We start from the raw sequence: 144,179 nt of genomic DNA, 5'->3' as shown, positions 1-144,179 counted from the left end.
ATAAATCCGGTTTGGAAGAGATCTCTCTGAGAATTTGCGCTTGTCGGCTGGACAGGACCGATCATCCTTCTTGAAAATAGGAACCACCACTGACTTTTTCCAGGACTCTGGAAGGATACCCCCACTCAATGCTCTTTGATAGAGCTTTAGCAAAACTTTCGCCCACAAAAGTGGATGCTGTTTAAACATATAATTAGTCAGGCCATCGGGGCCAGAGGCCCTCGAATTACTGGATTTCATAATGTAATAATGCATTTCTTCTTCTGATATTTGAAGGCCTCTAAATTTACGTGGATCTATCTCTACATTGCTATTGAGGGGAGAGTCGCTCTGAGTCTCTGGACCTGCGTACGTTTTAGCGAAATACGAGATCCACTCATGTTGACGCACTCCATTTATCTGTGCTGGTAACTGTCTGGCATGAACAACCACATTCAGCAGGGCCCAAATTTCAGCTGTGTTTTTTGTATAGTTGGCCTTTAATCTGGACTCACCATCATTTTGATACATTTGTGGTTTCTGTGGAGTGGGCTGAATATATGATACAGATAGACCTGTTATAGTATGAATAGAATGATCAAACATACTATGTGACAGGTTGGCGGAATCGCAATGACTCAGAGGTTCTTTTCCTATTGGGGAGAAACACGCCGGAACTCCAACCGATTAATTGAGTTGATCACTCTCGCCTTGGCCACTCACAACATCGTCAACAACAACAGAGTCCAGCTTATGATTTTTTTGTGGGCTCTTCTTTGCCATTATGGGAAATTTCAATAATTATGTCTTCAATGGGCGGTAACACAGAGGGGGGACACGCTGGCTTCTCAGCCAACTTCAAGGCTCCCGCCAGCGAATCATGTACCTCTACAACCTCTACAATTGGTATTGCACAAGAAACCAGTTGTGTGCCAGTGAGTGACATATTCATAAAGTTTGTGGATTTACAACTCTATCAGGTACGGAAATGGGTGACCGATTACTCTCGGGAGGGGGCAGACAGTCACCATTAATTTCTTTCACTACAAGCTCACGAGGGGAACAGAAATCTCGTATATCTCCTGTGTTGAGTCTTTTTTCTATAACAAAAGGCGAAACAGACACCTGTTAATTTTTTCCTGCTAGCTATAGTTGGAGAGGCTTTGGCAGGTGTTGATTTCAACATCATTGAGTCACGGGACACCATAATGTTAGCAGGCATATCAGTTGTGAGTGTATGCAAACCGCGAACCATAATAAATAGACCTGCTAACTATTTACAACACAAGAGGGAGGTAAAACTCTTACAGCTTTTAAGACTCGTCTACACACACCTAAACACCCTAATACGCCCTAACAGCCACAAAAGCTCTTGTCGGACAGCTGTTATCCGGAATGCACGTGTGCGGATGCACGTGCCCGCTGTTGTTATAGGGATTGTGGGTAGTGGGAGTGTCTTTCAGAGTTTTTTTCCTCAGTAAGTTCGTGCAAGCTGTTCTCTCAATGCAGGTCACGGCAAATCTCAGCAGAATAACAGCACAAACACGGGAAAGTCCAAGAGCACTCCAGCCACAACAGCTCTTGTCGGACAGCTCTTTTCCCGGAAAACTGCACCTATCCCTTTTAATAGCCCCACATCATATGGGCTCTTAGTCCATAACATCTCTGGCACTTTCTCTTAGTCTTTCTGAAACAATGGTGGCTTTCTGTTTACCAGTGCCATTCTCTGTGGTATTTTTATATTTTTCACTTTAACCCAATAAGAGATACTTATAAAAAACACCAGTTCATCATCAGAGTAGTCATTTCTAATCAGTTCTTCGTCTGTCAAATTTGTCAACCTGTATCCTTCAACGAGGGCTATCACTGTCCTCCTTTCCCATCCCTCATCGTATGTCCCATACAGCATCACCCTTTCTTCTCTGACCACTGCTGATTCTAGTTCTAAGGGAATGATCTGCCCTTCCTCATCGTCCATGGAGATTCCTGATCTGAACAAAAATTCATCAGGTATTCTCAATATTTTACCTTCCAACCTTGGTAACCAAGATAATAAAATAGTCACTCCATACAAAAATACATCTATATCTAAAGGTATACCTCGTAATGCCTTCTGGTTTGTAAAGGCTATTATAAACTCTCCCACATTAATATATTGTATCCCTGGAGCACACTATTCCTTCATCAGTAAAAGATATTGGGCCTCATTACACCCTGGTGGTAGAGTGAAAATGGCGCCGGTAGTGCTGCCGGCGACGTTATCACTCTACCGCCACATTACGAGTTCTGCTCGCGGGGCCGCTCTTCACGCCTCATCAGACCAGACGTGCAGAGTGTGACACACTAGCAGAACAGGATGGTAGCAACGTTCCCGTTATGAACGGGTCCGTTGTTACCATCCTCCCCATTCCCATTGAGCCCTATGGGGGCTCAAATGGGAATGGGGACGTACCGGGTCATGCAAATGGGAATTACCGGGCCCGCAAGGGTCGGATATGCCCGGTTAGTCCCATTTTGCGGGACCCGGGCCTGAGTTTGGGGGTAACCATGCCGGTAAAAATGGCATGGCTACCTCCAAACTCGTAATGAGGTCCATTGTCATGTTAAGGTTCATCATTAAGTCACATGCCAATATGTTGACTCTCTAATAGTACTGAACACATCAAGTCACTCTGTGCGCTGTCCTATTGTGGATATAAATTCATCCCGTACCTGTAAAAGGATTTCCTCCTATCACAGTCACGCTCCCCATTTTGGGTGCGGGTTCCTGTTGTGTTCTCGGGGTCATGTTCCATTGTGGTATCATAGATTGTTGTGTCTGTGCTTGCTGCAGTTGTACTTGTTGTGTTTGCATAGGTGCCTGCTGTGGTTGCCCTTGTGGTGATTGCACTTGCAATGATGCTAGCTGCAGTGCATATGCTAGGTTGCCGCGCATGTGTCATGCATGTGATCTTGGCCATGATATTCCTGTGGTTCTGCATTATATTGTGGAGCATAACCCATCCCCACTCTTGGAGCTTGCCAATTCTGTTGCATGCCTCATCTTCTTCTGCATGTCCTACCTATATGTCCCATTCTCCCACAATTCCAACATTGTTGTGACTGTCCACCATTAAATCCTCCTCTTCCTTAAGTGTTTTGAAATCCACCTTGTCCCTCTCATCTAAGCCCATTCCCTCTTCCTCTCTGCCAAAATTATACTCAGTCTGATTTGCGGAATACCCTGCATTATTCTGCTGCCCTGTGCCACAGTTTATTGGATGGTCACTCTCAACTCGGAGGTCCATTCCCCCCAATCAAGGTGTCACACAACAAACCACTTAGCAGATTCAAATTTGGTTAGGCCTCCAACCTGTATAACACCAACCAACAGATACTGTCTGTATCACCAACAAGCTAGGAACCAGGGTGATGTATAGAAATAATAGTGTATATTTATTTAAATTTCTATAATGAATAATACAAAATCACAATAACATCAGCCACCAATTCCGTGGCACAACACAATAATTACAAATGCAAATTACTTGCACCAATTGACTGACATGTATTTCTTGATAGACGTTCAGTTACCACAACAAATACAGGTTGGAATCTAAGTCAAAAAACACATAGGATTTCTTTGCACATCAACAGATAGGAAATTTCAAAATGCAGGGTGATTGTTGGATTCATGACAATGCTCTCTTCTCCCAGCAGCCACCCACCCCAGGCATCAGTTATATATGACTCATTTGGTTTGAAGACCAGGTGCAGGGAGTGGGAATATAATGGGAATTTCATTTGGGTTTTTTATTTGAAAAGCAAGGTTTGGAAAATCGTTTGGGGAACACAAATTCAAATGAAATGCAGGGCTTTGGGATTCTTGTTTGGAATGAAAGGGAACATTTGTTTTTCACACACTACATTCATTTGAAAGGTGGAGTTTTAGGGATTCTTATTTTGGAATTAAGGACACCCATCTTCTTTAAGAAAGTCATGGGTTACAGTAAAATAAGGTCACCCAATTACTTTATATACTATAATGGCTGTAATGCACTGGGCATGACATTTGTTCATTTCAAATTTTACCAAAAATCACTCTGATCTTTTCTATATGGGAATTACTTTAATGAAATTTAATTAAATGTGCTAGGGGTCTACACAGTTTCACCCCCTCACCCACAATTAAATGGAAAGGATAAAGACAGGTAGTTCCCAACACCATGGATAGCTTTGGGGATATATCTACTTACATAGGAAGTCTCAGCTCAGGAGTTCAGCCAGAGTTCTTACCCTCTTTTAGGTCTAGGTAGGTAGTTCACACCTCTGGTCTCTATTCATAGCAAGGTCCCTCCTGCCCCAGGCCTCTCTCTCAGATAGGGCTCCAAGTTTCCAGGCAGAAGTCCCCAGCAAGTATCCCAGTATCTCCTGTCTATCTGTTCTCCAGGGTGTTAGCCTTCCTTTTTTGTCAGCTCTCTTCTGTTGTCAGTCTTAGCCTGTCTGTCTGCTCCTTTTCTTTTTGTCCTTCGGTTCCTCTTTAGATTGAGAACTGATATTATGGAGTGCGGATGACACTTGCATATTATGAATATTCCCACACTACAGATTGGACACCTCTCTTCCTCCCCCTCCCACCAATCCCACTGCCAGCTGATAAAGACAAGGAGTTTTCGGAAGCCTGGATTATGGATAATGGGAGGAGAGAACTGCAACATTTAAAATGATTTTTTTTACCTTATTTGGTTTTCTTAGAATCTCACTACATGGCAACTATATTCTCCTTTCAGATAACTGCGTAAACATATATATTTTTGAATTCTGTAATTTATTGCAAAACGGGGAACACTAATTTAATTGCGGCAGGAGGAGCTATCATTTTTCATGGTTTACTCATGAGTTGAACATTTTTTAACATCAAACTTCATAAAACACACATTAATTTTACTTTCTATCAGCTCACCAAGTTTGGGATTTTTTTCTGATTATTAGGAGTATCACAAACCATTTTTATCTCTAAATTAAATTACACACATGGCATATGGGTAATATTTACATAGACTGACCGGTTTTGTGATCTTTAATATGAGTCCTGTATGAGCTCATTGCAATGCTTGGTTCTCCTGTTATTAAGGAAATAGGAGTCCATTGTTAATCAAAGGGCAATGGATAATATGGGCCATCCTTGAATTTCCATTTCTCAAAACCCACACAGTTTCCTTGTATCCAAAGTCACATGATTGGACATATGCTTGACTCCTTGTTGCCTGTTTGTGTAACAGTCTTTGAAGTTCCATTAGAATTATCTGAGAGGCATTCTGTTGGGCCATGACAGTCTAAGAGGTCAGTTCTGTTGGCTGGCTTATCTGACTCTTCCACACTTTTGATCTAAAACTGTTGTATTTCTTTGGATTTAACTGAAACAGACCTGCTTTTCCTGGTGGGCCCCAGCCAAAGGTCTTTGAGGTCAGAGCTCCAGGGACACAGGCTTTAGATCATTGGGAAATAACAAGCTACATACATAATTCTAAAAGAATGGCACTTTAAATTGAAAAGATGTGTTTTACACATGATGTTTTGTTTGGTTTCTGGGCCGGCTGTACATGATTAAAGTCTTTCTTTAGTATACTAGTTGAAAAGGCATGAGTGTCTCTTTCTGCATTGTTCACATATAGGCCAAAGGTTACCATGGGACACCAGTGTTCACATTTAAACATGCAGGCCTCTCCTTTTAAATTATGTCATTTTGAATGTTGAAAAGTAAGTGTTTTTATTTGTGACAAATGCAAAGTGCTTGGCATCACTTTAGATTTCTGGATCTCAATCGTTTGCTGCATTGAAGTCAATGAAACATGGTGTTAACTGACTCTTTAAGTGAAATTGTGGCTTTTCATATTTTATGAAAACAGCATTTTCAGCCACACATGTCTTTTGCCATGTATTGGGCACATCCAGAAGTTTTACGTTCTCAAGCACATTTCCCTTCACTTGAGCGCCTGTCCATTTTGGTAAAGTCGAAAGAGGCCCATTGTTGTTCATTCACTAGGCCTTATGTTGGAAAACAATGGGCCTCATTACAAGTTTTTCCGAACTGGAAACAACAGTGCCGGTAAGCTTACCAGCACCGTTGTTCATGGACCGTCAAACTACGAGTCTGCCTGCCAGAGCCACTGGCCCCGACAGGTCTGACCCTGCCGGACACAGCAGCCATGGCAGCCAGACTGTCATGGGAGCACCGGCACCATTAAGCGCCGGTGGCGGTGCTTCCGTGTTCCCCATTCTCGTAGATTCCTATGGGACTATATGGGAATGGGGAATTACAATTTACTGGTGCCTGACTTTCCGGACTGATGGGGTTGTAATCCCCTTGTGTTACTGGCAAGTCAGGCACTGGTAGATCATTCCGAGTCTTGCGGCAACCTGCCGGTAACACTGAACGGTTACCACCGGACTCGGAATCAGCCCCATTTTGAACTGGCCCACATATTGTCACAACTACTAGGCCAGCCTCACCATTGGCAGAGCATTCACTGGCCTGCTGTTCTTATCCTACTAAAGGGTCATCACTCAGAAAGACTGTTTGCTGTGCAGTCCCAAAGAAAACTTGTGGGAAACCAGGGAAGGGCGCGTGGACATTGTCCTGGCACCTTTGGCACAAGGCTCATGATGGGACTGGAGGTTGACACATTTCCCATTCCCCAACATGGCTGGCTAGGGAACCACAGACTTCCTCAACACACGCTCCAGTGTTTTGAGGTGTTTGGGTGTGGCTGCCTATATAAGCCACACCCTACACCCTGCGCCTCGTTTCGCATCACTCTGCGGTTGCAGTGTGACGCTCATCGTGACCTGGGGAACCTGAAAGAAGAAGGAAACACCATTAGACCGGAAATCTTCAGTATTCAGACTTACCTGTAGCTCTGCTATCCCGGAATCGAATCCTCAGCGTTCCTCAAGCAGCCACAGCAGTCATTCAGTGCATTTTCACGCGGCACCCACCATCACACCAACACATTTCTCAACCTGCAAAAGAGAAAGCAAACCACTGTGAGTAATTTGAACTATACACCTATACCACGCATCAAAAGCATCGCAAGTGTAGATACCTTAACAGCCGTATCACTGCAGTTACGCGACCGGAAGCCTGCAGAAGGAAAAAGAGGCACAGTGAGCAAAAAGAACTCTAAGGCATGAAGACAGCACAAATACCACAAAAAACAGTGAGTCGGAACCTCCAAAGACAAAAAACAAGACACCGAAGGTGAACTAGATAATAAAGAATACCGCACATCCAAGGCAGTGCGATAGTCGTGATACCTAACCACGACAAGAACTGCAACCTAAACACCACCACCAATAATATATCGCCAACACTGTAGCGGGACTGGGATTGGCCTTCATCATAGAACCAGTGAAGTAATTTGGTTTGAATAAAGGAGGACGCACAGACATTGCGCCCCTGCCAAGGAGAAGGACGAGTGCTCACCCACTAATATCACCAGTTGAGCGGTATTCAGAGGGAAGGAAAGAGCAAGAAGCAATTGGGGAGAGGGGACTGGAGGAACCTGCTAAGCCCTAATTCCTGTATCCCTTGTTATAGGACTCGACCCATGGGAATGTTGGTCTGGCGGGAAGAGAAGCAGGTAGCAACGCCCACCCAAGCACACCTGTATCAAGGCTCCGGACATCCCTGCAGAGATAAGGTGAGCGTAACAATATTCCAGTGGATCTCAACATTAGCCAGCTTCATTCTCACAATACGGCCTTGCATGGCCTCTCAGTTTCTGTTGCTCTGGGGCTGTATTTGCACCCCAGAAGTCCTCCATTAGCTCTTTGACTCAGGTAACTCGTAGAAAAGATCAAGGGATAGTGGGGTTTTTCTTTTCTTTCTTTTTACTTATTGTTGTTGCCATTGGAACACATCTGCTCCTTTTCCCATGCAGAGGAAGTGGGTGCTTTGGCCTGCAACCCTCTATTTGGATTTTGGGGTTTGGTCCTGGAACCCTTCTCTTTTTGGAATCTCCTATCTCCAGATTGTGAGGCGATTTATTGCATCTGCAGAGTTAAGTAAAAGAGAGGTGAAGTATGTACAGTACTTCTTTCCACGGTCAATAGTCATACAATGTGTAAACAAAACCACATCACACAGACACATTGATTTTCAGTCCCATGAACATTTCTACAAACATTATATTCCTCTAATTTTTATACATTCTTCCTAAGTATGAATTTGGTTTGCGTAATTTGGTATGTATGTAATATTTTCCATCCGGGATTCCATTCTTTCCATTCATTCTTTTGTTGATTCCTGGGCTCTACCCTCAATGGGTTTCTCAATTATTTGCAGAGCCTGTCTAGGATGACAATGCTTCAACTGATTTATATGGACCCATTTCTCTTCTGTATTTTCTCCTTTAGGGATGCAGATCTTATAAGCAACCAGGGAAATGTTATTGATGATTTAAAAGGCACTGTGCCAAGAGGGAAGGAAACCTCCGCTCCTTGCTCTGGTTCCTTTGAAAAATTGTACATGTAGGCCCTGTCACCTACTTCGTACTCCTTCTTGGTAGTCTTTAAGTCGCAGTATGTTTTCATTCCTTCCGCCGACTTTTCTAAATTCCGCTGAGCATATGCAAAAGCGTGCTGAAGGTGTTTCCTTACATTTTCAATGTACCCATGGTTAGTGGTTTATCAATGCCTGCTCTTGAGCTCTGTAGAGTAGATGTTGAGGTAGCACCATCTTTCATCCCTTCATGAGCTGAAATTAGACATCTTTGTTGCAGACGATGGTGTGGACCTAGTAGCCATCAGGACAAGCGGTAATCGGATGTCCCAACTAGGTCCAGAGTCCGCCACAAACTTCTTCAAGATGCTCACAATTGTCTTGTACCTCTCAGCTCCCCCACGTGAGGCTTGATAGTAGGCAATGTGGAGTTTTATTTTACTCCTAGATTCTCCCACATCTTGGTCATCACCTCACTGGTAAAATGACTTCCTCTGTCCGACTCAATCCTTTGTGGGAGGTTGAAACAAGAGAAGCTTTGGTTTATCATTAGTGCGGCACCTGTCTCTGCCTTACAATTCGGGGCCGGAAGGCATTCTACCCACTTGGTAAACAAACATGTTACCATCAACATGTGTTTGTTTCCTCTTGAGGAGCGAATCACTGGCACGATGAAATTGACTTGCAAATCCTATCTAGTCAGTGACATTCCCCTTTGTTGTAGGGAAGCTCTGTGTGTGAGAGAACTTGGCTGATCAATTAGTACACACAAGACACCCCCTTAAGTAGAGTTCGAGGTTCTAACCCATGTGTAGCCAGTATGCGACCTCACGCAAGATGCCGTTTGAAACCAACTAGGACTGGCAGTGGCCACGTCATGGACGTGATTCAACATCAGGCTTCGGAATGAGGTAGGTATCACCCACGGTCACATCCAGATAGTGATCTCTGTACCAAAAAACTGCCTTGAATTCAGAACATTTTGGAAAACTTCATCACCCGGAGATCCTCTTTCCCGATATAATCATATTCTGTCAGAGGAATATACACAGGGTCTTCAATATGTTGATAACATTTCCCAATAATTGGGGTCCTCTCTTTGTGCAGTAATCAAACCTGCATCTGGGGTTTCTTTACTCCTCTGGGAAGTTGAGAGTTCATTGTTGGCATGGGCTTGGGACCTGGTGACAGCAGTGACTTGGATTTCCCCCAACAGGGATTTGGTTTCTATGAAATCTCTGTAAATGGCTCTGGTTTTTGCCAACTGGTCATCCAAGTCATTTCCAGTCTTGTCTGCTACTTCTATTTTGGAGTGACCTCTGATCCTTTTCCAATAGATGGTCATCTCATTAGGGGTTACCAGATTATCGATTGATTGGATTCATTTCCCATGCTTTAGCGGTTTATTGTTTGCACACAGCATGCCTCAATTTTTCCAGTTAATCAGGTGTTCCACGAACCCATAACAACACTAAAGAATGACTCAGGAAATGTAACGCCTGTAGGGTACACCCTTGAAAAATATTTAAGCGTGAGCTGCAAAACTAAAGAACCCAACAGCCTTTGTGCTGTCTCTTCTGGACTAAACCAATTAACACTATTCAGTCAACAAATATTGAATGTGCTAACTGCAACATTGACAACAATACAGTTAAACAATTATTACATTTTATTCTTAAGCTTTCATGAGACAATAAAAACAGTATAAAAAACATATAAATATTATCCATAATACATTCATCTTAAAAAAGAGTAGCAAGTGCAATATCATACAAAAAGGTGCAATTTTCATTAAGACATGATGCAGAAAAAATTTGAATCCGGCTAGCTACCTAGAACTAGTCTGTTGTGATTCGCTAGAACATTGTTGGACAACAGTAGAAAGCCTATACAAATAGAGGCTGTTCTAACCTATTAAATGAATATAGTTGTTGGTGGATACTTTTCACCGAAGGTCCTAAACCACATTAATAAGTTGATGTAACAGACTGTTGAATTTTAGTGTCCTTAAATACCAACATGTTTCATTCTAATACCCTTGGTGCAGTGTTCTTAAATCTGCACAATCTTCTAATACCATGGACTGTTTCAACAAGCAGACTTGTGGAACAGATTCACAAGTGTTTGTTTCAGTACTAGAAGAGACAATACAAAGAAACAGCTATCATTAATGCTGTTCATACTCAAATAACAACCTCCATGGGAAACCCCATATGGGGCTCACCGTTACTGTAATCCATTGGTGTAATGGTACGGTTTGGTTAGAGCATCTCATTAATAGACAGCAATCTGTAAGAGTAAAACAAAAAGGAAGGGGTTTAAACTCAGAGACGACCATTCAGCCCAACTCATATAGTCGTTTAAGCATAAATAACTATACAAACATTCATGTCTAAATGTATCATACTAGATAGCAATCTGCAAAGGTAACTGTTTACTTCATCTTTAAGCAAAACTTTGTGCTCGGCCCATGACAACCAATTGTAAGGATGATTTAAATACTTGTCCAGTCAAAGTGACAGATACTAGTATAATAGAGCATGAAACAAAATAAACGGTCTCTAGCGACTAGCCAAAATCCATAATACTCATATCTCATCATTGTAAGAACGGATCTGGTACCTGGTCACTTAATCACTGATCTCTTAAGACAGAAATTCAATTAATGTGCATAGCAAACCTCAGTTCTAGTACCTAATCGCTCAGTCGTTGCCCTCCTACTACAACAACTCAATTTAAGCGCACAACAACACGTAGATTAAAAGCTCACTCAACACAGCCGCTCACCTGCTAGTATTTGTAATGCTGCTGCATGTGTTAATATCACAGGCTGTGTTCTCCATGCGCATAAAGTTATATCCCATTGCAATACACGGTATGCTCCCATATCAATACGGGACAAGACTGCCTGCAACAACAGACACAAACTATCAATGCACGACAGCTTTATATAATAATGTGATGTAACCTGCCAGAGACTCGAAATCAAATTACGAGTTCCACACATTATAGTTTAGTTTAGTTTAGTTTAGTTTATTATTTGTAAGGCGCGCCTAGCCCTGGAGCATCAGGGCGCACACAACAAGAATATTCTCAACTTCGTTACAGGTACATCTGCATGGTCATAGTACAGTATGCAATAGAAAAAAAAGAAAAGAATATGTACAAGTGCATGTGCGTGGTCATAATACAGTATATAATAAGCAAAATATGTACAAGGCAGGAACTAGGACCAGCAAGCAGATGATACAGGTGAGGGTATACTTAAAAATATAAAGGAAATATACAGTGGAATAAATACAGTAATATACATTGGTGTAAATGCCGACCGAGGTAAAGGTACTGGGGCATGAAGGTGGATCGCCAGTGGGGACAGTCGGGTCCAGTAGGTCAGAGTAATTAGTTTTCATTGGCTCTCAGCCACTTGGTCACATTCTGCCTGAATTTCCGGAAGGGCTGGGGTTCTCTTATGTCATGTGGTAATGAGTTCCATAGCTGAGCTGCTTTGACTGCGAAGCTATGACTTCCAATAGTGGTGCGTTTAAAGCGAGGGACATGAAGGCAGTTCGCATTGGCCATTCTTGTAGGTCTAGATGAAGTACTCAAGTGTAGCCTGTCCATGAGGTAGGGTGGTGCCATGTTATTAAGACACTTGTGAGTAAGGGAGGCAATTTTGAGTTGGATTTTGTCCTGAGTGGATAGCCATTTATGTTCTCTTCTTATAGATGAGATATGCTCTTTTCTGTTTACCTTGAGAGCAGCTCTCAGGGCATTATTCTGGAGGACCTGGATTTTGTGGATGGTCTGTTTGTTAGCCCCAATGTAGAGACCATTACAATAGTCCAGTTTGGACAGTATGAGCGCTCTGGCAAGTATGATGCAGCTGTCTGTGGAGAGGAATTGTTTGCTGGCTCTAATGAGTTTGCAAGGGTATGCCGTCGTTGAGGTTAGGGAATTAACTTGCTTGACAAAGTTTAAGGTGGCGTCAAGGTAGAAACCTAGGGTCTTGACTTCCTTTGCCACCTTGATATTATTGCCGTCTATGATGAAGCTTGCATAGTCGGGGTTGAGTTTAGTTATGTGTGTCGGGGTGCCTAGGAATATGAGCTCGGTTTTGTCGTCGTTCAGGCATAAGACATGAGTGGCCATCCATGCCTGAACGATGCTGTAGATTTTATTCACTAAGGCCAGGTCCACGACGTAATCGCCTGAGAGCGGGAGGAGGATCTGGGTATCGTCTGCGTAGTTGGTGTAGGCGATACCCAAATGATCCATTTCGTCGAAGAGTGGCTTTGTGAATATGTTATAGAGGGTTGGTGAAACACAGGATCCCTGGGGCACGCCGCACATTATGGGGATCGGGTCAGCTGAGGCTGATGGAGAGAAGACTCTCATGGTGCGGTTACTCAAGAAGGATTTGATCCATATTATGGCCTCTTTGGAGAAGTGAGCAGCCGAGTCTAGGTGGCTACATAAGACTATATGGTCGACTAAATCGAAAGCTGCTGAAAGGTCTAGCAGGAGGAGTAAGGCTGCTTGGCCATTGTCCCTACATTGATCTATTTGGGCCTTGAGGTCGATAAGGGCAGTCTCGGTACCATGCTGTGGGCGGAATCGAGATTGGCGGGTTCCGAGCAGGTGGTTGGATTCAAGAAAGTTTTGTATTTGCATGTATGCCACTTTGTCTAAGATTTTTAGGAGAAAGGGCACGGTCGTGATAGGCCTAAAATTGGTGGGAATGGCCGGGTCGAGGGTTTGCTTCTTTAGGAGTGGCAGGACCCACGACTCTTTCAGGTTATTCGGTACAATGCCGGTGGTGAAGGATGAGTTGAGGAGTTTGGTTATGAAAGGCGATAATTCTCTCGCAGCATCTTTAATTAGTTGGGCAGGGCATTGATCGCCTTTACAGTTGGACGGTTTGAGTCCCAGGATAACTTTTTCGACTTCAATGGTAGATACCTTGGAGAAGCGGAAGCGTGTTATTTGTTTAGGTTTAGGTAAAGGTGCTGAGGTGAGAGCGCCATGTGGTGTGAGAGATGCTTTTTTAAGGGCGATTTTAGTTTGAAGGTTGACTACTTTGTTGGTAAGGGCAAGCTGTATGTCTGAGCACCATTTTTTGTCCTTGGTGCAGTTTTCTTGGGGAATGATAGGGGTTTCCAGCTCTTTCAAGATACTGAATCTCTGACACTTGATTTGAATTGGGATATTCTGGTATTATATGTATCCTGTTTGGCTAGTAGGATATCTTTTTTGTATTGGGAGGATACCTTTGCAAGGTTCAGTTTGTTTTCTACTGTCGTAGTGAGTCTCCATATGGATTCTAGTTTTCTTTTCGTTAACCTGAGATTTTTTAGATGAGGGGTGAACCATGAGTTTAGATGTTTTTTTGGTTTGCTAGTGCGTAATTTGAGTGGTGCTGTGTGGTCAAGGGCTGTGTTCATAGTTTCATTGAAGTGATCAACTAGCACATTAGGATCAGTGTTGGCTGGTAGCGCGTTTAGATGTGGAAGTATGATGGGCAACAATTTTTCCGTGGTCATCAGCTTTTTGTTCCTCATGGGTATAGGGGGGGCAGGTGTGGACTTGGCTGTGACTGAGTTTGTAGCAACTGTAAATAGTAGTAGATAGTGGTCTGTCCAGATCTGGCGGATATAGCCTGTGATGGTTACTCCACAATTGTGTTCAGCTATCCAGTCAAGGATGCAACCTTTGTTACGAGTGGGAAGGTTCACTTTTTGGGCGAAACCCAGTTCTTTTAGGATCAGAGCAGTAGCTATAGACTGGGTGTCCTTAGTGTCATTGTAGCCTAGGTTAAAGTCACCTAGCACTATTGTTTGGGAGGTGCTTTTCAAATTGTTGGACAGGGTGGTGGAGAGGTCCTCAGCAAAGGTTCCAATAGGACCTGGAGGTCTGTAGACCAGGACGATGTTTAGTGTTTGGGAGCTAGTGGTGGCGAATTTGACCGAAAGGCATTCACAAGATTTCGTGATAGGGTGTGTAGAGATTCTCATGTCAAGACTGATCTTGGCTATAATGGCTAGACCTCCACCTCGGGAGGTGTGTCTATCTGCTCGTATGATGGTGTAATTGTCGGGAACTGCTAATGAGAGGGCAGGACCCGCTGCATCGTGCAGCCATGATTCTGATATGGCCAGGAAGTCTAGTTGGTCTGCAAGAATAATATCTGAAATTTCTGTAGCATCGGCGACTAGGGACCTAGCATTTATGAGCGCGCCTTTGAGATGATGATTGGTGAGCGTGGTACTTGCTATAATGGTAGGTTTGGAGCATTTGTGCGCAGGTCTTTTAGGGATATGGACTTTCCTAGGGTATTCTGCAGTTAATATCGGCTGCATGTTCTTTTTAAGGCGGTTTAGTTGTTCAATTTGCTTTGCTGGTAGTTCGTGCAATTTCGCTAGGCGTGCACAAAGTTTGAGGTTTCTGTCTGCGGTACTACAAGGCCTATATGTAGTAGTATCTTCTTGATACTGGTTTGCTATAGGTCCTATGGTTTGTTGAGAGATGGACATGATAAGGTAGGGGATTGATAGTGCCGCTATTATGATGAGGGAGGCGGCGTAGAGAGGTAGCTTAGCTGTCCTATCTAGTGCAGCGATATTTAGATTGTTTAGTTTTAGAGAGTACATGCTAGCGGACTTAGTCCAAGCAGGCTGGCTACGCCTAGCAGACCAGTTTAGATACAAGGTGCGCTAGTGGCTGGTGCGGCAGGCTAGGAGCGTCAGACGTGACTAGGTGTAATTTTATCTCATCTCAGTTCAAATATCAGCAGCTCTAAGCAGGTTCAAGTGTCAATAGTGCACTACAGTTAGGATATGGCAAAGGGCCTGTGTAACTAAGTTCCACTTTAACAGTTAATCTGAAGAGGCAGTTGCAAAATGTGAGTCAAAGCCCAACTAAATGCAGTTTTAAAAGTATGCAGTTGTAGAGTGCGACTAACAGAACATCTAAATTCCACTTTAACAGTCAATCTAAAGAGGCAGTTGCAAAATGTGAATCAAAGCCCAACTAAATGCAGTTTTAAAAGTATGCAGTTGCAGAGTGCGACTAAAAGAACATCTAAATTCCTCTTTAACAGTTAATCTGAAGAGGCAGTTGCAAAATGTGAATCAAAGCCCAACTAAATGCAGTTTTAAAAGTATGCAGTTGCAGAGTGCGACTAAAAGAACATCTAAATTCCACTTTAACAGTTAATCTGAAGAGCTGTTGAAAATGTGAATCAAAGCCCAACTAAATGCAGTTTTAAAAGTATGCAGTTGCACTCACCTCACTAAGTTCCACTCTTGTGCTCTTTGCTGGTGGCATCAATCTTTGTACAGAAGGAACATGACTAGCATGTTACCGGCCGTCTAAACAAACAACGTTTATATGCATGAGGCATCCTAGTAGCACAATAACACAGTCCTTTTACTATTTCACCACTCAAGCAAAGTTGTCATGTATATCGCAGCCATCTTTAAACTGGCTTGCCTAGATCTCTAACCATACCTACATGTCAAACCATTCGCTAGATAAGGGCTGTATACATTAAAACAGCAATCTTTTTTGAAAACATTTCAACTTTATTGAAAGAATATAGTGGGGAGAGCACTTGTTGATAGCATATATCTTGCCTCACCAACAACACTTTAACAGCGGGTACCATACTGCATGTAGTATTAGAGGTTATGCCAGTCTACCATTTCATTGAGACCTACTTCTGTGGAATTGCATAAAAAAATCAGCCACTGTTCTTTTACATATCATCTTTTGGTAGCCGATTCACCATTCTACAAGGTAGGAACTTGTAGTAACACAGTCCATTTTAGTGCATCACTCGCATGCCCCATTGAAATAAAATTATTTACAAGAGAGGCCGTAATGATCATATTCTTTATACAACTCCTGTGCTCAGATATTCTAGTCTTAATTTTCCTTTCGGTCATCACAATGTACAATTTAGCACGCAGGCACCGTATTGCTTATACAACCCTACTCGATTTTCAATTCGTGAATTGACGCTATGTCCAAGGTTTAGAAAGACCTTGTCTATCTCATTGGTTCTGCTGGTGTAAGCACAATTTATGCACATTCCGCATGGGGTATGCCCCGAAAGTTTTGATAGGCCCCACATTTCTGTGATCCTTTTTTGTGGACGGACTGTTCAAGAAACATTGTTCTTTGTCTACAGGTCCTTTAGATTGGCACCTCGTTTGAAGGCACATAAAGGAGGTTTCAGGGGGCACTCGCCACTCATCGAAATGTGCCAATTTCTTTTAATGATCTTAGTGATCTGATTAGAAAGGGGATAAACATACTCACAAATACAATCCCTGCACTCTCTGTAGGTTTCTCTTGGTATTCGAGGAGGGCTTCTTGATTATTATTCATAGACCTCTTGAGGGCCTTATTGACAATAGCTTTTGGATATTTCCTACTTATCAGTTTCTGACTCATGGTGTTAGAGTCTAACTTAAATGTCTCCTTCAGTGAGCTATTCCGCTTCATCCGAAAAAGTGCCCAAATGGAAGATTTTCCCTGGTATGGCGGGGGTGGCAACTGTCGAACAGTAGAAGTGATTTCCAGTCGTTGAGCTTATGGAATGGTTTGACCTGTAAAATGTTTTTAGTCATATCTACTCAAATTGTTACATCCAAAAAATTCACCTCAGATCTACTATGAACAGAGTTGAATTTCAAAAATTGGTTATGCTGATTTATCCAATCAATAAATTCCCAAATATTTTCATTGCTGTCCCAGATAATCAGTATGTCATCTATATAGCACCTCCACACCCCTATGTTCTCAATAAAGGGGTTGGAGGTGCTATATAATGTCTGCAGTTCAAACGCCTCCACATAGGAGTTAGCTGCCGATGGTGCCACTGATTACCCCATTGCAGTTCCGTGGGTTTGATGATAAAGTTTTCAATTAAAGCTGAAGTAGTTCTCTGTTAAAGAACAAAACTGTTTGGCGTGGTGCCTTCTGTTCTTTTGTATTTAAGCCCTTCCTCCAACACAGACTGAGAGGCGACCTGCGGTATACATGTATACAAGGACACGATATCCAGACTAATCAAGAGCTGTGTTGTGTCGTCAAAAGCTGCTTCCTCACTGATATTAATTACTTCTGTAGTATCTTGGACAAAGGAAAACATCCCAGTGACAAATGGTTTTCAGGTAACGGTCAGCAAATTTTGACAATGGTTCGAGTAAAGAGCTAGTCCCAGACACAATGGGGCGACCTGGGGATTACTCAAGGACTTATGGATTTTTGGAAGGATATAGAATGTAGGTACCATGGGGTTGGAAGCAATCAATCAAATAATCATGCTCTTGTTGGTAAATCCAACCGCTTGAGAGCGCTTTGTGGACCTTGTTCTGAATCAAGGTGGACATACAATCAATCGGGTCTACAAAAATTGCAGTATAGAATGTAGTGTCCTCCACCTGTCAATTGCATTTATTGATGTAAAATTGTCGATCCAATATAACTGTAGCAACCCCTTAATCAGCTTTACGTAATATCACATCTTGGTTGTTAGCCAGTTTTAACCGGGCACATGCTGAATTACTAAGATTTTGAAAGGGTCTTTTCGAATTCAGCTGTTCCAAGTGATGAACATCATGGCAGACCCTTTTAGCAAAGACTACGGCTTCCGCAGAGAGGCTCGTAGAAGGAGGACAAAATGAAGACTGATTACGTGAACAGCTGTCATTTTGTTGTTGATCATATTATTCTTTGTGATAAAAAAACTGTTGGAGGTGGATCTTACGTAATAATTGCTGGATCTCCACTCTTGTTTTAAATTCGTCATAATGCACAGTAGGAACAAAACCTAATCCTCTGTTCAACACAGCCACTTCCTCATTATTAGGCGTGTAAGAAGATAGATTAACTAATTGGTCTGGTGGCTGCGTGTCTGCCTCGGGGCGTAATCCCGATTGTCTGGTGGGGCTCGTTGTTCTAAAAAAGGCTGCTGTTGTTGGGGCAGCTGAGGGCCCAAACTGCAATGATTATTGGCAACCGTATTTCAGCAATTTCGTGAATTCCGACCATTACCTCTCTGATTACGTCCTCGGTTCCTAGATCCTCTGGATCTCTGTTGATATGGAAGACTTCCATCGCTAAAATGACCATGGAAGGCTAGATTGAAGATTGATGCAGATTTACAATCCCAGGCTGATCAGATCAGTGCAAGAGAAAACTCAACAGTGCAAGACTCCTGCTGTACACGTACTGAAACAAAGAAAAATAGGAATGAGGCCCCACAACGTCAGATGTCCTCTAATAAGCGATCAAGGCTCTCCTCTGGAAAGGGAAATAACCTTAGGCCTGTTGACCCACCGCTTACAGATGAATATTTGTTAAAGGACCTAGCTGCATCCCAGGTGGAAGATCTGAGGGAGGAAAAAAACACCACTATAGAAGCAGGGATGATGTCGGCATTTACCATAACTATGGCTCCATTCATGAAATTAATTGAGAATCAAAATGATCAATTAAAAGATCAGACTACAGTGATCGCCATGCTACATACAAAAGTGATATATAGAGGGATTTATTACTGCACTTCAAGGCAACCCAGATAAAAATTAGGAACAAATTACTAAAATTCTCAAAAGCATATTAGAGCCAATTATTCTGGAAAAGTAAAGAAGAAGATCGGAAAGTTTTACCATAAACACACAAACAAAAAAATGTGCCGCTGATGGGGGAGCACAGTAAAGACTGCACCAAAAACATATAAGGAGGCCCTGTTGCCAAAAATGACCTTATACTTCTACCAGGAATACCAGATCTAGGTATGACAAGTTACAAGAGTCTGGCCGAAACTATATGTGTAGCTATGGATCAAGACACAGAGATAACATCAAGAAATGTTGCCTTGAATTCACAAGTATCTCAAAATGGAGCCACTCAAACAGATATAGAGGCCGATTCATGGAATAATTAGCGCGGCGCAAGTGGGCAAAAACGTGCGAATCGCAGTGGAATAGCGAAAATCGCAGTGAACGTGCGAAAATCGCACGAAAAGCAGCGCACGTCGATTCATGGAAGGCCGTGCGCGAGAAAACCAGCGGATGTGCGAAAAAAAAGTGCGCGGCGCACGTTGGCGCACGTTGGCGCACAGGCCATCTAACAGCGTGCGCCAGGTCACAGCGAAAATCGCACAGGCCACAGCGAAATTCGCACATAGCGCGGCGCACGCAATAAAAGTAGGCGGAACACGGGCGTAACACTCGGAATGGGGAACAACTTGCCAAAACGTGGGCGTCACGGGGGAAGTACAGGGCACAAGTGCGCGGAACGCCCACACGCTCGCCTACAACACGTATTCATGGAATAGAATAGGGGAAAAAAGCGCACGCTCAAACCAGCGCACAGGCACAAACACGACCGCCACAAGAAAGGAGGCGGTAGCGTCTCTGCGGCTGTAAGAAATGTGCGCCAAAAGGTGCGCCAACAAATAGCACCTATATACTGCCATGATGAATGTCCCATACTGTGGCCCTCCAGGAAAAATGACGTGCAAAGGGGTACCCACAAACACGGACACCCGCTGACAAAAAATACGTGTGCATGTATACCGGGGTGCGCGGGAAGTGTCACACGCGATTTGCAGGGTACGTGCATCACAGGGGTTCGCGTGAAGTTATTCACACGATCGGGCCTGGGGGAGCGGGCTACGTGTATTACAGGGGTTCGCGTGAAGTTCCTCACGCGATCGGGCCTGGGGGAGCGGGCTACGTGTATTACAGGGGTTCGCGTGAAGTTCCTCACGCGATCGGGCCTGGGGGAGCGGGCTACGTGTATTTCAGGGGTTCGCGTGAAGTTCCACACGCGATCGGGCCTGGGGGAGCGGGCTACGTGTATTACAGGGGTTCGCGTGAAGTTCCACACGCGATCGGGCCTGGGGGAGTGGGCTACGTGTATTACAGGGGTTCGCGTGAAGTTCCTCACGCGATTGGGCCTGGGGGAGCGTGCTACGTGTATTTCAGGGGTTCGCGTGAAGTTTCACACGCGAATAGCCTGGGCGCGTGAATTTGAGGGGTGCGCGGGAAGTTCCACACGCGATCGGGCCTGGGGGAGCGGGCTACGTGTATTTCAGGGATTCGCGTGAAGTTCCACACGCGATCGGGCCTGGGGGAGCGGGCTACGTGTATTACAGGGGTTCGCGTGAAGTTCCACACGCGATCGGGCCTGGGGGAGTGGCCTACGTGTATTACAGGGGTTCGCGTGAAGTTCCTCACGCGATCGGGCCTGGGGGAGCGTGCTACGTGTATTTCAGGGGTTCGCGTGAAGTTTCACACGCGAATAGCCTGGGCGCGTGAATTTGAGGGGTGCGCGGGAAGTTCCACACGCGATCGGGCCTGGGGGAGCGGGCTACGTGTATTACAGGGGTTCGCGTGAAGTTCCTCACGCGATCGGGCCTGGGGGAGCGGGCTACGTGTATTTCAGGGGTTCGCGTGAAGTTCCACACGCGATCGGGCCTGGGGGAGCGGGCTACGTGTATTACAGGGGTTCGCGTGAAGTTCCACACGCGATCGGGCCTGGGGGAGTGGCCTACGTGTATTACAGGGGTTCGCGTGAAGTTCCTCACGCGATCGGGCCTGGGGGAGCGTGCTACGTGTATTTCAGGGGTTCGCGTGAAGTTTCACACGCGAATAGCCTGGGCGCGTGAATTTGAGGGGTGCGCGGGAAGTTCCACACGCGATCGGGCCTGGGGGAGCGGGCTACGTGTATTACAGGGGTTCGCGTGAAGTTCCTCACGCGATCGGGCCTGGGGGAGCGGGCTACGTGTATTTCAGGGGTTCGCGTGAAGTTTCACACGCGAATAGCCTGGGCGCGTGAATTTGAGGGGTGCGCGGGAAGTTCCTCACGCGATCGGGCCTGGGGGAGCGGGCTACGTGTATTACAGGGGTTCGCGGGAAGTTCCACACGCGAATAGCCTGGGCGCGTGTATTACAGGGGTTCGCGGGAAGTTCCACACGCGAATAGCCTGGGCGCGTGTATTTCAGGGGTTCGCGGGAAGTTCCACACGCGAATAGCCTGGGCGCGTGTATTTCAGGGGTGCGCGGGAAGTTCCACACGCGAATAGGCTGGGCGCGTGTATTTCAGGGGTGCGCGGGAAGTTCCACACGCGAATAGGCTGGGCGCGTGTATTTCAGGGGTTCGCGGGAAGTTCCACACGCGAATAGCCTGGGCGCGTGAATTTGAGGGGTGCGCGGGAAGTTCCACACGCGAATAGCCTGGGCGCGTGTATTTCAGGGGTGCGCGGGGAGTTCCACACGCGAATAGCCTGGGCCCGTGTATTTCAGGGGTGCGCGGGAAGTTCCACACGCGAATAGCCTGGGCGCGTGTATTTCAGGGGTGCGCGGGAAGTTTTACACGCGAATAGCCTGGGCGCGTGTATTTCAGGGGTGCGCGGGAAGTTTTACACGCGAATAGCCTGGGCGCGTGTATTTCAGGGGTGCGCGGGAAGTTTTACACGCGAATAGCCTGGGCGCGTGTATTTCAGGGGTGCGCGGGAAGTTTTACACGCGATTTCTGCATGGTACGTGTATTTCAGGGGTGCCGGGGAGTCCCACATGTGATTTGACAGTGTGGGTCCTCCCAGGTGTACCCTGTACACCCTCCACGGCCCCTGCAGGCAGCCCACACCACAGGGGACTACCCTGCATCCCTGGTCATGTCCCGCACGCAGCCCACCCAACATGGGCATGCCCCCCAGCAAAGGCACATGTCTCCTTGAACACCAACACATGTCCCCTTGCACCCCCACCCCCCAGCACTGTGGGGCACCTGCCAGTAGGCCCCCACCCATGTCCAACTCATGTCTCCCACCACCCCCACCCCCCAGCCACCAGGGTCACCCTCCACCAGGGCCCCACTCATGTCTCCCACCACCCCCACCCCCCAGCACTGTGGGGCACCTGCCAGCAGGCCCCCACCCATGTCCAACTCATGTCTCCCACCACCCCCACCCCCCAGCCACCAGGGTCACCCTCCACCAGGGCCCCACTCATGTCTCCCACCACCCCCACCCCCCAGCAGTGCAGGGTCACCCTCCACCAGGGCCCCACTCATGTCTCCCACCACCCCCACCCCCCAGCACTGTGGGGCACCTGCCAGCAGGCCCCCACCCATGTCCAACTCATGTCTCCCACCACCCCCACCCCCCAGCACTGTGGGGCACCTGCCAGCAGTCCCCCACCCATGTCCAACTCATGTCTCCCACCACCCCCACCCCCCAGCACTGTGGGGCACCTGCCAGCAGGCCCCCACCCATGTCCAACTCATGTCTCCCACCACCCCCACACCCCAGCAGTGCAGGGTCACCCTCCACCAGGCCCCCACTCATGTCTGTCACCACCCCCACCCCCCAGCCACCAGGGTCACCCTCCACCAGGCCCCCACTCATGTCCCCTATCACCCCCACCCCCCAGCCACCAGGGTCACCCTCCACCAGGCCCCCACTCATGTCTCCCATCACCCCCACACCCCAGCAGTGCAGGGTCACCCTCCACCAGGGCCCCACTCATGTCTCCCACCACCCCCACCCCGCAGCACTGTGGGGCACCTGCCAGCAGGCCCCCACCCATGTCCAACTCATGTCTCCCACCACCCCCACCCCCCAGCCACCAGGGTCACCCTCCACCAGGGCCCCACTCATGTCTCCCACCACCCCCACCCCCCAGCACTGTGGGGCACCTGCCAGCAGGCCCCCACCCATGTCCAACTCATGTCTCCCACCACCCCCACCCCCCAGCACTGTGGGGCACCTGCCAGCAGTCCCCCACCCATGTCCAACTCATGTCTCCCACCACCCCCACCCCCCAGCACTGTGGGGCACCTGCCAGCAGGCCCCCACCCATGTCCAACTCATGTCTCCCACCACCCCCACACCCCAGCAGTGCAGGGTCACCCTCCACCAGGCCCCCACTCATGTCTGTCACCACCCCCACCCCCCAGCCACCAGGGTCACCCTCCACCAGGCCCCCACTCATGTCCCCTATCACCCCCACCCCCCAGCCACCAGGGTCACCCTCCACCAGGCCCCCACTCATGTCTCCCATCACCCCCACACCCCAGCAGTGCAGGGTCACCCTCCACCAGGCCCCCACTCATGTCTCCCACCACCCCCACCCCCCAGCAGTGCAGGGTCACCCTCCACCAGGCCCCCACTCATGTCCCCCTGCACCCCCACCCCCCTGCCACCATGTGCAGCTCCCACCAGATCCTCACAATCCCCAATCATGTGCGTAATGGTCATCCTCCACAGCCAAAAAGACCTACCAAGTAACCCATTCACCCACATGGAAATGGAAATCACATGTTACACCCCCAATGTACATGAAGCAAATGAACCCATGTCCGTCACACACATATTTTCAAATTGAATGGGAAAACACACAACATGACATGCATGAAACCAATGAGATGAAACCACACAGTGAACAATGGAAAAAAAAATGTATTGAAAAAAATACAAATGCCAAAGAAAGAAAACTAACTGCAATGTAAATGTGAAAAAATAAGCTGCATGTCCGCATAAAAACACAAAACTAGAAAATCAAATCCAAAAAATTATGTCCAAAGTGAAATGTAAAAACTCTCCATGCAACAAAGAACTATGTACAAAAATAACAAGGGTCCATCATCACAACTGAACTAAGGAAACCTCCTAAAAAACCTACCTAAATATCAACTATATACAAAAAGTGGAGCAGTGTCCGTCGACTCCAAATAATAATAAGAACCAAAGGAAACCTAAAACTAAAGAACTATATACAAAGGCGGCGGGCAAGTCCAGCGGCTCACTCTGTGGTGTTCCGGGCCAGGGCATCATCGAACTCCTGTTCGATGTCCCGGAGGCGGTCCAGTTCCATGGCCCCGAGGGTCCGCAGGGACGACGCCGTGTCCTCCTCCAACCCCCTGCGGATTGCCTCGAGGCACTCGGCCCGCCTCAGGGCCCTCCGCATGGAGTTCTCCGCCCTGACCATTGTGAGCCGCGCCTCTTCCGCCCGCCGCCGCTCCGCACCTATGGCGTGGCCCAACCGCTGCCACACGGAAGACACTCTCTGTCCTGGGTCCTCCTGCCCTCCGGCCGATGCCTGCCCCTCCGATGTCGAAGGCCCCGAGCCTTCATGGCTCCCACCATCTTGCTGCTGCTGCTGCTCTGCCTCTGCCCGTGCACTGCCTCCTGCTGCCTGCACATCCTCCGCCGGCTGGGGTGCACCTGTTGATGTGGCCACCCCTGCTGGACGTCCGACTCCCGACTGTGGCAGGGATGCCTCCTCCACCAGCCTGGCCGCACTGTCAGAGGCAGCTCCACAGGGCACCCAGGTGACTGATGGGTGGGAAGATGGCACAGAGGACGACTGGCGCGTAGGGGGTCCAGTTGAGGAGGGGGTCGGAGCAAGCCCCATCAGACAGCGGAATCCGGCCTGGGTGACCTGTCCCAGCAGGCTGACGTGGTCAACGAGCCATTCGAGATGACGTGCAGTCTCTCCATGAAAAGACTGCAGGTCACCTCGCATGGCCCGTTGACGCAACGCCACGCCAGCCAGGACAGGCTCAACCCGGTCCTGGATGGCCACGTCCGCAGGCAGAGGAAGGCCAGTTGACGTCAGCTCATCCCCTGCCTGAAAACGGGTCTGGACGTAGGCATCCCTGCTGGTGCAAGATGATGCAGGGACAGGATCGGGGACAGGATTGCACACAGGCACCTCCGCGGCCGCCTGTGCTGCCTCCTGTCCCTGGTCCTGCACTGCACCACTAGCACCAGTGGGATCCCCACCTCCAGACCCTGTCTCTGGTGCTTGCGCGGCCCCCTCCTCCACCAAACCCCCCACCAACCTGGATGACTCTGTGCCATCTTCCCCTGTTGGGCCCTGTGGGGTCCCAGCTGCCCCTTCTGCTGCCGAGGAGTCCAACTGCAACCTCCGCCTCTTGGACCTCCCCCCGGCAGCTGCGGCCTGGGACGCGGCACCGGACTCCTCACTCCCCGACGAGATGACAACACGGGAGGGGAGCCGGGCCTTGCGTCTCCGGCTGGCGGTCGGATCCCCGCCGCTGTGCTCCACAGCACCTTCTCCGCCCTCTTCATCAGTTGACGCTGCAGACAGGGAGAAACAAAACACAGGCATCAGGGCACTGTACAATGGACACATACACGCATGACAGTTGCACATGAGTGGCATTGGCAAACCTCAGACATGTCATCACAATCCCCAACACACATGTCATTGCAACTGGCACACATGTAATTGGACAAAAGTGCGTGTACACGCGATTGGCCTATGTACGTGTATATGAGGTGTGCGCGGACACTTACACACGCAAGTACGTCAGCGCACCTGTATCCCGGTGTACGGCCATTTCCACCAATCACACGCAATGAGACTCTGACGTGCAGTCTTTCCACGTGTGCTCTGTCATCACGTGCTGTGTGGGAAACACCCGTGCGGGTCACGTCACAGACGCGCTTACGCGCTGAGGGCCTTTGGTCCAATGGAATCGCGTATGCGTGCTGACGCGCTTACGCGCTAAGGGCCTTTCCTCGGTTTTCACGCTGACGTGCAGGATTTTCACGTGCCAATTCACTCCGTACCAAGCTGGCCACGCGTGAGCACACGGGAGACCACGCTCCTGCCCAGAAGGCCGAATTACTGCCCCCCAGAGCCCCGAGCACGCTCCCACCTGCTATCTGCTGCTGCCTGACTGCCTGCTGCCCATGTGCACTGCCATTTGCTGCCTGCACATCAGCCAGGGGTGCTGTTGCTGTGACCACCCCTGCTGGAACAGAAGACTCCCGACTGGAATTCCATCGCTCCACAGCCCAGCCCCAGGACCCAGTTGCCCACCCACTCCTGCCTCTGGGGTTGTCATGTCGGGGCTAACACCATCTGTGACCACTGACAACCCCCGGCCAGAGAGGCAGAGGGGCACCAGCTTCAGTGCCACCGAAGTTGGTGTCCTGGTGGAGCAAGTCCTGGGGCAGTATGATGCCCTCTTTGGAAGTTCCCGCGCCGACAAGGAAGGACGGACTCGGATCTGGACAGACATCGTGACTGCCATCAACGCGGAGGGGGTGGCAGTCCGGGACTTACAACATGTCAGGAAGCGCTGGGAGGACTTCAGGTCCAGGACCCTGAACAAGGCCCGGCGCCTCTTGAAGGCAGCGGATGCCAAGGGGCGCCGGGGCCACTTGTCGGAAGAACAGATGGGGGTCCTGGAACGCATATCCCCAGCGCTCCACGTCCAGGTCCTAGAGAAGCAGAGCCGTCTGGAGTCGAGCGGTGAGTGTACATGCATCCTGGTTGTGAGCAGGGCGTGTGGTGATCATTCCCCATTGTGCCGGTTGCACATCTGTTTGTATGGGGTGGAGTATGGGTGGGGGTGTACAGGGCCGTGGGGCTGACGCATGCGAGGGCTGTAATGTGTGAGACATGGATGGTGCTTGTGTGTTTGGGCTTGCATGGCAAATGCAGTTGTGCGTGCACACATGTTTGGATGAATGTGTATGTAAGTAGACATGTCCGTGATGTCAGGCATGTATGTTGTTTTCGGCTGCATGTATGAGCACTGTGTACATGTGCATGTGTGTGTATTTGTCAAAGGTGCAACAGTGATGCTACATGGATGCATGTGACAGCGGTATGTGGAAGCCTGATTGGCAGATGTGACATGGATGCCCGTCTGAACAGTGCGACACTTGGCAGAGGTGTAGACATGCATGCAAGTGTGGTGGTGTGTGTACATGTGTGGTGCACTTCCTGTGTTGCATGTGATGTATGGCTCCCCTTTGGCTGCTGATGCTGTTGTATGTGTAGGGATGGTGGTGGCAGTTGCGATATGGCTGTGGTATGGCTCATGTGTGCCAGTTGCAATGACATGTGTGTTGGGGATTGTGATGACATGTCTGAGGTTTGCCAATGCCACTCATGTGCAACTGTCATGCGTGTATGTGTCCATTGTACAGTGCCCTGATGCCTGTGTTTTGTTTCTCCCTGTCTGCAGCGTCAACTGATGAAGAGGGCGGAGAAGGTGCTGTGGAGCACAGCGGCGGGGATCCGACCGCCAGCCGGAGACGCAAGGCCCGGCTCCCCTCCCGTGTTGTCATCTCGTCGGGGAGTGAGGAGTCCGGTGCCGCGTCCCAGGCCGCAGCTGCCGGGGGGAGGTCCAAGAGGCGGAGGTTGCAGTTGGACTCCTCGGCAGCAGAAGGGGCAGCTGGGACCCCACAGGGCCCAACAGGGGAAGATGGCACAGAGTCATCCAGGTTGGTGGGGGGTTTGGTGGAGGAGGGGGCCGCGCAAGCACCAGAGACGGGGTCTGGAGGTGGGGATCCCACTGGTGCTAGTGGTGCAGTCCAGGACCAGGGACAGGAGGCAGCACAGGCGGCCGCGGAGGTGCCTGTGTGCAATCCTGTCCCCGATCCTGTCCCTGCATCATCTTGCACCAGCAGGGATGCCTACGTCCAGACCCGTTTTCAGGCAGGGGATGAGCTGACGTCAACTGGCCTTCCTCTGCCTGCGGACGTGGCCATCCAGGTCCGGGTTGAGCCTGTCCTGGCTGGTGTGGCGTTGCGTCAACGGGCCATGCGAGGTGACCTGCAGTCTTTTCATGGAGAGACTGCACGTCATCTCGAATGGCTCGTTGACCACGTCAGCCTGCTGGGACAGGTCACCCAGACCGGATTCCTCCGTCTGATGGGGCTTGTTCCGACCCCCTCCTCAACTGGACCCCCTACGCGCCAGTCGTCCTCTGTGCCATCTTCCCACCCATCAGTCACCTGGGTGCCCTGTGGAGCTGCCTCTGACAGTGCGGCCAGGCTGGTGGAGGAGGCATCCCTGCCACAGTCGGGAGTCGGACGTCCAGCAGGGGTGGCCACATCAACAGGTGCACCCCAGCCGGCGGAGGATGTGCAGGCAGCAGGAGGCAGTGCACGGGCAGAGGCAGAGCAGCAGCAGCAGCAAGATGGTGGGAGCCATGAAGGCTCGGGGCCTTCGACATCGGAGGGGCAGGCATCGGCCGGAGGGCAGGAGGACCCAGGACAGAGAGTGTCTTCCGTGTGGCAGCGGTTGGGCCACGCCATAGGTGCGGAGCGGCGGCGGGCGGAAGAGGCGCGGCTCACAATGGTCAGGGCGGAGAACTCCATGCGGAGGGCCCTGAGGCGGGCCGAGTGCCTCGAGGCAATCCGCAGGGGGTTGGAGGAGGACACGGCGTCGTCCCTGCGGACCCTCGGGGCCATGGAACTGGACCGCCTCCGGGACATCGAACAGGAGTTCGATGATGCCCTGGCCCGGAACACCACAGAGTGAGCCGCTGGACTTGCCCGCCGCCTTTGTATATAGTTCTTTAGTTTTAGGTTTCCTTTCGTTCTTATTATTATTTGGAGTCGACGGACACTGCTCCACTTTTTGTATATAGTTGATATTTAGGTAGGTTTTTTAGGAGGTTTCCTTAGTTCAGTTGTGATGATGGACCCTTGTTATTTTTGTACATAGTTCTTTGTTGCATGGAGAGTTTTTACATTTCACTTTGGACATAATTTTTTGGATTTGATTTTCTAGTTTTGTGTTTTTATGCGGACATGCAGCTTATTTTTTCACATTTACATTGTAGTTAGTTTTCTTTCTTTGGCATTTGTATTTTTTTCAATACATTTTTTTTTCCATTGTTCACTGTGTGGTTTCATCTCATTGGTTTCATGCATGTCATGTTGTGTGTTTTCCCATTCAATTTGAAAATATGTGTGTGACGGACATGGGTTCATTTGCTTCATGTACATTGGGGGTGTAACATGTGATTTCCATTTCCATGTGGGTGAATGGGTTACTTGGTAGGTCTTTTTGGCTGTGGAGGATGACCATTACGCACATGATTGGGGATTGTGAGGACCTGGTGGGGGCTGCACATGGTGGCAGGGGGGTGGGGGTGCAGGGGGACATGAGTGGGGGCCTGGTGGAGGTTAAGCCTGCACTGCTGGGGGGTGGGGGTGGTGGGAGACATGAGTGGGGGCCTGGTGGAGGGTGACCCTGCACTGCTGGGGTGTGGGGGTGGTGGGAGACATGAGTGGGGGCCTGGTGGAGGCTGCCCCTGCACTGCTGGGGGGTGGGGGTGGTGGGAGACATGAGTGGGGGCCTGGTGGAGGCTGCCCCTGGTGGCTGGGGGGTGGGGGTGGTGGGAGACATGAGTGGGGCCCTGGTGGAGGGTGACCCTGGTGGCTGGGGGGGTGGGGGTGGTGGGAGACATGAGTTGGACATGGGTGGGGGCCTGCTGGCAGGTGCCCCACAGTGCTGCGGGGTGGGGGTGGTGGGAGACATGAGTGGGGCCCTGGTGGAGGGTGACCCTGCACTGCTGGGGGGTGGGGGTGGTGGGAGACATGAGTGGGGCCCTGGTGGAGGGTGACCCTGGTGGCTGGGGGGTGGGGGTGGTGGGAGACATGAGTTGGACATGGGTGGGGGCCTGCTGGCAGGTGCCCCACAGTGCTGCGGGGTGGGGGTGGTGGGAGACATGAGTGGGGCCCTGGTGGAGGGTGACCCTGCACTGCTGGGGGGTGGGGGTGGTGGGAGACATGAGTGGGGCCCTGGTGGAGGGTGACCCTGGTGGCTGGGGGGTGGGGGTGGTGGGAGACATGAGTGGGGGCCTGGTGGAGGCTGCCCCTGCACTGCTGGGGGGTGGGGGTGGTGGGAGACATGAGTGGGGGCCTGGTGGAGGCTGCCCCTGCACTGCTGGGGGGTGGGGGTGGTGGGAGACATGAGTGGGGGCCTGGTGGAGGGTGCCCCTGCACTGCTGGGGGGTGGGGGTGGTGGGAGACATGAGTGGGGGCCTGGTGGAGGGTGCCCCTGGTGGCGGGGGGTGGGGGTGATAGGGGACATGAGTGGGGGCCTGGTGGAGGCTGCCCCTGCACTGCTGGGGGGTGGGGGTGGTGGGAGACATGAGTGGGGGCCTGGTGGAGGCTGCCCCTGCACTGCTGGGGGGTGGGGGTGGTGGGAGACATGAGTGGGGGCCTGGTGGAGGGTGCCCCTGGTGGCGGGGGGGTGGGGGTGATAGGGGACATGAGTGGGGGCCTGGTGGAGGCTGCCCCTGCACTGCTGGGGGGTGGGGGTGGTGGGAGACATGAGTGGGGGCCTGGTGGAGGCTGCCCCTGCACTGCTGGGGGGTGGGGGTGGTGGGAGACATGAGTGGGGGCCTGGTGGAGGGTGCCCCTGGTGGCGGGGGGGTGGGGGTGATAGGGGACATGAGTGGGGGCCTGGTGGAGGCTGCCCTTGCACTGCTGGGGGGTGGGGGTGGTGGGAGACATGAGTGGGGGCCTGGTGGAGGCTGCCCCTGCACTGCTGGGGGGTGGGGGTGGTGGGAGACATGAGTGGGGGCCTGGTGGAGGCTGCCCCTGGTGGCTGGGGGGTGGGGGTGGTGGGAGACATGAGTGGGGGCCTGGTGGAGGGTGCCCCTGCACTGCTGGGGGGTGGGGGTGGTGGGAGACATGAGTAGGGGCCTGGTGGAGGCTGCCCCTGCACTGCTGGGGGGTGGGGGTGGTGGGAGACATGAGTGGGGGCCTGGTGGAGGCTGCCCCTGCACTGCTGGGGGGTGGGGGTGGTGGGAGACATGAGTGGGGGCCTGGTGGAGGGTGCCCCTGCACTGCTGGGGGGTGGGGGTGGTGGTAGACATGAGTGGGGGCCTGGTGGAGGCTGCCCCTGCACTGCTGGGGGGTGGGGGTGGTGGGAGACATGAGTGGGGGCCTGGTGGAGGGTGCCCCTGCACTGCTGGGGGGTGGGGGTGGTGGGAGACATGAGTGGGGGCCTGGTGGAGGGTGCCCCTGGTGGCGGGGGGTGGGGGTGATAGGGGACATGAGTGGGGGCCTGGTGGAGGGTGCCCCTGCACTGCTGGGGGGTGGGGGTCGTGGGAGACATGAGTGGGGGCCTGGTGGAGGCTGCCCCTGCACTGCTGGGGGGTGGGGGTGGTGGGAGACATGAGTGGGGGCCTGGTGGAGGGTGCCCCTGGTGGCTGGGGGGTGGGGGTGGTGGGAGACATGAGTGGGGGCCTGGTGGAGGGTGCCCCTGCACTGCTGGGGGGTGGGGGTGGTGGGAGACATGAGTGGGGGCCTGGTGGAGGCTGCCCCTGCACTGCTGGGGGGTGGGGGTGGTGGGAGACATGAGTGGGGGCCTGGTGGAGGCTGCCCCTGCACTGCTGGGGGGTGGGGGTGGTGGGAGACATGAGTGGGGGCCTGGTGGAGGGTGCCCCTGCACTGCTGGGGGGTGGGGGTGGTGGGAGACATGAGTGGGGGCCTGGTGGAGGCTGCCCCTGCACTGCTGGGGGGTGGGGGTGGTGGGAGACATGAGTGGGGGCCTGGTGGAGGCTGCCCCTGCACTGCTGGGGGGTGGGGGTGGTGGGAGACATGAGTGGGGGCCTGGTGGAGGGTGCCCCTGCACTGCTGGGGGGTGGGGGTGGTGGGAGACATGAGTGGGGGCCTGGTGGAGGGTGCCCCTGGTGGCGGGGGGTGGGGGTGATAGGGGACATGAGTGGGGGCCTGGTGGAGGCTGCCCCTGCACTGCTGGGGGGTGGGGGTGGTGGGAGACATGAGTGGGGGCCTGGTGGAGGCTGCCCCTGCACTGCTGGGGGGTGGGGGTGGTGGGAGACATGAGTGGGGGCCTGGTGGAGGGTGCCCCTGGTGGCGGGGGGGTGGGGGTGATAGGGGACATGAGTGGGGGCCTGGTGGAGGGTGCCCCTGCACTGCTGGGGGGTGGGGGTGGTGGGAGACATGAGTGGGGGCCTGGTGGAGGCTGCCCCTGCACTGCTGGGGGGTGGGGGTGGTGGGAGACATGAGTGGGGGCCTGGTGGAGGGTGCCCCTGGTGGCTGGGGGGTGGGGGTGGTGGGAGACATGAGTGGGGGCCTGGTGGAGGGTGCCCCTGGTGGCGGGGGGGTGGGGGTGATAGGGGACATGAGTGGGGGCCTGGTGGAGGGTGCCCCTGCACTGCTGGGGGGTGGGGGTGGTGGGAGACATGAGTGGGGGCCTGGTGGAGGCTGCCCCTGCACTGCTGGGGGGTGGGGGTGGTGGGAGACATGAGTGGGGGCCTGGTGGAGGCTGCCCCTGCACTGCTGGGGGGTGGGGGTGGTGGGAGACATGAGTGGGGGCCTGGTGGAGGCTGCCCCTGCACTGCTGGGGGGTGGGGGTGGTGGGAGACATGAGTGGGGGCCTGGTGGAGGGTGCCCCTGCACTGCTGGGGGGTGGGGGTGGTGGGAGACATGAGTGGGGGCCTGGTGGAGGGTGCCCCTGGTGGCGGGGGGTGGGGGTGATAGGGGACATGAGTGGGGGCCTGGTGGAGGCTGCCCCTGCACTGCTGGGGGGTGGGGGTGGTGGGAGACATGAGTGGGGGCCTGGTGGAGGCTGCCCCTGCACTGCTGGGGGATGGGGTGGTGGGAGACATGAGTGGGGGCCTGGTGGAGGGTGCCCCTGGTGGCGGGGGGGTGGGGGTGATAGGGGACATGAGTGGGGGCCTGGTGGAGGGTGCCCCTGCACTGCTGGGGGGTGTGGGTGGTGGGAGACATGAGTGGGGGCCTGGTGGAGGCTGCCCCTGCACTGCTGGGGGGTGGGGGTGGTGGGAGACATGAGTGGGGGCCTGGTGGAGGGTGCCCCTGGTGGCTGGGGGGTGGGGGTGGTGGGAGACATGAGTGGGGGCCTGGTGGAGGGTGCCCCTGGTGGCGGGGGGGTGGGGGTGATAGGGGACATGAGTGGGGGCCTGGTGGAGGGTGCCCCTGCACTGCTGGGGGGTGGGGGTGGTGGGAGACATGAGTGGGGGCCTGGTGGAGGCTGCCCCTGCACTGCTGGGGGGTGGGGGTGGTGGGAGACATGAGTGGGGGCCTGGTGGAGGGTGCCCCTGGTGGCTGGGGGGTGGGGGTGGTGGGAGACATGAGTGGGGGCCTGGTGGAGGGTGCCCCTGCACTGCTGGGGGGTGGGGGTGGTGGGAGACATGAGTGGGGGCCTGGTGGAGGCTGCCCCTGCACTGCTGGGGGGTGGGGGTGGTGGGAGACATGAGTGGGGGCCTGGTGGAGGCTGCCCCTGCACTGCTGGGGGGTGGGGGTGGTGGGAGACATGAGTGGGGGCCTGGTGGAGGGTGCCCCTGCACTGCTGGGGGGTGGGGGTGGTGGGAGACATGAGTGGGGGCCTGGTGGAGGCTGCCCCTGCACTGCTGGGGGGTGGGGGTGGTGGGAGACATGAGTGGGGGCCTGGTGGAGGCTGCCCCTGCACTGCTGGGGGGTGGGGGTGGTGGGAGACATGAGTGGGGGCCTGGTGGAGGGTGCCCCTGCACTGCTGGGGGGTGGGGGTGGTGGGAGACATGAGTGGGGGCCTGGTGGAGGGTGCCCCTGGTGGCGGGGGGTGGGGGTGATAGGGGACATGAGTGGGGGCCTGGTGGAGGCTGCCCCTGCACTGCTGGGGGGTGGGGGTGGTGGGAGACATGAGTGGGGGCCTGGTGGAGGCTGCCCCTGCACTGCTGGGGGGTGGGGGTGGTGGGAGACATGAGTGGGGGCCTGGTGGAGGGTGCCCCTGGTGGCGGGGGGGTGGGGGTGATAGGGGACATGAGTGGGGGCCTGGTGGAGGGTGCCCCTGCACTGCTGGGGGGTGGGGGTGGTGGGAGACATGAGTGGGGGCCTGGTGGAGGCTGCCCCTGCACTGCTGGGGGGTGGGGGTGGTGGGAGACATGAGTGGGGGCCTGGTGGAGGCTGCCCCTGCACTGCTGGGGGGTGGGGGTGGTGGGAGACATGAGTGGGGGCCTGGTGGAGGGTGACCCTGGTGGCTGGGGGGTGGGGGTGGTGGGAGACATGAGTGGGGGCCTGGTGGAGGGTGCCCCTGCACTGCTGGGGGGTGGGGGTGCAGGGGGACATGAGCAGGTGTGCAGGGTAGTCCCCTGTTTTGTGGGCTGCCTGCAGGGGCTGTGGAGGGTGTACAGGGAACACCTGTGAGGACCCACCCAGCCTAATTGCGTGTGATAATTCCCGCACACCCCTGTAATACACGTACCAAGCCAAATCGCGTGTGATAATTCCCACGCACCCCTGTAATACACGTACCTGGCCAAATCGCATGTGAAACTTCCCGCGTACCCCTGTAATACACGTACCCTGGCCAATCGCGTGTTAAACTTCCCGCGTACCCCTGTAATACACGTACCCTGGCTAATCGCGTGTATAACTTCACGCCTACCCCTGTAATACACGTACCCTGGCCAATCGCGTGTTAAACTTCCCGCGTACCCCTGTAATACATGTACCCTGGCCAATCGCGTGTTATACTTCCCGCGTACCGCTGTAATACACGTACCCTGGCTAATCGCGTGTTAAACTTCCCGCGTACCCCTGTAATACACTTACCCTGGCTAATCGCGTGTTAAACTTCCCGCGTACCCCTGTAATACACGTACCCTGGCCAATCGCGTGTTAAACTTCCCGCGTACCCCTGTAATACACGTACCCTGGCTAATCGCGTGTATGACTTCACGTGTACCCCTGTAATACACTTACACTGGCTAATCGCGTGTTAAACTTCCCGCGTACCCCTGTGATACACGTACCCTGGCCAATCGCGTGTTAAACTTCCCGCGTACCCCTGTAATACACGTACCCTGGCCAATCGCGTGTTAAACTTCCCGCGTACCCCTGTAATACACGTACCCTGGCTAATCGCGTGTATGACTTCACGTGTACCCCTGTAATACACTTACACTGGCTAATCGCGTGTTAAACTTCCCGCGTACCCCTGTGATACACGTACCCTGGCCAATCGCGTGTTAAACTTCCCGCGTACCCCTGTAATACACGTACCCTGGCCAATCGCGTGTTAAACTTCCCGCGTACCCCTGTAATACACGTACCCTGGCTAATCGCGTGTATGACTTCACGTGTACCCCTGTAATACACTTACCCTGGCTAATCGCGTGTTAAACTTCCCGCGTACCCCTGTAATACACGTACCCTGGCCAATCGCGTGTTAAACTTCCCGCGTACCCCTGTAATACACATACCCTGGCCAATCGCGTGTTAAACTTCCCGCGTACCCCTGTAATACACGTACCCTGGCTAATCGCGTGTATGACTTCACGTGTACCCCTGTAATACACTTACCCTGGCTAATCGCGTGTATGACTTCACGTGTACCCCTGATATGCACGTTACCCGCTTTGCGTTCCTTGTTTGGCTGCCCTGTAAACTGGTCCAGGGTTAGCGCAGCCCTTTGCGATGATTTAGCGATTTTGCTGGCTTTTCCTTGCGCGAGGGCGTTCTTGGGGGCGTTACTGGCGCTGCTGCAGGGTCGCTGCGATACTCTGCGCCACGGCTGGTTTGGGAGCATGAAATCCATGAATACGCTGTGCGCGGAAATCGGTTTTAGCGCACGTGCCTGGCGCAGTCAATCGCACGCGGACACTCTGCGCCAGCCGCTTGCGACACTTTTCTGCGAAATTCTATGAATTACCCTGATAATGCCTTCAGTCAAGGCACTACAATATGCGGGTCTGGAAAAAGAAATAAGAGATGAAAAATCTCCTCAGCTCCTCAGTCACCTACAAAGACCTTCCACATTTTTAGCAAACTAGGAGGGGGAGAAGTGGACAGTATGGGAGATACAGATTCCCTGCGTGGGAAAAGACTTGCATTAAGGAGGAAATTGAAGCTCCACCCTAAGGTTGCAGAGGAACAAATATTGAAAAAACTCAGCAGAAGAGGATAGGAGTCCAAACAAACATTTCTAAGACTCAACTAAAAAATAAAGATACCATCATAATTCGAAGCATACAGAAGCCAGTAAAAACATTGGTATTTGAAAGACCCCTGAAGAAACGACCTCTGAACCTCAATTCTGAAACAAATTCTAGTGTTAATTTGGATCAGGTAGAACCGGTACAGATGGAAGCCCTCAAGGAAACAGATTGGGATCATGAAGACCTTGATGAACTGTTAAACCTTTCGACTTATTCAGACGAGGTTGAGGTGGTAAGACCGGACCCGAGGGATAGGACCCATGAAGGGGACCAAGAGTGCGATGATCAGTACATTGACGAGGAACAAAACTCCTTAACAGAAAAGGAAGAAATTGAAATAAAAGACACACTGAAAGTCAAATGTATGGTCAAGGAGCGGGCAACTGAAAGAGGGCCTCCAACAAAAGGATAGAAAACCAGGGTACCTCAAACCAAGACAAGAGAGACTTAGCTCTTGTAAATAACCAGAAAGGCCTAGACCTACAAGCGAGAGATGAACATAGGACATTGGAACAAAAAAGGATGGGCCAAACTGGGCTGTAAAAGGGTTTAATGAAACCAGAAAAAATAACAGTAACCAAGGAGAACGAGAACTTGAAAATTACTTAGAGAGTGAACCAACAAGAAACCAGTAATACATACAGACTGTCTTTAGAGAGGGTGTTGAGAATGAATGATAAGCTGATTTTGAATAGAGCCAACGTCAGGCGGCTCATCCACAGCTTTCCAGAACTAAGCGCTATTCAGTCAAAGGACTTACACTTGATAGAGTTTCCCAATGAACATCGGCTTGACATGGTCGTGATCTACCTTTCAGCTCTCAAAGTAAAGGACCTCCTAGATAGAGAAAGTCAGCGATTACTCACAATGGGTTTCTGCCTGAAAGAGTTGGATGACGGAGACTCACCCTTGACAAACACACAAGAGGGTGATAACTCCTGGACGAAAAGACAAGAGGAAGAAAAATTATATTACTAATAAGACCAACAACAGTAAAAAGTACATTGATGAGGAAACAATTGGTGCGGATGAAGGGGGATGAGAAAATCAGCCCTCCCGTTGGGACAACCAGGAAAAGGTAGGGGGCAGCAGAGCCCAGTACAAACAAACTGGTCAAAAATGGAAAGATGATCACGAAGAAGACTGGAGCTGGCTTGCCGGAACGCTTGCCTTAAAATCATAATGCCCACAGAATTCACAGGCCACCTTACATGAAGAAATGGTATTTGGCTGTTGGAATCCCATGGGGTTCATACACTTCTTTTGGTGACCTGAGTTTTGAAGATTATGACGTCCTGTGTCTCCAGGAAAGCTGGTTGAGAGAGGCGCTGATTTTGGAAGGCTTAGAAATGTACATGAATCCAGCCGTGAAAGGGGTTGCTGGGTGGCCTTTGGCAGGGATGATCACTGCCATTAAGAGATCCTGTGGTTTGATTGTGTGTTCTATGACTAATTCAACTCCATTAGTAACATTTAAACTACCAAAGAATAAAGTACAAAATGACCGACAGCCTTGTGCCCTCCTGATCTTAAACCTCTATTAGAATTCGGTATCACTGATGGCTACAAACATTTCACAAATGGTCATGAACCATATAGACGAGGTAAGGATCGTCTATAGTAACTTAGATATCTTGGTATGCAGTGACTTGAATATCGAATATTTTAATAATGATCTGGAACTATTAAACAACCCACTGAAAAAATTCTACAGCTAAGGAACTAAGAGGGCTATATTGGAGGGAGGAATGAATAAAAAGAAATATTAACGTCATTATTGGTCATCTAAAAGGTGATATCCCACCAGCAACAACCTGAAGAGAGGAAATCTTGGACTATGTGTTTGGAACAGATAATCTACAGGGAAAGCTGGAACGTATGAAGGTTATAAACACAAAATATAGTGATCATAACCTTATACAATTAAAAGGACGGCCATGGACTGAAGGACAGATTACTCTACCACAGCTACAGACAGATTCTAACATGGAGATTATGCCAGGTCGAAATAAGAAAGCCCTGCTAGTCAACTCAGTATCATCAAAAGAATGGGAGAATTATTATTCCCAGCTTTTTCTGAGCAGCAATATCTCTGTACCAATGACCGTGAACTCGAATAACACTGCATGATCCTTTCAGTTCGACAAGGATGAAATTGTCAATTTGATTAAAAAATCCAGTAATTCAAGGGCTGCAGGGCAGGAAGGCCTGACAAATGCTATACTAAAAAAAGATCCAGAACAATGTGCCAAATCTCTGGTGATACTATTTGAGAAAATTAAGATCACAAAGTAGTTTCTACAGTTATGGGCAAAATCAATAGTAGTACCTATTTACAAGAAGGCAGATAGGTCGGACCCAACCAACTATAGGCCTATCGCCTTCTAGTTGTGGTGGGCAAGCTGTTCTCTGCAATCTTGTTGAAAGAATTAAATACCTGGAGTACAACTACGAAACACCAACATATTTGGCAGTCTGAATTTATAAATGGCACGGGTACTGCTTTGAACTTGTTTCTGATAAATCTCCTCAAATGCAGGGTGATAACAAGTAAGAACAAAAAAATCTATATTTTGCTTCAATATATTTGGCACATGCTTTCGACTCCATAGATAGAACGATACTGTGGTCAAAACTGTAATCTTGGGGATGCCCAACTGATCTAAGAGAAGCTCTAGAATTACTGCACACCTCGACTACATTCAGAGTAAGACTGGATAAGAAAGGTACCCTGTCTGACGAAATACATACTTCAAAAGGAATAAAACAAGGGTGTAGGCTGGCACCATCAATCTTTAATTTATATATCTCTGATATCGAAGAAGCATTTACCTGTGTGAGATGTTTCCCACCACGGATATCAGGAACAACTTCTTTATGCTGATGATCTTTTCTTACTGGACCAAACGGAAATAGGGCTGCAGCGACAACTACATGCCCTGGTGATTTACGTTGAATCAAATGCATTGAAGATCAATCCAAAAAAATCTAAGATCCTTTCACTAGGTGACGTCAGGGGGGCAAGGTGCAGTAAAAGAGCATAGTACCTGAAAGGGGGAAAAGTACCTTAAGTTGCATCTATGGTGTACCTTGACTCGACCCTCAATGACAGCATCAATGATTCCTTTGGCCTGATATCAGTGAAATCCAAAACTAAGAACCTGGCTGCACAAGCCAAAATTATCAAACAAAGGTACTGCAAGTTCTCACTAACTCCGCTAATTGAATTTTACAAACTTAAGGTTATGCCCATAATGGGGCTGAAACACAACTCTCGCTTGCAGGGGTGGTATGGCAACAAATTGAGGGCCTCTTCTGGTGGTGAGTTCTTAGTATGCCTAACTCACTTCCAGCAGACATAATACGAAAAGAGTTGGGCCTAACATCACTGTATGTAGTCATGGTGTGGAAAACATTATTTTTACACAAATGTCTAAGTCCTCCGGGGGAAGGCGGCTTTGAAGTACTTAAAATGACACTGAAGGAAAAACATGAAAGAAAAACATGAAAGAACTCTGATCGAGTGGAAAAGTATATGTAGTGACATTTTGCAAAGTTTGGAACTCTCTGAAGACACGTTACTGCAGAACCCAGGACACGTGAAAAATAAATTATTTGATCTAGATTGGATCACGATAGAAGAACAGATCCACAACTTAAAAATTGGAGGGATGAAAGGAAATGATTCTAGAAGAAGAGGTGTGGCTCTTAGCTACATAAATAAGTTTCTGTGGTACAACGTCCTTTCATCCCGGGTCATGTTATAGAGTATATCAGTTGTTTCATTAATGATTTTCTCCAATACCCTGGCCAATTTCCTAATAACCTGTGAGTTTATTACTTGTCCCCAAAAGGGAATCCTGGATTTTGCTACATCCCCCAATATATGTAGATGTGTGTCATCATCGAACCCCCTCCTAGGGCGATGTTTCACTATTTCTGTAGTTGATGTGACATAAACCCCCTCTAGCAGTATCCCCAAATGGCGAGTTCCCTTCCAATCCTTAGGTAATCATGGATATGCTTCCTTTCCACAGACAAAATAAATGGATCCCCCAATGTATAACGGCCTGTTCTCATTCACCAATACCGCAGTGTTCATACATTTCTCATACGTGCACATGTAACGGGACCTTTCTTTACGCAAACAGAATGTTACTGTATCATTGTTGATGGTGTATGATGGAGGAGTCGCTTCTCCATTTCCCACTGGTGACATTCGAAATTAAATCATCGATTGGTAGGGTCTACAATTTGTATCTACATATTTAGTAGAGGCAACCTTGGTAGTGCTCTTGTTCTCAAAAACAGAACACCCTAGAGGTAACAAAACTAGTTGGTCAAATTAATTCAGGTTCGTTCCATCAACGTTACCAGTGGCACTATCATTCCATTTTCCAAAGAACAGAGCCCTAAATGAGCATAGCAAGCAGTTGATAACAGGAGTGGATATATGTACCAACCTAAACCTTTCTCACTGTGTTGTGGGAGGTGAGAACATACCCAACAATTTGTTCTGTTTAGCAAAGCATGTGTATCATTCATCATACCTGAGATACCACTCCCTGGGCCTCATTACGACCCAGGCGTTAAGGGTTAACGCCGTCGTTAACCCTTAACGCCTGATTTCAATTTTAACGGCTGCTTTTAGCAGCCGTTAAAACCCATGGCGCTAACCCGCCTTGGTGCTAATTACGGCACCGTAATTTACGGTGCCGTAATTAGCGCCTTCCCCACTCCCATTATGCCCTATGGGGCAAAAATGGGAATGGGGAAGGGTAAATGGGAAATGGGGATTTACCGCCCCACTCACCTTGGAATGGGGCGGTAAATCCGCCATCCACCATGGTGTAAACGCAGTTTACACCATGGTGGTAAAGTTGGCGTACTTACCGCCTGGGTCGTAATGACCCCCCCTGTGTTCGGAGAATATGTGAGCGTATATAGAGAGGAGACAAGGCAGTGGTGCTGACCATAGGTAACAGTATGCTGAGATGATGTGAGCTTTCCAAAAACCATAACACAGGTATCAGCACAAGCATAATAGATGCTACAATAATTATGATTATGCATTTGTCCCTTGTGGACCATAGTCTTTTAGACTTGTATTTTCCAGTGGCAATACTTTCCATGTCCTCATTTATAAGTGCCCCAAATATAGGCATAGTCTTTCAGTGTCCGTTAAGAAGCCTCACTCAAACAGGCTCTATAAGTTAATTTGTGGGTGACACCTGACCACGTGGCCGATCTTGCTTGTAGTCTTCTCGTCCCACTTGCTCCAAAACAAGTGTTTATGCGTCTTTGGGGGGAATAGAGGGAACAATCATTTGTTGGTTTCTTGTGGGTTCAGTATTCATACCTCACTTTCCTAACTACAAAATGTCATCCTCTAGCTAATTCTACTTGGTTGTACTTGGTCACTCCAGGCACAGAGTGATCCCTGAACAAAGGATCAGTAGCTGAAGAAAGTGGTGAGTAATGAAGTTGCTTAGGCTCAGGATCAGAACGGGTGCCGTCACTGAAAGGCACACACTTGGTTTCAGGTTCATCAACCCCTCCTTTAACCACTTGTCATAGGGCAAAAAGAGCACTTGTTTCAGGTGTGCTGCATGAATCCAGCGCTTCTTCCCATCAACTCGAACAGCTGTCTGAGTAGCCAGTAGCACCAGATAGGGACCTTTCGAGCGAGCGGCAAGACTGGATTTCCACTCAAAGTCTTTCACAAGGATTTAATTTCCAGGTCGGATGCAGTGACCAAAACCCTCATATTTAACGGGCATTGCTGCATGAACCTATTGGTGAATCAAACACACATTTTTAGTCAACTGCTCACAGCAATCAGACAATAGTGGGTACTCGATATTGGACAGTTTCTTAGGTCTAGGTGCATTTCATACATTAGCAGGTCTCCCCATCACTATTTCATAGGGAGGGAGTTCTGTTTTTGCTTGGGTAGTGGTTCTCATAGATAAAAGAGCTAATGGTAGGGCATCGGGCCATTTCAATTTCCTGTGTGCACACACCTTCGCTAGCTTGTTCTTAAGGATGCAGTTATGGCATTCAATTAACCCGGCACTCTGTGTGTGCCTCGTGGAATGGAAACATTTATTGATCTGTAGCCCCTCACATATCTGTAGTATGATAGCTGCAATAAAATGAGGTCCAATGTCGGACCATATTACTCTGGGTAACCCAAATATAGGGAAGTATTCTTTTAGCATGACCTTTGCAGTATATATGGCAGTTTAATCCTTCAAAGGGAAAGCCTCAACCCATTTGCTGAATGCACATATTACTACTAAAACATACTTGTAATTCTGGCATCGCTCCATCTCAATGAAGTAAAAATTAATCACTTCAAATGGCAAGGAGGGAGGTCCAAAACTACCCTTAGCTGCTGGTGTCCCCTTACCAATGTTGTGTTGTAGACAAATAATACAGTTCTGAACTAGCCACTCTGAAATTTTGGGAATGTTGACATTTCTCCATACTGGGTCTAGATGTTTACAAATACCTTTCGCACTGATGTGAGCTGGCCCATGTGCAATAGTAACTACAGCTGTTAAATAAGTGTTGGGCAGCATCCATCTCTGCTTCTTGTGATCAGCCCAACAACCATCATTATCTAATCCTGCTGGGCCAGAACCCCATTGTTCAATTTCCTTGCTGTGGCTTCGGCCTGAATTTCTTTCATGCTACTAATGCCTTCTTCCATCATCCTAGTTTCCCACCTAGCAGAGTCTAATATATACATTTCTTGATTGTGAGTCTGTGGAAGTTTGGCTATCTTGGCTGTGAATGCGTTCCCTCTCGCAATGTTGTCAGTCACTCTCTGGTGTGCTGGGCATTTCATTAAAGCTAGCTCTTTGGGCAGAGCTAATGCCGATAATAGTTGCACTATCAAAGGACCATGTTGAATTTTAGTACCATGAGAAGTTAAAAATCCCTGCTCGGCCTATAGTCTCCCAAAGTTGTGAGCTAGTCCAAGGGCATACAGACTGTCAGTATAAATATTTACTCCAAGCCCCTGGGATATCTCAGACGCTCTAGTCAAAGCAATTATCTCTGCAGCCTGAGCAGAGTTGTGAGGAATTCTCCTGCTTTCGATAATTGTGTGTAACGTGGTGATTGCATGTGTAGCGGTAGAAGTTCCGCCTGGGAGTTTGAAACATGAACCATCACAAAATATTTCCCCATCCGGGGATGGCAAGGGTGTATCACTCAAATCTATCCGCCCTTTGGTGTCTTGTTCGGTGACAAAACGACAATCATTGTTGTGTCATTAGTACTGTCATCGTTTAGAGGAGGTAAAAGTTCGGCCAGATTCAAAGAACCACATTTCTCAATTTTGATATGTGGGGTGGAAATACTATAAGCTCGTATCTCATGAGCCGGGCAGATGTGAGATGCTGAGTTTGCGTTCTATTCAGTAGTACATCTACTGAGTGAGGGAACATCACGGTTAAGGAGTGACCAAAAACCATGCCTTCACTTTGTTTAAATGATGCAGCAGCAGCAACTGCAGCCTTGAGGCATTTCGGTGAAGTGCATGCAACAGTGTCTAACATGGAGGAAAAATAGCCGTATTGTCTGCTTCTTCCTACATGTTGCTGTGTCAAAATAGCCAGAGCACATCCATTTCCTCATGCACAAACAACACAAACTACTTACTATTATTTGGTGTGCCCAATACTGGTGCGAAACATAGCACAGTTTTGAGCAGATCAAAAGCATTCTGACCAGCCGTATCCCAAGGTAGAGGTAATGTTACATCTTTCCTTGTCAATGTCAATAAAGGTTTAATCAAAAGTGAAACATGTGGAATCCATTGCCTGTAATAGGAAGCCATTCCAATCAAAGCCCTAACCTCTTTCTGTGTATTTGGTACAGCCATGCCAGAGATGCTTTGTATCCTTTCAGGCGCAAGGCGCCTACCCTCCTTCTACAGGCGATAGCCTAAATAGGCGACCTCCTGTTGACCATATTGACATTTCTCAAAGAGGCTTTATGACCATTATCGGCTAGATGCTTCAATAACAAAATAGTAGCCTCCTTACATGCGCTTTCTGAATCTGCAGCAATGAGTAGGTCATTAATGTATTGTAGGAGGGTGGAAGTGGAAGGTCATTCAAGCACATCTAGTTGTTCCTTAAGGGCCCTACTGTAAATGCTAGGACTCTCAGTGTACCCTTGCAGTATTCATGTGAAAGTAAAGGCACGTCCCACAAGGGAAAAAGCAAACAAATACCTGCTATCTGGATGAATGGGGATGCTAAAAAATGCATTTTTCAAGTCAAATCGGCCTCATTACGACCCTGGCGGTAAAATGATAATGGTGCCGGTAGTGCTGCCGGCGCCGTTATCACTCTACCGCCACATTACGAGTTTTGCTCGCGTGGCCAGTATTCATGCCTGGTCAGACCAGACGTGCAGAGCGGCACCCGCTAGCAGAACAGGATGGTAGCAACAGTCCAGTTACGAACGGGTCCGTTGTTACCATCCTCCCCATTCCCATTGAGCCCTATGGGGCCTCAAATGGGAATGGGGACATACCGTGTCCGGGTCATGCGAATGGGAATTACCGGGCCCGCAAAGGTCAGAATGTCCCGGTTATTCCCATTTTGCTGGACCCGTACCCGAGTTTGGGGGTAGCCATGCTGGTAAAAACGGCATAGCTACCTCCAAACTCGTAATGAGGCCAGAAATGCGCTAATAGCTTGTTAATCACTCAAAGATCAATAACAAAATGGTAGGGTAAAGCATTGTCACCTTTCTTATAAACAGGCAAGACAGGGCTATTGACCGTGCTACCAGATATTTCTTCTATCAGACCCTGATGTATTAAATTGGAGACAATACTTTTAAGTGCTTGCTCGCCATCGACTGAAACTTTCTACTGTGGAATGTGAGGCAATGTAATGCCGGTTTTTAAAACTATGCGTACTGGTTCAACATCTAGGATTCTTACATCATTGTCATTTGTCACCCATAAATGTGTAGGTACCTGGTGCAACTCACTGGGTAAAGGCAAAGCCATGAATTGTGAGGTGGAATTCAGCTGAGGAGAAATGGTCAACTAAACTCCATCTGGAGAGCAGCAAATCACTGCGTGCAGTTTTGTCAATAAATTCAATCTCAGCAGATTTTCACTGCAATTGGTTGTCAATAAGAATGGACATAAGTCAGTGAATGGTCCTAAAGAAATCGGCACTGGTTTAGCAACCAGACTTACTACTGGGGTACCAGAGAACCCTACTGATATATTCTGTTGCCCTGACAGAGGAATACCTGGAACCTTTGCATGTTCAAAAGAGCATTTCTGAACTCCTTTGTTTGCCAGGAAAGTGTGCGCCCTATCCCCAACCTTAATTTCTATGTAGGGTCCTTTCTGGTCTATCGTGATAGGAGTAGGTCCAGACCCTGCTGCGGGCTGTCCTAGCGGATTAAAATGTCATCGGATGAAACATCTTAAGCAATATATATGTGTGTAGCATTCTCAAAAACATTTGTGCTTCTAGTGTTTTGTTGCCCATCTTAGTTCCCCGCATTGTTATCACCTTGCTGGTTCTGGGAAAACTGATTTCTATTTGGTCCTTGCATGCCATTGTTATGTGCTCTCGACCTACTACTGAGCGTTCCATTCACCTTTTGCTGGAGGATCGGACATCGTGCCCTCCAGTGGCCCTACTGCTTACAATATGCACACTGGTTTAAATTTACCATCCCTGTTTGTGGGGTAAATTGTCCCCTCTGTTTGGCATGTCCTTCCTGTGGTCCTCTTGCAATTTGCTGCAAGAGCACCCTAATTTTTAAGTCAACCTTTTTCTTTTCAATCTTCTCTTTGTCGTTGTTCACTCTATTCTCATAATACTGAGCCATATGCAGAATTTCAGATTGCAACTTAGTTTGCCATGCACTTTCAGAGGCTGTGATTTGAGACTGATTGTCGAGCAATAACCTGCATACAAATGTATCAATAAACAATCTCTTTCCTGGTTCTGTACACAAATCTTGACCACTGAAATCCGAAAACACTTGCTCAAACCTGTTAAAATACTCAGTGGCTCTCTCTGTCTTCCCTTGCATGCATGCTGTTAATTTGTCCAAATTATTATTTTTTCAGGCACCGAGGTCTTAAGTTTAGCTACAATATGGTTTGGTAATATCAATATGTTCTTTGGAGGTTTTTCGCCAGCCTTTCTTGACCTACCAGCTATTTCGAGTGCAGCCCAAGTATCGCCCATAACAGGTACATTGTCTACAGACCCAACCTGTTTCCATAAATCTGCCGGCAAGATAACAGGAAATAACAAATGTATGGGCCTCATTATAAATTTGCCGGTCCGGGAACTACGGTACCGGTAAGCTTGGTGGTACCGTAGTTCCCGGACCGGCAAACTACGAGTTGTGTTCGGGAGTGCCTTTCTGCCTGCCAGGTCTGTCCTGGCGGGAAGAGCGGCACCTGTGAGCACAGCATGTCGCAGCTTGTCGCATGCACCAGCACCGTTTATAACGGTTCATAACAGTGCCGGTGCATCCGACCTCCCCATTCGCATTAAGCCCTATGGGGCTCAAATGGGAATGAGGAGCATTCCGTTCTGGCACCCGCCAAAGGGCAATTACCGGGTACAGCAGGGCTGTAATGACACAGTAATTGCCCATTCACGGGGGCCGGAGATTTTCAGAAGTTTGGCGGCAGCCTTCCGGTTTTACCAGCAAGGCTACCGCCAAACTTCTAATGAGGCCCAATGTCTTCTAAAGTTAAAATCAACGAGTTTAATACAGACTCTATTTCTTTATAGAACCATGTTCGGTTCTTCCTAATGTCAGGGATAGATTGTTTAAGAGTGTTTACTTCTTGCCAGGAAAAAGGGACATGCACAAATTGCAATATATAATGTGCAGCGATAACAGTGACAGCCCCACCATTAACGCCTGTTTCCTCTTTCTGGGGCACAAGCGTAGGTGGCACTTCTCTCATGGGTTGCTGTGTAGTGGGAATATCAGAGCATTTATTAAGAAGCAAAGCTCGGTCGAGGGACAAGGAGTTTAGCAGTGTGTCATTAGAAAATGTATGTTAGGGGCGTGGCCTGGAGCGCCAGCAATGAGGCAGCTCCTTTGATGGCCTCCGCATGGATCCGTGGCTAAGCCCTAATTCTGTCCGTTTCCAGCCGGATTCGTGTTACGAGATGGTTAGCCCTCAGCTGCTGAGGTCCCGGGCTACAAATGACCGCGTTTTGAGTGCATAACGCTCTCGCCAACGGTGAAAACGCGACGGGGAGCTCGGACGCCCACACCTGTACTACGGCCCAAAATGGCAGCCTCCGCGACTCCCCCCAAGTTGGCGGCTGGGACTCATCATCAGCCCTGAGCCGCATCTGATAGCGGGGGCCCACGTATGAAGCCTGCACCTCATGTTAAACGATGCCCCATCATGTGTGTCGTTACTTATGTTAACTCCTGGGAACCCTGCTTTCGCCCACACTGAGGCTGCTTGATCACCCACCACCAATACCAAAAGGCTTTTAATATCTCCAATTGCCAGGGCCACCCCTGCAGTGTTTTTCTCAAAAGTGTAAATCCATTTTCCCGTGCCCGCAGTCAGTGGGGGGGAGGGATTGATGAGATTATTCTTGTCCATCTGCGCCCAAGGTACATAATGAGGCCGTTCCCTACCTTCACCCCTGCCCCTTTCGTTTTTGCCAGTGCCATCCTTCCCATTCTGTTTCTGAGCCTCCCCTCCCAGTCCCAGTGCACCTGTTGTATCCCTCCCACTGCACCTTCTTCGTTTTCATCATAATCGTTCCAATACTCCTCATCCCTTATTGAGGCCACAGTATCATAGCTCACACTATCTGTTTCTCCTTTCTACTCACACCGCCCGTATGGGTGCGCTATCAATTCTGAATAGGAAATCTCCCGATTTCCATTAATCTTTAGGCATGGGAGGGTCCCCCTTGGATGTTGGGGCCCATCTCCGCACCCCGTGCTGCGCCATGCACAGCTCGTAATTCAGCTAATTCAGTACGGGTTGAGGCTTGTGCCACCTCAAGATCGTGGGTGCTCACTCCAGTATGGAGGGCGGGGGCGGTTGTCAATGGGTCGTAAGGTGGGGATGGGGCTGTGCCTGGTGTGTTTGGCACACTCTCCTCGGATACATATGTCAGATTTGTATCCCCCTCTGCTTGCCTCGTGAGTAATGGGTATATTTTTTTGGGTTCCACCTCCCCAGTTTCCGGCTCTCTCCTCTCCCTCCCTACCATTGTCAATTCTTCTGCCCCTTTCTCTCTCTTACTTGGGGTAGGTGTCTCCTCAAAAATGTTCCACAAATCTAGCACTTCCCTTCTATTCTGGAGCTGTTTCCCTTTGTATTTTTCTGTCAGGTATGTGGACAAATGTTCTAACATTCCCTTGTCATAGGACCCATCCTCTGGCCATGCGTGCGATAGTCCTTCCCCCTTTGTTTCAGTCACTCACTGATTATGGAACTTCTTAATACGCTCACTATACAAAGGGAGGTGTTTGCATATGTGGGACAATGGTGTGTCTGTACTCATAATTGGTCCCTCTTTAATCCACTAATCTAGGGTATTTTCTTCCCTACCCCTATGAGCCCTTCCCTCTGGTGATTCTTGTGGTATTATCACATAAAGCTCTATCATAAACATCTGTGTACACTGACCAAATATCTATAACCAAAAAATAAATGTTTACCAACAGAACAAAAACACATAGAACATTAAACATGTAACAAATGTTTCCCTTATTCTCTGTCCCCTTCGAGCAACATTCCCTTGTTCACTCACTCGTCCCCATTCACATCATGTCCGCCCCTCCTGGGCTCTCCTCCGCATAAAAAATAACATTGAAAACTATAAACTAAAACAACAAGTTAAAATAATAACCACTACTTTTCCCGAGCCCCCTAATTATATGGGGATCCTACTTTTTTGTCTCCTTAGTTATTCTTCTCACTGGTCGAGACAGTGCACCGCAGCACCGCCTTCCATTCCCTTTCAGAGCTAGGTTCCCGTATCTCCTCTATTTTTTCACTGTATTTCTCTTGATAAAAAACAAATGGCCATAGAAAAGGAAAAAAGCGCTTTACTCAATCAGGCATACAATGCATTAATATCCAACCCTTGTGTGTTCCCATCAATCGTACTGCTCAATGTTCCCCATATCCCACTGTTTGTTAGTGCTTGCAATCTATTCTCACGTGCCCATGTTCTTCCAAGAGCCTCCGTTTGCAGTCTATCAACAAAACCTGGGCCTCTCGCTGGGGCCGCACCCGGCTCAGGAGAGCAGCAGGGTATTCGCAAAGCCGGAACCCACAAAAACCTTTTCCTTCAGCATACACATTTTTTGGGGACTGGTCAGCCATAGGTGGGGGCGTCCTTGCCGGAGAAGCCCTGAATCTAGCCGGAGTATGGGGTTAACTTGAGGAAATCATGCTAAGGGGTCACCAAGTGAAGGCACACACCCTCATTTACATGTGTCGTCAGGCAATATGAAAGTAAGTAGACAATCCATAAGGGAATAAGACTATGAGATGAATTGCAAGGATCAACAAACTTTACATGATATAAAGTATGCAAGCAAAGAACTCGAGAGCGCTCTGCCAAAAAGTACATGGGCAGCACATTAAACAGGCAGCAAGCATTATGAGTGACATCATACATAGGTAACACACCAGCATAGTGGAATGGCTGGATACATATATTAAACCCAGCTCCATATGGCATGCCTGGGCTCCATTGGTTGTTGCCTCTCAGTCAGTCATGGTGCATGTGGTCAGCTGGGTTAATCTCTGCGGTGAATGTCAGGCCAGAGAAGTGCTACTATGCTTACTATCTAAGCTAAACAGTGTTGGGCAGAATTATATGTAGTACCCTTTGGGAACATCACACACAATTAAGACTACAAATGACAGTACAATTTCACCTTTGGTACAAGCCTCTACTACACAGTTAAAGTTGTAGCCGTGGCTGAGCAGCCAGACTTATCTCAAGAGTTAGTGAGCAGTATCAAATAGTTACACAAAGGACAGTAATTACTATGATTCAGGCAAACACTGACTCAAGGTTTTCAAGTAAAAGAATATACATTTATTTCACTCTTCAGTTGTAAAACATTTCACTATTCTTTAAAAATCACACTCTTAATACACCACACAACTCCCAATAAGTTCCGGACAAGTTAAGCTCACAAAATGAAGTGGGAGCAACATGGCACTTCAGCAATTAAAAAGGGAGGGAAAGACAAAGTTAACTGAAATTGAATTACACAAACAGGTAAGTACTCAGGGCAATCGAACAAGAGAGACTACAATGATAAATCAGATAGAAAAGGCTTAGGGCCAAAGTCAATTGGTCAAAAGTCTTTTGCTCAAGATAATGCAGTTCAGGGTAGTTCGCAGTAAAGTTCGTGGCACGGTTTCCGGACGAGGTTGGTTGGTAGAAAAGGTAGTTCAAAGAGAAGAGAAGGACAAGTCCTCGGATTGGAGAAAGATTTGAAACTCTTTCACTGCGGCTCAACGAAACGAACAACCGGATTTGCACAGTACCTTAAAACGGAGAGGGAGCTGTAGCTGAGGCAGACGTTCCTGGTAAGTTCCTGCAGGCTCAGGGTTCCTGAAGCGACTGTCGGACTGATCAGAAGTAGGAAGACTGGAGGGTCCTGCACTACCCAGCGAAGAAACCAGCAGCAGAGCAAAGCAACAAATAAAAGGTGCGCTCCTTAAAACCCAAGCAGGGTCTGACCTTCCTGGCTATCCGGCCCACTGTAGCTCTATACAGCGAATTCGACCAGAGGAGGGGTCCTGCTCCTCTGGTCGAGTATTAACATCACTGGTTAATACTGTTATATTGCCCCCAAGTTAACAGTGATTTAGAGCAAATAGTTTGACCCGAACCGGTTTGGCCGAACCGGTTGGTCCCACCAGCCGAACCAGTTTGGCCGAACCGGTTGGTCCCACCAGCTCAAGGGAAGAAGTTTCCTGGAGGATCTTCTCTGTCGTCGGATTCTGAAGATTCGGACCTGCAGCAGGGCTTCACCGGGCAGTTCAGTCATTGCAGGGGTCCTCTTCCGTCAGTTCCTCATTGGTTCTTTCGTTCCAGTGGTGAGTCTGTTCTTCCAGTCCCAGAGACCTGCTTTTTATGCAGTTTTCCCCCATTCATACAGCCTGGCTGTCAATCACACAGCAGGGTGCTGTCCTGTAAAGGACAGCCACCCTGCCAATCAAACAGGAGTGCGACTTGGGTTACCAAGGGAACCCATGACAGGGGTCCTAAAACCCCTCCCTCAAATCCTGCCTACCCAGACTCTCAGGCGCCTATAGGAGGGCTTCTTTCTGGAAGCCCGCGTATAGGAGATGAACAAAGGGAATAACCTGGTTTGGCGCAGAGTAAAACATGAGAAAGACATTTCCAAAAAGAAATGGCGAATAAATCCAGCAGGAACCGTAATGAAATATATTTCGTCAAGTGGGTTTATGTTTGAGGCTAATATGATAACATAAAACAATACCATGGTTATTTAAGATTACCGCGGAACAAAAAATAGGGTAAATACCACTGCCACCAGTCAAGTCTTGATGTAAAGGGATCGAAACAATGCTCCAAGAGACACAGACAAAAAGGGATAAGATTTAACCCTTTCCAATACTCCATGTAAGATTGGGTGTACTGGGTCTGTGGTAAAAGTGACTAAATAAAGTTAATGGCAACTTTATCTTTTCTGGGGGACAGTAGTCAGCCCCAGAAAATTGAGTCGATGGGAAGTCTAAAAGACAACCCTGTGTTACTGCACTGAAGGTGCTGTGTAACACACATGGAAGAATATGGTGCCATGGAGTAGGTGAGGCTCCAGTGCCCAAGATCACACAAAAAGTAGAAATACACATAGAAAAACACATGTAAGAGTGGGTCAAATGGCTCACACTCTTACACGGGGGAAAAAAATAAATCCTAGAAATCCAGCAGAGCTGATGTGGGACTGTGTAGGTAAGGGGAATTAACAATTTATGAGAATTCTCCCTAACACTCCGCCCACCCACCTCAGACTAAGGGACAGGAGGATTTAATCCACTCCTGGATGAACTCTACCTCTAGTCGGTTAAAAACATCCTAGAGAGACCATCAGCATTTTGGTGATGACATCCTGCTCTGTGGTCAATGGTGAAATGAAACCCTTGCTGGCAGATTGACCAACTTAGAAGTTTTGGGTTTTCCCCTTTCATTTGTATTAACCATCTCAAGGGTTGGTGGTCAATTTGAATCACAAAAGTAGATCCATACAAGTATGGTCTAAACTTCTTCCAACTCCACACAATGCCAAAGCATTCACACTCTATGGTTGCCCACCTTATCTCTGGTTCCTTCAGTTTCCTACTAATGAAGCAAATGGGTGTTCCCTACCTTTCTCATCCAGTTGACTAAGGACCGCACCTATACCTTTATTGGAGGCATCTGTCTTCACAATGAAGCGTTGGTGGTAATCAGGAGCTCTTAGGACTGGAGCTTGACAAAGGGCTTTCTTCAGGTTTCAAAGGCTTGAGTGCACTCCTCATTCCATATAACCTTTTTAGGGAAGTTTGGAGAGGAGACTACATGCAAGGGAGAAGCTATGGTCCCATAGTTCTCTATGAAATTCCTGTAGTACCCAGTGAGACCTAGGAAAGCTCTCACTTGGGTTTGAGTAGTAGGGGTCGCCCAGTTTTGTACAGCTTGTACTTTGCTAGGCAATGGCCTTATTTCGCCTCCTCCTACCTCATGACCAAGGTAGACCACTTTACTCTGACCAATTTGACACTTACTTGCCTTTATGGTCAGATGGGCCTGCTCAAGAGCCTGCAAAACATATCCCAGGTGGTCAATATGTTCTTTCCATGTAGGGCTGAACAGTGCAATGTCATCCAAGTATGCCATGCAGAAGTCCTCGATCCCATTGTTATGCTCACCTGGTATCCACAGGGACGCCAACCAGCCCTGGTTGGATGATTTGCACTCTCGAACCCTCTCCCGGTCCCTTGGTAAGGCCTCTGGTTAGAGATGGGTCTGCAATATAGGAGAGCTGGATTCAATACCAGATTGTCTTTATGTTTTCCCACCTCCCTTGGCCTCAACTCCTTCCTCCCCCTTGGGCCTTCTCCTCACCTTAATATTGTAAAAGATGGATTCTCCGTCCTGCTCCTCGTGGCAGGGGCGCGTAGATGTGGGGGGCGAGCAGCGACCAAGTTACTTCACTGGTGCAAGCCCCCCCTTTGGGAATCCAGGCCTGCTGCGACTACGTAGGTTTGCTACTTTACAGTCTTTATATGCAGTTCTCATGTTCCTCTTAGTTCGAATAATAATGTCTTGCTTCTTTCCTTTTAGGTATGGAAAGGTATTTTGGTGTTGTCATGCAGTTTGAAGATGAGCATGGGCCGGTAGGTGAAAGCGCGGTGTGCGCGATGCTGTCCGGTGAGGAATGAGCGATGCGCAGCGCTGTTTCGCCTTTTATATTGCTAACCTGTGTCTTTTCTCTCCTTGCAGGTTGCAATGTTCCTCGCCGAGTGCCGTAATGTTCCAACAATGATACTGACCAGGAGATGATTACCCATGTAAGAATTGTGTGGCTTTCTTGATTCGGGAAGAAACGTGAGTAAACGCTTACTAATGCTGTCTTTTTTTCTCCTCTTTCCAGGTTATGGTATTCCAGGATGCATGCAGTGCCAGATGATGGAGTTCGTACCTTCAGGTGAGTGGAACTGAAGTCAGCGATGGATTGAAGACAGGATTCTGTTCCAAGTAAGTTTCGTAGTGTTCTTTCTCTCTCTGCAGGTCCTTGGTTTCAGGTAAACTGGCATCGAAGAACTGGACACGGTGAGTGTTACGGTGCCCACAGCGGAATAACGCAAAGCTTGTTCTGCTGTTTGCGTGCGGTTTAAATAGTCTCAGGTAAAGTAGTCCAGGTAAAATAGTCCCAGGCCTGCCACACCCAAAGTAGTCCAGGTAAAGTAGTCCCAGGCCTGCCACACCCAAAAGACTAGACCGCATAGCTCAGTTCCTTGTAACTGAGCCATGTGCGTGCCTCCATGTTGGCTGAACCCCCCCAAGTTAAATAGTCCCAAGTAAATAGTCCCATTCTAATGTTGGTCTTCATGATGGTTATGAGCCTGGCGCCAAAGGATTGACTCCAAGAGAGTCTTGGATGAGGTTTTAAGGCCTTTGACCTGGCCCTAACTGGAAGGCTGACTTGCCAGTGAGGGCCAGGGGCATGGGTCATGACAGCCATTCAGAACCTGATTAACCATCCTTTGAAATGTAGCAGGTGCATTCTTTAGTCCAAAAGGCATAACCTTAAACTGGTAGAGGCCTACTTGGTTTAGAATGCAGTTTTCTCCTTGGCATGGTCTTTTAGTGCTATTTGCCAATAGCCTGAGGTTAGGTCAAATGTACTGAGGTACTTGGCTGAACCAAGTCTATCCACCAGTTCATCTGTCCTGGGCAAAGGATGGGCATCAGTCTTAGTGACTGCATTTAGAACTCTATAGTCCACACAGAATCTCAAGTCTTTGGATCCTGCCTTTGGTACTAACACAACTGGGCTAGACCATGGACTAGTAGAGGGCTCTATTACCCCGAGATCAAGCATCTTATTGACCTCCCCTTTGATATGGGTTCTTACATTTTCTGACATTCTGTATCCTCTGCTTTTGACTGGCAGGCAGTCACCAGTGAGTATCTCATGCTGTCCCCAAGGGGTCAAGCCTGGTGAAAGTGAGAACAGGGAGGAAAACTGATTTAACATGGATTTGCACTCCTCTTGTTGCTCAGGTGTCAGATCTGAAGAGAGAATGACTCCTTCAATCTTCTCATCTAAAGGTACACCTCTGAGGAGATCAGGGAGAGATTCACTCTCTTCTTCCTCTGCTGCTGAAGCTAGAAGCAAGGCTCCTACTTCAGGTCTGGAGACGTACGCTTTCAGTCGGTTGGTGTGGAAGACTCTAGGAGCTTCCCTGGGTCTGCCCAGATCCACCAGATAGTTGACCCCCCAAGTTTTGCCACAACTTTGAAGGGCCCCATCCATTTGTCTTGCAAGGCCCTCTGCCTTGTTGGGAGCATAACGAGAACTAGCTGGTCTTGAGTGAACTCAACCATGTTAGCCTTTTGATCATGCCAATGCTTGACCAAAGCTTGTCCAGCTTTCAGGTTATCACTAGCTTCGGCCATCATGTGTGACATTCTCCTCCGGAGACCTATCACATAGTCAGTCACTCTGACTGGCTTGAGGGGAGGAGCACCTTCCAATCCCTCCTTAATCAGGGCCAACAGACCTCTGACTGGATGGCCATAGAGAAGTTCAAAGGGAGACTAACCTACTCCCTCTTGAGGGACTTCTCTATAAGCAAAGAGAAGGCATGGCAGTAGAAGGTCCCACTTTATTTTCAGGGGTTCCTCTAAAGCACCTATCATGCTCTTCATGGTTCTGTTAAACCTTTCTACCAACCCATTTGTCTGGGGGTGGTATGCGGTTGAGAACTTGTAAGTAACTCCACAGGTTTTCCACATGGCTTTCATGTAGTGGGACATAAAGTTTGACACTCTGTCGGATATTACTTCCTTAGGAAACCCAACCCTGGTAAAAATACCAAGAAGGGCCTTAGCCACAGCCAGAGCTGTAACAGTCCTCATAGGAATTGCCTCAGGGTACCTAGTAGCATGGTCTACTACAACAAGGTTAAACATGTTGCCTGAAGAGGTTGGGGGATCAAGGGGACCAACAATGTCAATCCCTACCCTCTCAAATGGGACTCCCACAACTGGGAGAGCCACTAAAGGTGCCACATTCTTGGAGCCAACCTTACCAGAAGTTTGGCAGGTATGGCAGCTCTTGCAAAACTTATCTACCTCAGCCCCCATTTTTGGCCAATAGAAGTAGAGTGGGAGCCTTTCCTTGGTCTTCTTGAAACTCAAGTGACCAGCCAAAGGAATCTCGTGGGCTAAGTGCAAGAACTGTTGTCTGTTTTCTTGAGGTACTACAAGGCTCTTGTAGTCTCCAGGTTCAGACTCAGTTGGTTCACTGTAGAAGAGGCCATCTTCCCAGTGCAACCTATACTTCCCAGGCTCTTGCCCATCAGCCTGAGAAGCTGCCTGGTGGCGGAGACCCTCCAGAGTTGGACATTCGCTTTGTCCCTTACGAAAAGCTGCCCTGCTGGGCCCACCTTCTGCCAGTAAAGACTGCAGCTCAGGATGGTCCTCAGGGTCCAGATCTCCAATAAGTTCTTGGCCTCCTACTAGCTCTTCTTCAGAGTCTAGTTCAACCACACAGGGTTGTTCCTCCCTCTCAGCCTCAGCTGGGGGTGGAGTTACAGGTGTAACTGTGGACAACCGAGGGGAAGTCCTTGTTGGAAGCACTGGAGTGCTTGCTGCTGGCTTTTTCCTATGAGTCTTGGCTTGCCCCTTTGCTCCTGATCTGGTAGTTACTGCAGTAAGTTGCTCCAGTGGGAGAGGAGTGATCTCTGTCAACATCTCCTGAGATAACCCTTGCAGGGTTTTCTCTCTTGCAGGTTTTGTGAGCTCCTGCAACCTTTTACTAGGAGGTCTGGGGTATGTGACACAACTCCAAGAGCTTTCAGGTCATTACCCAACAGAACCCTACCTGGTACTTCACATTGTATACTGACAGGTATCTTTACAGCCATATCATTACACTGGATGAGAACTGGTAACTGGGGACACATCTGCACAGGCCCTCCAGCTAACTTGGTGACACATTTGGGTGCCTTAGCAACATCCTCTGCCTTGAAAAATGATTCATCCACACAGTTATGCTGGCCCCAGTGTCCCTAATGGCAGGAGTCTCCTGACCATTCACCTGGACACTGTCTTTATAATACTTCTTAGTATTATCTGGGATGGAATTATACACATCTAAATGCTGTTGTTCCCACAACCCCAGAGAGACTAAATAAACACTGGCTGAGACACCAATGGGTTCATCAGCCAGCAGTAGAAAGTTTCCACTTGCCACTGGGACTTCCTCTTCTGGAGCAAAGGCTAAGGAGGCAAGCTGGATCCCTGAAGGTTTACCCTTGCATCTGGGATCTCCTTTCACATGGTCAGTAGAGCCACAAACAAAGCATTTACCGAATGCTTTCTGGAATGGTGGCTTGTTCTGGCCTCCCTCTGGTTTGGCTCCAGAAGGTACACTATTCTGCTGTGGTTTTCCTTGTGGCTTACCCTTATGGTTTTGTTTGGGGCCCTCTTTGGAATTTGCAGTATTAGAATTCTCTTGGAGTTCTTTTTAGGCTGTTTCCCCTCATCCTTCTTCTGAGTTACCCCAGTATCCTTGTGAGTGGCCCTGCTGGCAACCCACAAGTCAGCAGCCTTAGCTAGCTTCCTGGAATCTAATTTCTTTGAATCAGCCAAGTGCTGTCTGAGCTCAGGAGAGCAGGCATCATAAATTGACTCCAACATAAAAAGATTTTTCATACCTTCATAATTGTTCAACTTGTAACCCTTAATCCATCCCTCTAAGTTTTTCAACCCTTCACTCACCCAGGTAGCCCAAGGGGTACCATCATGCTTTTTGAGGGTTCTAAACCTCTTAAGATACTGCGAAGGGGTCTTCCCAAATCTAGCTATCAGAGCTAGTTTCACACATTCATACTCTTTCCTATCCTCCTCCCCCAACTCCATTACCACATCAGTTGCAACGGGGGGAAGCCTAGAGAACAACCAGGTGAGTAAGTCATTTCCTGTGATGTTCTGGAGCCCATGATTATATTCAAACAGAGACAACCAATCCAACACATCCAACTTAGGCTCATACATACCAACCAATTCTTTAGGCATCCGGGGTCTTTTAGGACTGTAACTTCTAGAGGAGCCAGAGAGAGAAGCATTTTCAACAGATAATTTCTTCATTTCTAGCTCATGCTTGAGCTCCATTTCCCTTAGCCTTAGTTCTTTTTCAGTTTGAGCATTAAGTTTCTTATACTCCAATTCTAGTTTCATTCTCTCCAGTTCAAAGTATTGTGGACTAAATGTGGGACCTGGTAAAGGTCCAGTAGGTACAGCAGGTAGAGCAGAGAGAGGCCTAAGGGGGACAGTCACAGCAGCCTCACCCTCCTCTTCTGACTCTTCCTCAAGATCATCAACATTTTGTTCAGTTTCAATCTCAATACTGTTATCTACAGTCGCTGGAGTGGTAGGTTCCTCTGAACCATCATCCAGGCTTTGGTTAGCTAACAACCTTTGTATTAGCTCCATTTTCTTGCCTCTAGTCAGGAGATTCTTATGCTTACAGAGAACTCTTAAACAATCAGCAGTTTTTGTAGCAATGGACTCTTGACTATAACTTTCCATAGTTAACATGCTAGAACGATTACTTTTTCAGTGCTAAGCTTTGTGGCAAGTTGCACTGAGGTATCCTAAAGCACTCTAAAATGTATACTCAATACAAATCCCACCACTGTACACCAGTGTTAGGCAGAAACCTGTGCAGTTCCCTTTGGGAACACTGCAAAAGATTTAGGACTACATGTGTTAGCAGTAAACCCACTCTGTAGCAGTCTGTACCACCCAGATTTACCTGGTAGCTGTGGCTGAGCAGTCAGACTTCCCTCAAGAAGAGTTAGGCAGTATGCAAAGTATACACAATAGGCACTCAGACACAATAGCACAAGCAAACACTGACCAGAGCTTTGGTATCAAAGTATATAATTATTTATTTAAAAACACACTGTTTGAAACACTCTAGCATTCTTATTGTAAAACACTCTAAACACAGTTACTATTATAATATATACAACCCTTATTCCTTATCAGACAAGTCTTAGTTAACACCACTTATTTCCAGACAGAGGTGAGCGCTTAACTATAGATGGCACTCCAATAAGTTCATGAAGAAGGGAGGGAAAAAGACAGAATATGTGAAGATACACCACTCTAAGATTTAGGAACACTTTTAGCAAGGCAGAAGAACAAAAGTCACTTGTGAGCCAAAGTCCATAGGCTGGGCCCACTCTTAGAGAGAGCAGAGCACAAATGCGCCCAAGATCCCACAGTTACACTAGCCTTTGAAAGTCTTGCAGAGAGTTCGAAAAGAGTTTAGAGAGGCTCAGAAAAGTTTAGCCAGGGTGTCCCAGGCTAACCCAGGTTCGAAAGCCGGGGGCTAAATCTACCCCATACAGTCGGTGGCAAGGGAAGCAGGGGGAACACGGTACCTTAAGTGGGAAGGATCCTCCAGTGGTGGCAGTTGTTCCTGGCAGCGGGTGCAAGTCTCGGCGTCGTCCAGAGGAAGAGAAGATCTCGACTTGGAGGAAAGATGAAGGTCGTTGCAGTGCCAGGGAAGGAACCAGCCGCGGAGTTTTCCGGTTAAAGGTATCACCCTTTATTTTGCGGTCGTGGTAAAACGTGGTATTCCGGTTGTCGGGGTGCTTGGCACAGGCAAGGCGGCCACGAGATGCGTCGGGAAGGCGAAAAGACGGTGAAACTGGTTATCCCCACCAGTCAAAGGAAGAAGACTCTCCGGCGGGAGATCTCCTCTGTCGTTGGGAAAAGTGGTGAGACGGTTCAGCAGGCCTCCACCGGTGGTGTCGTCGTAGCAGGTCAGCTCAGCTTCTCCCTCGTCGGATTCTTAGGTCCTGTGGCGACTTCTGAGGTTCCAGTCCCCAAAGACCTGCTTTTATGCAGAAAACCCCCATTCACTCAGCCTAGCTGTCACTCAAACATGCTAAGTGGTGAGCCGGCTGGCTCACCACTTGGGCAAATCAGGACGGAGTGCGACTTGAGTTGCCTAGGCAACTCAGTCCAGGGTGCCTAAATCCCCCTCCACCCCTCCTAAGTACCCCAGACAGAGTGGCACCACTTTGGAGGGCTTCTGTGGAGAAGCCCGCCAAAAAGTGGAACAAAGGGCTCGACTTTCGGTTGGAGTCACAGAAGAGAACACAAACGCCATTTTAGAACCAAGTTTTGGCAAAAAATACAAACCGGAGAATTAATAATAAATAAATAAACCAGCGATATGTTTGAGGCTATCGTAATTAAATAAATAAAGATAGTAGCCTCGAACAATGGGAAAATCCCATAGAGAAATATTTGCGGTTGAATATAAAAAGTAGTATCCACTGCCACCAGCCAAAACTCGATCAGGGGGGACGGAGACGTGCCCCCTCGACTAACAGACCCTGGGGCAATCGAATTGCCCCAGCCAGTACGTCCACAATATGATGGTTTGTACTGGTTCTGTTCAGAATTCAAGACTAGTAAAGTCAATGGGGACTTTACATGCCCTGGGAGACAGTAGTCAGTCCTAGAGTATGGAGTCTATACTGGTGGGTCACTATGACACCCCTGTGTTACTGCACTGAGGGTGCTGTGTAACACACATCACAAAAACACATGAAGCCCTATGGAGTAAAAGACAACATAGCCCATTAAACACATCTAGAGTCAAAGGAACACACTCAAATCATGTCCAAGAGTGAGGGTAAACGAGTCTCACTCTTGGCAGGAGAAAAAAATAAACCCCAAAAATCCAGCAAAGCTGCTGGGGGACACACTAGGTTAGGAAATTCAGCCTAAACAGAGAATTCTCCCTAACACCTAGCAACATCCTCCACCTTGAAAAGCGATTCATCCACCACAGTTATGCTGGCTCCAGTGTCTCTGATGGCAGGAGTCTCCTGACCATTTACAAGAACACTATCTTTATAATACTCTTTAGCATTATCTGGGATGGAATTATAGACTTTTAATTATGTTGTTCCCACAAGCCCAGGGACACTAAAGGAACACTATCTGAGACTATCATGGGTTCATCAGCCAGTAGGTGAAAGTTTCCACTTTCCATTGGGACTTCTTCCTCTGGGGAGAAGGCTAAGGAGACAGTGTGGACCCCTGAAGGTTTACCCTTACATCTGGGATCCCCTTTCACATGGTCAGTTGACCCACAAACATAATATTTCCCAAATGTCTTGATGAATGGGGGTTTGTTCTGACCTCCATCTGGTTTGGGTCCAGATGGTGCACTAGCCTGATTTGGTTTCCCTTGTGGTTTACCCTTATGTTGTTGTTTGTGGCCCTCTTTTGGATTGGAGTTATTAGAATTCTCTTTGTTGTCTTTCTTTGGCTGTTTCCCCTCATCCTTTTTCTGAGTAGCCCCAGATTCATTGTGAGTAGCCCTGTTGGCAACCCACAAGTCAGCAGCCTTAGCTAGCTTCTTTGGATCTATCTCCTTAGAATCAGCCAAGTGCTGTCTGAGCTCAGGAGAGCAGACATCAAACATAGACTCCAATATTACAAGATTTCTCATTCCTTCATAAGTGTTTACTCTGTGACCCTTAATCCAACCATCTAAGCTTTTCAAAGAGTAACATACCCAGGTAGCCCAAGGGGTACCATCAAGTTTTTTGAGGGTTCTAAACCTCTTAAGGTACTGGGAAGGGGTCTTCCCAAATCTAGCAATTAAAGCTAGCTTCAAACACTCATAATCCATCCTATCCACCTCCCCAACTCCATCACAACATCAGATGCAACAGTGGGTAGCCTAGAGAAGAGCCAGGGAAGCAACTGATGAATACTAACCTTGAATACTATGGTTATATTCAAACATTGCCAACCAATCCAAAATATCAAGCTTAACCTCATACATACCCACAATTTCCTTAGGCATACAGGGTCTCTTAGGACTGGAAGACCTAGAAGACTCTGGGAGAGAAGCATTTTCAAGAGACAATCTTTTCATTTCTAGTTTATGATTCAACTCCTTTTCTCTGAGTTTCAGTTCTTGATGTTTTTGTTCAGTTTGAGCATTTAAACGTTTGAATTCCAGTTCATGTCTCATTTTCTCTAGAGCAATGAATTCAGGACTGAGTGTAGGACCTGTGGGGGTCCCAGTGGACAAGGGTTGAGGTTGTTGAGCAGGCGCTTTCCACATTTGCTAAGGAGTCAGGCATTTCAGACCCACTCCCTAGACTTGGACTCTTTAACAATGTTTCAATCAATTCAGGCTTTTTGCCTTTGGCAGAGAGTTTCCTTTCGTTACACATGTTTCTTAAATAATCAGCAGTGTAACTCAGGAGGGTCTCCTGACTGTGGCTTTCCATATCAGACATGATAAACATTGCTTTTTAGTGATGTTAGCCTTGTGGTTAGTTGATCCAAGGTAATAGCAGCACTCTAAGTGTATTTACTATACGTTATCCTCATCGCTGTACACCACTGTTAGGCAGAATTATTTGCAGTACCCTTTGGGAACACCACACACAATTAAGACTACAAGTGACAGTACAATTTCACCTACACAGTTAAAGTGGTAGCAGTGGCAGAGCAGCCAGACTTATCTCAAGAGTAAGTGAGCAATATCAAATAGTTACACAAAGGACAGCAATTACTATGATTCAGGCAAACACTGACTCAAGGTATTCAAGTAAAAGAATACACGTTTATTTCACTCTTCAGTTGTATAACATTTCACTATTCTAAGCAGTTTAAAAATCACACTCTTAATACACCACACAACTCCCAATAAGTTCCAGACAAGTTAAGCTCACAAAATGAAGTGGGAGCAAAATGGCACTCAAGCAATTAAAAAGCGAGGGAAAGACAAAGTTAACTGGAATTGAATTACACCAACAGGTAAGTACTCAGGACAATCAAACAAGAGAGACTACAATGATACAATCAGATAGAGAAGGCTTAGGGACAAAGTCAATTGGTCAAAAGTCTTTTGCTCAAGATAATACAGTTCAGGGTAGCTCGCGGTAAAGTTCGTGGCACAGTTCCCGGACGAGGTTGGTTGGTAGAAAAGGTAGTTCAAAGAGAAGAGCAGGACAAGCCCTCGGATTGGGGAAAGATTTCAAACACTTTCACCGCGGCTGAACGAAACGAACAACCGGATTTGCACAGTAACTTAAAACGGAGAGGGAGCTGTAGCTGAGGCAGACGTTCCTGGTAGTTCCTGCAGACTCACGGTTCCTGAAGCGACTTTTGGACTGATCAGAAGTAGGAAGACTGGAGGGTCCTGCACTACCCAGAGAAGAAACCAGCATCAGAGCAAATAAAAGGTGCGCTCCTTAAAACCCAAGCACCGTCCGACCTTCCTGGCTATCCAGCCCACTGTAGCTCTGTACAGCGAATTCAACCAGAGGAGGGGTCCTGGCTTGCAGTTTCAGCGAACTGGTTGGTCCCACCAGCTCAAGGGAAGAAGTTTCCTGGAGGATCTTCTGTCATCGGATTCTGAAGATTCGGACCTGCAGCAGGGCTTCACCGGGCAGTTCATTCGTTGTAGGGGTCCTCTATCGTCAGTTCCTTGTTGGTTCTTTCGTTCCAGTGGCTACTCTGCTCTTCCAGTCCCAGAGACCTGATATGTATGCAGTATTCCCCCATTCATACAGCCTGGCTGTCAATCACACAGCAGGGTGGCTGTCCTGGCAAGGACAGTCACCCAGCCAATCAAACAGGAGTGTGACTTGGGTTACCAAGGGAACCCATGGCAGGGGTCCTAAAGCCCCTCCCTCACATCCTGCCTACCCAGACTTTCAGGCGCCTAAAGGAGGGCTTCTGTGTGGAAGCCCGCGAAAAGGCGATGAACAAAGGGACCAAACCTGGTTTGGCGCGCAGAGTAAAACACGAGAAAGACAATTACAAAAAGAATTGGTCGAATAAACCCAGCCGGAACCGTAATAAAATATATTTGGTCAAGTAGGTTTATTTTTGAGGCTAATATGATAGCCTAAAACAATAACATGGTTATTTAAGATAACCACGGTATAAAAAATAGGGTAGATACCACTGCCACCAGCCAAATCTTGATGTAAGATGTGGTGTACTGGGTCTGTGGTAAAAGTGACTAAATAAAGTTAATGGCAACTTTATCTTTTCTGGGGGACAGTAGTCAGCCCCAGAAAATGGAGTCGATGGGAAGTCTAAAAGACAACCCTGTGTCACTGCACTGAAGGTGCTGTGTAACACACATGGAAGAATATGGTGCCATGGAGTAGGTGAGGCTCCAGTGCCCAAGATCACACACAAAGTAGAAATACACATAGAAAAACACATGTAAGAGTGGGAAAAAAGGCTCACACTCTTACCAGGTGAAAAAAAAAAAATCCTAGAAATCCAGCAAAGCTGCCGGGGGACTCAGTAGGTAAGGGAAATTAACCATTTATGAGAATTCTCCCTAACAAACAGGAACTGATAAAGAAAGAATAATGGCAAACATAAAAATCTTTACATGAATAGCGGTACTTTAAAGAATACAGGCTAATATAGTGGCATTCCAACCTCTGCGTTTAGGGTTTTATTGATGCTGGGGTCCCTCTCCCAGGTGTCTCGCCCAGTGGGTTTGATCTATTTGATGGCTCATGATACACACAGACATGTCTTAGTTTGGTCAGTGCGAGGGGGTCAGATGTTAGATTGTTATCTACATGAAAAGAGGAGTGAGAGCTGGGGACCAGTGTACTGTGGCCTGGCAGGGTGGGGATCATGGGGGCATGGGCAGGCTAGTGGAGATGGATGGGCATCCAGGCCTGGGCCTGCTCTGGTCTCATGATCAGCAGCGAGCACAGTCATTGGAAATGATACTAAACAATTGCAACAATGAACAACAGGACTTCCGTGTGAACAAGGCTCACGCGGAGTTGACAGAGTGTGGTGGGGCTGTGGGCTGTCTGTGCGAGGCGCTAGGAAAAAGGGAGAGCTGAGTTTCTAGAGGGATGATTTTTGGGCCTAGTGAAAAGATGGCATCTGTTCTGTCACAACATGGTGTCTATGGTGAGGCTGAGAACAACATTATTTGCATGGATTTCTATGTTTTATCATAAGACACTTATGCCGTGAGGGTGGGGTTCTCTTCCCCCTTGGCCTATACATCATCTAGTGACTGCTGAAGGGCATAAGGGGGGTGGGATAAGACAATTTCCTTCCCAACACCCTGAATGGGTAAAGGCCTTCTGGAGTTAGAAATGCTGTCTTCTCCTTGGTATGCTCTGCTAGGGCTATTTGCGAATACCGTGCAGTAAGGTCAAATGTGCTGAGGTACTTGGAGGCAACCAAGGTATCCACCAACACATCAGTTCAAGGTAAGGGGTGAACATCTGTCATGGTGACAGCATCCAGAGCCCTGTAATTCACACAGAACCTGAGTTCAGAAGTACCAGCTTTTGGCACTAGAACCACAGATCTGGACTATGGACTACTGGAAGGCTCAATTACCCCAAGATCCAACATCTTGTTGACTTCAGCCTTGATGAAGGATCTCACCTTATCCGATATTCTGTAGCCCCTACTTTTGGTAGGTACACTATCCACAGTGTCTATGTCATGTTTGCACCAAGGTGTCAAACCTGGAGTTAGTGAGAACAAGGAGGAGAACTGCCTCGGCAAAGTTTGTACTTCCCCTTGTTGGTCAGAAGTCTGGTGAGGGCCCACTTGGATACCCTCAATGGCACCATGTGAATGACCATTGTGGACTAGGTCAGGGAGAGGTTCTGATTCCTCCTCTTCCATATCTAATGCCAGCAGCAGTGCAGCTATTAAAACCACAACTGACCATTTATCCTGTTACAGTGCATCCAAATGCTACAGAATCCGTGCCTTCTACGATTCAGGATCGGTCCTTCTACGACCACATTGATGTTTTGCTGAATTCAGGCAACGTCTCATTTGTGAAGGTGTTGAAATCTGGGGAAAGGGGTGAAGGGTCCAAATGTCATGCAGCCAGTAATGTCTGGAAGGTCCTAACAGGTAACTGTGCAAAAAGTGATGCAGATTGATGAAACAGTGTGGAATTGTAAAAGGACCAATGGTTCGCCAAGCCACAAACCGACAACTTTTGACTTTTGCTGAAATCTGGGGAATGGGTTCGGATGTCCAAATATCATGTAGCCAGTATTGTCTGCAGGGTCCAAACAGGTAATTATGCAAAATGTGGTGTATATTGGTGAAAAGGTGTGGAATTGTATAAGGAACAACACTTCGCCATGCCACAAACAAACCCACACATTTTCACTTTTTAAAATATAGATAGATTAGGGTTTCTGTTGAATTGCGGTAGCAATCACTGGTTAATACTGTTATATTGCCCCCAAGTTAACAGTGATTTAGAGCAAATAGTTTGATCAAAGATTATCTTTGTTAAGAAGTCACAGTGTGTTTTTGTACTGTACCAAGCTACATTCCACTATGTAAAATCAATGTTGCTGTGCTACGAAGGGGAGGATACCACATCTATGTATCCATGCTTCTTGAGGGATAAGGGGAGCAAGTATGTGTTGACTCCACAGAAGCGAGGTCTCATAAGGTACCGGGTGAAGGCCATGCAGGCCTGTAGGAGCATATATTAGATAGTGACTGGAGTACAGCTGAAATGTCCATTGCTGCGATTAATTGGAGGCAATTTAGAGTGGGTGAGCCCAGATGTACCAGGGAAAGTGCTAGAGTAGACATTAATTACATTATTTAGACATAAAAATGAAAGTTCTTTGGGCCTGATTTACAAAAGCATTTTTCATTGGGAATGTCTCGTTGAAAATGCTATTTAAGTTTTGATAAAAGAAGGGGTAACAAAAATATTAATTAGAGATGACTAAATATTTATGACGTATATTTATAATACAGCTAAACTGAGCCACATTCAATATATAAATATTTCGGACAGATGGTCACTTGAACACAATTGATGGGAAGCACTCTAGTTAAATGTTGTTAATTTGATTTAGGATGCATTCCTGGTTGGTGGTTTTGCTAAAGCATGATAGATAAGAAAGGGGTGGAACTACTGTTGGTGGTCTATTAGGGTCTAGACTAGAATTGACATGGCAAATATATTGTGCCTTTCTTTCCATTTGGTTCTCGGTTGGCCTTGGATGCCAAGCCGTGTGAGGCTTGCACATGTTTCAGAGAACATTATGTTTCTGAAGGAGTTTTTGAGCATCAAGGTTAAATATCACATGTGGTACAAAAGATTAGAATACCAGGTGTAGGCATTTGCCCAACAGATTCCCAGATTTTGTTCTGATTATGCATTTGTTTTCCTGGAAGGGGGAAGATATACGAAGTATATCAGTAGGTGCACCACAACTGTCTGTGTGTTTGTGTGTGGTTGTTTGGTGAGAGATGATTGTGTGCTGTGTAAAGTTGGAATGCACGTGGTCGAAGCTAGCCCATGCACGCCACCTTGGAATGTGTAAGGATGGAAGAGGATGGTTGGAATCTGGCAGGATTCATGTGGTTTCTCAGGCTCCCAAACTCTCTTTTACACAAGTAGAAAAACTTGTATATGCAATCTTGCTTACAAACATACAACAAGATCTCTACAAATGCGAGGAATCGAAATTTGTAATGACGAGTAACTCTGCTCCATGTTGTTTTGCTTGCTGTGGTTATGTGAGAGGATAAAACCCTGACTGGTTTATTATGTGATGGGACAGTTAGCTAATAAATTATGGTAATAACGATTTGTGTAAATGAAAAGACCTGCCATTGAAAATCAAGAGACGACTTCATAGCAAAGGAGACTTATGTCTCAAAATTCAACAGCCATGCTTTGTTTTTATTGTCCTATGGTTAGTATCTAACCTTTGACAAAGTGCACAAACATAATTTCAATATTGTCAACTACATACAAAACAGTTTGATAAAATCGACAACAGATACAATAAATAGATTCACACCACATTGATAACAATCATAAAGTAAAGATCACAATAAAATTAGTTAATTTGAGTTTCAGAGACCTCAGATAACCAACAACGGCTATAATTAATGGCGTTGTGCGAACCAGCAAAGCAGTACTGCCAAAACAAGTTACACATATCAACAGTAAAACCAGCCGCTCTTAGCGGGAGCCGCTAAAGGACCAGGGAGCTAATAACGGGCCCGTTATTAACGATCCCGTTATTAGCTCCCTCAGCATTCCCATTGAGCCCTATGGGGGCTCAAATGGGAATGGGGATGGCTTCCCTGAATGGGGAAATACTGGGTCCTCTAAGGTTGGAATGACCCGGTAAGTCCCCATTCAGGGAACCCGGACCCGAGTTTGGAGGCAGCCATGCCGCAAATAGTGGCATGGCTACCTCCAAACTCATAATGAGGTCCAAAGACTGGAATGTATAGTTTCTCAGTGGTAGAGACATAGGGCCTGATTCATGCAACAGTGCGCATTTATCGTGCAAAGGCCGTGTGCCGAGAATGACATGGATCCAAACGCGCATTTAAACCCGATCCGCAAATCAAAACAAGCTGCCCAAGGAACACCCACAACACACCCCCATGCAAACGAAAAACCAAGCCAAATCCCAACCTAAGCACAAACCTCAGCATCCACTACTGACCCACCAGCCAGCACCCCTGTAAAAATGCATGAGCTCCGTCGTAACTGAAGGCTGCGCTCCCTCGTGAAAACATCGGCGCAGCCTCGTAACTGAAGGCTGAACCCCCTGTGAAAATGCGGCTACACCCTTGTAAATCAAAAATGTAAAATGCGAGTAAACCCCCCTACTCCCAAGGCACCCAAACTGCGGCCATATAACCATATTGCACATCAACCCATCAAGTCCAGACTCCACCCACCAGCCCACCTCACCTCCGACACTACCCCAGGCAGCACCCTGACAGAACTCCCCCTCCTCACTGTGCCCTCACCCCAGGCAGCCACCTCAAGTTTAGACACCACCCACCAGTCCATCTCACCTCTGACACTACTCCAGGCAGCCCCCTGTAGTGCGTGAGCGAAAATGAGCTGAAACATGGTGCCAGTGCACCTCTCCTGCCCAAAGCTGAGCACTCCTTTCCCTTATCTACAAGTACATGTTGCAAGCTTCTCCTATGCTCGACTCCCATGGCTTGCTCAAACCTGCGTCACATGCCCAAGTCTGTGCTAGTTTGTCATATGGACTGTTTGTCCAGCCTGGGATCATTACTTCAGAACGATATCCATCTGCGGAACTCCCTTTTTTCCTAAATAAGGAACTCATTGTTTTGATGGATTTTTCAAGTTCCCCTATTAAAAACTCAACAAAAATCGCATAATTCACAAACACAAAACTCAAGAAATTGCCTTTCTGTGTCCAAGCTCCAGATTAGTTTTGAGCTCTTTGAATCAATTACAGCACAAGAACCCTGCTCACAGCGCCACTATTTTTAAGACACGTATAAAAACCTACAGAAATACTCACCCTATTACATAGATTGAAAGTTCTTGGACTCAGGAAGACAATGATACACACTTAGACCATTATTTTGAATATAATTGGCTCTTTAATGGCCCTTTATTCCTAGTCCATAAATATACATAAAATGAAATAATTGCAACTAATTACATATAGATAGAAAGATAGATTAGTAGGAATACATCACTGTTAGTGCAGTTGTAGAGAACACCTTCATCTCGACCACAGCAACACCAACAACTCCCAAGGCAGGTAGGCAGAGAGATCACATCAACTAACAGGGTCTGGAGTGGAGCGTCCTCCCTCTCAGCGAGACTTCCTTCCCGGGGTTCCAACTTTCTCTATGCGGATTCTACCTCTCTTCTTATGGGATCAAAATTCCTGCCCTCCCATACGTTACTGACTGCCCCCAGCCGAAGGACAGATAGCAAGTATTGGAGGCAAGAGTAAAAAAATCCAGACAGTGGAAAAAACACAGCTCATTTCGCATGCTCTCATTCCCAGAACCCCTTATCAGTGCACCTGGACATCTCTGAGGGGGTATTACGAAATCTCAGATACTGTCAAGGGATATGTTGAAGCGGGCGTGTTACGTCCTGTGACTACGGCCTGAAACAATCTGGTCTGGCCAGTTAAGAAACCAGATGGAAGATACAGAATGACTGTGGATTATCGCAATTTGAATAAATACACTCCTCTGTTTATACCTGCAGTTCCAGATGCCGTTACTCTGATTGAGAATGCACACACATTTGAAGGGACCTGGTATGCAGTGATAGATTTGGCAAATGCATTTTTCACTGTGTCGATTGCAGAAGAGTGTCAAGAGCAGTCTGCATTTTCGTGGAATGGACAGCAGTACACGTTTCAACGTTTGCCTATGGGATACATGCACAGTCCGACTATTTGTCACCGGCTGGTGGCAGAGCATTTAGATAAGATACTGTGTAAACATGATGTACAGATTTTCTCACTATATTGATGGATCAGAAATTAATGAGAAAAAGATTCATCGTCCATAAGAGACCATCATTTTTCTGGGAATTGAGTGGCATAATGGGCATCATGAGATGGTGCTGAAAGCTAAACAAAAGATTCTTGAGTTTAGTACACCCGTGAATAAGAAACAAGTTCAGTAGTTAATTGGGTTGTTTGGGTTTTGGAGACAGCATATACTGCATTTGGGACATATTCTGGCCCCCCTTTACAAAGTGACATGAAAGAAAGGTGATTTTGAATGGGGTGATGAGCAAGAGAAAGCATTTGAGCTAGCGAAAGATGCCATTCAGAGAATACTTGACTTATGGCCATTGAGGACGGGGGAGGTTGAATTATTGTTGTTGTACATGAGAATTACACCAATTGGAGTTTGTGGCAAAAACAGGAAAGGAAGCATGTGCCTTTAGGATTTTGGAATCGTAAGTTACCTGCAGCTGGTGACAGATACATTCCGTTTGAAAAGCAATTATTGGCATGCTATTGGGCTCTTGTTGATACAGAGCAAATTACAGTGGGTCATGATGTCTTGATCTGGCCTGAAATTCCAAACAAGCAATGGGTACTGAGCTCTCCTAAAACACATTGAATAGGGCATGCTCAAGAGTCTAGCATCATTAAATGGAAATGGTACATTCAAGATCGTGCCAAATCAGGGAATGGTGGAATTGCGAAATTACACAAGCAAGTGGCTGGTGTACCAGCCATAGACTTTGTATCACAGGACGTGACAAAGATATGTGAGTCTCCCATGAAATGGGGAGTACCATATGGAGAATTGACAAGTGAACAAACTGAACATGCTTGGTTCATTGATGGTTCAGCTAGATATGTAGGGACTGAGCGAGACTGGAAAGCAGTGTTATATAACCCTAAAATGAAGAGGATTCTGACAACATCAGGAAAGGGAAAGAGCAGTTAGTTTGCAGAACTATATGCAGTTTGTCAAGCATTAAAGCAAGAAGCACCTGGTCGATGTCATGTGTACACAGACTCATGGTCCATGGCCAATGGTCTAGCTGTTTGGCTGCCGACATGGAAGAAAAATGGGTGGAAGATTCATACAAAAGGAGTATGGGGAAAATAACTGTGGCAAGATATTGCAGAAAGGTTGGTGCACTGTGAAGTGACTGTGTATCATGTAGACGCACATTGTGCAACAGATTCATTGGTTCAATTCTGTTGCAGATCAACATGCCAAAAACATCATCTGTGGACACGAGGGATGAAGAAGATGATCTGGAAGGGCTTGCAAAGTGGGCACAACAAAAGAGTGGTCATCTCGTTGAGCACAAGATCGAGGGATTAGTGTTCCTTTGGAGATAGTGACAACTGTGATTTTGCAGTGTCCAATGTGTCAGCATCAGAAACATAGATCAATTCCACATGTGATTCAGGGCACAATGAAATGAGGTAAATTACCAGGACACATATGGCAGATCGATTATATTGGTCCCATGCCAATTAGCAAAGGATGTCAGTATGCATGTACTATTGTGGACACATATTGAGGATACCTGATTGTCTACCTTGCAAAAGAGCTATACAATTGAACACCATTAAATGGTTAGATCAAGTGGCAGCGTATTATGGTGTACCTTTACAGAGTCAAAGCGACAATGGATCACATTTTAAAGGTAAATTGATTCAAGAGTATTGTGTATAGAAGGGCGGTGAGTGGCTATTTCACGTCCCTTATCATCCCCAGGCTTCGGGTTTGATTGGGAGATTGAATGGATTGTTGAAAAAACTATTGCAAAAAATTGGAGACAGCAACTTGAAAGGGTGGCGTGAATTCATTTTTGATGCAATACAAATTTTATATAACAGACCAATTGCCAACAATGAGATGCCATTGATGCGTATGTTGACACCAGGTTTGCAAATGAAACCAGACTTTGCAGTTGAACCTTTGCTGTATTGGGAGATATTGCCTGGGGCTTTAGCTCCTTATCGAGCAATGCCAGAATCAGCAGGAGTTGATTTGCATGCTAATGAAGAAATCAGACTGGAACCTAGAGGTATTAATGTTATTGATACTGGGATTGGAGTACACACTCTATCAGAACATATGGGATTAATTGCCCCTAGATCTGGATTAGCATTGACAGGATCCAGGTGTTGGGAGGTATTGTTGATGCTGATTACTAAGCTGAAATCAAAGTAATCTTGATTAAAAGTGGAGACAAAATGTTGATTCACAAAGGCGACAGAGTAGCTCAGCTTATCTTTTTACCTGTGAAGATGTCAATGGTGAAAAAAGTAGAGCCACCCACTGTGATAACTACACGTGGGGACAGAGGTTTTGGCTCATCAGACAAAATGGTTCCAGGAGAAATATTTGGGTCGAGAAACTTAGTGGCCCGCCAGTTTCAGCAGATGTGATTGCAGCAGGAGGGGATCAGGTTGTCCTAGTGATGGAATCAGGGAAGAGGAAGTGGATTCATGTTCCCACTGACAAATGTTATCTGTGTGAATGATGTACAATGCTGATATCTTGTTTTTTCAGATTTGTTTTTTTCAGACCCTGTGTGCGGTTGGTGCAATTGTGGGTTTGTGTGGAGTTCGTTCGGGTGGGTCTGGGGACATGCAAAGAAGAGTGGCAAGTGTCTCTGTGTGCAACCGACTACAGCAACCTGGATGACGACTGACAGCTTTGATGTTGCAACGTTGCTGGAGACCGGTGCAGCAGCAGCATACTGAAATTTTGCGAGGAGACTTTTTTGGACATGGGCGTGATGCTTTCCCTTCCACTGTGATGGCTGTTTCTTTTCTGCGACAAGGTTTGTTTCTTGTCTCGCAATCTGAGAATGAGTGGGCTTTTCTTGCATGTTGAGTGCTTAACATCTCACACTTTTGTTTGACGTTCATGATTCTTCGAATTTGATTTCCACATGTCTTGTGGTGGTGCCAACACCGGCACCTGTGCTGCGGCACATTTTTGGAATACTGCATAATGAGTCCTTAGTTAAGAACTCGGATGTGAGGAATTCTATTCCACTGGAGTCTTTTTCTTAGCAGCCAGTGAGTGTGATGAGGACCTGAGTGTCATCCGCATAGTTTGTGTAGGTGACACTCAGGTTATCAAGACAATCAAAGAGGAGCTTAGTGTGCTGGGAACAAGAGCATGAGAGAGCGTGTGAGACAAGCTGGGTTTTTTCCACTGTCTAGATTTTCCACTCTTGCCTCCAATACTGTCTGTCCTTCGGCCAGGGGCAGTTGGTAACCTATGGGAGGATGGGGACTTTGCTCCCATATGAAGAGAGGTAGAATCTGCATAGAGAAAGTTGGAACCCTGGGAAGGAAGTCTTGCTGAGAGGGAGGGAGCTCTGCTCTAGACACCATTAGTTAATGTGATCTCTCTGCCTACATGTCTTGGGACTTGGTGGTGTTGCTGTGGTCGAGATGAAGGTGTTTTATACAACTGCACTAACGCTGATGTACTACTACTAATCTTTCTATCCCTATGTAATTAGTTGCATTTATGTTATTGTTTTATGTATGTTTATGGAGTATGAATAAAGGGCTGGTAAAGAGCCAATTATATTCTAACTAATGACCTAAATGTGTATCATTGCCTTCTTGAGTCCAAGAACTTTCATTCCGTGTAATAGGATGAGTGTTTCTGAGGTTTCTACACATGTCTGGAAAGCAGAACACCCCCTCAAGTCCCTCACCTCCAACACTATCCCAGGTGGCAGCCTCAACTCCAGACACCACCCAGCAGCCCCCCTCACCTTCGACACTACTCCAGGAAACCCCCTGAAGTCCAGACACAATTCACCCACCCCCTCACCTCCAACACTACCCCAGGCACTAGCCTCAACTCCAGACACCACCCACTAGCTTTCCTCACCCCCAAGACCGAAGCAGCACCCTGACAGTACACCCCCTCCCCACACTGCCCTCACCCCAGACACTACCCCCAGGCAGCACCATCAAGTCCAGAAAACACCCCCAAGCCCCCCCCCAACTCTGACACTACCCCAGGTGGCACCCTCAAGTCCAGACACCACCTTCCAGTCCTACTCGCCTCTGACACTATCCCAAGTGGCCCCACAAGTCCAGACACCACCCACCATCCCCCCTCTGACACTACCCCAGGCAGCAACCTCAAGTCCAGACAACCACCCACCAGCCCCACTCATCTCCAACACTACCGAGGCAGCACCCTCAACTCCCAAAATCACCCACAGTACTCCCCCTGCCCACACTACCCCCAGGAAGACCCCTCAAGTCCAGAAAACACCCACCAGCCCGCCTCACTTCTGACACTACCCCACGCAGCACACCAACAATAGACCCCCCACACCACCCTCACCCCAGACACTACCACAGGCAGCCCCCTCAAGTTCAGACACCACCCATCAGCCCCCCTCACCTCCAACACTACCCCAGGCAGCAGCCTCAGCTCCAGACATAACCCACCAGCCCCCCTCACTTCCAACAATACCCCAGGCAGCACCCTGACAGTCTCCCACACAACCAGTCAAATGCATGACTGCAACTTACCTGAATCTCTGTGGTCTGCCTCCAGCACGAAGCACATCTCCAACATGTCCACCCCCAACACGATCAACAGGAAGCAATGAAGATCAATCCTGGGCTGGCAGATCTGCTGTCCTTTCCTGGCAGACCTGAATATGCAGCATCAAAACCAGACAGCACTATATTACCTCAATCACACAGTGGCAACCCCGACCCCATGTGAGAAGTGAATGCAATGTAAAGGTGCATGTGCATATTGCCCATGGGACATTGCAAAGGCATCAAAGCACAGCAACTGAATGTGTGCTGAGTACAGAAGAAAACCAAATCAAACGTCGGCCTGATACACAAACAATGACCAGGTGCATCACAGCTTGAGCATAAGTTACCATGGAGGAAGGGGTGGCAAACTACCTGTCAGGGACCACAACATGACAGGCCAGTGCATGGGTGATGGGAGGGCAGTCAGAGAGTGCATACCTCACTGACACAAAAAATGTGGCTGGCACACAGAAAGAGCAAACATGGTACACAACTGCATTCCAGTGGCATAGGGGGAGCAAGACATGAGAGCAGGCAGTGGGTACTGCACATGTTGGTGGGGGTATGTGCATTACATGGAAGTGACACAGCAATGGAAACAAATGCAAGTGGTTTGACCAGGCCACCCATACACAGTGAGCCCACCTCCCACCATAACACTCACAATGCCAAATACACACTACAGCCAATAGATTGTGGGCACATACACAATCACAGCAGGTGCAAGGGGCACACATGAACAAAAGTGGACCTCAAATCAAAACAATGTGAAAGTCTGCAAACATGCATGAACAAGTGGCATCCCATCCACAATCAGAGTCAAACAAAAAATGATTTTTTTCACATACACTAGAACCCTCATTCCTAACCACACTGACACTAAACACATATTGATGCTGCACATGTAAAGGAAATTTAAAGCATCCAGTGCAGCCTCCAGTCATTTGATGGTCCCACCTCCACATGTCAGGCACATGTGCATCCCTCCACCTGCAACCATCACAGCAAAAACATCAAACACTGGTACGCCACAATACACATGCCCTGAAATGGAGAGATGCACTGGGTGAAATATCAACAATGAAAGGTGCAGTCAGACAAATGAACTGCATGAAGCATGGAATGTAACCATATGAAACCTGTATTACATACAACAATATACATCAAAACATGGGAAGGAAGGTCCAAAATGTCTGGGGTAAATGAGGAAAAATGAAATTAACCCTATACCTAAAGAACAATATACATGAAAAACAGGGAAGGAAAGTCATCAAAGTCTGGGGCAAAAGAAATAAAAAACATAAATTAAACCTATACCTAATTAACTATATACAAACGCAGCAGGCTAGTCCTCATCACCAATGTCTCCCAACATGTCAACAAGGGCTGAATCACATGCCACATCCTCCTCCCTCAGGTGGGCCTCTGTTGTTTCCTGGAGGGCTTGCAGGGTGGACAGAATCTGTAGTTCGGCGGCCCACACCATCCTGCAAATGGCCTGCAGGATGGCAGCCCGCCACTTCAGCCCTGGACACCATCATGAGCGCCTCCTCTGACCGCTGCAGCTCTGCCAGTAGCTGTCTCTCATAGCTGCGGAAACACAGAAGAAATTGTGTTCAACGCACCCACATGGTCCTCCTGCCCCTAAGTCACCACCTGCCTCCTTGGTGTGGTCTGCCCTACAACAGTCTGCCTCCTCCTTGTTGCTACCTGCTGCCGCTGTGTCAGTGCATACTCTGTTGGTATGCCATCTGACATGACGATTGTCGAGGGCGTATGGCACCTGCACTGCTCCGAGGTGCCTGCTGTCCCTCCATTGCTTGTGCCCCTGTTGGTGCCTGGGTAGGCAGTGACCACCTCAACCGAGGTACTTGTGTAAGCTCCACCAGATGGGACATTGGGGGTGGGACTAGTGCACAGGGGCCCGTGCTGGAATATAGCGTGGAGGGCACCCTAGAGTATGACTGGCACACAGAGGAGGAAGTCAAGGGGGTGGTCACAGCAGTGAACAGCCCATGGAGCCCATCAGGCAACAGACCTGCTGCCAGCAAGGCCACCAGGCTGTACAGCTCATTGTGATGATGGGCAAGCATACCACGAGTAGCCTGCCCATCATCACATATGACTGCAGTCTGCCTCATCAGGCCGGCCAGCAGAGGAAGCACCTGATCCCTGATGTACAGATCAACTGGCAAGGGGATGCTGGTCTGGATGGAGGCATCCCGTAAGGCGTTCACTGCTGCATCTGATGTCCCAGGGACAGGACTTTGCACATCCACCTTCACGGTTGCCTGCAGCACCTCATGGCCTTGGGACAGGGTTTCTGCATTGTCCCCCCACTTCAACAACCCCACCTGACCCCATGGGCTGGGCTGCAACAGCTACCTCCTCCACCTCCCCATCCATCAACCTGGATGACTCCAGTGTGTCTTCTGCCGTGGATGGCCCATGTGTGGCATCACCCTCTACCACTGCTGCTGAGGAGTCCCCTGTCACCTTCACCTCCTCAGACTTACCCGGAGCAGCCACGCCCGATGGCACAGGTGCTACCTCTGCCATATCGCTCCCCGAAGATGAGCTGTCGAAGGGGAGTGGCTGGGGCCTGCACTTTTGTCCAGTGGAATTGTCATGCGCATCCATACTCCACAGCACTGCTACCACCCTTTTCATCAGCTGCAGCAACTGTGGTAAAGGACACACAGATCAGCGACATCAGTGTACTGCGTCAAAGCTGGTGTGGCATCAACAACATTCACAGGAACATGAATTTTCCAAGGCACAACCAGCAACATCCACACTTAACACATGGACATACAATTCATATCCAAACAGATTAAACGTGCCAGGCTCAATGTCAACCACAGTTATGACACATCTACATGTAAACGCAGCACAATATTGGCAGTGCACAGACACATACCAAGAGAAATCACATGTACCAACCAACATGACCCAACTGCAACCTGATGCACATCCATGGGAGAAATGCTACAAGGGCACAGGGGTGGGCATGGAGTAAACTGGTAGGATGGACATACATGTAAAGCAAGTAAGCACAGATGTGCCATGCCACCACCTTGGACAAAATGTGGCCAGGACACAGTGGATTCCTGCCCACTGGTAGTCAACCATGATTGCAGCACTCACAGCATGGCTATGCCAACACCTGCCTGGGCATCTCTCCACCCAATCACATCAAACATGCCTCCATCTCAACCCAACCTGTGCAGAACACATACATGCCTCAATTGCAGAGGTACTCATGAGTATGCCATAGCCCCAAGCACATACACATGGCATGCACCCACATCAACTCTGAGTACACAAGCTGCACCATAACAGATCGCCTCAGAGTCCCAGAAACTGCGATGCCTACGCCAAACATTCAAATGCACGTGTCACCTCCAGATATGTGGGAAGCATAGTCACATATTGCTATTGACAGCACAACATCATGTGCATCATGACATGGGCACCACATCCTAATCTGCCACCCTTGCCTTCCAAGCACATCTCAGCCACAAGTGACATTGCATGTACCCGGTTTGCACAATTGGACAACACAAACTGCACATACCAACGCATGTCAAATCCACACATGTCACATCTCACACATGGTGAGCATTGTCTGGGGCCTGCATGCTGCTATCGATCGCAGAAACACACATGCTGCAAACTTAAGGGTGTCACTACTAACTTGCAGGCACATGCACAACACACATGTACTGCAGAGCACTGCACCACATGCCGACTCACCAGCAGACTCCAGATGTCATATTGACATCAGATGGGCAAGTCCTCAGAAGCGTACAATACGGGGGTGACGTATTGGAAAGAGTTGCTGTTCCATTCTCTCCTATATCCATACCCATGCCACACAGAGCCTACCCAAGGTCCACAATTCACATTTTCCAGCAGCAGAACAAATAAAAGTATAAGAGAAAATAAGGTAATGTCTACTTAGGAATTAAGTGATTTTGCTTGTATTGGATGAATGCATTAGCCATTAGTTTTCATTTACGTTCAGAAGGCTCATGGTGTCAGAAGCAAGAAAGTTAAGAACATTTCAGCAATGTTAAGTATCTGTGAAGGAATTAGAGTTATAATGAAGTATTTGGAAGATGCACAAGGATATAAAGGAGACCACTCCTTGAAAGGTTTGGAAATTAAATGAACAAGTGCGGCAGATATGTGGAGTCAGAAGGGCGAAGAATAAGTAAGATCCCTTTACAGGATACCCGTGTCAAATCTCCATCTGTTGGTGGAAGAGCATGAATATGTATGGCCGATTGCCCCCCACTTCAAACTCTCCAAGCAGCAGGTTGAATGTGTACTCTCCTGCTCTTGGATACATTAAGATCCATTCTATTCCCCCCACCCAGCATTGAGTTCCTCTTCCATGGACCTGTTATGTATGTACTGAACTCCTACACCATACCAAGAACCTTAACCTGGTTCAGGTGAAAAGAAAACCTAAAAGATCTCAGGTGGTGGCACTTTGACCTGATGAAGACACAATGCAGTTCAAGTACTTTCTTATTTCAGAGAAAAGTAGAAGTTTAGCATTTTAGGATTTTGAGAAATGATCACATTTGAAAACAAAACACAATATGCCAGGACATAATCAGGCTGGAAACTAAAAACTAGGTGATGTAAACCTCTCGGAAATTGAAATCTTCCTGATAATCATCTGGGATCACAGAAAAACCTACTAAGCCAGTTCAGTCAGGCCTCTCCCCCCTACACTTCAGAAGGGTGCTGAAGGTTCTACTTGTCAAGGAACATTTGCCTGAAAACTGACCTTCCACGTAACCCTTTGCCTAGTTTCCAACCTTGTCCATAATACCACATTTGAGGTAAAATTAGAAGACCAAGTAAGATACAGGCTGGTGTAAATCAGGGAAGTGCCCTGGCACACTCTTTATTCAAACTATAAATGATTTGCATAGCTATTTAATAGCTGTGGGATTGGATTTACCGGAAATCGGGAGCATGAACACCCATCTTGCTGTTTGCTGGTGATGCAGTGCTTATAGCGCTTTCAGAAACGACTTTAAAAAGCTGTAAATCTGCTCTTACACATTAAAAATAGGCTGGGTATCAATCTGGGGAAAATCAAAGTCGTATCACTTGAAAAGAAGACACCAAAGTCAAAAGCAGCCTTAGATGAGCAGATATCAGATCGTAACTATTTACAATCCCTCCAATGTCAACACTTGGCAAGCCCAGGTTGTTAATAACATTAGCAGCCTCAGTGGGGGAGCCAGCCAATCAGATGGGTAGAAACACAGGCTTGAACCACCGGTACAAGCCCACATTCCAAGCTGCATGACGGCCGGCTCCCCCTCTGCGATCTACCCCCACCCTCTGTCCTTTTTTTGTTTTGTTCCCCCACTTACCTTATTTCAAGCATCCGCTCTAATGGCCTGGAGCCCTCGCTTCACTTGGGCCGATAACTTGGGCTGCCGGGCCTTTAACCTCCATTGCAGCCCTTGGAACGGGGGCTTAATGCCACATTAATAACATGAATAGGGTCAGGCAAACCTCAGCAGATATATTATGGTGGTAACGTTAAGTTTGGTTGGCTGGTGATTTCATCGCCATCTGAGTGTTTTGTTTCAAGGCAGTTTTTGCAGCGACAAATGAAGAGATGCTATGTAACAACCCTATGTTGAGGAGATGGAAGGTTTTATAGTGATCTAATAAAGGGCAAGGGCCACCGCTTTAATTCTGATTGGGGTTGAGTTAGATTTTCACATTATTAATGATGCAGTAATACTTGGACTGCTACACCAAAGGATGAGGGATCTAAACTGGATGGAGCGCACCAAACCCCTCTGCTAAAATACATTCAGTTTGTTTTCTTCCAAATTGCCTTTTCTCTCTTTTGTGATAATTCTATATCTTTAGCCAGAAGTGATCTGAGTGTGCAGAGAAATCGAGCAATATTTCATTGAACTGGCTTGACCATCAACCCCTGTACAGCATAAACAAAATGTGTTGGCTTTGCACGACTTTCAGATTAAACCGTTGGGTGGAGAGGAAAGGCATTTGTTTCTTTAGCCAAAGCAAAGGGTGTAGATATATCTTACTATTAGGGGTTCTACTGGTATCGAAGTGGACTCCTGTTTGGTTGATTTTAATTCAACTGTTCATTTTTCTCTACAAACAGGCAAGTATATGCTTGAGACGGCTTGCGCTACGGTTAGTAAGAAGGGCAGTTGGGTCAGCAACACAAACTCTTTGAATTTGAAAATTGACCAATGGATTGTTTGTTCTTATTTGCTGGTTGCATCTCACTTCACGTCACACTATACTCTGCAAGTCATTCTATATTTCACACCTCTGAATGAAGATATACATGTTGGATTTTATGAATTGGTAATAATGAGCACTGTGTCTGTTTTAAACAACTTTGCCATGGTGTTTATTACTGTATTTAATTTTACGTTGATTTGAGATTTCTAAATTGACACCGTTTTAGATTGTTGAACAAGGGATCCTTTTTTGGGACGAAACATTGGCTCACATTTGCCATTCTACGGACACACATAGAGCCGTATGGGTTCCTCTTCTCTTTAATGTTTGGCCCATTTCGTTGCCCAGACAATATATTCCACAACAGCAAAATAACAAATGAATGTACGCTGAAATCAATGCATTACCATAGAGGAATCTTTAACATTTTTATTTATTGTGTTGTAAATTAAGAGCGCTCTAAATACACATCTATTGTAAATGCAAAATCATTCTGTTAAATATCAACACTATTCAAAATGTCATCCAAAAGAAGGTTCAAGGAATAAGCACAATTCATTTAGGAAGGAAATGAACAAGTGTACATCACGTTTCACTGTCAGATCATAGTCAATAAGATTAAAAAACAAACAGCGCTAAGCCAAATGGAAAAGTTTTAAAGTCGATCTCAGCTAATAAATACGAATCCATCCACAAAATGTCAACATGAGTTTGTAGTAATGTTTGCAAAGGGCACTGCACTCTGCCACTGTATTCTTAAAGTTTGAATTGGAGCAGATTTAAGAGCTATGTGCTGCAAAGGCACGGCATAGCGGTACTGCTTAACCTTATCTGTTATACTATGGAGCATTTCCAAAAGGGACGCATGCCAGTTTTATGCTATGCAGGAATAGGTGCCTGTAAACAGGTGTAGCGCACCATAAGGTGCCTGTTGCTGCACCTGTGCACTGCGGGCTCCAATGACAGCATTAGAATTTGCCTATACGACACCCAAGGGATACAAAAGCACTGAATCTTCTGATCGCCTACCTTCCCACGCTCAGAACGGAACCCCAAACATCGCAGCAACAGTGTGCCCTTCACAACTGTAAAATTCTTGCAATCTTGGTTTTGGTTGTTCAGTGCACTTTAATGTGGTGGTTGTGAGGACTGTACAAAAACATTTAACACCAGTCATTATCATCTTTGTCATTTAATCTTGCGTGTTTTATTCTAATTGTAGAGTGCACTATATTCCTTACCAAACATGTGTCCCTTCTAATATATCTTGCACTGTCTCTGAACAATCCTTAAACAGTTTGCTTCGAACGTGACAGATTGCTTTTACGATTATCAGGGTGATCTACAAAATATTTGGAGTTTGTTTCTAGTTGTCCAGGAAACTGATATTGTGGTGTCTTTCTTAATACTGCGGCCCATGCCATAGCTGCTTTTTTAGCACCCAATCCATGCTTTGACGTTCCATTTCTCAAGCACTCTCTTTTCCCTGTTGTCATACTTGAAGAAAGTGGCACCACTGGAAACAAACAGGTAGCCTGCAAGGAAAAAATGACAAATCTATTATATCAGCACCCGCGCTCAGTATGACAACGTATAATGTAAGAAAAGCCACCAGGAAACACTGAGCAGATATAGCTAATGCAGAGGGCATGTCCTATCTGTTGTAATATATATGTATATATTTTTATTTATTTTGTGGGGTGAAATAGCCCATGGATGCGAGAAACAAATACCAGGCCTGCATAGAAATTAGGTCCGATTTAAGGCCTTGTGAACTCAACTCAAAAGGAAAGAAAATGTGCTAAATGGCTAAATATGGAGAGGTGCGCAATACTTCTAATGAAAGAAAGACACATGGAAAAAACTGTTGGACAAATCCATGGAAAGCTGCCATGATATCTCAAGAAGACCGCATTGCAGTGCACGGTATTTTAAATGAAATACCGTCATTGTGGGTTCAAGCAGTTGCAGTGAACCGGGGTTCATTTAATGTGCAAATTAAATAAAATGTAATATTATTTTCCCCCAAAGTGACAATCTGCAAACGAAAATGTTCACCAAAACCACGAGAAGTGTGAATATGATGTTCTTATCTAACAGCTGTATGCCAGGGACAACTGAGTAGTGACACTTGTATATATATGCTGAAACTGTGTGCCTTCTAAGAGCTTATTTAAAAGTAATATGTGAGTTTAAAGGCAATTTGCTGCTAGGGCATGAAAGTTCAGTTTCTTCAGTAATGATACTGACCCCAGCATTCTTTCCCCTGCTGCCCTGAAGATCTGGCCTGGGTGTCATCATCAATCAACACTATGTCTTAAAAATACAAGCCTAATACAAGAAATAATATACTCTTAGATGGGAAAGGCAAGGCCAACCAGATAAGATTGGGTCTGTTCTGCGGCACTGGTGACCTCCAGGTCACAATTCACATACAAAGTGCATTAGCTTTGGAAGGGCTGAGCTAATGTAAACACAGATCCCGATACTGACGTCATACCTGAACAGAGCAGAAGTAAAACTCAAATAAGGTGGGGGAGTCTGAGCAAATGAGTGGTGGAGCTCCCCATTGTTCATATGGGGAGAAATGCATTTTATCATGTAAATTAGACAGTGTACTTAGCAAAATAGTCATTTGAAGCTTTTATTAAAGGTGAAAGTTAACCCCTTCTCACCATATAAAAACGATTTTGGTTGGATAAACACAACTGAGGTTATTCACGAAAATATGATGTGGCCCTCCTTGTGTTTACCAGCGATGTGAAAAATTGATAAAGCATGCCAAGTATGATTTAAATAACGCTCATAAAGGGCCATGTTTCTCACCAATAACGTTCTGGAGCAAATGGAGAAAAACTGTATCTCTGAACAGGAATGATGTACAGACACCTGACTAGTCTTATGTGATTCACTGTAAAACGTAGTTTTCATAAATGTATTCATATATGTCAAAACGTGGAGATTAAAGGTACTTTTCTTGTGGTGAGATTTTCAAGTCCCCGAAGCAGACTGAGCCCCCTGTCGAAGTGAGATGATGAAGTAGTCTCCTCCCCTAGTCCCAAAGCACTCCCCCATTCCCTTGTGCGATCAGCACACAGAGGGGAGTGGGGTACTGTGCATTAATCAATCCCTTCTGCTGGAATTATGACAAGTTTGTGATGTCATTTGCACTAAATGTCAGCTGGCTTCAGAGCTGGACATTTCCCACTAATTCCATGAGGTGACCTGCTGCCAAAATCTGGAGAAACATCCCAGCAGAGGGAGGCCTAATCTTGGAGTGGAAACAGGAGCCAGGAGACATAGAAACTGCTTGGGGCCCCTTGGAAGGAAAGATTGGAGACCCATGACTGACCCCTTTGCCTGTCCCAGCAGTGGTGCCCAGACGCTCCCTGCTGTCCAGCCCAGATCTCTCCTGGAAGTAGAAATACCCTAAGCCATAGATTGTGTATGCTCTGTATTCTTTCAGAATTCTCTTAGTATTTCCCCATTGAAAATGCCCCTGTTTTCCTGTTTATTTTAGTTATTGTCCCCTTGAAAAATCCCCCATTCGCATGTGCAGATCCTTAGCATATTGATCAAAGTAGATCAATGAATTCCCCCATTTAATTCATGGGATCTACATTGTTGGCATTCGAAACCAACAATCGTTTCCCAGTGTGTTGTGAGATGGTGTAGTCATAAAGATTTGCCAAAAGAATTAACTTACAAAACCCCTGTTTCCATGTGTATCCCAGGTGCAAATCGAAATTGTCCCCGTGTTCCCATTGTAAGGTACAAAACAAAATTGTCCCTGTGTTCCTATTGTAAGGTAAAAACGAATTTCCATTTGCATTTTCTTCCTCCCATTGTAATTGTGCTAAACATAATTAAAACCGATTTTCCCATTCTGGTCTGACCATAATCCTAAAAGCCCTATTTGTTCCTGCCAGGTATAGAAAAACAAATTCCCCATTTCTTTCCATGTTTCCCCATAGCAGTTGTGCTAAACCATTCAAACCGATTTTACCTTTGTGCTCGGCAAAACAAATTTTCCCATTCACTTTCTGTTCCCCATAATGTTTCTGTGAGCACTACCCAAAAACCGATTTTCCCACTCTGTTCCCACTCCCTTCCACTGCCTTCCATTCAATAGCGTCAAACCTAGTGGATGTTTGGAGGGTGAGCGTCTCTGGGAGAAAAGTATAATTCTGTTCTTTTTCCTTTTGTGCTTTGAATTGTTCTTTGCTTGTATTGGGGGGGTGAGGTAAAATGTAGCTATAGTAACTGCAAAGTCTGGTGTCAGCTCTGTGGTGGTACTTTACTTTGTGTTGCCACAACATTGGTGGCTGATGTAATCTGTTTGTTCCAATTTGCCTAGATAAATTAATTAATAAATATCTTATTAATACACACTGGCATGGTTCGTAGTGCTTTGTGGCATGGGGTATTTGTTGAGTTTGTGTGCAAGACAGGTTAGAGGCCTTATCAATAAGGATCTGAATGTCATAAACAAAACGTTTTTGTACGCCACACTCATTGTAGGGGAAGGAGATCCCTGACTTATGTGTGACTGTATAATAAACAGCGACAATTTAAAAGATAATTTAACTTTACCATACGTCTTTAACCTTTACAGCATAAGAAGTTCCTAGAAAACCTTGTTATAAAATTGTTTTCCCTACTCATTCCCTTCAACCTCACAAAAGTTTCACTCAGTTTCCTTAATACATTTAAACACTTTCTCTAAGTAGGTAACCAGAGCGATAATTAAGGACATCCTGTCCCCTTGCATGCACATGTTCCACCATTCATCAGAACAGTGTGTTTCGAGCTCTTCAAAGAAGGCTCCCAGCATCTCAGTTCTATGTAAAATCACAGCCTTGCAGAACAGGACCAGATGTTTGAAGGTTTCTTTCTCATTCTTTGTTTTGCACAATCTACAACTGTCACTCCTTTAAGTATCATTGTCCCTTAGAGGCAAAATGTCCAAGGTTGGGTACAGATTAAGCCAAAATCTCAAATTTCATTCTAATCCAGCTACTTGGACACTTTGTCATATATCTCAGAAGAACTGCACACAACAATGCCCTAAGGGGAAAGATTCGCTCGGCTGGCTTTTTCTTGAGTTGAAATCCAATCCTGTTTCCACAACTTGATATTTATTGAGATAGGGTTGGTCAATAGCTGATCTTATGTCATAGCTAGGTGTCCCAAAGCGTTGAAACAGGCTCTTCTCCATTCTTGTAGGTCTTCATCGCAACGACCCTGGATTGCCTCTTTTAGTATACCAAAGCCTCTTCTTGTAATATTTATATTAATATATGTAGTCATTGCTAGCACACAGGTTTTGCCCTTTCGTACCAGTACTGTGAAAAAACCAAGTTAAACTGTTGCCTAACGTAATGGTAGTGGGTACATCACCTTCAGAAGGATGAAAGGCAGAGGGAGCCCTGCCAATGCATCGCCTATTAACCTTCAGATCTCAAAAGCAAGCACTTACTGAACTTTCTTATTTTCGGGTTACGAGTCATAGAATAGTGAAACATGCTCGATGATTAATATAAACAGTTATAAATTAATGGTTTATCATCCTAAGGATATTCTTCAATGACAGAGTGAACTATAGACATATTTGTAACCCTGATTTTGGAAATGGTTTTACATTTGGATATGGCAAGATATGCCTGCCCTCAAAAATTATTTTTATGAGCATCAGGGCAATCATTGCCCTAGTGGAAAAATGCATTGGCCTATTGTTATTATGGAACAATATTAGCAATAATGAGAACTTTGTCCTTGTGCAGGAATGCATAGAAATAATATGTTTTTTGCCCAAGATAATTTCTGCTCTTATGCCAATATCATGCAAAATTTCACTTGTACAGATGCAAAATCCTGTAATACGGCTGAGATTAGATTACCATTTTGTTGGACTGCAGCATCCACTGTTTTCCCAATTCCTGGATAGCGTTCTTCAATTGCTCGAGGACTATATTTATCCATGGTTTGACTCACTTCATTAAATCTAGAGTGGAGAAAATAAATCATGGGTAGTGAGAAATGCAATGCATTGCCACCTGCAATAAGTCAATATACGGCTTTACAGTTTGCGCCATGTTGAAACATCCTGATGCACATTCTCGAACACTCGCTGTTTTTCCTGCCAGTCTTATTATGCTTTCTGTCCTCCTCATTCTAGAACTTGTTCTAACCTTGATACTTGATTGGATAGTTTTATTGTTTTGCACAGAATGGTCCTCCTAATGTAATATGTAGGTTCTTGTTTACCCAGAAAAAAAGCAATTACTAACTGAGAAACATAGGTCTTAGAAAGTAGCCGAAGACCATTAAAGTGGTGTATGATCATTAAATTGCTGAAATGAAGAAGAAGGTGAGGGAATAATTCTACAAGAGAAAGAACAAAAGAGTGCTCCACCACGCCTACATTTGGTTCATTTCTGATCTCCCTGTCTTTCAACTATCACTAAAAATGCATTTCTTAAAACAATCTGTTCTTCAGCTATCATGATCTGTAGTTCCTAAAATTGATTATCCGTTTGTATTTCTGTGGCTAATTAGAAATATTCATCTTTAATATTTAAGGTATCTTGTGTCTATGTCTATAGGAAAGTTTAACCAGCTGCATGTTGATTTTATTGATGTTCTTCATTTTCCACTCAACCTCTGTTCATTTAGTGTCCTTCATGAATGATCTTAATGTGGTTGTTGGTTTTTTGTGCTACAACACTCACAATTTAGTGACATCAATTAATACAAAAATTGCAAGAACTACATAAAACAAATTACGTTTTGGGGGGAATTTTCCTAAAAGGGAATGTCACACACCATGACTAAAAAAAGCTTAAGATCATTCTTTGATTTAAATGTAGTTTTCTTTTTTGTGTACTAAAATGACCATAGGGCATCACATTATAGCTCTCTGCAAACTTCTAAATAATAATTGGTGCAAGAAAGACGATACAATGTTAGTCCCTAGCTTTGCTATACTGCACGCTGAGATGCTGTTGAGTTGCAGCGCCATCCCTCAATCTTTCCCCCCTTGAAGATATAAGCAAAACAAAATGATAAATAGGTAATTGATTATTTGGTGGCAATTGCACATCATATATATTATTGAGCTTTTGTGTATACATCTCTAAATTAAGCAATTATTTCTGAGTACAACTGTTGCTAAACCCTCATGCATTCAGGCACCTAATAAAACTCCAATGTTGAATGAAAGGGAGATTATACGAAAAATATGTCTGCTAAAGTGACATATGTGGTGTTTTGGTACACAATCATCCTGTCAGGATCTGTGCCAATGGGTTACACAGCGCCAACCTTAAGTAACACCAAAGTAACATAGAATGGTTATCCTTAACAGGCACCCCAGAAAAATCTTAAGAAACCAGATTTAGGCTCATTACTCGAAATATTAAATTATTGGTGCGCTGTTCTCCAAATGGTCATTATTGTGTGCACTTACTCTCAAACAAATAATCCTCAACATAAAAAGATGATTTGGTCATTTATTAGCCTATGTTGTGGTGAAGAAACATTGAAAATAATCATTGCAGTAGAGCCCCCATACAAGCACTCATAGCCACCTGGGACTCTCACCCAAATTGTATAGTGTTAAGGGTGCATTGCACTTTCTGGCCGCTACATGGGTCTTCAACTCGTTAAATAACTCCTCAATGGGTATTTTCTTCCTTGGATAGAATGTGTTTCAGTTTCATGGAAGTTCCAGAGCAAAGGAGGCAGAGGGCCTGGCTTACACAGTGTTTTTCAATGGACTGCGCCATTGTAAAATGCTTTCGGAAATCAGGGTCAGAGATAGTAATATTCATATTTACATAATTTGCACATTTGTCCATCATTGTAAACAAAACTGCATTGTCTGAATATTCTTAAACAGTTGTCTGAAAATGTTATGTATTGATTTTTTAAAGGAAAAGGTTTTTTATGTTAATGTATTTTTAGATATGAGATTAATTCGTCTATATTGGAATGTGCTTTTTATACTGTTTTTATGCTGTTGATGGTGATGTGATGAAATATATGTAAAGCCAATGTGGCTAAATGCAGATTAATAATAAAATTAAAAATTCAAAAAAAGAACTGCATTTTAAATGCAAATGTATTCTGAGGTTTATGTGGACAGGTAGATATATTTATATAACACTTTATTCAACTTAATCCTTGTTGGCAGCACAAATGGAACCCAGGAGCCAACACTATCCAAAGTCACTCATATCAAATGTCATACAATTGACATGCCAGACCATGATGGATTATTCTTTAATATAAAATTCATCATTTTAAATATTGAACGGTTTTAATAATAATCTAAACAAACTAAGCACGTAAGCATTCTAGGAAACTTTTTTCTTTTTGTTTTCAAAATCCTTGCCAATGAATGTGCAATTTTTTATTATTTTGCATGCATCAATCTGAATTCTCTCTTGCTATTTGATAGGGATAAATCTAATGCATGGCACAGAGGCTCCTGTTATACACTCTTTTTCTTGTATATTTTTAAAGCTACAAGAAAGTACAGAAAAACTACGGCTGTCAAAATTCATAGCCCATGCCCCTCCCCCATCCTCTTCCAATCACTGCCCAGCTTGCTCCATAAGGACGTCTGAAACTAACTCTGTTGTCTTGCTTCTCATCATGAGAATACCTTCTTGATTACTATATTTAAAATATTGTAACTTTACTTGGTTTTTGGAGAGAGGCGTTAGAGGGTAAGGATGTAGCCTTTAGGGTTAACCAGGGTGATGCGTTTGGTGTATATTAAGCAGTGTTCTTTCCCATACTTACTCCTGATGGCCTGTTTTCCCCATCAACAGCGCTCACGGGAGAGAGGCATGTGCGGAGAGCACTCACCACAGTCCCACAGTATGGCATGCTGTTTTTCCTTTCCAATCCCCCTGCTTGTTTTCCCGTTCTCCTTCCTTGTTTCTTTCCCTGGGGGCCTGGGTAGAGCCGATCCCAATGTTGGTTTAGAGTAATGGACCTCGCCATTAGGCAGGCACAACAATGGGCATAAAAAGATGACTAAGCTCCTCTTTGCTTTGAACCCAGAGAGTCCCTGGTTACGGGGGGCCTCCATTGTTTTACTCTTGATGTCTGCTGGAAAAGATGAAAAGATGGTCAAGTGGCCCTCATGGATTTTGGTGAGTCTATAGCCACTGCTCCGAAGCAGAGTATGGTAGTAAATATGGATGAGGACTTGTAAAGATGACATGGCGATGTGGGAATTCCTGCAGTAGCTCCATGCCCAGTATAGCCAATCATTAGATATGGCAAGGGTTTCTCAATCCAGAATTCCCAGGACTTTGACATTTTTGGGAGTGTCTTTGGCTGGTGACCTCAGTTCATCATGTGGACCTCCAACTAATATTTAACCCCAGACTAGTGTTCCCAATGAACGGCTGCTCCCAATGGGTAGCATCGGAGGTTCTATTGGGGGATGGTTCACTTAATGCAATCTGTACATTCGCGTCTACTTTCATCACTATGGGCAGCGGTCAGATGTTCATAAAGATGTTGTTTCAGCCAATGGTTTCTACTTGGGCCAGCTGTCTCATCTGCTCTCCTTTTGGTAAGCGCGTGTCACAGCTCTCTCCTTCAACCCAGCCCAGCAATTTCTTTCCTCTGAGACCCTGTCTGGCTTCACCAACTGCCACCTGTGTCACTCTGAGCCCTCACTGAGCTTGTGCTCCATTTTTCACCATGACATTGCAGCCCCTGGGCCCAAGACTGTCCTATATCCTCTGTTTTACTCCCCTGTATGATTTTACTTTACTTTAAGTTATTTATATAGCGTTACGGCACAGACAAAACATAGACCATAATAACCAATCCAGACAGCAGTGATAATCTAAAAACATCAGTCAGCTCAGCTCGATACAACGGTTCAAGAAAACAGCCAAGTTTTCAATTCTTTCTTAAAGAGAGCTAGTGAGACCTGGCCTTGCAACGTCAACAGCAACAGGTTCCAGGCCTTAGGGGCAGTTGAATAGAAAGCACCATTCTCGACTTTCTTAATTCTACATCTGGGAAGAAACAAGTAATTCTGATTACAGGGTCCTGCTATTAACCTTCTCAATAATAAGGTATTGCATTTAAAGGTGATAACTAGGAGTCTAAATGTGGGTCCTATTTTCACTATTGCCCCTCATACGTACACTGCCAACATTAATCCCTCTATGACTCACCAGGAGATCATCGTGCCCCTCTGGTGCACACTATGCTTGCCTTCTGAGCTCTTTCCTCCCATCATTCATTTGACACCTGGATCCTTGACCTTCGTGGTCTACATGGTCACCTACAATGCATCTGCTTCAGCACTGATTGGGATGCTCTCATTCCGCTGCTTCTGCTTGGTTCTCTAAATGCCCTCATCCTTGTGTATGGTTGATTGTTATTTTTTGGCTCCCTTTATAATCACTGAACTGCTTGCTTTTTAGTGTCTGTTTTCAAACTCAAATCTATGCGTTTCTAAATCTGTTGCCTCACTGAACTGTGTAATGACGAGTCCAGATCCGGTAAGTGGAATTACAGGCTTTAATGAGCGGGCCCACCCGGAGCGCAGCAAAACACTGCAGCTCGGCTCATCTCCAGCAACCGTCGCTGCTATCTCACATTCAGAGAGGCTCATGAGACACCAGCAGCAACCCATTGAAATCATTACACATCTCCCCCCTTAAAAGTAAAAAGAAAAACAACTCAAAGAGAAAATAAACAGACATATGATATAACAACTTAGCAGAACATTAGAAACAATGCAAACAATCCAGATAATGCAAACTAAAACTCAGTGTACATAATCACGCAACCACCCCGGTTTGCGCGCAACCCTCCTATGAGCACCTCCACCATCCCTACCTGAAGACTCAGCTAACTTGCCTTCTCGTTCAGACTCCCTCTCAACCTGTACATCATCCAGACCCACAACACCATCACCTCCTCCACACTCCAAATCCTCAACCTTAGCCATTCTACCTTTAGACCACACCTCTCCACCCTCCAGAATGACCACTCCTTCCCACACAACAGCAATCTTTGTAGGACTAATAAACTTGCTCTCAACACATTTGTGAGTAAACCTCGGATTTCTAATGAACACTGACTCTCCCACTTTCCAATCTCAAACTTTAAAACACTCCCTCTGTCAAACTGCTCTTTGTTCGTCCTTTGACCTTGCCTGATGAATTTCAGGATGGCCCCCCTGTCCATTACAACAAACCCAGCCAAACCCAGCCATCCTGGGCAGAGACTGTTCCCCGGTTCCCTACCTTTAAGTGACACAAAAGGGGAAACTCTAGTGACAGAATGTGGCGTAGTCAAATAGCACGGCTGTCCTGTGCGTATAGACAACTGTATCCCTCCTTTTATGTACCTATTAGCCCCGTCCACAAGCCCATTGGCCCTTGAATGATACAAGGCTGTTTGTGTCTGAACAATGCCATAACTTTCCAAAAATGTCCTCATGAAAACAGAAACAAACCGGATGCCATTATCAGACACTATTTCAGATGAACATCCCTCCTTAAGGAAAATCCGTTCCAAAAACACTACCAAATCCTTAGCTGTCACCTCTCTAATCGCTTCCCACTCAACCCACTTGGAGTGAATATCTACCAGAACAAAAATATACTTAAAACCATCACCAAGGCCTGGTACGGGTCCAAACATGTCTACTGCTAATTTTTACCACGGTTGAGCAGGAACAGTATTTGGAATCAATGGAGTATTGCGCACCACCTTATTTTTGTCACTCATCTGGCACGACATACAATCCTTAACAAACCTCTCCGCCATCCTATCCATCCCTAGCCACCAGTAACTTTGTCTCAACTTCCTCTTCGTTGCCCCTTCACCAGGATGACCCTGATGCGCTAACTCCATGAGGGCAACTCTAACTCCCTCTGGAGGTACAATGCACTACCTCTTCTCAATCTGCCCCCAATGATACTCACCTTTTATCTGACCTCCCACCAATCCTCAAACCTTTTTTCCAGAACATCCTTAATAAGCCAGCAATTCACAGTCCATTGCTTTATGGACAATAAATCTTTGTCCATGAGTTACCCTTGTTCCCATTCTTCACGCCCCACACAAACCAACGCCAACTCAGCCAGCACACTCTCATTTTCTTCCACCCTCACCTCTTTCCCCCTCTCTACAGGCATCCTAGAGAGGCAATCTGCCACAACATTTTTCTTCTCTTGCAGACAACTCAGATCAAAATCATAGGCCCGAATACCCAAACACCATCTGCCTATTCTGGGAGAACCTAATGCCCACCTACCACTGTCAAAGAGTTGTACCAAAAGTTTATGATCATCCTTACAATGAATCTCCGGCAACATAAAAAATACTTGAAATGGTTAATGGCTCAGAACATTCACGCTCAAAGACAGAGTAATTCTCTTCAGCCCCTTTCAACATCCTGGAAGCAAAAGCTATAACTCTCTCATTATTGTTGTTGTCATATTGCACAAGGGTAGCACCTAGGCCAAGAATGCTGGCATCTACCTCCAATACACTTCAATCACCTGAATCAAATTTCCCAATTGAGGGTGCCTGAGCTATCCCCTCCTTAATCTTGCAAAAAGCCTCTTCACATCCAACAGACCACTCAAACTTCACGCCCTTCCTCAATAACACTCTCAGAGGTGTGAATATTACTGTGAAATCTCTTACAAATGTATGATAATACTACACCAAACCAAGAAAAGACCTCATCTGGTCCATATCCAAAGGCTGTGGCGCTTCCTTGACTGCATCCACCAAACTCGATTTTGGTCTCAACCCTTTGCTCGAAACCACATGACCCAGATATTCCACACTTTCCACTGCTATCCTACATTTGCTTCTTTTCACCGTCAAACCAGCCTCTCCTAGTCAACTCAGTACCACTTTCAATACTTCATCATGCTTCTTGCCATAATCAGCAAATATTAATATATCATCTTGGAAAATGACTATATTCGGCACACCCTCCATCACTGCCTCCATCACCCTTGCCGTTGCTGAAGCCAGTCCAAACAGCATTCTACAATATTTAAAGGTCCCCTCGGTGGTCACAAATGTAGTTAAGTGTTGACAGTCATCTGTAAGTGGCACTTAATGATAGGGTTGTGATAAATCAATTACTGAAAAAAACTTTGCGTTGTTCAATGTTGCCAATGTTTGACCAATAATGGGAAGCGGATATCGATCCACCAAGAGGCTCCTGTTCAAATCCCTCAAATCCACACAGAGCCTGATTTCCCCGCTTGACTTAGATGCAATCACCACAGGAGACAGCCATTCCGAACCTTCAACTCTTTCGATAATCCCCCTCTGAAGTAACAACTCGATCTCCGCCTTTACCTTGTCTCTGAGATGTTGGGGAACTGGCCTCACTTTGTGTACCTTGGGAACTTCTCCACTTTTAAGTTTGATCTCATGCTCAAACCCATTCAACCTTCCCAGGTCCTCTGAAAACATGTTGGGAAATTCTTTCTCCCACCTGTCTCTTCAGCAATGGTGATGGGGAATTCAGCACTGGCCTGAATATGTATTCTCAACTTCCTCTGCTCACTCTATCCTAGGAGTTACAATCCGTCTCTAGTCACGAAAACATCTGCTTCACAGCTCCTCCCTTTATACTTAATAGTAGCAGAGTACTTTCCCAGGACTTCAATCTTAACATTACCATATTTATGTGGCTCAATTACATGTTCCAACAATGGTTCAATATTTCCATGTATTGTATGCAGCTTTCAAAAGTTTGTTTTGACATGATTGTCCATGGCGAACAACTATCCACCTTCATAGTCATAACCCTTCCATTTACTAAGAACACATCCAAAGGCCGTTTCCCAGCGTTGGACATGTCTCCTACCTCCAACACATGTTTTACCTGAGCTTGTTGAGACACTATGTAACTTTCTTCTTGTTCAGGATACCTTGCACTAGCTTCCACATTCTCAACCAGAGCAGATTCTCAACAAACTCTGGCAAAGTGCCCCCTTTTCTTACACTTCAAGCAATTCACATTTCTAGCGGGACAAAACATGTTGATGGATATGCAACCATTGCTTCCACACTTTAAGCACTTCACTTCTTTGCCAGTAACCAGCTTCCTGCCAGTCTTGATTTCTGCAACTTCACTAACTTGCTTGTCAGCCTAATGCTATCCATGTACTTGGAGGTTTGCTCCATGCTTCTGGCCATTTCCACAGCTTGCTCCAAAGGGAGATCTTTAGAGAGGAACCTTTCTTGAATCCGAACACTGTTTGTACAGCGCACAAGTTGGTCATGCATGAGTGAATCAGCTAGAGGTCCAAAATCACATGTGTGACTCAATGTTCTCTGTGCGGCAATGAAGCTCTCAACTGACTCATGTAGATACTGAGTTCTTTGGAAAAACTTTTGTCTCTCAAATGTGCCATTTGTTTTGGCTCAAAATGACATTGCAACTTTTTCTCAGCTATACCGTACTGGTCTAGGTCTCCATGGCCCTCTTCCACAGGTTCTGGTAACCCATCGAAAACACTGCTGGTGCAAACTGTTCACTGCCTATGGCTACCAAATATGTGTCGAGCAGCTTTTTCCACCTGTCCCATCTGATAACTGGGGTGCCTGGTTCTGGTAGAACAGGTGGAGGTGGGGGCATGTTTGCTGCTGCCATGGTGAACGATGTTGTTTATGGCTGAATGTCCACTTCAGTGTTGCATAGACCGAAAAACCCTTTGGGGCGCTATTCGGACAGGTGCTGCCTCAAACTGTTGTTTTTACAGTATCCCACAATGTCTTCTGGCTGTACAGTCTCTGCACTAATGATGTCCCTGGGTTGTTGAGCGCTTCCCAGAGTCTTTCCAGAGACAATATTGCTTTGTCTAAGCATTATGGGATGCACCCCTTCACATCTGTGTTGTGCTCATTCAAGATTGCCAGCTGAATGTGAAATGATTCTCTCTTCACTCCATGCAATGTGCCTGTTGCTGTTCTGCTGCATCATTCAAATTCACTAGTACGTGCGCATTTGTATGTCCCCTGTGTTCTGCCTGTTATGTGTCTTCTGAGGCCGTGTTGGAGCGTTGGAGCGTTGCCTAGTAACACAGCTTTACGCTCAGGTTGGTTGCCCCACCCACTGGCTAGCGCGAGTGTACTGCAAGTCCAAATAATTACAGGATTAGCCCTGTTTACCGCTTCACTGCTCTTCGGGAGGCCCCCTGCCCCTCTCACCTGTGGTGGCTACCACAACGCCGTTGAGTAGGAATCCTGGGGAAGCGCACAATCGGGACGGGACACCGCCCACCATAAACACTGCCAGCTGCTACAGCGCCCCAACGGCAGGCCCACTCTGCTCGTCCTCATTGCCAAATTGTAATGATGAGTCCGGAGCCGGTAAGTGGAAGCGCAGCAAAACACCACCGCTCGGCTCATCTCCAGCAACTGTCACTGCTATTTCACAAGCCAGCATGGAACACATGCAGAGAGGCTTGTGAGACAGCAGCAGCAACACATTGAAATCATTACAAACTGCTTGCATTTTAGAGTCTGTTTTGAAACTCTAATCTAGTCGGTTTTCTAAATTCTGTTGCCTCACTGAATCTGCTTGCATTTTAATGTCTGTTTTGAAACTCAAATCTAGGTGTTTCTAAAATCTGTTGCTTCACTGAGCAGCTTGCATTTTAGTGTCTGTTTTGAAACCCAAATCTAGGTGCCTCCAAAACATGTTGCCCACACTCTAGGGCTGTTTCTTTCCCTGCTCTTTCTTGAAAATCCTTATTTGTGTATGAAAAATATGTAGCCCTGCTTTGCCATTCCCCATGTATGTGGGAACTTTCAAATCTGGTACTTGCAACTCTGTTGGCCTTACTGAATATTGTTTAAAGTACCTGCTCCTGTGTGGCTGCTATGCCGCCTGGTGAATTCTGTTTTGCACTGTGCAGTTTCTGTCCCTCTCCCTCCCCATGGCATCTTTTATCTTATCCCTGTCCCTATGGTGCTCTCCATCTCCCCTATCTATTCTAATTGCTTCTACATCACCTATCCTCCTTCTTTCTCAAAGCCTGGAAGGAAAATGATTACGAAGGCTTCCCTGGTCTCTCATCCTGGTCTGCCTATAGCTGACACCTATGTCAATGCTTCCTCCAGGCAGACTATCATTAACATTCTCTTTGTTGTTCCCTCTCCTGACCTATGGACTCCACATATAGTTTCTGTCCTCTCCCCTTTCTCTTCCTCATCCATTAATGGTGGTACCAGGTGGGAAGTGCTCTCGGCACAATTCTCATCATCTAGGCGCATCATCAATGTCTATCATGATGGTAACTATCATGGCCCAGGCCTCTTAGCCCAACCTCCTCCTTCTTGAACATCTCTTTTCAGTTTCCTCCCTTCTCCTGCTGCTCCACCATCTTCCATCCCCTTCCTCCTCAGAAAACCTTTAAAGCGGGCAACCAGCTTCACTTAGCTACCCTCAGTTCTCACTCTGCTGTCAAACACTCTTCTGACATCTGTCACCTCTTTGAAGACCTTGAAATTCTGGCTCTCACTGAGACGTGGTTCAAGACCAGCTCTGTCACTGCTTTTGACACTCTTCTGCCCTAGGGCTACAAGATCCTCTCCCAGCCCAGGCTCTCCCAGTCTGGAGGTGGAGTGGCACTGATTTTCCATCCACCATCATTCCCACTCAATCCTACTCCTCCTTTGAATGCCTCATCTGCAGGCTGTGTGTCTCTCCTACCTCCCCCCTCACCCCCTCACTGTCACCACTACCTATAGGCCCACCAGACTTACCCCCCTTTTCCTCCTGCAATGGGTGTACCTCTCCTCCCCTCTCCTGACCTCCTCTCCCAAACTTCTCTTCCTTGGGGACTTTAACATCCATCTTGACTCTCCGGATGTGGCCAATGTACTCTTCTGTGACCTATGTGACCCTCTTTCCCTCACGATTTTTCCCTCCTGTCTGACCCACTCTGATGGACACACCTTGCATGTGCTCATCTCAGCAGACATCCCTCTCTCCAAACCTCTAACTACTCCTCTCTTCTGGTCTGACCACTCTCTCCTCTCCTCTGTGAAGCCTCTGCCCACACTACCAGTCTCCTTCTCCATAATTTGACTGATGAAGCGTGTGTCAATCGCTGCATTTGCCGCCACTTTCACCCCTCCTCGCACTCGTGCTATCAACTTTCAAACTGACTCAGTGCTCACCCACCTCCATCTCTCCATCTCTAACACTCTGCACATTGTTGCCTCGGTATGACTCCAACTTGGCTGCTCTGAAATGCAAGTACAGAGTTGCTGAGCGGAAGTGGCAGGCCTAAAGTGCACCCTCTGACAAACTGGCTTGCTACCTGCTCCAAAGGCAATACCGACTCTCCATCCACTCTAAAAAGAGGGTTCATGTCCAAGCCTGCATCATCGGGGCCACCGATAACACAGCTGAACTTTTTAAAATCTGAAAGAACTTGCCAATTCTATTGCAATCTCTGACTCTCCTGTGCCCTCCCAGAACCTATGCACTACAATGGCCTGCCACTTCTGCACCAAAACTCAGAACATCCTATCCTAACTTTCCTCTACTCCCCTCCCCACGACCCCTCCTCTCTTGGTGCCCCTCTGGCTCCTGCCCCATACTCTCCTTCTCTCCCATAGCACCAGACAAGGTATCTAGAGTGGTCTGCTCTATGAAAGATTCCTCCACACAGGTGCTCCCCTGTTCTTCCAGAACTGTCAAGGACAACATTTCCTCTCATGCCCCTGCCTTGGCTGACTTCTGTAACCATTCCTTACATGAGGCCTCCGGCCCTGCGCTCTCCCTTGCACTGCCCTCTGGTTATTCCATCACCAGACAAGATCGCCTTTCTAAAGGGGGAGGTGTAGCAATCATTGCCAAAGACTGCCTCTCGATTAGAAAGATAGAGAAATCCTTGCACAATAACAGCGACTACCTCCAAGTCAACTCAACCTCTCTCCCCATTGTAACATTGCTGTTCACACTGTCTATCGCCCTCCAGGCCGAACAGGAGACTTTCAAGCCTCTCTCATCCACCTCCTCTCTGACAACCTTAAAAAACACTCGAAAGCCATTCTCCTTGGGGACGTCAACCTAGGCCTCCTGGACAGCAGGGACTCAGCAGCCAAATCCCTTGATTCAGCCCTCAAGGCACTAGGATAGAAAAACACCATATTTAGCCCAACCCACACCCAGGGCAGAACTCTCGACTGGATCGCACAGCATAACTGCCTACTCATCATCACTGGAAACACTCCCACCCCATGGTCTGACCACCATATCATCACCTTTAGCATCCTTACCATCAGCCCCTCCACTCCCTCACTCCAACACCTGCCTCCCTGCCTCGCAAGAAGCTCCCGGCATCTCACTAAGGAAAGGCTACTGCCCTTCCTCCAAGGCCCAACCTTCAGACCACCTTTCTCCGCAGACCCAGAAACACTTGCAACAGCCTATGATGTTGCCATCAAACCAGCTATCAACTCCATTGCCTCACTTAAACCCTGCAAATCCAAACCCACCACCCACTCCAACTCCTGGTTCACCCTGGACCTTCTCATACTCCGCAATGAAAAAAAGGCTGCACTTACACAGTGGCAAAAGTCCCACTCTGACAAAGATAAGTTGATCTTCAAAGCCCGCTCTACCAAATACAAAAAGGCAATCACCCTAGCAAAGGCCACATCTTTTGAATCCAGAATCTCGGAAGCTCAATCTAGCACAAAAGAAATCTTCGCCATCTTCAGGGAGCTAGAGACTCCCACTACCGCCCCCCAGAATTTCACCAAAGACAAAGCCTGGTGCGATGAAATACAAACGAACATGCAAACCAAATTGAGCCTTCTCCAAAACAAAATACTAGCCACTAAACAAGCCCTGCCTAATATGCACATCCCTGTACCACTACCAGCATCTGACCCCCCCAACTTTTCTCCTTCAAATCCATATAAGAAAAAGACATCATCAACATAATGAGGAATATCAAACTCTCTAACTGTAAAGGTGATGCATGCCCAGGCAACCATCATCAAGGACTGTACTGGAGCACTAGCTCTTTTCCTGACAGCCTTTGTCAATTCCTCCTTTGCCACAGGGAAAGTCCCCGCCTCCCTGAAGGAAGCCTGGGTCCGCCCTCTCTTAAAAAAAACAACTCTCGACCGCACATCCTCTTACAACTATAGATCCATCATCACTGTCTCATTCCTCCTCAAAATCCTGGACAAAGCTGCCTATCTGCAGGTTCAGCACTTCATTGAAGAGAACAAACTACAGGGACTCCGTCAATCTGGTTTCTGCTCTAGACACGGGACTGAATCCGCCCTACTTGACCTGAAAAACCAGATGGACGATGCCAGAGACATGGGCAAACCAGCACTTCTCTTACTTCTTGACCTATCCGCGGCTTTCGATCTTGTAAATCACGACGTCCTATGCCACCGCCTCTCCTCCACTGCCAAGTTCTCTCCTGATGTCAACTACGCTGACGATACCCAGATGCTCCTCACCCTCACTGGTAACTACGACTCTGACTCCTTGACCCTTAACAACCTCTACAACACCATCCAAGTATGGATGGCAGACAATGGACTATGCCTCAATTCCGACAAGACCGAACTCCTCCTGGTAGGTTCCCTCCACACGCTAAAATATCGAGACATCCAATTCAGTCACTTCACCAGCGACACCATCAAAATACCTGTCTCAGACTCAGTCAAAACTCTTGGAGTGTATTTGGATTCTAACCTATCCATGGAAAGACAAGTCAACTCAATAGCCTCCTCGCCTGCTTATCATGCTAAACTAATCAACGCAGTCAGGCCCTTTTTCTCCAAAGAGAACTGCACAAACATAGCCAAAGCCATCACTGGCTAGACTACTGCAACATACTCTTTCTAGGAACTTCCAATAAAATCCAGGAGAGGCTACAAGTCATACAGAATAGTGCTCTCCGTGCAGCCCAAGGCATTGCTGAAAGAGAACACATCTCGGAGGTCAGAAAACTAGCCCACTGGCTCCCAATGAAGGAAAGAATCGTCATCAAAGCTCTTACACTGACCCACAAGTGCATTCACCTCACTGCTCCTGTTTACCTCTCACAAAGGATCCACCCCATCTCCTCTACAAGGCCAACCAGATCACCCTATACCAACATGCTCTATGTGCCACTATTAAAAAGAGCCAGAGCGGGTGGTTTCAGCTTCCCATATCATGCACCCACACACTGGAATGCCCTACCTCCCACAATCCGAGGTGAGGCCTCCCTCATCGCTTTCCGTAAAGCGTATCAGCATGAATACTATACATTTGACCCATTCATAAACTGTAATGTAATGGCCAATTGCATAAACTGTAATGATAGAATTATGTCTGTAGTATTTATAATGTATCAACGACTGATACCATTCCTGTACCTCTGTAACTAAGCTCTTATAAGTAACAGCGCCTCAATGCCCCTGGGCTGTCTGCGCGCTATATAAATAAACAAATACATAAATAAATAAATAAAAAATCCTTTTCCACTGGCTCTTTCCCACAACCCTTCCAGCACTCTTTTGTGCTCCCTCTCCTAAAAAAGCGGTCTGCTGACACTTCCTGCTCTGCTAACTATCACCCTATCTCTATCACCCCTTTCTTAGGCAAACTCCCGGAGAAGATGGTCATCCCCCAACTGACCCACTACACCAAATTGGCTGGCTGCCTCCAGGACCACCAGTCTGGCTTCAGAGCATCCAGATGCATGGCAACTGCTCTCCTGGACACCCATGAAGACCTGCTCTCGAATCTGGATTCCGACTCTTCTTATGTTCTGATCCTTCTCGATCTTTCCTCTGTCTTTGACACTGTCAATCATGCCATCCTCATAAATTGTCTCTGTGATTCCCTGTGCATCATGGACCGGGCACTGGCCTGGCTGACCTCCTTCCTTTCTAACCAACCCTCCCAATTGCAACTGGGCCGTTTCCTCTCCTCCACCTCACTCTCTACCTGCGGATTCCCTCAAGACTCTATCCTATCGCCGTGGCTCTTCAATATATACCCTGCCCCTTTGGCCCTCTTGATCTTCACCTTCTCTCCTCACATCCAGTGTTATGCTGATGACACACAGCTCTCCTTTAAGCTTCCATCCTCTACCTCCTCTTCTTCCTCTCTCATACCTCATTGCCTGACTGATTTTCAGGCATGGTGCTCATCTAATGATCTTTGCCTTAAGGGCAGTAAGACAGAGATCCTTCTCATTGGGTCACCCGCCCCCTGTTTTCCTCCCACTCTCTGGCCACCCTTCTTTGGTCCCCTCCCCTCGCCCTCTTGACCTTGGGGTCATCTTCGACTCCTCTCTCTCCTTCTCTCCTCACATCACTTACCTGGCCACGAAGTCCAACTTTCAGCTCCACCTCCTCAACAGCATTCTCCCTTTCCTCACCTTTCCCCAGAAGCTAAATTTCTTCAGAGCCCTGGTTCTATCTAGGCTGGACTACTGCAACAGCCTCTTACTCAATCTGCCTCTTTCCTCCCTTTGCCCTCTTCAACTAATCCAGAATAGGACTGCAAGACTTATCCTTGGCCTCAGCACAGGGACCACATCTCTCCGGTCCTAAAGTCACTCCTTTGTCTCCGATTGACTGTAAATTCAAGATCCTTTGCATCATACACAGTGCTGTCTGGTGCCTGAGACCTCGCTCCATCCAGCTTTCTCTCCCTAAATACCTCTGTGCTAGAGTTCTTAGGTCCTCTAGCTCCAATTCTCTGCAGATCAGACATTTCGCCAAGCAGAGAGTGGAGGTAGATCTCTTTATTCGACAGGAGCCTCCCCCTGGAATGCCTCCCTGCCATCCTCAGAATTGAGCCAGATCTCATTTCTCAAGTTCTGGAAAGTTTTCAAGACTTTCATTTCCTCCTCCTCCTTCCCTCTCCCCCTCCTGTGCTAATGTCCCCCTGCTGCTGTGACTGGTGCCTGGCACTTTATGAGTTGTACTGGGGCCAGGCCCTCCTTAACCAGTCTACCCCAGCACCCCTAACCAGCACTTGCCCTCGGACACCCTTCCAAACTAGTCTAGATCTGGTCCACCCCGTCCATCGCACTAGCATTCCCTTTCTCCTAGTTTCCCTTGGCACTTGCCCAGCCCCTTGGGCCCCTGACTCCTGCACTCCCCCTCTCGGTTTCTCCCAACCCTTCCGCTCTGACCTCACCCTCCCCTTTCACTATTTGGTCACTGCACTTGCGCAGTCAGAATGTAACAAGGCCTAGGAGGAAAGTTTTTGCAATTTGTTTTCTCTGTCACCCCCACCTTTCTGTCTTGTGGCAACTGGAAACACTTGTGTGTAGGTGCCATACATACAAATGTCCAATAATAAAAAAAAAATAAAAAAAATAAAATATATATATATATATATGGTCGGGGGATACCATATAGAATGTCTTCAGTAACCCAGACAGTGTGTTCCTTCCCTCCTCATATTTGGTGGCAAAAAAGGGCAGTTCACCAAGAAAATGGTCAACTATTAAACAAGAGGGCAAGGGATGCTTTGGTCCTAAACCTTGACAATTACATTAGTAATCGTTCTGGTCTAGAAAAAGGATCAGTTATTTCGACGCGTGTTAAATCTCTGGTCCCTCGATCAATTTGTCCTTTATCATCATTTCAAGATTGGGAAATCGTGTTGTTGAGGGAGCCATTGAGGCAGGTGACAGGTTATCTTGCTTGGACTGTAAGGACGCAAACCTTCAGAATAAAGAACGTTTCTTTGCTTCCCGTGGTGTCAGCAGCTATTTTTCTTGGACTCGCTGCCCTTTCCGTTGTCCTTAGGCACCCTATGTTTTTCTAAGTTAGCATGGCCTGTTGTAGATTACCTGAGGCTCAGTGGGGTCAGGCTTCTGATCTATTTGGCTGATAGTTTTATCATGACCCCATCTTCAGGACAAGTTCAGAAACATCTACAGCTGACTGTCACACCGCCGTCAGACTCTATTGTTTACGGTAGACTGTGTGTCCTGTTTACAGTAGACTGTGTGTCCGCATCAAGCGAGAGTTGCAGCGGTCCTTAAATGCCTCCTTCTTGTCCCGTCAGCAGATAGTCAGAATTGCGGGCCTATTATAGGCATTCATTCAGATGATGTTTCCAGCTGCTTCACTACAGAAATTTAAAAAAACAGAAGTTTCAAGTAGGCAGAACGTATTTCACCTGGGTGCCACCTTCTTCAGAGGCACGCAACGATTTGTGGTGCTGCTCCATCACACTTTGGATGCAGAGTCAGTCGGATATTTGTTACATCAACAAATTAGAGGGAACAAGATCCAAGGAGCTCTCTGACCTGGCAAAGAACTTTTGTGAATTTTGACTTCCCTATCAAAGGAAGGTGCAGGCTATCTTCATTCCTGGGGTGTCCAACGTGATTGCGGGTTGGTGCTTCAGGCATTGGCTGGATCCGGCCGACTGACAGTTGTTGCCAGAGGGGTACCGATGTCTGCATGGGCTATGCGGTCCATTGTGAACCCAGAGCCCTTGGCAATGGGCACCTTTCTACAGGCACGGGATGAGGGCGTCATCTATGCTTTTCCGCCATTTGTCCTGATCTCTAGGGTTATGCTACAGGTCCGGTGATGGGGCACCCCTGTGGTACTAATCCCCTTGCTGTGGCCTTCTCAAGCATAGTACCTGATGGTTGCTTCCTGACAAACTGAGGGGTCTCGACGGGGAGGCCCATCTTCTCATTCTGGAGGGATCCCTACTTCTGGCCACCAGGATGATTTTTGAGACCATTGGGCCCCACTCTGCATTTCTGGCCCAGCTGCAGCACGCATCACATGGTCATGGTCTCCAAGCATTCATCAATCCTATAATTCAGCATGGGCAGCCTGGGTGCACTGTTATCAGGGCATTGTGATCCCCATCGAGCGTCTACTAGATCAGGATAGGTAACAATCGCAGAACTTGCAGAATCCTCCTTTCACCGCACATGATTCTTCCTCACTCTGCGATTTCTACCTATCCTGATCTAGCAGAAGGTTTTTCAGCAGGGAGCATCCATTGGTTCCCAGATAATGAAATGGGATCATATGATAACACCACTGATGCCACGCTATTGCCCCCTTTGGGATGTCAATTTGGTTTTCAACTTTTTTGAAAGATGTCCGGATAGCAACCATTCATCACTGAAACAGCTCTCAGTAGAATTAGTTATACTCTTATAGTTATACCTTGTGTTTGGTTGCATTTTGGCAGGTGGCGGATGTTCAGGCCCTGGATCTGAAATGTTGAGTATTTACAACTTCTGGTGTTTCCATTTATTTGTATTGTCAAACGGACACTGTATCTGAGGTCATTGCTTGCCAGCATTTCAGAACAAGCCACAATCATGTGCTGTCCAATGTCTAAGTGCTATGAGAAAGCGTTGACTGATTTGAGAAAATCCTCTGTGGCCCCTTCTTCCTTTCTTTCCAGAAGCCCTTTTTTCCAGCCCCCCCCCGCCCCCGCCACCATTTGGCTACATTGGCCAAGAGGGTCAAGAGGGTCACGAGGGAGGCTAGTGTTAATACTGAGTTGTTTGGGTCCCACAGTGTCAGAGAGTTGCCGATTGTGCTAACACATCTACTTTGTACACCTTACTTTGAGAACGTATTGTGTATGCTTAAGCAGCTGTCATGGAACAGCTTTGGAATGTGCCTAATAGGGGCATGCGAGCCAAGCCTAAGAATATGAGAAGTCCTAGCATACAGTGGACCTCTATTATTGGCATGGATTCTATGAAGGGCATGGAGGGCAGTATGATCCCTCGCTAACCCTCCATGTTGCTAATGGCTTGTGTTTCTCCTCCTCCTAGGCTCAGGGGATCCAGAAGGACAGGCATTTTTCTAAATACTAGGCAGTGGGTATCGATTTTGATCCACTCCGTCGTCATTCTGGGCTCATTCACAGGCGGTATACTTTGGTGGTGAGGATGTTCTTAGCAGAAAAAAGTAAGCCAAGTTGGCTTCGGTGGTCCTTAAGAAGCTAGCTGGATAATTATTGGAAAAGAAGGATGGAGGGGCATGGACTATGAATGTTGGGAGCAGTCGTTATTCTATATTTTGTTATTTTCTTGCTGCTTTAAAAATAAAACAGAAAGGAGAGTGCATAACACTCGCCTCCGTGCCATTAATAAACACGGCTGCCCTTTCTGTACTAGGACTAATCAGCATTTCTCTCTAAATAAATGGCTCACGAAAGAATGAAAGGTGCCGTCCACCATGCCAAGACTAGATGATGTAACCTCTAAACTGTACATATGTGTTCTGTTGTGGGCGCTGAACCCACAGTCCAGTCCTACTGGCATACCAATAAGGATTCCGAAAAGCTAAAGGGGAAATAAAATATTCATCAACGATGCCATGGAATTGGTGACCTATCTGAACTATATCAACCTGAGCGAGTTACTCTATCTGTCTATCCACATCCATCGATACACCCATCCTTCTCCCAATCTCTCTTTAAAAAAAAAAATCAAATGATTGTAAATTAGTGTTAGAAGTCTAAATATGTGGGTAATAAATAGGCAACCTTAGTTCCCCATATGCATTGTTTATGACATCACAGATGGCATAAAAATAACAGAAATTAAATTCCTGAATATATCTGCTCTGACATCACTAATAACATTGACAACAATGTGATCCCAGATTTTTCGATCATGACATCACAAAATGTCTCCTTAATGATGATGATGTAACAAAGGAGTTAAATGCCTAAATAGAATTGTATATGTAATGCAAACTTGATGTACCGACAGTCTATTAATGAAGAAGCGGTATTGTTTATATATCTCATTTTTTAAAATGTTATTTTCTTACTTTAAAGTTGAAGGTTATTAATGATTGCTTGATTGGAATTAAAATTGGGCCTGAAACTCTTACACAAACAAAACCTATCAACGTTTTCATATGATAATGTGCCCACTAAACCTTCCTTGCTACACGAGGTTGCAACAATGTTTTATAGAGAATGCACAATTGAGGACAGGGTAAATTATCTGTTGTGTGATTATTATTAACCTCGCGTTACTGTTTATGGGAATGGCTGGTGTTTCTGTCACTGTCAGTGGTGGTCTTTGCTTGGACGAAGGGCGTGTTTCTACTGTCTGATAAATGGCGGCTGCCCATGGCCAGGAGTAGAGAAATATAACAGTCAAGGATGCACACGACATTGGCACACATAATGCATGACACAATGGGATACGCAGGGGTTACAAGGATCGAGGCATGATTACAGGGAGCATTTAAAGCAAAAGTGTCCTGTTTGAAACGCATGTGAGGCTGGAACAGAGAGACTGTGCTGGGTGGTGCACATGAAAGTGGTTGTGTTAAATTACATTGTGGGGTTATTTTCTGCCAAGTGTTAAAGGTATCGCGTTATGTTATCATTGTGAAAACCTCGATTTAAAACATATGGAGCAACAAATATCATTGTCTTTAAAATTTCGATTTGAAAACAAATAACATTGTATTGTAGTGATTAGCAACGAAATTAGGACTGGATAACATTCTAAAGTAAAGGTGTAGGTTGTGAGAGTTTGGGGGACGTTACGGGCCAGTAAAAGGGGTTTGAGCGGAGCCCCTCCATAAACGCAAAATAATATCAATGCAAAATATTAGACATATTTATTAATATGTATGGGGAAGTACAAACATTATATTGCCTGTGTTATGCTAGCAGGTTCCACTAGGTGGCATAGCAAGACAGAGAAACAATATGTGGTTTTAAACTGAGACGGAATATAAAATGCAACAGAATTGATAGGTTTGCTATGAAATCCGAGATTAGGGCGGACAGAAATAGTTTTTCTTTATTTTTCCAAACGACATTTAAGTTTCGTTCTGTTAAATCTGTGTTTTTCTAGCGTTATGAAGACCGTAACTGGTGTTAAACTGCATTGGCGACTGAGCGTAATTTACTATGGTGAAATGAAACAGTCACATTTTATACTTCTCGAGAGAGAGAGAGGCTGTTCCCTTCGCTTTTTTAATGTTTTTCTCGGTAGGTAGCGTTACCCCCGTCCCAGTGCAATTTATCTGTCCACTCGCTGAAGAAGTGAAACGGAGGAGTCCGTGCTGTCTGTGAGGTTAGCAGCAGAAGTGAGAAATATCCGTTTTTCGAAAATAATACTTTTGAGGAGTGGCCTATTTGGTAGAGAAGCACACAATGCCGTTATTATCTGAGAGCTATAGAGGGACATGCACCTCGCGTCTGAGGTACACTCTGATCATCTTGACTGTGGATCGGACACTTGCCTTCTGGAAAGAACCTCAATAGCCAGTTTTTGTGACTTTTCATCTACCATTGTGCAACGCACACACATTTCCATTTACAAAATACCTGTAATATGCATCTCCTACAAAGAAGAGCGTTGTTCTGTTATCCTCCAGATTAACTGCGGCGTCAATTTTGTTGACAGAGCTTGGAAATCCCAGTTTGGAAATATCTTTTGGGAAACCGCTAACCAGATTTCTTCCTTGGAAAGCCCAGTATTGTCGGCCTATAAAATACATAATGTAAAAATGTATACCATTAAATTATGTCTACACATTGCTTCTTGATACGTTACTATTCTAGTCTGTTTGCGACACAGTTAGACCTTGAAATATCAAACAAAATGTTATGATCTGTGGTGTTTACCTCTAAATAAAATCACCAACCCTCGAGCAGGAAAAGCATAGGCGGCATCGACCGGCGTTGGCATATTTGGCCAGAGAGTTTGTACAGATGTCACCGCAGCAGTTTTGAATGGTTGTTTTACCCATACAGACCTGGAAAAAAAAAATAAACGAAATACTGGAATAAATACATATTGAACAAAAACAAAAACATGTGCGTATCCCAATTGCATAATGTTTGTGATGTGTTCAAGAAAAGATTAATGCAAATCTATGGCCATGCACATGCCTTGTTTTTTTTCTGCAGGGAAGTCCATCATTTGCATGGCACATTATCTCATGCAAACGAGGCAACATGATCTTTTGCAATGTGCACCTTCAAAGTGAGTGGCACGCTTTGGAGCATTAGAGAGGCGGTTTTAAGGCCCTAATGGGGATTTGCGGGCAGAATGGCGCACAAATCCCGTTTTTTTGGTACAAATAATCGTGAATTAGGCCCTTAGGGAGACATGCTGGGACAATACAAAGAAAGCTGGGGATTACAGCTGCATAATTGTACTTCTGTATGGTTCCCATTAGTGGATGGCTACTATGGCTAAAACGTACTCTGTAGGTGGGAATAATACTACACCTGTGGACAAACTTGAGGCACTCTTGGCCCTGACAGGCGTTGCCTGTATGTGTTTTAGGTTTTATCCAAAATGCAAGTCTTAAGATTTTTGTGGTTCCCATTTTTGTGCATGTATGATTTGCGAGTCCCCGACAATATGTATGTTCCAGTCACCGTGTGGTGTCATCTCGTCTTCATGACAAACAATCTCTGTATTTGAGGCTTATGAATGATCATATTCCGCAGGTTGAATGAATCCACTGACAAATCACAATATTCAAGAACAGTCTTCACTCCTCACATTGGATGCATTCAATGATAGGCTTTACCTGCACATCCTCTGTAAGCAGGAACTATGAAGCAAACACAGATAGTACCTTTCATGCACTTTGATAGAGCAATGACGCCCATTGAAAAGCAAGTGCTACCAAATGTCACACAACGTAGACTGAGATCATTCCAACTTTATTGGTCATCTGTGCAAAGCAACTATGCGAAACATCTGCGAACAGTTACAACATATATACAGTACAGATCTGGCTGAGAATATTACCAGGGATGAATATCCATACACTAAAAAGACCCTTTCGATGTAGATTTCTAAAGGTAATTAGAAAGGTAACGGAAGTAACTTTACCCATCTTTAATGAAATGGATCTTATTTGCAATGACAACGGCTGCATCGATTCTCATGTCTGGAGTACAGGCTGCAGTTGACTTTGTTGTTTCCATCTGGACTCTTGGACTTGTAGTTGCTGGAGTTTTTGTCTGCGATGGTTGAGTTCCTTTTGTTGTGGTTTTTGACTGAGCTGTTGTAGTCATTGCCGTAGTGGTTCCTGCTGTTGTTACCCCTGTTGATGCCCCTTCAATTTAATAGCGAAACACTTTGTGAATTGTTAGATTGACGAAAAAAGTAAATACTCAGATGTTTGGCAAGCATATTACTGAAGAATATCCTTAATATTAGTCAGGGGGATGCCAATTGTTGAACAACTGGGCCAAATAAGAACAAGATGAAGCATTCAGTTCCTTGACCCAACGATTTAACTTTGATTAGTAGATGAAAGTATGGCAAAGAGTAAAGCTCGGACCGAAATATTTCAACTTGAGTGTAGAAAGATTGAAAGGTGGTTCTGTAAAGGTTGCATTTGTTCAGGTTCTTTTATAGTTAAATTAAGTGCTTGCCAACAAAGGGTACATTTATTTATTTTATTTATTCCCATTTGTTGAGCGCACAGCAGACCAAAGGCATCGTGGCGCTTGTTACAGTGTTGCTTATACTTAGTTACAAACAGTGCAGTCCGTAGGTGTTACATTGGACGAAATGATTCTTTTTTGTTACATACATACATTGAGGAGCAGGTAACTGGGAGAACAGGGTTAGTTGAATAGGGCAGTTTTGAGTTTTTTGCGGAAGGAGAAGAGATATGTTTCAGCTCTGAGGTCAGTGGGGAGGGAGTTCCAAAGCTTAGGTGCGAGGAAGGGGAAGCCTATACCTCCTGCTTTTGTCCTGTTGACGCGAGGTATCGTTAGTCGATTGGTGTATTGTGATCTGGTCGGTCTCGTGGATTGAGATCTACATAATGTGTCATATAGGTCTGAGGGTGCTGAGAGGTTGATGCATTTATGAGTGGTTGTGAGAATTTTGAAGGAGATATGGTCCTTGACTGGGAGCCAGTGAGCTGTCTTCCTAGCTTGAGTGATGTGGTCTCTTTTCGGTATGCTGAGGGCTGCTCTAAGAGCGTTGTTTTGAGTTGTTTGGAGCCTAGATAGGTTTTTTTTGGAGGTGACGGCTAGGAGCGCATTACAGTAATCTAATTTGGCTCCTATGGTTGCTCTATCGATGGAGAGGCAGTTATCCTTAGTTAGGAATGGTTTTATTGCGTTGATAAGTTTAGTACTCAATGCGGAGGCCGTGACTATGGCGCTGGCTTGTTTGTCCATAGATAGGGTAGCGTCTATGTAAACCCCCAGTGTTTTGACTGACGATAATACTGGGATGACACAGTTATCTATGCTGAAGTTGAGGTACAGCGGGTTGAGGTTGGAGAGTGTGGATTTCTGGCCTAGAATGAGGATTTCGGGTTTGTCCCCGTTCAGGCAGAGGCCGTTGGTAGCCATCCAGTCTTGTATGGTGGAGTAGATTTGCTGTAGGGTAGTGGCGTCTTGATGATTATGCCCCGTCAGTGGAAGGAGAACCTGTGTGTCATCAGCGTAATTTGTGTAAGTGATCCCAAGTGTGTCTAGTTTATCAAAGAGAGGCTTGGTAAAAAGGTTATAGAGCGTGGGAGCAGTACAAGAGCCTTGTGGGACACCACAGTGGATGATGGAAGGTGCTGCATGAGCTGTGTTAGAGAACACTTTCATAGCTCTTCCCTCTAGGAACGAGGTTACCCAGGACGCTGCGTCCTTAGAGAAGTGCACAGCATGCATCAGATGACTGGTAAGTGTGATGTGATCTACCAGATCAAATGCTGCAGAAAGGTCAAGGAGAAGGAGGAGAGCGGGCTTGCCTTTGTCGAGGATGTTAGTGATTTCGTTTTTTAGGTCTAGAAGGGAGGTTTCAGTTCTGTGCACTTTGCGGAACCCAGATTGTCTTTTTCCTAGGATCGCGTTCGATTCGAGGTATAGTTGAATCTGTTTGTGGGCGGCCTTGTCTAATATTTTCAGGAGGAATGGAACTGTTGTTATGGGTCGGTAGTTATTGGGGTTAGCTGGGTCTAGCGATGGTCTTTTTGAGAGAGGGCACACCCATGCCTCTTTAAGGCTATCTGGGACTATGCATAATAGGAACCACAATGTGTTTACCTAGTGCCAAACATATCCACATAGAAAGCAAGGCTCTTACACATTAAACCTAGTTCCAAATACATCCCTATAGAAAGCAAGACTCTTAGACATTAATCCTAGTTCCAAACAAATCCCTCTAGAAATCAAGGTTCTTACACATTAAACCTAGTGCCAAACATATCCCTATAGAAAGCAAGGCTCTTACACATTAAACCTAGTTCCAAACTAATCCCTATAGAAAGCAAGGCTCTTACACATTAAACCTAGTTCCAAACTAATCCCTATAGAAAGCAAGACTCTTAGACATTAATCCTAGTTCCAAACAAATCCCTCTAGAAATCAAGGTTCTTACACATTAAACCTAGTGCCAAACATATCCCTATAGAGAGCAAGGCTCTTACACATTAAAACTAGTTCCAAACACATCCCTATAGAAAGCAAGGCTCTTACACATTAAACCTAGTTCCAAACTAATCCCTATAGAAAGCAAGGCTCTTAGACATTAATCCTAGTGCCAAACACACCCCTAGCGAAGGCATGGCTCTTACACATTAGACTTAGTTCCAAACATATCCCTATAGAAAGCAAGGCTCTTACACATTAAACCTAGTTCCAAACTAATCCCTATAGAAAGCAAGGCTCTTACACATTAAACCTAGTTCCAAACTAATCCCTATAGAAAGCAAGACTCTTAGACATTAATCCTAGTTCCAAACAAATCCCTCTAGAAATCAAGGTTCTTACACATTAAACCTAGTGCCAAACATATCCCTATAGAGAGCAAGGCTCTTACACATTAAAACTAGTTCCAAACACATCCCTATAGAAAGCAAGGCTCTTACACATTAAACCTAGTTCCAAACTAATCCCTATAGAAAGCAAGACTCTTAGACATTAATCCTAGTTCCAAACAAATCCCTCTAGAAATCAAGGTTCTTACACATTAAACCTAGTGCCAAACATATCCCTATAGAGAGCAAGGCTCTTACACATTAAAACTAGTTCCAAACACATCCCTATAGAATGCAGGGCTCTTAGACATTACACCTAGTTCCAAACATATCTCTATAGACAGCAAGGCTCTTAGACATTAAACCCAGTTCCAAAAACATCCCTATAGACAGCAAGGCTCTTACACATTACACCCAGTCATTCTAATGGAAAACCATCACATCATTGCTATGGATCAGTGCTGTGGTAACTTTGGTATTCTTGGCTTTTTGTGTACCATCACTACCCACCAAGAGGAATTCCCTTTGCAGAGAGAGCTCTTTTTCAGCAGCAGTGCTTTTCTAATTCCCCAAATTGTTCTTTTAATGGTGGAGGCGTTGTTTTCTCTTTCGGCATGTCAGCCCTCCATCCTACAGTCTGCATATTCCAGGCCCTTCTCTCCCTGTGTAAGTAGCATCAATGTGCCAAGTTTGTCATGTTTCAACTTCTTGAAGCTAGGCTCTTTTTTGGCCCGACCTATCCTACACTCTATATGCTCATATCTTGCAAATAAACTCAGAGGGGCTGATCTGCATAAACCAAATCTGCAAAGCACTTCTTGTGCATTACTGATTTGTGCTTTCAGTGTACAATTCTAGTATTTTGCATTGTCAAATGGGATATGCATATTGTGAGGGGGATGGTAGGACACACAAATCCTGTCTCGCCCACTACGCGTTGTGTAACTAAAAGTTCACTCCTCCACTGCCTCATGCTGAACAATTCAAAAACAAATGTCATCTTTCTCTGTTTCCAATGCCTTCCATTCCCTCGCCGTTCCTATCTCCGTCCTGCCTGACCTACTTGCGTCATCGCCCAAGGCTTGCAATATTGGGAGTCTTCTTTGATAGTCATTTCTGACTGCAACAATTCATCACTTCCACTGCTTGTGCTTCTCTTATTAACCCGCTCACTATTTAGAAAGTTTGTCCTTTTCATACTAAACACGGTACAAAAACTCTAAATTTGACTTCTTCTCTGTTCCCTCGTCCCTCTAGACAAACTTCTCAACTTTGGTTCCCACACGTTCTACAACCTACCCAGATTGTACCCCACTTCTACCTACCAACAACATGCTGGTTTTCTATCCAAGCACAACCACTCTCTTTTCAAGTTCCTTCTCATAGTTTACAAAGGTATCAATGGTCTTGCTCCTCAGTGCCTGTCTAAATGTATCTCAGTTTACTCACCATTTCGTTCCCTCTGATCCTCCTCTGGACTCAACCTCGCCCTCTTTGTGCCTCCTCTCACTTCTGCTCTTTCTCCCTACACGCCCTTCTTCACTAGAACTCAGTGACCATAACAATCAAAGCCAGTCCAACAGTGGACCTCTTCAAAGCTCGGACTAAACATCACTTCCTTGCCATAGAGGGAACTCACCCTGTCCCTCCCCATCCTCGCTACTTGACCCCACAAGTGTTTCCAGTAATTCTAAATAATGTAATTCTGTATATATAGTACGTTTTAGTTTAAAGCACTTGTCCCCTTAGGTTCATGTTACCTTTGTATGTCATGTTTTACTTATGGATGTATTTTTTCTATTTGTTTTGTCCTTGATGTATGTCCCAATTTCTATACCCTCTTAAACTGCCTCAGCTCTTGTTCTCATCTTTGTGCTATTGTACAGGTACCTGTCATGAGAATGCCTCCACTATCCGTAAATTCGGTATTGTAAAGCATTTCTGATCGGAATTGACATACCGGTTCTTCAAATAAATACAAATACAAAAAAATAAAAAAATAACATGGTACATAGCTCAATCATTAGTGGTAATTAGGCTCCTTAAGCGTGAACTTCATTGGGACACAAGCACCCATTGTTCATAAAGGATGCGCCCAGTGCATTACAGGTAGAGTGTGGAGTAACAGACATAGCTGCGATAATTGGAGAGAGCCTGGGGAGAGGATCTCCAAAGGCAGAGCAGGTTGAGCCGAGTGATCAGTGATTGGCGTCGAAGTAGAGAGCTCTTCTCTGAGGTGCAGTAAAATGCAGCACCTATGTACAACAACAACGATCCAGTCTGTCAGTCAGCAGAGTGTCATCATGATGCCTTTGAGCATGTACATGCACCGCAGAGTTGGCCATTGTTATTTGGAGAAGGCACACATTGCACACTTCTTGGCTTGCACTCTCAAATGATTTGTCACATTCCTCCAAGATGATGACTATGGCGACAGGTTACATCATTCTACTACTAAATACAAAATGTTGCCTGCACATGATAAGCGTGGCCACACACTTACATAATTGAAATCTGCAACACTCTAGTTCTAAATCACTAAACCATGTTATAAGCCTGCAGTGTGGCTTGCTTTCTTCAGATTGGCCAATCCACAGGCTGTATAAACCTGTAGAGCCTACAGATCCTACTGGCCACACAGTGCATGGTGCACTGCAACCAACTCCCACGCAGAGAGCTTTACATACTCTCCAGCCCGTGGATACCCATGCTAATGTAAACACCAAAAGGGGAGTGGGACTTGCCCCCACGAAGAAGAGAACATTAACTCACCTGCTCCATATGCATAGAAGGACATTAGTTGTATCTACCATGCATGCCCTTTATACCCTTCTGTGTCTCCTAAAAGAGCCAGCCGAGTATAATAATTTGATAGACCCTATCTTTGTGCCATACATGGCGTTATGGACCTGGGAACCTATACATCATTCTTCAGACCTTATAACACCTAGTACAGCCCCATGGTGGTGTACATGTAGCTTAAAAAGCACGAGGATTGCATCCTAGATCACCCCTCAGCTAAATGGAATGCTTATAATGCAGTTGTTATTACAGTGATCACTCCCGTGCCAGGGTCATACAGGGCCAGGAACAAAATGCATGTCAACCCAAGCTTGGGTAGCCCTGTATGCCACCCGACAAGGGGGTGATAGCCTTTTTGCCCGTCATTGCTCCGTCGAAGCTGAAAATAGTTTGAAAGGCTTTTTTTTAGGGTTAGGAGATGGGCTGCGTGCATCTTGCGTGTGCCCAGTCTCACATACAAAAAACAAGATGGCTACTGCATTAGCTAATAGACTTACGACTTTGGGAGAGGTATTTATCGCTTCCTATCATTACCTTGACTTCATATCGGGCAATAACTAAGCCATGGGTCATTATCCTGTGATAATAACCCTTCTCTCGTTCTACAAGGCTCCAATATGTATGATGTTCATAAGGGGCAAGACGTCATCCAGGTTGTAGCTGTAGGCCTTATGAATAACTGTAGTGTAAGATAGCACGAATTTCAGGTGTATTACTCATTGGAGGGGTTTCATGATAGGAGCTCACACTCCAGACACCATCGTTTTCTCTGTCCCCCCTCTTCTACCATTTGACCTTTGACATCTTTTCTCTACTTCTGTTCGCCACCAATTGCTATGGTATAAAGACAAGGGGACCCAGGCACTCATTTAATTGACAATTCAGACAGCAGTCTATGTTCTGTAACAATTTTTGAATAGTGCTCCTGACCGGTCTTAATTTTAATTTACAGCTCTTGATTGGCCACTAGGTTAGCCTTGCTAAACCCATTTTGCCAAGTTGAAAATACGACAATGTAATTGTCCTTGGCCGTACCGATATAATATTTAATGGCCGATAAGGACGGCATTGTAAATCCAGTCTACCCATTTTTAACCTAGTTCCTCAATGACACTCTACATGGTCTCCGCCTAGCCCTAGCAACCCACTCCTGACTCCAGTCACCTGTCCCATGTCCATTGAGCATTAGCCCACTTTCCAGGTCTCACAGTACATCAATGAGCATTTTTCATTAATTTACTGACTTGTATTATTTTTCCAACACTTGGGGCCTGATTCATGGAACGTTTTCCTATGGGATTGCGCCATTATAAAACACTTCCATGAATCAGGCACTTATAATCTTAAAATCAATCTTCTTACTAGATAATTTGTGCTTTTACAATTTGTTTGTACCATTTTACTTTTGTACAGTGCTTTGACGTATAGCACCATATAAATAAAAGGCAAATAAAAATCATATTCAATAATTATTGTGTCATAGGTTTAAATATAAAGGTGTCTAATTCTACCACTTCTTGTTTCAGGAGCTGGATACAGTGGAAGAATTCCTGCTCATGCAACCGTGACTTGGTGCTCTGCCTTCTTGCAGAGGTCTTACCGAGCAACTAGATTTCTAGTTATATTTTCAACTCTTTTTTTGGGGTGGGGAGGTTGATAGTTGTGTGCATCAAAGTTCTCCTTCACGACTGGACTAATGTCGGACAGAGGGACTCCCAGGACCCCCCTTGCTTTTTGCATAATTTAAGTAACTTTGGGTTTCACCCTAAGTTACTAGGGGAATCCAGACGTGGACCCCTTGCTCACTTTTCTTAGACAGGCACAGCTCCACCCTACTGATGAGGTCCAATCAGACCGAAACACGTCTCTGGGGTTGCTGTTGGTACTCTTGTTCAGAGGTGAATTGCCTAGCATTTCGGTGCTGGACTGCCCCAGGACAGGACAAAGACTGATATGCTTTGGATATTTCTCCTCTGTGAAAGATAGTGAGCTAAAGACTCTGGGTAAGGCTCTTGTAACGGGACTAATGTCTGGCAGCCAGACTCCCAGGAGCCCCCTTGTTTTTTGTAATCTGCTATGTATGCCACCAATCATTAGTTTCACCATTACCCTAAATGTGTTTTTTCATGGAAGAGCATTCACCTGTCTTCTTCTTTTAGACTCTCCCATTTGAATGCATTTCCTTGAAAGATCCACGGGTAATGGTCAGCTCGCCTGCTGGGGTCATGTTAGAGATCCAGAGATCTGAGGAAATAGATGAGGAACAGGGCAATCGATCTGGCAATACTAACAGCACTCATAAAAACAGGCGCTCCTCTGGGAGGCCTCAAGCCTGTTGGTTTGCCCTGGCAGTTCAGTGCCCTTTTAATACACAAGGGCCGAGCCTAATCACAAAGTCACACTGTTATGCTATGTTGCTATGCGTTTATACTGTGCCAAATCACCAGTGTTGTGGTTTCAGAGTGCCTAGGCTTGTCCGAGAATTGACATATTGTGACCCCTCCCCCCACCACCTCGTGATGCGGACCATAGTCTGCAGGAGGAAAAGAATAATCGGGGAAAGATCAAATGATGCGAAAGGGGGAAAGATCCAGAAACAACAAGGGGTTGGGTTGAAGGAAGATAGGGGAAGAACAGTTTGTGGTTACATGTGTGCCTCAGTTATGGGCAGCGAGAGGAGGTTATGGCAATTTGCTGACAGTGGTTTATCTTCCCCTGCACCCCAATGGCGCGTCATTTTTGCTTTTGCGTTGTAATTCCAATGTCTGTCTTCAAAACGTTACTGGATGGGCACAGACATATAGAAAGACATATAGAAGGTCCTGGTATGGAACTTCGGAAGGGTACTTACCATACAGCGCCTGTATTCCCTTCGTATCATCCTCTGGGAGCTTGAAATTCACTGTATCAACATATTTGTATGTTGGGTACATGAGTGCCTTAGGGTCATTCGAATGAGAAAGTCCTAACGAATGGCCGAATTCGTGCACGGCAACGAGAAACAGGTTGATTCCTGGATTAGGAGAAGAAGGCATGTTCAGAAAGCTTTAATTGACCCACTCTAGTTGACAGCATGTCATGTTCATTTGATCAACATATCTATTCTGCACTGGAATAACATGCATTGAAGTGATGGAAATGTTAAAAAGATCAAAGACATTAATTCACTTAATAATTCCAGGTGCGGAGTTCAAGGAGGTCCAGTCACGGACCTGCCCATTGCGCACACACGCACAGAGGTGAATAATGACCCCGACATCATTTAAACACAGGACGCATGGGTGTACATCCACGGACTCACACATCTGACGTGTGCAGCAACACATCCAAGTGATTTCCGTTTGCATGACATAAAGCTACACATTCAAATGCACATGGACGAGCGCTGTGGGCAGGTTGGTGGCAGGCAATCTTCCATTTTACCCACCACAAACTTTCCAAAGTCAGTTTTGCTGTACAAATGAATTTGCACTGCAAAAATACACTTTACACAGTTCCATGAATCAGGGTTTGTGTCGGCAGTGCAAAGTCATTTTTCCGCAGTGCAAAGTCACATTGAACCGTGCAAAAAATTAAATGAATCGGGCCCTTGTTGAAATTGATATTTTATTTGTATTGTGCTCGTACATAAGTGTTTTGGAGTGCGACTAGGCAAGAGAGGGGAACAAGGGAGAAACAAAACAGCGATCTTACTAGGCCCAGTGACATTGAGAACACGCAAGTGCATGGGAGAGGGAAAGGGGAAAGTGCATGGGTGGGGGGGAGTGGAAAGTGCTTAGCAGAGGAAAACAGATAAATAATAAATAAATAATAAAAGCAACAAACAGTGGTAGTGCAGCCAGCAGGTGGCAAGTGCTAGCTTTAAGGCAACAGACAGGGTGTGTCTGATAAGTGCAGAGAAAAAAAAAGGAGGAACTGTATGGAAACAGATACAGACCCCAGTGCAAGGGATTGCCGGAGAAAGTGCAGGGGGTGACTACAGCTACAGGCATTTGCAGAATTAACTTTTCATTTGATCTGTTGGCAAATAATATTGAGGCTCATCATTCACTCTTGCATATTTTACCCCGTGCACTTGTCGACCATGTCTCAGCTTCATCAAAGTGGGCATCTCCCCCAATCCCACTTCCGGGAGAGAACGCATGAGCCAGGGTCCCCTGTGGCCCATCAAACGGGTTGAAATCTTGATGATCTTTTGAAAAAACAAAACAATTCCTGTAATTAAAGTTGTGTTTGCTTTATGCTTTACATCTGGCAATAGCTCTCTGCATGGCAATGGTGTGGAAAAAGGATCTTGCACTGGGAGTAAAAAGGGTAAGAACTGCTTTGAATCTTCAGAGGTTTCTTCTCCAAGTGAAACATACAACGTCACACTCATTCATACTCAGATTCTTTCACCAGGCTGCATTATACACGCTGAGCATCACTCCCAAAATATGCCACAGTACCCCATGATCTGGCCTTTGCTCACCTATTGGTATTCATGAACAAGGAATCAGAACCACGATCCCTGGAGTGGATGGGAAACAGAGAAGCACTTCATCACATTAAATAAAAGACGCTCCAGGCAGAGGTATGTTTTAGAGACTGAAAGTCTCTGAAAATCAGGGTGGCTCCATGTCTTCAACTTTAAGTTAAAGTAATTTTCATTGCTAAAAGGCCGGAGACCTTTGTTGGAAGAGCACCTACCTATGAGGGTTGTGATCATCTGTGCAGTCACCACAGGGTTCAGGGGCTCCCCGGTGCTCAGAAGCGTCCTTATACTGTTGAAGGGGGACACCAGGGGTACATTACACTCTCCTTTGCCTAACCATGTCTGTGTTCTACCTTGGATATGCGGCTGAATGCCAAAGTGGGCTCATTTGCTGAGCTGCAGATGGCCCCAATGTTGCGCGGTCTGAATGCTGGAGCCAAAGTAGAGGCAGGTGCTTGGACTTCTGAGCTACCTCATGGTTCTTGGATGTTGTGCAGCTCTCACTCAAGTTCTTCACCGCAGGCCTGTGGGGAATCTGGCGCTAATGTTAGGATTAGGGTCAGGGAAACAGAGTATGAGTTGCCATCAACACCTTGATGTGGATGGCATCTTACTGTCAAGTCTTCTTGGCTAGGGTTGATACCAACGGCCACATGGTTGGCTTGGTTCCAGAGTGTTCTTCAGCTCTGTCCGATCCAAGCTGTCGAACACGCAGCTCCAGCAGGGCGAGAGTGGACGACTGTCGTCTTCAGGGGGAATCTGGCGCTGTGGCCTGCTGTGCTGAGGATGGAGTCCATTGACGTTGTGGCAGCAGAGGTGCCACCAAAGGCTGTTCCAAGCCCAGGCGTTTGTGGCACAAGGCAAAGTGCAGAAAGATCCAAACAGTGGGAAATTATGCAAATAGGTCCATCCTATCAGAGTACAGGAACGTGAGGAATGGTGTCGCATTGGGTAAGAAGTAGCTAGATACAGAATAGCAGATCTCGGGCTCTGCCAATTATGGTTACACTATGGGGGCACGTGGCTTCCTCCCTGATCTCCCAGGCACCAACACATATAAAGCAACCACAGGATCTGTGCAATGTTTCCGGTAGCACCTGTGTGTGTGCCTTAAACCCTTATAAAACATTTGACTTCTCTCAAAAAGAAATTGCTCATTTTATTTCATCCATGTATACAAAATCGGTAAACAAACATCATGTAAGAAAATATTCAATACAATATTACATCAGTTTCATAGACACAGGAGTAAAGTGCTAAACATTATATGTATTTCTTATTATACATATTGTTCACAGCTATTCATCCCAGCCTTTGACCCTTCCTACTTATCAAGGGACTCATTAGATCGGATGTGCCTCACAATTCGACTTATTGTGCAGTGTTTATGCATGACACTGCTTTTTTCAAAACATGTTGACACAGATGTGTTTTGGGCCTCATGAAACCTCTGTCACTTCCACGGCCTTCGTGTGGACAGACATCCCTATTTTGATGCCCCATGAGTGTGTTCCTGTGCTCCAGAAGTCTATAATACAAATGATAAAATCAATGCAAAGTGGTATATCCGAATATATTTCAACATATCCAATATATCGCAGCCTTAATCTAGCTCCATCGTGGCAAAACGCAAGCATACCTTCTCACCTAATCCTTTGCACAGCTCGATCTAGTTTCACTACTTAAGTTTTAATATTTTGGAGCATGACATGCGCAGCTTGAGTTGTTTCGCCTTTGAAACACGATGGAATGTCCGATGCGGTGTGTGCTGTGCTTCTCGTGATTTGAGTAGCTCCCACTCAGGTGAATTTGCTGTGGAGCTATATAGAATTATAGATAGGTAGCTATTAACCATCAGGGTTTTTCCTCCAACAATACGTTTCCAAGTGACATCTGACAGACTATGAATCAGAAGACCATGTTGTATATGATATCCATTGGAGCTCTCAGATGGGATTTAAACAGTAGTAGCCATCTATAATGGTATGTTATGTATCGGCTATACTGCATCCATTTACCCGACCTGTGCTGCCCTTAGGGTCCAGAATTGCAGGGGATGAAGGTATTCAGTGAAAATCACGCCATGAGACATGTCACCAGGGAGTGCTATTTACTCAATTATACACTCTGACTACACTCAAGTTCTTTCCCCAAATACTTCTTAAGGGTCAGGAAAATAGAAATTGCTTCCCTGGTGACATTTTCCAGGTCACATTTTCAAATGGAAAAGGGGGAGGAAGGATAGATCTGGGGCAAAGTGTTTGTCTTGGAAGCAAGACAACGGGGCACAACACAGGTTTGAATCCTGATCCCATGCTAGGGAACCACCCGTTGGTATTAAGCGTGTTATAAAAGAACAATTATATTAATAATAACAATTATACAAATGGGGTGAACAGTAGGAGGTATTAGGGAACTATATACAACATAACAGTTACCAGACTCCCTGTCCCCACACCTCAGAGCAACCAAACACAGAGACAAAAAGACCTGGCAGAGAACATTCTGTGTCTTCTTGCTGGGATGTCACAGTAGCTGATTATAAAATCCCATAATCCTCTGCCATGACATCACAGTGTAGGAGGATCAAGCATTCAGAAAAGGAGACAGTTGCTGACTTCCCTATGGAATCCATACAGATCATGGTGGTTGTTCCAGCTAAAGGGCTTTTCAACCCTTCAAAAATGTTCTTATTTCCAATGGCAGTCAATTTAAACTGATTAAATGGGGGTGTGGGGAGGAGCTGACGTGTTACCGTTTATTGTGCCCCATTATCAACCAGGCTGCACCGTATAAAGCTCCTGTGACACGATTTGGCAAGAGCTTCAAAGAGAACATTACCCCAATCAGGAGGTAAAACACTGAACATCTCATGACTCCTTGGGATTTGGCGGCTACAATGCAATATGCCTGGGCGACTTTGTCTCTGAAAGTTTCATAGAGGGAATGCAGATAATGCACATCTGGCTTTGAGCAAAACAAAGACTACTTGAAGATGTAGTGGAAGGGCAGGCTTCAGGCGAATGATCTGCAGAAGAACAAAACCTGTTGGTTGGGGGGTCGGGGAGGTGGGGGAGGGGGATCATTGGTTTGCAAGAAGAGCCTGGGCATGATAACGGGGAACTGACGATGCTATCAACTATGACAGTGAATCTTATGAAGAAGTGGATTCAGCATTGTAAGCCCTGCTTTAGATCACAAGGGTAAAGTGTTGGCTCTGGCAATCTGCATGGGACCTGTAAGTCACAGACTTCACACTGAGCAGTGATGACCTCTGATTCCTCTGAAACTGACAACATGCCAGTTTCTCAGCCATCGTATCATAGGTGAAATTAGTATCACACGCTATGGTAATTAATGTGATCCAGTTCAACACAGTTGACCCTACAGACTCCCACGGGCACCAGGAAACTGAAGCAGTGTTACACTATGCAGCTTGGCCAAGGATTGTAACCCTTGAGCCGCCTGTTTGAAACATGGACGGATCGCAAAAGGTAGACATACCCGTGTTGAAGACATACAGATGGGCTTCAGGGCGGGTGTAAGGAATTAAGCCCTATCAGGCAACGTTCTGTTTTGGCACTCCCATCCTTTGTAGTGTGGCTATATTTAATTTTTCAAGATTTAGTCAGGCGCCTGCCTGCTTCTGATAAGTCACCTTAGGTGGATTCCCAGAATTGCCGTGCTCTTGCACTGGCCCTGTGGAAGGCACTTACATTTTGCCCATCAGATAGTTGGTGATTTGCAATAATGTATATTTTACACTTAGCTAGCCATTTGTTAAATTGGAGTTTCTCTGAAAATCTGGCCCTTCATATTTAGCCCTTCACCCTCGGAGTAAAAGCCTTGTCTTGTTTGCTAAAAAAGACAGACAAGGGCTGTTTTGAAACTAGAAGAACAATCATTGGGGGAAACAACCTTTTCCGAAAGAGAAGATCACTGTTTAACAATAAGTAAGCTTTCTATGCCTATTAGAACACTCACCCCCAGACTTGAAAGAAATCATGATATCGGCTTCTCCAGAATTAATTTTGGTAAATTTAAGTGGAATTGCGCTGCTCCATACACTAAAGGCGCTTGCTATGGCTTGCTCCACGTCTGCCGGCTGCAGGTCTGGGGTGTAATTCTCCAATCTATCGGAAAAACAGTTATGTGGTCAGTATTATCTATGGCAGTCATATTTCAGTCTCTTCGAACTAAACAAATAAATCAAACCTGTCTTAAAAAATTGTTCCAATAACTGCGGTTCACAGAAGCCATCATTGTGCAGTGCATATGTAGCTATAAAAGGGGGACAAAAGGGGGGTGACAACATTTGGGATCTAACCCAGTGAATTGGACACTTTGGGATTTAATCCAGTTATTCTTTTTCTTTTTTCAGGTAGTATATTGGCCAGGACTTGGAGTGCGCGCCTCACCCCCCTTTTGTTTTTACATATAATTTGTGGAGATCCGGACTCCAGAGGCTGCAGCACCGGGGATATTTTGCCTTACAGTGGAGAACCATAGTTATGGTTTTCCCCCCTCCCCCTGCTAAGGATAAGATGGGTGCTCCTGGAGGGGAGTCTTTCCTTGGTCACCTGAATTGAACAAATGATTTCACTACAGCTCCCATAATCCTCAGACACTGCATTAGCAACTTAATTGGATTCACCTGAAAAGAAAGTCAACACAGCCTCCCTGAAGAGTGTTGGGACACGAAAGCGCTAGGAGGAGGAGAACAGCAGTTCAAATGCAGCAGAAGGGATCCAACCTTGTGAACATGTTTGCAACATTTGGGACCTAACCCAGTGAATTGGACACTTTGGGATTTAACCCAGTTATTCTTTTTCTTTTTTCAGGTAGTATATTGGCCAGGACTTGGAGTGCGCGCCTCACCCCCCTTTTGTTTTTACATATGTAGTTATATATGCAATTAATTAAAGGGTTTTTCTGAAAAGTAATCGTCAAAGAAAATAACATTCAAGGTACTGATCAAAGCATATTTCAAAACGATTTGGTGTTTGTAGGCTACACATACCTTTGCATGCTATCATGGGCGCGGCAGGGGTCAGAACACACTGTCCCCAAAAAGAGAGCTAGTAAAATAAATAAATACATCGTTTGCATTATTGAGCGAGTGATTTTAATTTGATCCATAATGCATATGTAGTGTTTGCATTTGCAAAGAACTTAAACGTGTTTACATGATCTGCAAAGAAAAAGACTGACGGTGTCCCTAATGCCCTGCACATCAGTGCGCATGGGTAAGGACTGACAGATAAAACACCCAGGCCTTCACTCCTGCACAGCCTTGTGAAAGCATGTGGGAGACCAGCCTAGAGGGTTCTAGGTGGGGCTGCTTAGTTACAATACCAGCATTACTAGGCAAAGTCAAGACACTTGTGTCCTACAGTGGTTGATACTGCCAGGCAGGCAGTGCTGGCCTTGGCATTATTGGGTAAAATAGTCATGGGTGTCTTATTACTGTTAGCGTACTGGCATCATTGGGTAAAGCCAAGACAGCGTGTTCTTACAGTGGCTGGAAGTACGGCTATATTGGACAAAGCTATGATCTGTGTGTTCTTAGAGTTACATTACTGGCATTGTTAGACTGTTGGGCAAAGCCAAGGACAATGCATTCTTGTGGTGGCTATTACTTTCAGGCAAACATCAATGGCATTGTGCTTATTCAGTAAATCCATCATGGGTAGGTTCCTAGTTAGGGTAATGGCATTTTTTTGCAAATCCAAGACATGTTTGTTCTTACAGTAGCTGTTACTGCCATTCTGGCCAAATTGGCAATACTTGCCTTTGCATTATTGGGAAAACAGTCATGGGAGAGTTCTTACAATTACATAACTTACATTATTGGGAAAATGCTGAACAAACGTGCCTTTAATTTTCCACTTCGACTGTATGTAATATGCACCATGTTAACCAATTATTTTAAAAAAAAGCTTTTATGCAGAGTACCATCCCACACCTCTCTTGCTTGTTTTGGGCTCCCCCACTTCACTCAGTTGCTTGTGCTTGTTACTGGGAAATATGTGTGCCCTCCCACTAAAATAAATCCACCAGCCACCGCTGTATACGATGGTATAAGAAATCTGCACAGATTGGTCCTCTGACATTTGCTGCAGAAGGTTTAATGGTTTGCCAAGAAAGGTCAAGGGCTATGCTGAGCATCCCTAGGAATGTCATATCAATAATGTGTGCATTTGTTTTGTCAACGTGTATTAGAGATTTCCTTTTTTGTGTGAAATTCTATCCACTTGTGCGTCCCTCAGCACTTTTTGCTGGACCACTGGATTTTTGACTAGTTCTCCTGAGTGAGTGGGAACCTTTTTTCACACTCCCTCATCCTTATACTTTGCGTTTGGGAACCTGTTTTACCTTTTTTTGGTGTTTCTTTTTGGAGTCATAATTTCCTCCAACTTTTCTGGTATCAACATTTTACTATCTGTGCGGTGTTGCTGGGAGCTCCTACAGCTTCCACTTTAGTATTTCTTTATTTTTCCTTGGTTGACTCACAGTTGCCAAGGCAGGGGGATACTTTTCTTTTCTTTTGCAAGATCAGCACACCCCGCCTTATGTGGAGTGCTAAGAGGATCCAATGTATCCCTTTTCTCGAGTCCCCAGTATGTTATTGGTTACTGTGACACGCATTCTGGTCAGGCTGCTGTAGATATACCTTTTTGCATGACTTCCCGTGGACATTTGTTGCAGGCTGTCTTTGCAGCTGTGGTAGGGGACACAAGGGACACCATTTGCACAAAATGATGGCTGTACTTTTTAAAGCCCTGTCCAAGGTGATTTGCCCTTTCTGATGTGTTCTTCTACCTTGCTTGGTGAAAGAGGATTCTGTGGTCCCTTTGTCACTGCCGGGCTTCCCAAGGAAAGCCTGTGAAGGGTCTCTGAGTGACTGGCAGGACAGGATGGGGGGAGGTGAGTGAAATTCCCCTTTCCTTTGACCTGCAGCGTGGCGGCCTGAAACCAATTCAGAGTGGAGTCTGGCTGTCCCCATTGTACAACCACCCCCCCCAAGTTTGAATGGTGCGTGGGTCATGATTGGTGGACTCAGCCAGTGTTCTGAGGTCCGGGAATAGAAACTCAGAGTCGACCGCTGGAACAGAAGATTCTAATGAAGAAGAATGAAGAAGGATGCCGTCAGCAACTTCCAGCGACTGCCAGAGCCTTCTGAATTATCGCTGCTGCCTCGACCTACACTTCTAAGCAACATGGAAGATCCAAACACAATGACCTCCACCCTTGGACGGGCCTAACCAATCCCAAGATGAACTACAATATGGGCCATCCCTGGAAGAGCTGAAACCTCCACGGCCTGCAATTGACTAATCCCCAGTGAACTGTGCTGCATCACTGTGCATCGTCACCTGAAGTGTGGTTTCACCTGGAACTTTGTGGGCATCCTCCTAAGCCAGCAGTGACTCCAGCCAGCTTCCCAAAATCTCCTCACCAGAGACGAGGACCGAGAAAAGAGTCTACCACCATGACAATCGTCTTTCATCCAGGCCTGAAAAAGGCCTACAAGCCAGAACTGCACATCTGTCTGCATTAGAGCTGTCACCAGATCCACTGAAGTCCCTTTCTTCTGTCACGAAGACTGAGAAACCAGTGATCATGTCTGCTGTCGCCTCACTTCTGGAACCATCCTGCAGCAACTGTTTTCTTCACTTGAGGGTACGGTCCTGCTCCTGGTAAAACTGATCTGGAGTCTGCTTGTTTGATGCCAGGGGCTGCCGATATCTTGCATCTTGCACCCCTCAAGGTCGTCATAGGATTACATTTGGGTGGACAACCTATTGTAATCTAATCCTTCCTTAGGACATTTGTCCTTGTGCCAATCTTTCAAGGACATCTCTTAACCTCTTTGACTTGTGAATCCTAACTTTTATGTACCTGCAAAATCAAGAAGAGATCATGTTGGACTCTGCCACTTTGAATATTGTACTCTGTTTTCCAGCCTTTTCTGCCCAACCTCTGATCACTGGTGGCCTAGCGTCCCCTCTGGATATGGTGAGACTCCCATAAGATAGGATTGGTCTCTTTATGTCAGGCTGGAACAAATGTACTAAATGTTATAAGTGTTTGAAAACATTTGCGTATATGTTTCAGAGGACTTTACTTTGTGATTTGTTACTGAAAAAGCTATTCTAATGTGACTTCAACTGTGGTTTATTTTCCAAAGAATATTGCAAGTTTTCTTCTATTATTTCACTGTGTTATAGTATTTACTTAACTTGAAAGTTACAACAGTGTGACTTGGTGGACATATTAAATAACTATTTTGGATATATGTTGTAAGGGTATCAGTGTTTTCTTGGACTAAGTGTATGCTCTGAGTCCTTTGTAACTCACTACATCCCTCCTCCCTCCTTAGACTAAGCCTGGCTGCTCACCCTTCTACCAAACCCTTGTGTAGGTCAGGCTAAACCTAAGTAGTGTAACCTTGTTCAGCCAAGGTGGGCCTTCTTAATTGCTGTCTCAGACAGTACTTTTGTAAAACCATCTAGCAATGTAGAACGCTTAAAAGCTTGTGACTAATATTATAAGATTTAGACAGGGATTTGGATGCAACTCAAATGTGGTACAATTTAATAGCCCATCACGGCACAGTCCCTAGGGCCAGCATTTCCTTGAGAACCTTTGAAGTGCTGGATGCAGTATTTCCCTTCACTAGCATGGTCTGAGGACCGAGTTAGGTGTATCTTCCCATTGTGTTAGTATGAATGTGCCCGTGGACAGACCTTTCTGGCAAGGCCTCCCTTGGGAGAGTCTTGAGAATGCTGGTCATGGAGAACTGGAAGGGGAACACGCGGCTGCCTCTATTTAACAAGGAAAGGGAAAGCGGAAACAGAATGAGGGCAGAGGTTGCCACTACCGCCACTTCCTCTTGGTAGGAGGATCCACGTGTAAATTGTTACAAAACCGTGGATAAACATGTCATTGTATAGGTTCACAAGCACCAAGAATCTAAATTTTCTATCAGTGAAAGGTCTTCTGAGAATGAGAACATGGTACATGTTCTATCAGTTTAAGGTCTTCTGAGAATGAGAACATGGTACATGTTCTATCAGTGTAAGGTCTTCTGAGAATGAGAACATGGTACATGTTCTATCAGTGTAAGGTCTTCTGAGAATGAGAACATGGTACATGTTCTATCAGTATAAGGTCTTCTGAGAATGAGAACATGGTGCATGTTCTATCAGTATAAGGTCTTCTGAGAATGAGAACACGGTAAATCCCAATTGGAAGGAACCAAGCCAGGTCTGGCTCTATGAATAACACTGCAGCTGTACCACAGTTTTCCAACTAGGTTTAGCTGAAAGGGCACATTTCATATCAGCTTGAAATAAGCTAAAATGAAAGAACAAAGACCTGCAACCTTCATGCAAGGTTCCAAAACAACTTCCTTAAGCATGGCGCGAAGGCGTTCTTATGGAGGAATTCAGAAAATCACAACTGCGTTGGGCAAGCACATGTGGAGAATTTTGAGTCCTTGGCCAGTCTAATCATCATTTTAATGAGGTCAGTTGTGCTGTCTCAGTTGCACACGTTAGCTGGATCAGCTGACAGGAGGTACACTGCTATGTTATACTGTAGGCTGCTGTTATTTGCATGGTTACCAGGTGCTCTGGCGTATCTGAAAGAGGGGTGGGAGGGGGGTTAGGAGAGTGAATAGAGAGTGAACAATGCAAGATAGCTTTGTTCTCGCACTGTTCTGTGCAGACAGGAAGTACCCTGAGCATGTGGGTCAGTTCCTAGGTGTTCGGTGTCAAGACCATAGAAGCGTTTGTGCCCAAAGTGAAGCCTTGTGTGCCCATGGTGCTAGGATGCACTGACCTAAGCTGCGTTATGAAAGTTAGTTGTAGAGGTGTCGCGTTCTGATGTTTGATTTCTCCTAGTGTGCTCAATTGCCACATGTGTGTGCGTGGCATTGCTGGTATCCATATTATGGTTTGAAACATAGAATGTAAGTGTGTCATTGTGGGTAGAGAGAATGCAATGCAGAACAAACTCGAGGGGCAGGTTTGCGAGGGGTGAGGACCATTTCTAAGCCACATATAGCAAATCATAACAAGCATGCAGGTTCGGGCGTTTGAGGGGGGAGTAGAGTTGACACGAAGAGAGGAAACTATTTTGAACCGCCTCAGGGTGGGTCATGCACATGAACGAGTGATGATACCATAACCTGGTGGAGTACGTGATTAATTTAGTTGATTCAGTTCACGCTGTGTCTAGACATTCTCAGTTGGGAGTTGACCAAATCACTGGGGATGGCTGCCCTTTTGGCCAACTCTGTCATGCATGTATCATATGAGTCGAGACACTCAATTAAGAGACAGCAATGCCGGAGGTTATTTAATTAAAATGTAAAAACATACCTGTATGTTACGACACCGGTCGTCCATTTTTTATTAGAGGGCATGAAATTATAATTTCCAACATCTGGAACCCCACATCTGGATAGTTGCATTATTTCCAGTGTCTTGCTATCCAAGCTTCCGGTAACATTAAGTCCAAAGAACTCCTGCATCTGTTTTATTTTTTCAGTGAAGGCATTCTTCGAACTTCGGCCAACACTCCGTAATGACATGTTGTAGTATGTTTGGAGATATTTCTAGTGAAAAAAAGCAATCAGATATTATGCATTTAAACGGCATGCACTCGCATGGACAATGTCATGTTTGAAACTCTGCATCTAAACACTCATTTCATGCACATCATTCAGTTTTTCAGAAAACACGTTGCCCATTAAAAGGAACCTCTTACCCCAACAACTAGAGAAGATTTGGTGGCTACTGAAAAAGAAACCTTTGGCTCTGGGACTAGCAATTTGCCACCAGTAGGGGGTTTGAGCAGGAGTTAGCCACGTGCACACCAAGCACAACACAATAGCGGCCAAGCATTTATGTTATCTGCTGGGAATAACATTGAGAGATCCAGGATTATGCTTCTAGGGGATACCGTATCTCTCGGCCGACCCAATGGACTGCTGCCTATTCCTGGCTTAGTTAAAAGCAACATGTGTCTTGAGATTAGGCTGCCTTCTCCTTTTTTGATAGAAGTTCCAATGCATTCAGTTATCTGTCTGTAGTGGTGTACGAATGAATGTTCTTTATGAAAGTTCTTTTCTCAATCGGCCAATTGATCCTGCAGGGTCCACCATTCCACGCCACAAGCGCGGGAGCTGGGCACTAGGATGCTGGAACATGAGATGATGAACCAACACACTTCACCAGTTTGTGCTTCTCAAGACTTGGGAAAGCAGGAATTATTCGGTTAAAGATATACGTGTTATTCTCTCTCTCTCTCACGACCTTTCCCCATCACTCTCTCACTCACTATTTTCACTTAAATCAAAGAACGCACAGAGCATTATGTGCACATTGTATATACTCACGCAATCACCCACTGAACCCAAGACTCCTTCAGTTTATTGTACTTTATGGAGATAGGAGGAGGTGCACCCTTATCAGGGGCTGCGGGTCATATGCTTCTCACTCCCATCTGCAGATACATCTCACAGAGCAGTACAAGCCAGCTACCCAGCCTGTCCCAGGCTGCCCCAGGATCTCCCAGGCTGTCCCAGGCTATCCAGGGCTGTGCCAGGCTGCCCCAGGCTGTCCCATGCTGTCACAGGCAGCCCCAGGCTGTCCCCGGCTGTCCCAGGCTACCCCAGGCTGTCCCAGGCTGCCCCAGGCTGTCCCACGCTGTCCCCAGATACCCAGGCTGTCGTAGGCTGTCCCAGGATCTCCCAGGCTATCCCAGGCTACCCAGGCTTTCGCAGGCTGTTCCAGGCTGCACCAGGCTGTCCCAGGCTGCACCAGGCTGTCCCAGGCTACCCAGGCTGTTCCAGGCTGTCTCAGGCTACCCAGGCTGTCCCAGGCTGTCCCATGCTCTCCTGGGCTATCCCAGGCTGTCCCAGGCTGTCCCGGGCTGTCCTAGGCTGTCCCAGGCTTCCCCAGGCTGTCCCAAGCTGTCCCAGGCTGCCACAGGCTGTCCCGGGCTGTCCCAGGATGTTCCAGGCTTCCCCAGGCTGTCCCAGGCTGCCACAGGCTGCCCCAGGATCTCCCAGGCTGTCCCGGGCTGTCCCCGGCTGTCCCAGGATGCCCCAGGCTGTCCCTGGCTGTTCTAGGCTACCAAGGCTGTCGCAGGCTGTCCCAGGCTGTCCCCAGCTACTCAGGCTGTCCCAGGTTACCCGGGCTGCCCCAGGATCTCCCAGGCTGTCCCCGGCTGTCCCAGGCTGCCCCAGGCTGTCCCAGGCTGCCCTAGGATGTCCCAGGCTGTCACAGGCTGTCCCAGGCTGTCACAGGCTGTCGCAGGCTGTCCCACGCTGTATCCAGTTACCCAGGCTGTCACAGGCTGTCCCAGGCTGTCCCCAGCTAGCCAGGCTGTCGCAGGCTGTCCCACGCTGTCCCCAGCTACCCAGGCTGTCACAGGCTGTCCCAGGCTGTCCCCAGATACCCAGGCTTTCGCAGGCTGTCCCAGGCTGTCCCCAGCTACCCAGGCTGTCCCAGGCTTTCCCAGGCTGCCCCAGGATGTCCCAGGCTGCCCTAGGCTGTCTCAGGCTGTCCTAGGCTACCCAGGCTGTCCCAGGCTGTCACAGGCTGTCCCCAGCTATCCAGGCTACCCAGGCTGCCCCAGGTTGTCCCATGTTGTCCCAGGCTGACCCAGGATGGTTTTCATTCATAACTTGAGGGACCTGCCAAATGATGTTAGGCATTTTCCTTACAGCGACTCAAAAGTGGTGATGACTGGAAGGGATAGAAGTCATCTTAACCGCTGGCTGTCCCAGGCTGCCCCAGGCTGTCTCAGGCTGCCCTAGGATGTCCCAGGCTGTCACAGGCTGTCCCAGGCTGTTACAGGCTGTCGCAGGCTGTCCCACGTTGCCCCCAGCTATCCAGGCTGTCCCAGGCTGTCCCCAGCTAGCCAGGCTGTCCCCAGCTCCCCAGGCTGTCGCAGGCTGTCCCACACTGTCCCCAGCTACCCAGGCTGTCGCAGGATCTCCCAGGCTGTCCCGGGCTGTCCCCGGCTGTCCCAGGATGCCCCAGGCTGTTCCTGGCTGTTCTAGGCTACCAACGCTGTCGCAGGCTGTCCCAGGCTGTCCCCAGCTACTCAGGGTGTCCCAGGTTACCCAGGCTGCCCCAGGATCTCCTAGGCTGTCCCCGGCTGTCCCAGGCTGCCCTAGGATGTCCCAGGCTGGCCCAGGCTGCCCCAGGCTGTCACAGGCTGTCGCAGGCTGTCCCACGCTGTCCCCAGTTACCCAGGCTGTTGCAGGCTGTCACAGGCTGTCCCAGGCTGTCACAGGCTGTCGCAGGCTGTCTCACGCTGCCCCCAGCTACCCAGGCTGTCCCCAGCTCCCCAGGCTGTCGCAGGCTGTCCCACACTGTCCCCAGCTACCCAGGCTGTCGCAGAATCTCCCAGGCTGTCCCGGGCTGTCCCCGGCTGTCCCAGGATGCCCCAGGCTGTTCCTGGCTGTTCTAGGCTACCAAGGCTGTCGCAGGCTGTCCCAGGCTGTCCCCAGCTACTCAGGCTGTCCCAGGTTACCCAGGCTGCCCCAGGATCTCCCAGGCTGTCCCCGGCTGTCCCAGGCTGCCCCAGGCTGTCCCAGGCTGCCCTAGGATGTCCAAGGCTGTCCCAGGCTGCCCCAGGCTGTCACAGGCTGTCGCAGGCTGTCCCACGCTGTCCCCAGTTACCCAGGCTGTCGCAGGCTGTCCCACGCTGTCCCCAGCTACCCAGGCTGTCACAGGCTGTCCCACGCTGCCCCCAGCTACCCAGGCTGTCGCAGGCTGTCCCCAGCTACCCAGGCTGTCCCAGGCTGCCCCAGGATGTCCCAGGCTGCCCTAGGCTGTCTCAGGCTGTCCTAGGCTACCCAGGCTGTCCCAGGCTGTCACAGGCTGTCCCCAGCTACCCAGGCTACCCAGGCTGCCCAGGTTGTCCCATGTTGTCCCAAGCTGTCCCAGGATGGTTTTCATTCATAACTTGAGGGACCTGCCAAACGATGTCAGGCATTTTCCTTACAGCGACTCAAAAGTGGTGATGACTGGAAGGAATAGAAGTCATCTTAACCTCTGGCTGTCCCAGGCTTCACCAGGCTGTCTCAGGCTGCCCCAGGATGTCCCAGGCTGTCACAGGCTGTCCCAGGCTGTCACAGGCTGTCGCAGGCTGTCCCACGCTGCCCCCAGCTAGCCAGGCTGTCGCAGGCTGTCCCAGGCTGTCCCCAGCTAGCCAGGCTGTCGCAGGCTGTCCCAGGCTGCCCCAGGATGTCCCCGGCTGCCCTAGGCTGTCTCAGGCTGTCCTAGGCTACCCAGGCTGCCCCAGGCTGTCACAGGCTGTCCCCAGCTACCCAGGCTACCCAGGCTGCCCCAGGCTGTCCCATGTTGTCCCAGGCTGTTCCAGGCTGTCCCAGGATGGTTGTCATTCATAACTTGAGGGACCTGCCAAATGATGTCATGCATTTTCCTTACAGCGACTCAAAAGTGGTGAAGACTGGAAGGGCTAGAACTCGTATTAATCGCTGGCATTGCTCTGCGTTATGGTGGCCTGTGATCAGGCAATTCCGTTTGTGAAAGGAGTGTTGGAACTCTGTCACTAGGGGGTGCCTTGTATGGTATATCTAATCATGCAAGAATTAGGTGGGCGAAGGCAGCAACTAGCGCTTGCATTTCTCTGTTCCTGGCCTCTCCTATCTTATTCTGATGCCAGATAGCTCTGAAACTTGCACATTCCGGCATGTTTCCTAGCTGGTCGCTCTGAGTAAGCAGACCTGGTTAAAGCCATGTGGCCGGAGGATGGCCAACTACCAGCATGAAATAGCATTATACACATACATGAACAAATAATATTGATCAAATATTGACAAGCCCAATCGTTTTGGCGGATTGTATAGGCATTAGCATCATATAAAAAAATAATACATAAAATAAATAAATAAATCCCCAAATACCATTCGCAAGTATTGGAAAGAACAGAGCAAATGTTATGTTATTCATAAAGGGGAGATATGCATAAAGAAGCTTGAATCTCTGGAAGATATTGCCAAGGTCTGTGAGAACAACAGTTCAAAACAACCAGGAAAAAATCCCAAAAATAAATCAGGCGAACTGTGAAACAGAATATGTTCTTTAAACTGATTTTATTTTCCACGTTTTGGCGTGTTTAAATAGGCAAACAATATAGCTATTCCTGTCCGAGGTTCACTTTGCAAAAGGTATTCCTGCTTATAATTAGCAGATTTCTCTAATGTGGAATACATTTGCTTTCAATTAGTGTGATAAATGAAACGGCAATACATTTTAAAAATATGAGCTTCCCTTACACTTTTGCATTAAGCTCTGCAAATGTGCAACATGTGAAAACACAAGCTCATTTTGAAAATATCGCAAAGGCAACCCTTTGGCAATAACCAGGCACGCTGGATGCGTGACTTTTTGTAAAGGTTTGAATGTAATGTCATGTATTTTGTCATTTGTATAGTGTCTTTTCCCATTGGTATGGCCTCAAAGCACTGTCGCATTTGAGGCATAGAGTGCACACACCGTCTCTGGCGCCTTTTATAATAACCTGTTGCTTTGCTCCAGTGCTCTCTGTCTGCGTTGTGCCAGGAGGCGAATAAAGAAATCCTTTGGGGGCTGTACAACTGTGCTTGGACAGGCATGGCCTAGAGCGCAAAACTGTCACTGCAGAAGGATCTTGGGCAGAGGGTACCACATCGGGGAGATGGTTACAATGCAGGCTGGGACATTGAATGTGTGGCCTCATAAATTGCTATACATACACATCCATTAGCTTGGTGTCATGACTTGTGACTTGCCTTCCCTCGTGTTGCTAAGTATGTTTGGAATGCTCTGAGTGCCTGCATACAGAATGCTGAGAGAATGTTATCTGCTGTGTGTTCTGAGACTGACAGTTGAAGAGAGCCTGACTGAGAACAGGGTGCCAGGGGATGTCTCCCAAGAGTCTTACCTGATATGTCCTAGTTGTGTCCCACTTGGAAGTGAATGTACCTGTAACTTGTACCTGGAACTGAAACTAAGTAAAAAAGCTTTTGTGTGTCATACCTGAGACTCAGAGTCATCTGTACCAAGATACCTCCTTACAATACTTGGCTTTGTAATAATCAGACTCAACCAGCTTTGCTTACCAGGTGTATCAAAATCACTCATTCAAAAGGTGCAACTCTACACCTTTGCGGGAGACACTGGACCTTAAGTGCCATTGCTTTTCAAGCGGTTAATACATAACTCTGATTTAGCCAGACACTCTAAATTGATTTGACTATACATATGAATGTGGGAAGGACATCAGATCCTCACACAACACATGCAGACTTCACACTACCAAGACATAATGCTAATGGCTGCCCCAAGAATATATAAGCTTTGACCCTATAATAAACAAACATGGGCCATTAAAAAATCTATCATTGGAGTAGGGTGAGTTTCAAACCCATTTCCCCTGTGTGAGAAACCAAAGGGTTCCCCTTCAATGCTCTTCTCAAGTGGCCAGGGAAAGGCCATCGCTTTTGGATCCTGACCCTGGGGGTGGAGAAGCGAGGGAGGATCACCTAGGTGGAGGGTCCTTGGGGATTGGAAGTGGGACGCCCTCGGGTGAGACATGGTAGACCCCTTTCCGTGTTGAGGAACAATCAAGCCTTCCCCTGAGCTTTGTAGGCTACTGTAGAACAGCCCCCTTAATTTCCCCACATTTGAAATATACAAGTACTGGGATGAAGAAGAAGAGACTTAGAGTAATGAACACTACACCTTTTCACAATTTTGGTACTGGGACGAGGAAGATGCCTGCAAAGAACTGTGAGGGTCAGGCATGTCCCTTTAACTATGGTCAGGCAAGTCTGATGGTGAATCCACACCTGCAACCTGTTGAAATGTTATAGGTGTATAAAGAGAAGCCAGTGAAATAACATGGAGTGCAATAGGGAGGCCTGTGTGGAAGCTGCCAGCAGGGAACCCATGTCGTGAGGATGCAGCCATGGTGGGGCCGAACAGGAAGCCAGGAGGCTGGCCAAATCCCAGGAGAACTGTGGAGCTCCCAGGCAGGTGGGCTGTTGGATTGCCACAAGAATGGGAGCCTCCGTGCTTGGCTGAATGTAGCAGCATCTGCGAGCGAGTAGAAAGAAAAGGACACATCCGTGTGGAGGAGGCGAAGACGCTGGCGGGTGCTGCAGAGCACCAGAAGTGTGAGCACGGCTCGCAGGGGCCGGTCCGTCGACCAGCAAAGCAAGAAAAAGGCAGCAGGAGCTGCCAGAGAGGAAGCCGTAGAACGGTGAGTATTGGGAAGGCACTCAGAGCCGTGGCACCTCTGCAACACTGCAGGTGAGTAACGCAGTGCCGCTTAAGACTTATTGAGCGCCGAGCTGGGTGAAACCTGAAACATTGATGAAATATATATATATTGAATACCGAAATAAGTGCAAAGCTTGAAACAATGCTGAACTATATACATCGAATTTGAAACAAGGCTAAAACATATCTGTTGACTACTGAACTAAATGAAAATTGGAACTTAAGCCGAACAGAAGCCAAGAGGAAAGTGCCCTTTTGAAAAGCATTATGCAGCAAATATCGCAAGTGTGAAGAAGTGTAGCGAAAGTTGTGGTATGGACCAGACCACCCCAAAGTGAACTTTATAACTGAAAACAATGCGACAAGGGCAGAGCCTGGCAAGAGAGGTGTGACAAGTGGGGCCAAAGCCAAGAGGCTAACTGGAAAAAGCGCAGATTAACTTGTGTGAACTGGAGAGCTTGGGGATTTCCTGGTTGCACGACCTGTGATGGTTGGACTGTGTGGTCTGACAACTGTGCCTAGACCAGTGAGCCCTAAATGAGGGAAACTAAAGACAATTTAAAATAAACCCAAAGAGAAGCACTATAACCCGACTGGACAGGCTAACTAGAGGATGCTACATTGAATTCTTGGGGAAGGGAACCCTGAGACTTGAAAGACTACAAGTGCTGTCTTGAGGGCAGAGCCTCGAGACCTCTGTGCCCTTGAACTGTGTTGCTTGAGACTTGGGGAAGAGAGCCCAAGGGAATGTTTGGAAATGTATTGCATCGAACTTGGAAAAGGTAATACTAAGACTTTTGTGAACCTTCTTGAACTTGGGTAAGGGAAGCTGAAGAAGAAGCTAAGAGCTGGACCAAGCTCAGAACTATATGTTGATCCCTATTTCTTTCAGTATTGACATCCCTACACATTGCTTAGTTGTAGTTGTGAGGACAAGTATAGGTTTTGGACACAGGCAGACTTTTCAGTTGAACTCTTTGGCCCTCATTAGGACCCTGGCGTTAAGGGTTTAACGGCGCCGTAAAAGGTGTCGGCGCCGTTAAACCCTTAACGCCTGATTACGAGGTCCCTTTGCGGCTCCTGACCTTAACGGCTGGTCTGGACCAGCCGTTAAAGTAGGGACCCGCAAAGGGACTTTTGAGGTAATCACGGTACTGCAATTTGCGGTACCGTAATTACCACCTTCCCCAGTCCCATTGAGCCCTATGGGGCAAAAATGGGAATGGGGAAGGGCCAATGATAAATGGGGAATTACCGCCCCGCCAACCTTGGAATGGGGCGGTATTTCCCCATTTACCATTGGCGGACTTGTTACAATACCGGCAGCAACCATGGTGCTAATAGCGCCATTGGTTACCGCCGGTGTTGTAATGAGGGCATTTGACTCAGACTGTCCTTAGTATTATTCAGATAGGGAAATCCCACCTTTGCATTGGGCAAGTTAGGCCTTCTACCATCCTGACATTTCATTTAATAAAGTATCTGATTTTGAACTTTAAATCTGTTGTCTGTGTCTTGAGGTGAGCAGTCATACAGTACTGATTTACCATAAATGCACGCCCCATGAAGGCATTACAAGAGTACATGAGCTAAAGATGATATCAGTAGGCCAAATTCTTGTGTGCTGTGTGGCTTGTGTCCGGTGCCACGCTGTGGAGGGTGAGGGAAGGTGCTGTTAGTTTCTCCTTAGCCCCATCACTGGTGGTAAAGAAAGGAACTCATTCCCCACAGGCTTCTCCATGGTCTAAAGGGTCTCGTATCGGGCCAATGGGTGCAACGCTTGTCTGCCGATATTACACATGTTGATGATAAGTAATGAATTAGAATGTCATTTGTATCGCCATGGTTAGTCAAGTTGATTAATATGTATCATCCAGGCAGTGGGCTACTTTTATCTATCTTAAAAAATAATTTTCGTCCTTCAATGAATGCATTCGAAGTACAGGCCAGGCGCCCAATTGGAACTATTGACCCGCAAGTAGCAGTCTGATCTCCTCAGCAGGCGCTCAGTCAACAGAGCCGTGTCAGAAGCTCATTCAAGCTCTTTGGAAGTCTGCAGCCCTGAAAAACAACTGCCCTAGCTACAGAAAAGCTGATTTCTCAGATCTGCTGGCAGGGCAGGAGTTTTCCCCGTCCCCCATAAGAACACTCACTTTCCATAAAGGTATTTCCTTGCTCACACTCACAGTGCCCCCCTCGCCCCTGCTGCAGCTGTAAGAGGCGCGGAGTGTGTCACTTTGTTTGAGAGTTGCGGGAGGGCACCTATGGACGGCACAGCTGGGCTGTGACCGTGCAGCCCTTTGTTGTGAGGTGCCCCCTAGGTCATGTGCACCGTCAGGGGATAGCAAATAATAAATTGGAATAGGAAGGCTAATGGGGAAAAAGAGATGGCAGATAATCAGAGTCCAAAAAAAATGCACACCGTGGGAAATCATGTAAACCGTGGGAAATCACAGATAAAAACATGTACACCGTGGGGAAATCATTTGATAAAAGACGCGCATGGCAAATTTGAAAAATGCTAATGGCTGGCGTTCAGTGCAGTCCCGCACGCCCGCCTCAAGGGGCTACGTGACAGGTATACACGCTTGAAGAGATAAAAGCAGAACTGCATTTGGGAACCATATTGTTTTCATGGGTTGGGGTTGGAGGTCAGCTGAAAGAAAAACCGTAGCCCTGCCAGGCTGCAGAATGAAACTGGTCCCATGAATTGATGGGAAGGGAGCTTGTTTTTCTGCAATCGCTGTCCATGTGCCCAGTGCAGTGCATTTACATGTAAACTGCGGTACTGCCCGGGTATATGGTGCCTGTGTCTGCGGCAAAAGGGCACAGTGACAAAAGTTGTGGTAAGTAAGTTCCGCGTGTGTGTTGTATAGTTGCGTATATTTTCACAAGGATTTCTAATCATGTTGTGCACTCGTTTATATTCACCATTTGTTAATTGGTCCATGTTTTATTTTTGCAAATGTAAGCCAGGACAGCGCCGTATGTCAGAAAAAACAATTGGCACACCCTGTTATTTGCACCCGAGTCTCACCCAGAAGGCGCGAGTCTCACACTTTAGTGTGCAGTTTTGCACCCACCCTGCAAGGCCCACTCAAGAGGGCAGCGAACTCACCAATAACTATTGGGGTCCTTTTAACACACCAAGAGTTTCCCCCAATCTTCCTGCCCCTCACGATTTGGGCTGTAGTCTGTAGACCTATCAATTAGTGCATTCACTGTAAAATGTTGCTAATTTGTTAGAGTCCTACAGTATATTTCCTATTGCTCATCATCTGCACCCTCTATCAATGGCTTCCTCCGTTGCTCTATTTCCCCTTCGCATTCCATTGCACACCTGCACCCCTTATCACATCCTCCACGAAAATGTGCACTCTCCTCCTTGCACCTACAAATGCAAAATGCAAAGAACAACAGGAAATGTCAAAAACGATTGGCATTGCCAATGCTTGTTTATAAGAGCCATGATTGCTGATGCCCCTGGTAACCGGGGAAGAAAGCTTTCCTGGTTCATACTCTTTTCACCTACACTAACGTGTACTGCTAGAGGTCTTATATTCTCACAAAATTATGATGTACAGGACAAAAAGAAGTAAACATAGAGACATATTTGTGTTTTGCGCCACAGTGGTTGGGGCGTCTGCTGTTTCTAAATTTTTAATGGCTAGATGTATAAAAGATATTACTTGAATACTGTTTATTAATGAAAGGCTCTGATCTCACCCGGGCAAGGGACGTTTTATGGTATTTCGTATTTGTTTTTACTCTGAGATAAATAATTCGCGATATTTATAACCATCATCCTTTGGTTGCTAAACTATGGGCGGGTTGGGGGCGTTCTTGACCACCTGATCCATCAGTGTCAAATTAATTCTGATGTAACTTTGAAAGCCTGATTAATTGACTTCTATCTGACTTTCGGCCCAATTTAGAAAGGATTTTACCATTGAAAAACTCATTTGTAAATAAGGCCCTTAGGCTCTCTCCTGCCCCACACAGTGCTTAATGTGATTATGCTTCTTTTCAAGTCTTGTGTCATGAAGCTCGATTCTATTTTTCTTTCTATCTTATTGGGGTTTTTTTCTTCTATTGTTCAGCATTTATGTATTTTCTCACCAGGGAGTGAGGGGTGCATTTAGAGAGATATTATTATACCATTTTTTTCTTTTCACATAATAAAAAAACAAATGATAATGCTTCTCCTTTAAGTATTAGCAAACTATTTCTTTCAATTGTGCTTTGCTTTGTATTAACACTGAGTTTATTGTTTAGACAGGGTACAACTCAGCAAAATATCTGGATTAATTTTCAAGTTCACTTTGATTATTTTTACACAATGTTTTATGGAAAGAAAATATTGATTTTATTTGTCACTCACAACTTAAACAGAGAACGTAGTTAATTGGTTTAAATGGTTATGGTGTGAACTATTCCTTCCATATTAAAAACACGGGGGGTTCTGGGAGTCTGTCTACCGGAACGAACACGGCCCATTGACCTGTTCTTGGGTGGATGGCCCCCAGAGAGTCTCAAACAAGTCTTTAGCTCACTCTCCCTTTCACAGAGGAGAAATATCCCTGCAAATCAGTCCTCGTCCTGCCCAGGGGCAGTCCAGCACCAAACAAGAGTACCAGTCCAGCACCTGAACAAGAGTACCAACAGCAACCCCAGACACGTGTTTTTCGGCCTAGTCAGGCCTCATCAGTGAGGTGGAACTGTGCCTCTCTAAGAACAATGAGCAAGGGGTCCACGTCTGGATTTCCCATGTAATTTAGGATGAGACCCATTGACCGTGTTTGTTCCGGTAGAAGGACTCCCAGAACGCCCCTTCTTTTGCATATTAAAAACGCTGGGCATCATTACATTTCGGGCAGTCCGGAAATAACAGTGGCAGTAAACCCGCCGCCACTGTTAATTCTGGACCGCCCGATCTCGAGTCCTGCAGGCGGGAGTTGGCGTTTCCCTTGGGACTCAATGGGAATGGGGATTTACAGAATTCTGCCTACGGAATTTCTGGGTCACCGGTGTTGTAAAGCCCCGGTAATTCCAGGAATCACGGAGGCGGAATGGTAATACGAGTCTGCCGGTAACCAGGCGGTTTCACCGCCTCGGTTACTGCCAGACTCGTAATGAGGCCCACTGTAACATTACATGATAATAAAACAGAAATTGTAAATATGGATTAAAAAAAAACTTACAGTGAAATTTGAATGAAAATTACTGAAGCAAAGAATTAGGTTTATGTAAATCACCAGCTCTAACACGGGGGCCCTGTTAGGTGGAAGCAGTTCATTCAATCTTTTTTTCTTTACACTCTGAGACTTGTAGCCCTGCATTCAGAACGTCAAAATAAAAATTGCAAGCACAGGGTATAAAACCAGGACTGGCATGCTACTGAAAACTGACACGGCTACACCAATAAGCATTATGGCCCTCATTACGAGTTTGGCAGCAGTTCTGTGGTAAGGTGGAGGAGGACTTACCTCCAGCGAAATGCAGGAGGTAAATCCTCCACTTCAGGGAGAAAATCAGGATTTGGCAGAGTAGTAAAGGTGAAGGTAATTCCGTTACCACTACTTCTTTGCCACTCGGTCCAACTCGGCAGGAGGCCCTTTGTACTGGATCGGCCACTGCAATGTTCCACATGTAGAGAGATCCTACAGACAAACTGAGACTGCCATTGAAGTTCATACAAAATACTGTGTCTGTCAACAAAACCCCAAAACACAGATAAAAACGTTGTAAAGAAACCAACATATGAGCACACTTAGCTAGCACTTTAAGAGAGGCCAACCATGTGGCTGTGGAAAGCAAGGGCTAAGGAACAAGAGAAAAAAGGATCCTAATTGTTGAAAAATAAAGGTGCATACCTTTGCCAGTTCCTCGTCAATCTGATCCTTTGAAACAGGTTGTTCTTTGTCATTTGGGAGCGGCGCTGCCCATACCACCAGCAACAAGCTTAGGAGGATAAGTACGGGTGCACCAAGCAATGCCATCATGGGTCCCAGGCTTTTTCTTGACATCTCGCTGGATACTGACACACAGCTGGGTCTTTCCAGGTTTATTTTTGCCTCACTCTTTTAGCACCTTATATACTAGCAGAGCCGTTCGCAAACCCCCTCCCCCAAGTGGGTATGCTAATTGCATTCAGTTATGTGTCACTGCCTGAAACTGAGCTACCCCCATCATGCCAATTACTGAGGTTGTTTTGAAGATTTTATGGATTAGAGCAGGAGACTTTTGTCTGGACTCCTGCATGGATGATTCACAGCTCATTCAACTACTTTGTTGCAACAATGTCTGTGCAGAGAAATCTGCATTGAATTCAAAACGGGGTGAAGGTTCCACATAAATTACGGTAATTAGTCATTTGTGATTCATATATTAGTTTTTCATGTCTCTCAAGCTCTGTTCAATACTAAATGGTGGAAGAACAGCTTTGTTTCTGTTTTAAAAAACGAGTTTAATTTTGATTGCAAAAAATCCTGAAAAGACGTCGTTTTTTTATTTTTGTAAAAAGAAGAAAAAAAAAGGAATTAAGTAAAACATGTCCTTTTAATGCATGGCAATTCCTTTTTTTTTTTATAACAGATTACATTTCTCTGCCCACTTCAATTGCACAGGAACGAGGACCGGCTTTGGGGAACATTG

The 144,179-nt window shown here is 46.6% G+C and overlaps 1 protein-coding gene across 1 annotated transcript; it reads right to left on the bottom strand.

Moving 5' to 3' along the window:
- Positions 1–81,581: 81,581 nt before the first annotated feature.
- On the bottom strand, positions 81,582–143,587 carry LOC138527772 (collagenase 3-like). The gene is made up of 10 exons (XM_069639053.1): positions 143,399–143,587; positions 130,602–130,837; positions 124,198–124,346; positions 119,806–119,931; positions 118,591–118,752; positions 110,054–110,279; positions 108,829–108,959; positions 108,529–108,688; positions 87,068–87,171; positions 81,582–82,702 (listed from the first exon to the last, which is right to left on the bottom strand). The coding sequence occupies exons 1-10, from the start codon at positions 143,549–143,551 to the stop codon at positions 82,602–82,604; spliced, it is 1,548 nt and encodes a 515-aa protein (XP_069495154.1). The 5' UTR covers positions 143,552–143,587; the 3' UTR covers positions 81,582–82,601.
- Positions 143,588–144,179: the final 592 nt, after the last annotated feature.

The sequence above is a fragment of the Ambystoma mexicanum genome, chromosome 7q (assembly GCF_040938575.1).
Source record: "Ambystoma mexicanum isolate Mex_15411 chromosome 7q, UKY_AmexF1_1, whole genome shotgun sequence".
In the NCBI taxonomy this organism is placed as follows: Eukaryota; Metazoa; Chordata; class Amphibia; order Caudata; family Ambystomatidae; genus Ambystoma; species Ambystoma mexicanum.
Note: the sequence above shows the minus strand (reverse complement) of the source record. Positions and strands in the feature narration are given on the sequence as shown.

Coding starts and splice junctions, on each gene's coding strand:
- LOC138527772 (XM_069639053.1), bottom strand. CDS start 143,551: ATGTCAAGAAAAAGCCTGGGACCCATGATGGCATTGCTTGGTGCACCC. Junction 119,932..124,197: donor GATTTCTTTCAAGTCTGGGG/GTGAGTGTTCTA, acceptor TTTTTTCAAAAG/ATCATCAAGATTTCAACCCG. Junction 82,703..87,067: donor TGCTGCAGTCCAACAAAATG/GTAATCTAATCT, acceptor TTTTCCTTGCAG/GCTACCTGTTTGTTTCCAGT.